Here is a 144,179-nt window from a genome sequence, read left to right on the forward strand (position 1 = left end):
CTGGGCAGTATTTGAATTTTGATGCTATGTTGGCACTTACTATTTCTGGTACAAGTTCACCCGTTCCATTAGTAAAACTATCAATTTGGCACAAGAGTTTACAGACTGGGTTATTGTTTAAAATGTTTTCAGACTTTTCCTTAAGTTTTCTTGGAAATACCTCCTGCAATGAGGAGTTCACTAGAATACTTTTATTTATTAACTGAATAGATTCATTCAACGCCAAACCTTGAGTCTCAAGCTTTTTAATAATAGCAGATATATAGGAAAAATAAGTGCTAATCACAAAACTTTCTGTTTTAATACCGGTATCATTAGAAGCTTCCTTGCACTGGCAAACCGCCGAAGCCTCTGTACTATCGAAGTATTCTACTATCCCTCTAATGCCCTCGAAATGTGCATTGTAAGACAACACAGCTTCGGCCCACGTACCCCAACGAGTTACCGTTAGTTCGGGAGGTAAAGGCACATTTCGTAGTTTTTCTTATAGGTCTTGATGCGGGCAGGAGCCGTTAGAAACACTTTCTTTGCGGATTACATCAGTTTATTTACATTCACAAAGGTGGAACGTATTTCTTCAGCAAGGCGATGTACTCCATGAGCAAAGCATGTCACATGAATCAGATTGGGCTAAAATACTCAGAAGGCTTGTCCTACTTTGATCATATAGGGAGCATCATCTGAAATAAACACAGTCACCCTTTCGTATGCAGAAGATTATGGGAACATTTTTCTAATACTCTGATTCACAAATCTCGCGATCGTAGAATGATTTATTTCTTCAAGTTCTTTGCAGGCCACTACACAGAAAAAAGAAGGCTCTTCTTTAGAGCACCAGCAATTAAAATTTCAATGTGACGCCTAAAAGTGTCTGTAGTTTCGTCAACTGTAACCCAGATAATTCTGTCCTTGAGTTCATTGCGTATTTCTTGCAGAACATTTACGTAAATTGTCGATATGTAAATTTTCACCCAATGTTGATTCATCTGGTGTATTTTGATTTCAGCAATATTTGCTCATGAAGCCTTTGAGGATGGGGTTTGAGAGTTTGTGAAGAGGAATATTGCTCGAAATGAATGCTTCACATAGATCCATGTTAAACCGACTTTCTTAGTTACCTTTGGACAAATCCCAGTTACAGCAACTTACTATTGTCAGAAGTTGTTGTCATGGTCCTTCCTTCTGCATTCCTGCGATATGAAGACTTGTCTTGACATACTGGTCTATTTGAAACTTTTTTTTTTGCACGAAACGTTTTTGTCGGAAACTCGACAGTATAAAGCAATTCCGTCATATGTAAATATTCCGGGATGGTCAGCTATCCACGAAACGACGTTTGCTTTTTCGGGAGGCATGGCTTACAACACGTAACACATTTTGCGCCGCAAACACGTTCAGCCGTGTACAAGTACAAAAGGAAGCTAAACTGAAACAAAGGACGTACGACTAAACGTTTGCGTAGTTTAATTGTTGGCGACGCGTATGGTATGACATTGGAGGGGATTAATCAGGCTGCCAGCACAGGAACATTGGCTCTGCCTGTTCCTGTTCCTCTTCTGTAATGATTTCGCTAGGCAGTGGCCTCTCCGTTAGCGATTGCACGCAGTTCTACGTGGCGGTCAATCTGTGAGACATCAAAACTAGATCGAGCTAGAGGCTGCCGGTATAAATTTTTAAAATATTGCAAACATAAAGCGAAAATACTCATCGTCACTAGTTTGTAGTTAAAATATGCAATAACCGGTGAAAAGGAGCCAAATATGCAAAAGCATATAATGCATACAAATGCATATAAATGCATACAAATGCATATAATCCGGTCTCTATTTATATGGAATGATCACTGGATCAACAGTTCGCTAATAAAACGGTGTTAAATTCAATATCTTTTCTGTTACTCAAGGATTTCTACCTGCGCTCGTCTTTTTACCTACTTGATCCTCTGCCGCCTTCACTATGTCATCTCTCAAAGCTACCCATTCCCCTTCTACTGCACTTTTTCCCCATCCTCTTCACTCCATCTAAAACGGACTAAGTAAGTCTCATCGTTACACGCTTGTTTATTTATCTAATTCCTTCCTTATGTTTCTTGAAGCGATACCGCATTGTTATTGACTAAAAATCATGCATGGTAGTACTGAATTGAAGCACATTATGTCCTTATATGAGGAGATAATTCCGGTCACGTTTGATAAACGTCAACCACTCATCCTGTGTCACGACGCTGATCATCCACGTGCTCTGTTACATTTACAGTCAATTTCTTTCCTTGTTATTCGCCAGTGACGAAGAATAGTAAATTACTCTCAAAACAAAGCATGCGGAATATAATTGGATCTCGCACAATTTTACTTTCGGTTGCTTTATTTATTTCGCTTTTGGCTTGAATCCCATAAATTATGTCGGTAAAATGACTGACCTGAATAATAAGTATTTAAAAGAAAACGAGATAGAAAAATTTATCGACTTTGACATTTATATTTGTATGGAAACATGAAACCTCCTGGCAGTTTAAAACTGTGTGCTGGACTGAGACTCAAACACCGGACCTTTGCGTTTCGCTGTCGGTTGCTCTGCCGCTGTGAGGAGAGCACATGAGTCGTGCTTGGGTAGAGCATTTGCTCGCGAAAGGCAAGGGTCCCGCGTTCGACTCTCGGTCCGCCACAGAGTTTTAATCTGGTAGGAAGTTTCAAATCAGCGCACACTCCCCTGCAGATTGAAAATTTCATTATACATGGAAACATGTTTGAGCGAGAGTCGTTATTAATGTCACGGGTTAAAGTACTTTTCAGGTGTGACCAGTATCGATGGAATCAATCTGTGATCAGCTTGTAACAGTCGATAACTTGTTGAATTCAGTGTCCTGCGGATTTACCTCCGGTTAATGCCATCCTATACACCGAAGAAATATGCGTCGAAATCTATGTGGTATAACTCTACAGTTATTCAGAATACGCACAGTTCGTGTGATACTTTAACACGGCCCAGGTTGTCACCTCCGTAGACACCTTGGTTTCTGGGCTTAAAAACGCCAATTGTTCTAAATAACGTAGTTTCGTCAAAATACTTCAGTTTTCACATCACGTCATACTTTGTGCAGAATTGTGGTACTTAAATATCACCAACATGGTAGTCAAATATTTCGGATTTTTTTTTCTAGACTGTCTAAAGTATTGGTAATGTATAGATCAGTTCGCTGTAAGTCGTTTGGACATAGTGATAGTTTACATCTTTTTCATTTTCAGGCATACTTTTCAAAATACCGTTAATAAATGGTATTACCATTCGTCGTTCCTGCTATTATACTGCTGCTCTAGGTTGATGGATGCTCTAGGCTGATGATACTTGTAAACTACCGTTACAGCTGCTAGTATTAGAGCAGAGCTTTAAAAATATTGCCGTTTTGTTGAAAAGAAACATGAGCGCCCTCGAAACTGCTACCTCCAAAAGTATACTGTACATAATTTTACTCAGACAATAAGGAATTATAAACTGAAAAGGTGATATAACAGTAGAACAGATAGCTGAAGTGACGCGGGGATGTTTGTAGAATGCTTAGCGGCAGCTGAAACATTGAAAAACTGTTACCATGTAACCTATTAACAGACGTATAGATTAAAAATTGAAAATAAAATTTTGGAGAGGTTTACCTTTAGTGTTGTTGTTGTGGTCTTCGATCCTGCGAGTGGTTTGATGCATCTCTCCATGCTACTCTGTCCTGTGCAAGCTTCTTCATCTCTAAGTAACTACTGCAACCTACATCCTACAGAACCTGCTTAGTGTATTCATCTCTTGGTCTACCTTTACTATTTTTACCCTCCAGGATACCATCCAATACTAAATTGGTGATTCCTTGATGCCTCAGAACGTGTCTATGTACCGGTCCCTTCTTTTAGTCAGATTGTGCCACAGTTTCCTCTTCTCTCAAATTCTCTTCAGTACCTCCTCATTACTTACGTTATCTACCCATCTAATCTTCGGTATTCCTCTGTACCACCACATTTCGAAAACTTCTATTCTCTTCTTGTCCAAACTACATATTTATCGTCCATGTTTCACTTCCATACGTGGCCACACTCGACACAAGTACTTTCAGAAAAGACTTCCTGACACTTAAATCTATACTCGATGTGAACAAATTTCTCTTCTTCAGAAACGCTTTCCTTGCCATTGCCAGTCTACATTTTATATCCTCCCTACTTCGATAATCACCATCTATTTTGCTCCCCAAACAGCAAAACTCCTTTACTACTTTAAGTGTCTCATTTCCTAATCTAATCCCCTCAGCATCTCCCGATTTCATTCGACTACATTCCAGTATCCTCGTTTTGATTTTGTTGATGTTCACCTTATATCCTTCTTCCAAGACACTGTCCAATCCGTTCAACTGCTCTCCCAGGTTCTTTGCTGTCTCTGACAGAATCACAATGTCATCGACAAACCTCAAAGTTATTATTTGATCTCCATGGATTTTAATTCCTGCGCCAAATTTCTCTTTTGTTTCCTTTACTGCTTGCTCAATTTATAGACTGAATAACGTTGGGGACAGGCTACAACCATGTCTCACTCCCTTCTCAACCACAGCGTCCCTTTCATGCCCCTCTACTCTTATAACTGCCATTTGGTTTCTTTACAAATTGTAAATAGCTTTTAGCTCTCTTTATTATACCCCTGCCACCCTCAGAATTTGAAAGAGAACATTCCAGTCAACATTGTCAAAAGCTTTCTCCAAGTCTACAGATGCTAGTAGCCTAGGTTTACCTTTCCGTAATTTATCTTCCAAGATAAGCCGTAGGGTCAGTATTGCTTCGTGTACTCCAACATTTCTACGCAATCGAAACTGACCTTTCCCGAGTTCGGCTTCTGCCCGATTCTCCATTCGTCTGTAAGGAATTCATGTTAGTATTTGCAGCCATGACTTACTAATTGGATAGTTCGATAATTTTCATATCTGCCAACACCTGCTTTCTTTGGGATTGGAATTATTGTATTCTTCTTTAAGTCTGAGGGTATTTCACCTGTCTCATACATCTTTCTTGCCACATAGTGGAGTTTTGACATGGCTGGCTCTCCCAAGGCTATTAGCAGCTCTAATGGAATTCTGTCTATTCCCAGGGCCTTTTATTGACTTACGTCTTTCAGTGCTCTGTCAAATTCGTCACGCAGTATCCTATTTCCGATGTCATCTTCATCTATTTCCTCTTCCATTTCCATAATATTGCCCTCAAGTACATCGCCTTTGTATAGACCCTCTATATACTTCTTCCATCTTTCTGCTTTCCCGTCTTTGCTTAGGATTAGTTTTATAACTGAGCTCTTGATATTCATACAAGTGTTTCTCTTTTCTACTGAAGTTTCTTTAATTTTTCTGTAGGCAGTATCTACCTTATCCCTAGTGATATATGCCTCTACCTCCTTACATTTGTCCTCTAGCCATCCTTGCTTAGCCATTTTGCACTTCCTGTCGATCTCACTTTTAAGACGATCGTATTCCTTTTCGTCTGCTACATTTACTGCATTTTTATATTTCCTCCTTTCATCTATTAAATTCAATATCTTTTCCGTTACTCAAGGATTTCTATGTGCGCTCGTCTTTTTACCTACTTGATCCTCTGCCGGCTTCACTATGTCATCTCTGAAAGCTACCCATTCCTCTTCTACTGCACTTTTTCCCCATTCTTGTCCATCGTTCCCTAATGCTCTATCTGAAACTCTGTAGAACTCCTGGTTCTTTCAGTTTATCCGGGTCCCATCTCTTTAAATTCATACCTTTCTTCAGTTTCTTCAGTTTTCATCTCAAGTTCATAACCAATAAATTTTGGTCAGAGGCCACATCTGCCCCTGGAAATACCTTACAGTTTAAAACCTGGTTCCTAAATCTCTGTCTTACCATTGTATAATGTATCTGAAATCTTCCAGTGTCTCTAGGCCTCTCCCATGTATACAACCTTCTTTCATGATTCTTAAAACAAGTGTTAGCCATGATTACGTTAGGCTCTGTGCAAAATTTTACCAGGCGGTTTCCTGTTTCATTCCTTACCCACCGTCCATATTCACCTACTACTTTTCCTTCTCTTCCTTCCCCTACTATAGAATTCCAGTCCCCCATGACTATTAAATTTTCATCTCCCTTAACTATCTGAATAATTTCTTTAATCGCATCATACAGTACTTCAATCTCTTCATCATCTGTGGAGCCAGTTGGCACATAAACTTGTACTGCCGTGGTAGGCGTGGGTTTCATGTATATCTGGGCTACAATAATGCGTTGACTATGATGCTTGTGGTCCGTGATATCGCGGTAGCTTTCTCGCCTCCCGTGCACGGGGTCTCGGGTTCGATTCCCGCCGGGTCAGGGATTTTCAGCTGCCACGAGACTACTGGGTGTTATTGTGTCGTCTTCATCATCATCATTAATCCCCATTACGGTCGGAGGAAGGCAACGCAGACCACCTCCATTAGAACCTTGCCCAGTAATGCGGAGCGGGTCTCCCAAATCGTTTCCCCACTCTCTGTCAAGAAGTATTGGAATTCATTTCTATTTCCTTACTTTTCGTAGCAGTTTATCCATCCTCCTATTTTTTTTCATTATTAAACCTATTCCGAATTTATCCTATTTGATTTGGTATTTATAAACCTGTATTCACCTGACCAGTAGTCTTGTTCCTCCTGCCACCGAACTTCACTAATTCCCACTATATCTATTTTTAACCTATCCATTTCCCTTTCTACATTTTTTAAACTACCTGCCCGATTAAGGAATCTGACATTCCACACTCCGATCCATAGAATGCCAGTTTTCTATCTCTTCATAACGATGTCCTCGTGAGTAGTCCCCGCCCAGAGATCCGGTTGGGGGACTATTTTACTTCCGGAATATTTTACCCAAGAGGACGCCATCATCATTTAACCGTACAGTAAAGCTACATGCTCTCGGGAAAAATTACGGCTGTGGTTTCCCCTTGCTTTCAGCCATTCGCAGTACCAGCGCATCAAGGCCGTTTTCGTTAGTGTCATAAGGCCAGATCAGTCAATCATCCAGACTGTTGCCCTTGCAACTACTGAAAAGGCTGCTGCCCCTCTTCAGTAAGCACACGTTTGTCTGGCCTCTCAACAGATACCGTTCCGCTAAAGTTGAACATACGATACGTCTACCTGTATAGCTGAGGCACGCAAGCCTCCCCTCCAACAGAAAGGTCAATGATTCATGGGGGGACGTTTAATGTAAGTATTATTTAAAGTACCGTACCCTAAAGGCTGTTACACACCTGCGACAAAGTCGCGCGTCCATGCCTTCGGAGCCAGTTCCCCTACAGGAATCAGAAAGCGACCTCCCAAGAAATTGCCCTCAGTGCTTTTAATTTGTGTCTAACCGAGTCGGTATTGTTAAAAAAGAAAAGAAAGGAAACGTAAGCGATACTAGAGGAGATACGCAATTTCGGGAGGCATTACTGTTGTTACGAATCTCCCAGAAAAATTAAAACAACGTAGTATTGGTTTCAGAAATCTTTTAACGATCTGCCCCTGACTTCGAAACCCTTCTGCAGATGGTTGGAGAAAAGATTTCGCAAGATTACAATGTGTTTAAGGAAACCATTCCATCTACAGCCAGGCTAGCTGTCATATTCCGATCCTGGCCAATGGTGAATCTTTCACCAACATGATCGATGTATTTAGTGCATACATATATAATTATTAATTCCATTGTAGTACAGGTAAAAGTAAGCGAACGGTACTGTAAAAATTGTGAAATAAAATAAAACGTACTTACTTCATTGAGAGTGTGTTTATCTTCATCACCTTCACTGCAGTCGGTTTACCGACTTCCCATGGATTCCATGCCTTGTAGTAAAAATTGTAAGACTTTGTAAGGGAACCAGTTTGATCTTTTGCGAGAAGGATGACTTTTTTTTGTACTCGCACAAGTGCTTGTGTTCTTCTCTCCTGAACTGTGATTTAAAACTGCGTATTTTTTTTCATTTCGTGTTATGATAGTTCGTATTTCTTGACGAAATGCTCCATAGTATCGCTCCCTTTGCTTCTGTGTTTGTAGTCTTGGGATGCAACATTGGAAAACCATGGGAGGACCTGCAAATCTTCCATTCTTTTCAATGTTGTCTCCATAGCGGGCAAGCAGAAACAGACTCGAAAAACGCACAGTAGTGACTACAATAAGTCGCGCAACTCTGTTGTGTGTCCTCCGTTTCAAAAAAATGGTTCAAATGGCTCTGAGCACTATGCGACTTAACTTCTGAGGTCATCAGTCGCCTAGAACTTAGAACTAATTAAACCTAACTAACCTAAGGACATCACACACATCCATGCCCGAGGCAGGATTCGAACCTGCGACCGTAGCGGTCGCTCGGCTCCAGACTGTAGCGCCTAGAACCGCACGGCCACTCCGGCCGGCCTCCTCCGTTTCGGTGGGGAACCTGAGACTTGCGACTTCTGTATCGCGACAGTCCCTGAACACAAAAAATGTCGCGGAAAACGTCTGAAACACCGGTGCCGGAACAAGTTTCAGCCGCGACATTTTTTTCTTGTACCGCAACTTCATCGCTAGGTCTGTACGCTGCCTTAAAGATTAATAGGTGTAAACAGAAATCATGTATATGTCCTTGATCTGAAAAATTGATTCGGGCAACACTGAATATTTCTTTGTGATCAGATACTCCTTATAAAAATAAGAAGCACATTATTAATCATCTTAGGTGCGTAAATACTTACCCCCTGAGTTTTGATGGGCTGTCAGATTTATGTTCCATTTCCTCCCGCAACGCACTGTATAACTGCGTACATGGAATGTGTTCGCAGTTGCTTGGATACTGTTAGTAGCAGTGCGAGAAAGAATCAGTTTCATGCAGGATGGCATAGCCACACATTTCATCGCTTAAACACACCGTACTTCTTTGCGCCATGTTATGTCAAATCAACGGTTTACGTACCATCCTTCGGTGACAGTCCATCCATTATTTTGGTCCAAGTACGAAAACATTGAGAAAAACAGACAGGTGCATTGCTCTGAAAGCACTGTAATGATATGTGAGATCTGGAGGCAGGGATTTATTAAGTGAGAAGCTGTGAGCGATTGGAAAAATACGACACACGGCAAGTGGTATGAACCGAACTTCAAGTGAGAGAAACAGTGACGGTGTAACTACTGGGAAACTCAAGTTTTAGCGGACCTATGTCTATTGGATGTTTCTTTTTATTTTTAAACTTGTCGATAATCTGGCGTTATGCAAGTACATCAATATTCTATTTGACAGGAGACAGAATCAAATACATATAGTGAAAGAAGAAATATATTTGATGTAATTAATACCAAATTTTCGTCCGCCTTCAAAGTTGGGTGGTCAGCGAGTCAGTTATACTGAGGGCACAAGTTCGATTTCCGGTATGTTGTTGTTTCGGTTTCAATCCGAAGGCTTGTTTGATGCAGCTCTCCATGCTCTAACCTGTGCAAGCCTCTTCATTTCCGAATAACAACTACAGCCTACATCTTCTGAATTGTCTTACTGTTTGAAACGTCCCCTTTCAACAATTATACAAGACTGTGCTTATCCTGACACACAATATTTTTTTTTTTTAGCGCAACGCAATCTGACTTTCAAAAATCCCTACAAAAGAATGGCCCTGTCTAACATTAACCTATAACTGTCACAAATCACTTACCTCACAAAAATCATCGTTACTCAAGCTACAGCAATACAGCGAGCGCCACTACTGCCAGCTAAATTAAAGATTCAAACTACCGAAGGCACTAACTACTAATAGGCATAGTTAGCAAATGACAGATTTTAATAGAGAACAAACAATGTATTTACCTTAATAATGTTAAAAATTTCACAACTCCGCCATTTCTCTCCCCACATCCACCACCGCTGGCGGCTCACCTCCAACTGCGCAACGCTACGCGCTGTTCACAGCCAGCTGCCGCTGCCCAACACTACAATGGCAGACAACAATGCAAACTAGCCACAGACTGCACACAGCACAGCCAGTGATTTTCATACAGAGCGCTACGTGGCGTTACCAATAAGAAAACCTAAACAGCCTACTTACATGTTTTCATGTCTAGGTCTCTCTGTATAATTTTTACCCCTCATACTTCCATCCGTTATTAAATTGAAGATCTCAGAATGTGTTCTATCAATCAACCCTTTCTTTTAGCCATGTTTTGCCACAAATTTATTGTCTCCACAATTCCATTCGGTACCTCTTCATTAGTTACGTGATCTTCTCATATAGTCGTCAGCATTCTTCTGTAGCACCACATTTCAAAACCTTCTATTCTCTTCTTGTCTTAAGTGTTTATCGTCCATGTTTCACTTCCGTACATGGCTATCACTCAAGCCTGTATTCGATATCAACAAATCTTTCGTTTTCAGGAACGCTTTTCTTGAAACTGCCAGTCTACATTTTATATCCTCCCTATTTGGGCCGTCATCAGTTATTTTGCTGCCAAAATAGCAAAACTCATCTACTACTTTCAATGTCTCATTTCCTAATTTAATTTCCTCAGAAACGTTTGATTTAATTTGCCTACATTCCGTTATCGTTGTTTACTTTTGATGATGTTCATCTTACATCCTCCTTTCTAGACAATGTTCATTCCGTTCAGCTTTTCTTCCTAGTCCTTTACTGTCTCTGACGGAATTACAAGGTCATTAACAAACCTCAAAGATTTTATCTCTTCTCCCTGAACTTTAATTCTCACTCCTATATTTTCTTTCTTTCCCTTTACTGCCTGCTCAATGTACAGACTGAATAACATCGGGGAAAAGCAATAACTCCGTCTCACTCCTTTCTCAACCATTGCTTCCCTTTCACGCCCCTCGACTCGTATTACTGCCGTCTGGAGTCTGTACAAGTTCTAAATAGCCTCTCTTTCCCTTTTTTTACCCGTGCTATCTTTACTTGTTTTAGCTTTGCTTTGTCAATTTCGGTGATGTTGTGTCTGTGCGGCTGTTACCTTAGCTTCTGGAATACGTGGAGTACTGAATTGTTTACTGGGATTTTTTTATGAGACTTGACTTCTGAGCATAGTAACTGGCCCGGGAGAACGGCTTTGTTCCTGCGTGACGTCTTATCCGAAGCAAGACAATGATGAAATTGATTTGAAACTGAGAATGTGACGTCAGAGCAGGCACAGGGATTGTGCAAAAATACGGAAACACTGCGAGAAATGCTTGTTTGAAAGTAAATGCGTAAAGTAGTCAAACCTGTAGGTTGTGCTATTTTATTTGATCACGAACGGTACCTGTGCAATGTCCTCATTAGATTGCAAATGCCAGTCATGGCCAGAAGAGTATTCGTGTAGTTGTGAGTGCATTGTGTCGGAGTAAATCAATTCGAACGTGAGTAAATTGTTGCTGCTCTGGTGGTGGGTGCAGCCGTAACCAAGGTAAGTGAAGTGTTTGATGTATCGCGAGGCACCGTATCAGAGATTTATACTCTATACAATGAAAGCGGAAAAACATCATCCACTACGCCAAAACGCCGACGTAAGAGACTTTCGTGACGGAAAATAATTGGATGCCAGTTATAAAAGTCACTACAGAGTTGAATGTTGCACTCGCGAACCACGTTAGCAACCAAAAGACATGGAGGGATCCCCATAAGTAAGGAACTGCAGAGCAAGTTGGAATTCTGCAATCATTCATCAGTGATGCAAATGCCCCTAATAGGAAAACGTGGTGCTGAAGCCATAAAACCTAGATTATGGAGCAATGAAAGAAAGTCATATGAGTCTGGCTTCACATTGATTCCAACGTCTGGCCGAGTTTACGTCCGAAGAATGAAACAAGGTGTGGGTCGGTGACGATTTCAGCTGCGGTGTTCGATGGGCGCCATGGTTGCACTACAAGGTCAGACTACTGACAAGGATTATGTAACCACTTAGGCTGATTAGATCCACCCCATGGTACAATGTTTGTACCCCAATGGTGATGATGTTTTCCAAGATGACATAGCCCCTGTTTACACAACTCGTATCGTCCAGGGTGGTTCTGAGAGCACGAGTATGAAACGCCGCCCCACAGCCACCAGGCCTCACTGTTGATCAACTACGTGGTCTGCTAAGGACAGAGGAGTGCTTGATCGCCATCCACTTCCATCACCGCTCGGTGAGTTTGCCATTATTTTCCGTCTACATCTACACCTACGTGATTACTCTGCTCTTCACAGTAAAGTGCCTGACAGAGGGTTCAATGAACCTGTCTCTCTACCGTTCCACTCTCGAACGGCACGCAAGAAAAAAGAGCACTTAAATTTTTCTGTGCGAGCCCTGATTTCTCTTATTTTATCGTGATGATCATTTCTCCCTGTGTAGGTGGTGCCAACAGAATGTTTTCACAATCGGAGTAGGTAATTGGTGATTTAAATTTCATGAGAAGATCCCGTCGCAACGAAAAACGCCTTTGTTTTAATGATTGCCACTCCAAATCTCGTATCATGTCTATAGCACTATATCCCCTACTTCGCGATAGTACAAAACGAGCTGCCTTTCTTTTAATGATTGCCACTCCAAATCTCGTACCATGTCTATAGCACTATATCCCCTACTTCGCGATAGTACAAAACGAGCTGCCTTTCTTTGCACTTTTTCGATGTCATCCGCCAGTCCCGCATTATGCGGATCCCACAGCGCATAGAAGTACTTCAGAATAGGGCAGACAAGCGTGGTGTAAGCAGTCTCTTTAGTAGACCTGTTGTACCTTCTAAGTGTTCTGCCTATGAATCGCAGTCTTTGGTTGGCTCTACCCACAACATTATGTATGTGATCGTTCTAATTTAGGCTATTTGTAACTGTGTTCCCTAAGTATTTAGCTGAATTTACAGCCTTCAGATTTGTGTGATTTATCGCACAATCGAAATTTAGCTGATTTCTTTTAGTACTCATGTGAATAATTTCACACTTTTCTTTATTCAAGGTCAATTGCCACTTTTCGCACCTTACAGATATCTTATCTACATCATTTGAAATTCATTTTGGTCATCTGATGACTTTACACGACGGTAAATGACAGCATCATCTGCGAACAATCTAAGACGGCTACTGAGATTGTCTCCTATGTCGTTAATAAAGATCAGGAAAAACAGAGGGCCTATAACACTTCCTTGGGGAACGCCGGATATTACTTCTGTTTTAATGGATGACTTTCCGTCTATTACTACGAACTTTGATCTTTCTGACTGGAAATCACGAATCCAGTCGCACAACTGAGGCGATATTCCATTGGTACGCAGTTTGGTTAGAAGACTCTTGTGGGGAACGGTGTAGAAAGCCTTCTGGAAATCTAAAAATATGGAATCAATTTGACACCTCCTGTCGATAGCACTAATTACTTCATGATTTGATAGCACTCATTACTTCATGAGTATAAAGAGCTAGTTGTGTTTTACAAGAACGATATTTTCTGAATTCGTTCGGACTATGTGTCAATAAATAGTTTTCTTCGAGGTACTTCATGATTTTCGAATACAGTACATGTTCCAAAACCCTACTGCAAATCGACGTTAGTGATATGGGCCGGTAATTCAGCGGATTACTCCTACTTCTATTTTTAGGTATTGGTGTGACTTGAGCAATTTTCCAGGCTTTAGGTACGGATCTTTCTGTGAATGAGCGGTTGTATATAATTGCTAAATATGGACTTATTGTATCAGCATACTTTGAGAGGAACCTAACTGGAATAGAATCTGGACCGGAGGCCTTGGCTTTATCAAGTGATTATAGCTGCATTGCTCCACCGAGATACCTACTTCTTTGTTTCTCGTCTTGGCAGTTGTTCTTGATTGGAATTCAAGAATATTTATTTCGTCTTCTCTGGTGAAGGAGTTCCGGAAAACCGTGTTTAATAACTCTGCTTTAGTGGCACTGTCATCAGTGTTTTCACTGTTGTTATAGCGCCTCGGTCGCGTGGTTTGAGGCGCCATGCACGGATTGCGATGCGTCTCCCGCCGGAGGTTCGAGTCCTCCCTTAGGCATGGGTTTGTGTGTTGTTCTTAGCCTAAGTTAGTTTAAGTAGCGTGTAAGTCGAGGGACCGATGACCTCAGCTATTTGGTCCATTAGGAATTCACAGACATCTGAACATCTATTGCGCAGTGAAGGTATTGATTACATATAGCCAGAGGTGTGCTTTATGTAGAGGAGAATCTCTTTGGGTTTTCTACCAGATTTCGAGACAGAATTTCGTTGCGGAAATTGTTAAAAGGATCTCGCACTGAAGTACAGGCCATATTTCGAACTTTTGCAATACTTCGCCAGTCTTGAGGATTTTGCGTTCTTTTAAATTTGGCAAGCTTTTATCGCTGCTTCTGCATCAGCGATGTGACGCGTTCTGTGGACCATTGGGAATCAGTACCATCACTTATTAATGTATGTGGTACATATCTCTCAATTGCTGTCGATACTGTCTCTTTGAAATCATTCCACAACTTTTCTACGCTTACATGATCAGATCACATGGAGTGCAGACTGTTTTTTAAAAAGGCGTTAAGAGTATTTTTATCAGCTTTTTTTAAACAGATATACTCTGCGTTTCTTTTGCTTAGCAGCAACTGCCTTGTGTTCGCTAGTCCCTCTAATCGTCACGATACTCACTGTCCAGGATCATTTGTTCTAAGAGATAAAGTATTCTTTCGCAATCAGTTAAGCTACGAGTCGGCTCATGAACTAATTGTTGAAAATAAGTTTCCTAGAAAGCAACCAGTACAATTTCTGATGACGTTTTATGCCTGTCGCCGGCTTGAACGTATAATTTTTCCAGCATTTGAATCACTTCCTACTATAATTGTATGAGTGAGGTAGCTATTTGAAATGAGACTCAAGTTTTCCTTGAACTTTTCAGCAACTATATCTTCTGAGTTGGGGGTCGGCAAAACGATCCAAATAATAATTTAGTCCGATTGTCAGATATAGCCCCCACCCATACTATCTCGCAGGAGCTATGTACTTCAATTTCACTACAAAGCAAACTACTTCTGACAGAAATAAATACGCCACCACCAACTATTTTTAATCGATCCTTTCTAAACACTAGTAGATCGTTTGAAAACATTTTGACTGAACTTATTTCCGGCTTTATCCAGCTTTCCGTATCTATAACAATTTGAGCTTCAATGGTTTCTGTTAGGGCTTACAGCTTACAGCTAACAGCTATCCATTCCCCAACGACTGTAAGCTGTAAGCTTACAGTCTGTTAGCTACAGCTAACGACTGTTAAGCTCTGGTTCTTTCCCAACACAGCTAAGACAATTTAGAAACTACAATACCGATCGTTTAAACAACTACCTTACTGTGTTTTACCTGCCCCCTTTTAGACGGACGCCCTTTCTGTGGTTCCCTGAGACCCTCTAACCTAAATAATCGCCCAGTCCCTTCCACACAGTCCCCGCTACCCGTGCAGCTGGAGTGTTATAAGCCTGTATTTATCCATTCCCTAACGACTGTAAGCTGTTTTGAATGGCGACGGTTTTCCTGTACCGTATTGGCATGGTAATGCGTTACGTTTCTGGTGTTTCCAAATCTTTCTTTCAATCCTATAATTCTGGTGTGGCCTTGATTGCTGCATACGGTGAGCCTGGTGTTCCATATCATTGGAGGTTCAGCATCTCATTGTTACTAGCTACAAAACAGTCTGATAAATTACACGAAGGCAGAGAAATTAGGAGACCGATAGTAGCTATTGCCCTGATGGTGGAAGAGCTGAGACAGAAGTGTAGTGTAAACGGGGATAAAAGGTAAAAGTTTACGTGGCAGTTGGACGGAGTTGAGTTGACTCGCTTCCTAAACTGAAGGGGAATAGTGATCAAACGATCAATATTGAATTGGTAACAGTGTACGAAAACAATTCACAACTATCTGATATAATGGTTAGGTAGCGCAGATGCTTCGAGTGCGGTCAGAAAAGTAGTAACGACGAGGAAAAACGTCGCAGACCATCTGGATGTGAACAACCATATGTCAGTCGAGGTGATAATGGAAAAAGTGCAAATCTTTCAGGGATATTTTAGCGGCACATTATATAAGGTTGCTATCTTTTTCCTTACGTTGCTTGTTATTCGTGGAATAATGGAAATATATGGCGAAGAGACATTTTTTACGTTGAAAGAATTACCAACAAGCAGAGTGGCGCTATGCTTGGAAGTACCAACCTCATCAAGGACAGTGTGTTCACTGATTTATAGTACTGTCGACGTATAACTGAACCACTTGCATGTTGGGCCGTATGAGGTTGTAAGTGGGCTGCTGCTGTGTTGGCAGCGCTGTGCAGCGCTTTGCATTGGTCCTCTGAATGTACTTTGTAAGAGACTCTGTGGCTGGTCGGACTCGTTGTTGGAAGTTAATAGCCAGTACTGTTGGGCAGTTGGAAGTTAGTCGCCGGCAGTGATGGAACTAGAGTTGGGCTGCTGGAGGTGAACAGCCAGCTGTGATGGATGTTAAATGTGAGAAGTTAGCGTTGATGAAGGGTAGAGGTCTGTAGCGTTAGCGTAGCCTAACGATCTGGATGTATGCGACTTGGAGATTGAAAATTATTCATGATTATATATCTTTGTACTGGCTGTCAATGACGACTTATATTCGTGTTTGAACCGGATGTCACTTTATTAAGGTAAAAAAAATACTTTAGTTGGTTTGAAACAAAATCTTCCCTTTGCTGACCACGTGCCTATTAGTAGTTAGTGGCTTTAGTAGTTAGAATCTTTTATTTAGCTGACAGTAATGACCCTATATTTCAGTAGTTAGCCTAATGAAGGTTTTTATGAGGTAAGTGCTTAATGAAAGGTATAGGTTATTGTCAGGATTGCTTCTTATTCAGAGTCATTGTTTTGAATTAATTATTTGAAGTCAGGTTGTAATGTTTTTGAGCAGTCCGATTGCGTTGCGCTAGAATATTGTGGGTCAGTGTTGACATGATAAGAAAAAATAAAGAGAAAGTAGGCTCAGAACGTTCAGTTTTACTCAGTTGTTTCAGAATCAAATTACGAAGAAGTTTCATCTTCTCAGTCATTCAGCAATTTAAGTACAGATTCACACGTTTAAATAAAGAAGTTTCAAGGTTTCTGAGAAGAGGGAAGTACAGCAATGCTTTCTACGAGGGGCGTTCAGTAAGAAATGCAACATTTTCTTTCTGAAACTCGATTTGATTTATTCAGGATTCCAGTACACCATATTACTTCCCTACTCTTTTGGCTACAAAACCCTATTTTGCAACGTAATCTCTCATCAATGCGGCGGCGTTCTCCTCTTAACTTGGATGGCCTGTATGCCACTCTGCTGTCAGATGTCGGAGCCATCGTCTTGCTGCAACAGTAACCTTCCTATCATCCACATACTGCATCCCGCAGACGGCATCCTTCATTGGGCCTAACAGATGGAAGTCCGAAAGTGTGAGGTCAAGGCCGTAGTGTGAATGACGAACAACAGTCCCATGAAATATTGTGAGTTCCTGTCGGGTGTGCAGACTGGTGTGAAACCTGTGGATGTCATGGAAAAGGGTAAATTCGTTTGCACTTTCGTGCCGACAAACACGCCGAAGTAGTTTCTTCAATTTGTTGAGGGTAGCACAGTGTAGTTCAGAGTTGCAAGCTACTGCACGACGAGGGCATAAAACGGAATAACTCTGCCAAAGTCGCAGAAGACTGCCGCACTTACTTTACCGGCGGTGGTGCGGCTATGAACTTTTCCTTCGGAGGAGAGGTGGCAATTCACTCCGTGGGTTGCCGTTTTGTTTGCCTTTCGAAATGATGAACCCATTTTTCATAGCCTGTAAAGAAGTTCAGCAAAATATTGTCACTGTCAGTCTGGTAAAGTGCAAGCAATTCCGCCCATACGGTCCTTCGTTGATCTTAATGGTGTTTGTAAGGCCGCGAGGAGAGTCCACACGTTCCAACATTTGCAAGAGTCGCAGCTGCGTGCGATCAGCTCGAAAGTTGGAGATCAGGCAGGTGGTGCGACCCAGGTGCGACTTCTTAGGATTGACGACACGCCTCGCCCAACGACTCACGGTGGTTTTGTTCACTGCCAGATTTCCGTAGACATTCCGCAAGCGCCTTTGAATGTCTGCGATGCTCTGGTTTTCCGCCAAAAGAAATTTAATGACAGCTCTCTGCTTGAAACGCACCTCCGTTAGAGACGCCATTTCGAAGGCGGAACTTCATGAAACTATATGGGCTGATGTGGAACTATTCCATTTCCCGTAACAAATTCCGCATTCTTTGAGTTGGAATAGGCCGACAACAAATGTGTTGCAATAGTTATTGAACGCCCCCCGTACAAAGAATCTCGACACAAATCTATCTGTTTGAAGAACAGGGTAGGATATAGAATTGTACAAAACCGTTCTTGGAAGAGATTTACATGATGCCTGTTTACATTCACGTCACACCTCTCATCGAAAGGCATTAAGCGAATGAGATTTCCAGCCTAGAACTACTCCTACAAATGGTTTTAAAACCCCATGTTAATTCTGGGGACTCATTAAGGTTTTTGGGAATTCAACGAAGAGACAGAAATTTTAAATTATCGGTAAAAGAAAACCCGACTGGTTTTGTCAGGCAGCTGAAATGCGTAATGCGGTTTCATCCTTGAAACAGTATTTGTATTAATTTCTTTTATGATAAATTCCGTGATGCGCGGTACTCAACGTTTCTGCGAGTTTTATCGCTGGAGTAGTCAAGCGTATCATAGTAGTGTATTCGAAAAAATTTCGATGAATGCTCATTTTTGCTTGGAGATCCACTGCACTTTAATTCAAATTTCCGTGAGGACTGAACAGGGATCGGAAGGCAAACGACTTGACCTTTACGGTTGCCAGACCTAACTATACTGGGCTGTTTCCATTTTGGATCTATCAGAGTCAGTTTGTTATGAACTAGCTCCAACAGATAGAGATTAAATCAATGGATGGATTTCATCTACATCTACATCTGAGTGATTACTCTGCTATTCACAATGAAGTGCCTGGCAGAGGGTTCAATGAAACACCTTCAAGCTGTCTCTCTACCGTTCCACTCTCGAACGGCACGCGGGAAAATCGAGCACTTAAGTTTTTCTGTGCGAAACCTGATTTCTCTTATTTTATCGTGATGATCATTTCTCCCTATGTAGGAGGGTGCCAATAGAATGTTTTCGCAATCGGAGGAGAAAACTGGTGATTGAAATTTTAGGAGAAGATTCCGTCGCAACGAAAAACGCCTTTGTTTTAATGATTGCCACTCCAATTCAGGTATCATGTCTGTGACACTATCTCCGCTATTTAGCGATAATACAAAACTAGCTACCCTTCTTTGTACTTTTTCGATATCCGTCAGTCCCATCTGATGCGGATCCTACATCGCACAGCAATACTCCAGAATAGAGCGCACAAGCGTGGTGTAAGCAGTCTCTTTAGTAGACCTGTTGCACCTTCTAAGTATTCTGCCAATGAATCGTAGTCTTTGGTTTGCTCTACCCACAATATTATCTATGTGATCGTTCCCATTTAGGTTATTTGTAATTGTAATCCCTAAGTATTTAGTTGAATTTACAGCCCTCAGATTTGTGTGACTTATCGCACAATCGAAATTTAGCTGAATTCTTTTAGTACTTATGCGAATAACTAAATGGTTCAAATGGCTCTGAGCACTATGGAACTCAACTGCTGTGGTTATCAGTCCCCTAGAACTTAGAACTACTTAAACCTAACTAACCTAAGGACATCACACACATCCATGCCCGAGGCAGGATTCGAACCTGCGACCGTAGCAGTCGCACGGTTCCGGACTGCGCGCCTAGAACCGCGAGACCACCGCGGCCGGCCTTGTGAATAACTTCACACTTTTCCTTATTCAGGGTCAATTGCCACATTTCGCACCATACAGATGTCGTATCTAAATCATTTTGCAAGTCGTATTGATCATCTGATGACTTTACAAGACGTTAAATGACAGCATCATCTGCTAACAATATAAGACGGCTCAGATTGTCTCCTATGTCGTTAATATAGATCAGGAAAAAGAGAGGGCCTATGAAACTTCCTTGGGGAACGCCGGATATTACTTCTGTTTTACTCTATGACTTTCCGTCTATTACCACGAACTGTGACCTTTTTGACAGGAAACCACGAATAGAGGCGATACTCTGTAGGCACGCAGTTTGATTAGAAGACGCTTGTGTGGAATGGTGTCGAAAGCCTTCTGGAAATCCAAAAATAGGGAAACAATTTGACATCCCTTGTCGATAGCACTTATTACTTCATAAGTATAAAGAGGTAGTTGTGTTTCACAAGAACGATATTTTCTGAAACCTTCTTGACTATGCGTCAATAAATCGTTTTCTTCGAGGTACCGGTATTTCATAATTTTCGTATACAGTATATGTTCCAAAACCCTACTGCAAATCGACATTAATGATATGCCTGTAATTCAGCTGATTACTCCTACTTCCCTTTTTGGGTATTGGTGTGACTTGAGCAATTATCCAGCCTCTAAGTACGTATCTTTCTGTGAGCGAGCGGTTGTATATAATTGCTAAATATGGAGGTATTGTATCAGCATACTCTGAGACGAACCTAACTGGTGTACAATATGGACCGGAGGCCTTGGCTTTATTAAGTGATTTTAGCTGCTTTGCTACACCGAGGTACCTACTTCTATGTTTCTCATCTTGGCAGTTGTTCTCGATTGGAATTCAGGAATATTTACTTCGGAAAACCGTGTTTAATAACTCTGTTTCAGTGGCACTGCCATCAGTGATTTCACCGTTGTTATCGCGCAGTGAAGGTATTGATTGCGTCTTGCCACTGGGGAACTTTATGTATGACCAGATTCTCTTTGGGTTTTCTGCCAGATTTTGAGACAGAATTTCGTTGTGGAAATTATTAAAAGCACCTCGCTTTGAAGTACGCGCGATATTTCGAACTTCTGTAAAACTTTGCCAATCTTGGGGATTTTGCGTTCTTTTAAATTAGGCATGCTTTTTTTGTTGCTTCTGCAACAACGATCTGACCCGTTTGTGTACCATGGAAGATAAGTACCATAATTTATTAATTTATGTGATATATATCTCTCTACAGCTGTTGATACCATCTCTTTGAAAACATTGCACAACTTTTCTACACTGAAATGATCAGATCGGAAGGAGTGCAGACTGTCTTTTAAAAAGGCATTAAGGGCATTTTTATCGGCTTTTTTAAAATAGATATACTCCGCGTTTATTTTTGATGGTTGTACGTGTTAGGTATTCAGCCTAGCAGCAACTTCCCCGTGGTCGTTAATTCGTGTATTCGTCACAATACTCACTTTTTGTCCAGGATTATTTGTTGCTAAAGGGTCAAGTACGATTTCGCAACCATTTACGCTTCGAGTGGGCTCATGAACTAATTTGGTTTTTGGTGAATACTATCTGTACACATACCCCATGGTATCAAAATGCGCGAAGGTTCTCAGAAGCCAGTGGAGAGAATTTTTAACACTGATTAAAATAATTCCGAGATATGCGAATTGTGTTTATTTATAATTTTTATAGCGCTAAAATGTCTGATACGGTTTATATATAACAAGATATTTGGCCAACAGTTTTGCGTTTACTCCAATGAAGCACAGTCATTATCCTACAAAGTTTCTTAATTTTTCGTCATGCATTCTTCAGTTGGGCAGTGCGGGAAAAAATTTTGGTGGAATGGAATCAGTGCTGGATACGAATTACTTTTCAGCAGAACAGTTTTAAATATTGATAAGTGTTTTTGAAGATACTGTAAGTAGGCTGTTTAGATGATTGAAATCACCTGCGACGATTTTCAGATGTAATTGATCTGTTATGATGTTATTATTATGATTACGATGTGTATTATGCTGTTGAGGTATGTTTATGATCAATAAGCTGGTGCTATATGAGGAAATGATGAAATATTGAAGAAGTGTCGACGAATATGTTTATGTGTAATAAAGTAAGGAACAATGAGTAGTGGTTAGGGACTCTGGTTTGTGAAAAAGGATGATGGAAACCAAGTATCGTACTTTAAGAGTTATGAAATGTGTGTGTGAATCTATCACAATGCCGCCAAAAATTATTTGGATTCTGTTATATTGATAGGATTTTGTTTCTACACATATGTAAGGCAAATTCTCGACCTGTGAACTTTTTTTATGAATCAGTTGTAAGACGTGTATATTTCTATTGTTTATCATCAAATCACAATTTACGAAAGATGTTTATATTTTATTAATACGTTTAAGTAGGAATAATTAATATTTGTCATGTTGGAAATAATTGTGGTAGCAGGGAATGTCTGCACCAAAGTATTGTTGACAAGAGAGACCGCAAATTTATATAATTTTAAAAAGGGCGGGAGAGACCGTGTATGGATACATTTTAAGAAAAGAGCCGGAAAGACCGCGCATTGATACATTTTGCAATGGTAGCATGTATTGTCTGCACCAGAAAGCATTGTTGGTAGGAGATACCGCACTTTAGCGTTCGTAGGATGTCAGTATGTAACGCCGGAAATGCATATCCTCCTATTTCCATCTATTGTACTATTATTTTTTTTCCTTGTTTTGTTACCTCAAGATATGACATTTCTGTCTCTTTATATATTGTAATTGTTTTACTGTTTGTATATATATATATATATATATTTATGCACTCATGTCGATGTATAATTGGTTTGTGTCGTAAATATTATTTGTATTTTTACGCTGGGTCTTGCCTAGGGAAAACTGCTATCGAACGATTACATCGATAGGTCGTGTGAAGAATCAAAGTTTGTAGGATCTTTGGTAGTGTTAACTCTGCCGCGTGGAGCGCGGGCAGAACAGTGAGAGTCTGGCGGGAGTAGCGAGTGGAGCAGGTGTTGTGTGACGCTCCCGCGAGTTGCCGCGCTTTCGGGGTTTGGCAGCATGTAATTGCGCTCGACTCGCGATGATAGTTTCTGACATGGTGTCGCGGACGGGAAGCATTAGCTGGCGCACATCAAGAGCCCGTTTCGCCTGGTGACCGTGTCGAGAAGAAGGCGCGCCAACATCCAGCTTCTGCAACAGCGACGGCCGACAATGAGTGACTGTCGCCACCTCCTCGATCGACGGCTTCAAACCTTCAATCAACCAACAAGGAAGACTAAAAGCACGTAAAGTTTCAGAACTGTATGGCAGACCTCAGCTTTTCAAATTGTTCCATTTGCCTCGCAAAATTACAGCAACTTAGCATGAACCTTTGTTGCTCATTGTCCCAATTGCATTGCCAAACAGGGTCCCTTCCTTTTCCGAAATGAACCCGAGTGTCGTTGAAATTCAAACGCCAGCATTAAAATAATATAATTAGATTTCACTGCTTTAGTTTCAAAGTTCAGTAGCTGGTTACAATATTTAGGTTACACGAGCACAAATTTAGAGTGCGAGTTTTGTTAGCATATTTTAGCTTACCTGTGACTGCAGCTCAGCTTGGTACGTACTAAATTTTACTATTGTTAATAGTTCAGAATCATTTAATTCAAGTTCAAAATTAAATCTCTTATTTCTAAATTGCGTAGAGTCAAGTTGCTTTTGAAATGATTGTTGAGGTAGTCCAAGACTAACCGTATTTTACTGGATTTCGATGTGCTTCAGAAAGAAAGCTCACTATTAACTTCAGTCACTAAACTAACTTTCGATTTTCCGGTTTTATTAATTCTTTTGCTAAATTAAGTCCGAGTGTAGCGAAATTTATTACTTCTGACAAACTTTCAGTTTTCACACTACACGTGTCAACCTTCAGTTGCCACGCTTCTAGTGTTAATTATATGTGTAATAACCTTTCTTTTTCAGTTACTATAGTAATTGTCCTTAGGACTGGCGACCGTGATTTCCCCCAAATCTCAAATATCTAATTACCGCTAGTTAATTGTTAACGTAACGGCCACACATTTACTTTCTTTATTAACTTTATCCCTTTTCAAAATTAATTTCCATCAGTTTCATTTGCATTTTTCCTTTCATTTAGATGTAACCCTTTCCTCCCTCTTTACCGACAGATTAACTTCGGTGACGATTGCTTTTCCCAAATTTCCATTAGGTACACGCGGTTTAATTTTTCACTGTCATTAAGGTCGATAAGTGAGGGGGGAGGTTACACGTGGCGACCGTGACAGGACAATCTTCAAATTTGAGGTTGTTCTGGACACGAATTTTGCATTGTGCAAATCTCGTAACAAAGTACTGGTTACGAAATGGTCGATACGTCAGCGAGAATATTCGTGTGCGGAATCCTAATTAGATTTGAGATTTTGCATTTAAATTGAAAATTATTAAAATGAGTGAAGGCAACAATTACCAAAATTTGGTAGACTTGGATACGGAACAATCGGTCGAACAGTGGGAAACGCGCACAGCGGTACCCATTGTTCCGGGGCAGGCGGCTAGCATGAAAGATGCGACCGCCGAAACGCAACAAAGAGCAGAAATGGAATTCCAGACTTTAGAAAATGTTTCGGAATCGGAAGTGAAAATCAAATCTGAATCCCTTGATGACGTATACGGGGGGACAATGAAAGAGGAAGCCGCTACGGAAGTAAAACCGGTGGTTTCCGGGAATTTAACTGATTTATTGAATGTTTTGATTAACGAAATCAAGAGTCAATCGGCAGAAATTAAAGATCAGGCTGCCAAGCAAGAAGCTCAGGCTGCCGAGCAAGCAGCTCAGGCTGCCAAGCAAGTAGCTCAGTCTGAAAAAATTGAACGAATGCTAGACAATCAGAACAAAGCTATTAATGTTGTTAACTACAATGTTGAAGTTGTTAACACAAAAGTTGATAAAATCAAAGACGATATTGTCGTGATTAATACCGAAATCGGTAACCTTAAACAGGAAATGATAGGCGTTCAGGCGGAAATTGCGAGCATAAATACTCGTTTTGATTCCGAAATTAGCAGAATCGAGAAAAGTGTAGGAGACGCAGTTGCTCCGATCATCGAGAATAAGGTGACGGAACTAATTCAATTAGTGAGAAAAGAGGATCAACAGAAGGTGGAAACTTTAAAGGCTTTAGTATCCGAAGTAGATACCAAAGTGACGAAGCAGGCTAACACCTGCGAAGAGAAAAAGAGGGAAGTGGAAACGCTTGCGACAACCACTTGCCAAGTGATTACGAGGGTGTCGGAATTAGAAAGGAAACTTGACGAAAAACAGAGCTATGTGCCAATCTGTGCACATAGTTCGGAGTTGTTGACGAAAGAGGAGCGGTTCGACCCCTTGAAAAAAGGCGGTATACACCCGACGGATTTCATTAAAAATTGTGAAAGAGTTTTACCCAGATCATGGACTGATGAGAGAAAAATTAATGCGATTATTGATGTGTTGGCTGGTGATGCCAAGCGTTGGGGCTTAAACCTCAACATTACGAACCTGACTTTTGACGAATTTAAAAATTTGTTTCTGGCTGAATACTGGTCAGAGCAAAAACAGCAAAGTGTCTGGCGCGAATTTGTCGTATCGAGGCCTTTCGATGCGAATTCGCGCGGTTCGATGAAGGAGTTTTGTGAGGGCTGGATCCGCAAGTTGGAATATTTGCGTGACCGCCGCTCGGAATCCGAAATAGTCTGGGAACTCTACAAGAAGCTTCCAGATGATACAAAACGATACGTAGGAAGCAATTACAGGACAATCAATGATTTCCTGGGAAGAGTTGAGGACGAGGACAATTGGCGCAATAATTGCGACAGTGGTAGAGGCCGTGGTAACAACAACGGGTACCACAGCAACCACAACGATAACCATGGGAATAATGCATACCGCAACCATGGCAGCAATAACAATAATGGTTCGGACCGTAATAACAATCGGTACAATGCAAATAATAACAGGAATGACGGAAACCAGTATCACACTAACGTGATACGGGCTTCACAGAATAGTAATAACGCCAGAGGGTGTGATCAGCCGCCTCAGCAGCATCCGGGGAGCGTATCTGCTGGGACGAGACAGGGAAACCATTAGCCGCGCCGGTGAGGGGCCGACCGGGCGTGGAGAAATTTTGGCGGCCCAATAACAGGAGAAAACCCAGGTGTCGTCGTTATGAAAATTCCGTATGGAATAATCAACGGCGGGAGAGTGTGCCAGTGTTAAGAGAAAGGAGTGCGCCCACAAGTAGTAGATCAGCTGTATACACGGCAGTAGAAGGTACATTCACTGTCAGTGAGAACAATTTAAGTAGTGTTCCGGAAATCGATTATAAGGTGCCAGCTGTAATACCCACAGCGGAACTGGAGATTGAGTTTAAGAATGATTCGCAATTGTTGAGAGAAGATCAGATGTCGGATAAAACGTCCGTCATCGAGCGAGGGGATGCAGAGAGGGATGAGGTCTGGTTAAGGCAGTTCGGTCGCTTATACGACGAACTAAGAGATTATAGGGGTCTGTATGGGAGAAGTGTTTATGGGGAGCGCGTGCAGTATTTGCCGCGTCTCGTCCCACAGGAAGATAGTATTTGTGAAGTGATGGAAAGTTCTGGCCCTAACCGGCAGACTTTACCAGAAATAGTTGATGTTAATGGGGAGCACGAGCAAGATTCGTCGTGTTTCGTCCCGCAGGAGTTGAATGTTGAAGTAGTAACGGAAAGTTCTGGCCCTAACCGGCAGACTTTACCGAAAGTTGTAATGGTAGAAGTAGCCGACCCATCCGACGCGAACATCCAGTTTAAACATTGCGAGAGTATTAAGGGGAAAGATAACGAAAATTTTAGTGATAGCCGGACACAATTGGTAGAAAAGCACATAGATTTCAGCGTGTATGAGGTTAGAGCTGACGTTATGCCGTCAGACGGTAGCAGTGTGGGTTGCGCAGATCCAGAGGAAGTAATTTCAGATGCGACTGGGCACATTCCTCCAGGTAGATTGGCAGATGAGATCAATCTGACCAAAGAGGAATCAACGAAGGTGACAATTAGTGAATCGATAGCAAAGCAACACTCACTAGTTGACGAGTTACAGGAAAAGGTTTCGGTATTGGAGGCGAAGCTAGAGACTAAGCCTCAGGACAAACGTGTTGAAATTAAAACTGTATGTGAACAGAGGCTGAAAAAGCCGCCAGATAAGCCGGATTTAGGATCAAAGCCGGATGGTTTTTTCTGGAATGACCTGGATATAGACGAGGATTTACTGTGGGAAAATAAAGAAACAGTCGAGGACAAGTGTAGACAGATAGTAGTGTCTGTTAATATGCACGACCTACAACTAAACGTGTTGATTGACACCGGTGCAGAATTGAGTGCTGTATCTGGGAAAGTATTTGAGTTACTGAAAGACAGACCTGGCATCGTAGTTATGCCAGTAACAGGAGTGAAAATTATCGGTGCTACTGGGAAGGCCAGTAAACCGGTCACAAAACAGATTTTTGTCAACTTCGAGATATGTGGGGCACGATTTGAACAAGAGTTTGTCGTCGTGCCAGACTTAACTACGGAAGTAATTATCGGGTTAGATTGGCTGTTAAAGTACCGTGCAGCGATTAACTGCGAAAGCAAAACGTTGACATGTACGTCCCAAGATAAAACAATAGTAGTTAGTTTTGACGAGGCAGGAGACGGTGTGCATAGGCAATACCAGCCTATACACATTGTTAACTGGCCGGATGGTATTGACGTAGGTATGAAGCTGAACTACTGTAATGTGAAGAATCTCGGCATTGACAATAATGTAGAAAGTGAATTGGAAAGTATTGTAGACGGTGTGTCAAACGTAACACACGAACAAAGACGAGGCCGACTTTCCCGTACCTATTGCCATCACAACCATAGGGCATGGGGCAAATATGTAGCAGTATTTGAGAGAATTATGAACACCTTGAGACATGAATCTACGGGATTTTCTCCAGAGGAAATCCTGTTGGGTGACAGAAGTACAAGTTTAGTGGAAGAGATAATCAAATTCCCTCCACGGATTGACATTAGTATTGGTGTGAAAAAGGATCGTTTGCGAGAAGTAATGAAGCTAAAAGCCGATGCTCGCATACGTCGTCATGACTCTAAAGCGCGTTTTGATTAATCAATTTAATTTTAATCAATTTAATCATGATCTAATCAACTGAAAAATCCAAGCTGCTAGTTTAAGTTTTCAGCTGAGTCACAGTAGATTAAGGAATGTAAATATGATTTTGTAAATAGCTGTAAGATTTCATAAGTATGTGATTTACTAGTCATTGCCGATGTACTTAGACGCTGTTTTAAGTTTCAGGCTAGTACATGCGTGTGATGATGGACAGTGTTGAGTTATCCACTGTGATAGTATTAAGGGACTCCTTGAGATTACTCGGGAGTGAGTTTTTCCTAAAGAATTCAGTGAAACGGACGTTCTGGAAACGCCGTCACAAGGGCGAGTGAGATCAAGCGTGCCGCACACGCGGGCGCAACAATACTGGCGAGGCGAGCCACTGTCGGCTCTTGTGCCGCTGTTAGCTCTTGTGCCGCTGTCGGCACTCTTTGTACTTGCGAGTACGAAAGGCGGAATAGTTTTTCTTCCCGGACAGCTGATGTGAAAGAATTCTGCTGTCAATATTTATGTTTTTTCGATCTACTGAATATTATTTTCTTGTTTAGCGTTAAGTGGAATCTCATGACGAGATATTAATTATGAAAAGGTTATGTAAAAATGTGTATTCTATGTAATTAATTATTAACTTGCGTATTTTGATCTACCTGTTTTTATGACCATGTACTCTGATTAATTTTGCAAATAGTATTCCATTTCTCATAGTGTTACGAATTTTAATGATTTTGGAATAGCTAAACCATTTTCTATATCTTCTATGAATTTTAATATGTTGTCAACCTGTTTTATTTTGTGCAAGATGACAGAGTGGAATAAGATTAGGAGTGTCTCCACTCAATTATTATGGTCTAAAAATTGATTTATGCTTAATTAGACGAATGCTAAAGTTTGTTGATGTTTTGAGCATATGCATTTCCGCTGTTTCTTTTTTGGGACATTTTCTGAGTCTGTTTACGTTACACGAACATCCTCAGACAATGTGGGGCACGTGTAACGCCGGAAATGCATATCCTCCTATTTCCATCTATTGTACTATTATTTTTTTTCCTTGTTTTGTTACCTCAAGATATGACATTTCTGTCTCTTTATATATTGTAATTGTTTTACTGTTTGTATATATATATATATATATATTTATGCACTCATGTCGATGTATAATTGGTTTGTTTCGTAAATATTATTTGTATTTTTACGCTGGGTCTTGCCTAGGGAAAACTGCTATCGAACGATTACATCGATAGGTCGTGTGAAGAATCAAAGTTTGTAGGATCTTTGGTAGTGTTAACTCTGCCGCGTGGAGCGCGGGCAGAACAGTGAGAGTCTGGCGGGAGTAGCGAGTGGAGCAGGTGTTGTGTGACGCTCCCGCGAGTTGCCGCGCTTTCGGGGTTTGGCAGCATGTAATTGCGCTCGACTCGCGATGATAGTTTCTGACATGGTGTCGCGGACGGGAAGCATTAGCTGGCGCACATCAAGAGCCCGTTTCGCCTGGTGACCGTGTCGAGAAGAAGGCGCGCCAACATCCAGCTTCTGCAACAGCGACGGCCGACAATGAGTGACTGTCGCCACCTCCTCGATCGACGGCTTCAAACCTTCAATCAACCAACAAGGAAGACTAAAAGCACGTAAAGTTTCAGAACTGTATGGCAGACCTCAGCTTTTCAAATTGTTCCATTTGCCTCGCAAAATTACAGCAACTTAGCATGAACCTTTGTTGCTCATTGTCCCAATTGCATTGCCAAGCAGGGTCCCTTCCTTTTCCGAAATGAACCCGAGTGTCGTTGAAATTCAAACGCCAGCATTAAAATAATATAATTAGATTTCACTGCTTTAGTTTCAAAGTTCAGTAGATGGTTACAATATTTAGGTTACACGAGCACAAATTTAGAGTGCGAGTTTTGTTAGCATATTTTAGCTTACCTGTGACTGCAGCTCAGCTTGGTACGTACTAAATTTTACTATTGTTAATAGTTCAGAATCATTTAATTCAAGTTCAAAATTAAATCTCTTGTTTCTAAATTGCGTAGAGTCAAGTTGCTTTTGAAATGATTGTTGAGGTAGTCCAAGACTAACCGTATTTTACTGGATTTCGATGTGCTTCAGAAAGAAAGCTCACTATTAACTTCAGTCACTAAACTAACTTTCGATTTTCCGGTTTTATTAATTCTTTTGCTAAATTAAGTCCGAGTGTAGCGAAATTTATTACTTCTGACAAACTTTCAGTTTTCACACTACACGTGTCAACCTTCAGTTGCCACGCTTCTAGTGTTAATTATATGTGTAATAACCTTTCTTTTTCAGTTACTATAGTAATTGTCCTTAGGACTGGCGACCGTGATTTCCCCCAAATCTCAAATATCTAATTACCGCTAGTTAATTGTTAACGTAACGGCCACACATTTACTTTCTTTATTAACTTTATCCCTTTTCAAAATTAATTTCCATCAGTTTCATTTGCATTTTTCCTTTCATTTAGATGTAACCCTTTCCTCCCTCTTTACCGACAGATTAACTTCGGTGACGATTGCTTTTCCCAAATTTCCATTAGGTACACGCGGTTTAATTTTTCACTGTCATTAAGGTCGATAAGTGAGGGGGGAGGTTACAAGTAGTAAGCGAGATGTGAAGCGAGTCGGTAGTAGGTCTGAAGCGAGAGGTTGAGAGGAGCGGTGTGCCTGCCAGCCACTAGCTATGATTTACAAGAGATTATAAACGGATGTACAGAGACATCAGCTAACTATTATAATGAGAGGAACTAATATTATTGAATTAATTTTTTGAGAAACTCAAGACCAGTGAAGGTATGTTTGCGCATTGCTAGTTGTAAGATTATTGTAAAAAGTAAGACCCATTTGAACGTTTGTAAAATCATTTCATTCAGAATATAATTAACTTTTGCCAGCAATATTGCATTTCTAATTATAATCCATCCCAAAAACCATCAACGTAAAACTTTGCAAAATTTTATTGTTGTCAAGAAAAAGTTTAACTTTGAATTACGTCATTTCAGTCAAATTAATTAAAGAATAACGTCAGCTTTGGTAATAAATACAGCCACTTATTATGAAAGCGCACCAGCAGCTAATAGAGTATAGTAAAACAGAGTAAGTATATTCATGTCGCAGTTCGATGCAGCAGTCAGATGGCGATCCAGTAACAGTAAAAAAGGTAAGAAACAGTTTTGGGATATTGCAGATAACGACTGAGGGCCACGACGACGACACATTCAATGTTTCGTCGTAATAATCAGAAAATCACTTTTAATAAGCAGCAATTAAATTTGTATGCGAAGATTGAGAAAGAGAACAAATTTCAAAGGGAAGATTTCATTTGTTATTATTAAGCTGGAGATAGAAATCCTAAGAAAAGGTTGTAAAAGGGAATATTATCATTAACAAAAGAGATATAAAAGAGGAGACGGGAAGGTTTCACTATCACTGTAGCGCAAACTGCTGTCGTAAATATTTCAGTAAGAAAGTAAGTGACCTTGACATAATGCACTGTAGGCGCCAAGCTATGCGACAGTCGCCTGGAAAAAAAGCCGTGGCTTTCAGAAGCTTGAGCTATGTCATATTTAGGTATAAGTTATTGCATTTGCTGCTGCAGTTTTCCAGGCATAGTGCTAGTGAATTTCACATTGTATTACTCTGTTAAGCCAGTTTTACTACTCATTTATTTTTCTTGTTGCTGCACAGTGGCTCATATTAGTTCTAATGTTGCATTTGCTTTGCTAATTTATATTTATTGCTGCTAGCTTTGCCAATTTGCAATTTTTTGTCATGCTGTTTGTGGTAATTCTTTTGTGCTGCTACATTGCCTCATCCCTTAGTTAATGCATCTGAGCTCAGTAGATTTAAGTTAGCTTAAGATGGGGTAGGCTTTATAAGAGAAAGAATTGTGATGAATTGGAAGAAATGCATAGAGAGGCTATAAGAAAATGGTTTGGCCAAAAACGTATTTTGAAAGAGGATATGAACAAAAAAGTAGGTTTTAAGGACAACAGGTTTAGGTAGGATTTTCTTGGAAATCAATGATGAGGTAAGATAATGGAAAATAAATAATGAGGTAAGAAATATGTGAACATATAAATACAGAAAGCATGCTTAGATAGGATTTTTTTGGTGGAAACAAATGTTGAAATAAGAGGAAAGATCTATGGAATGAAGTTTTGGGTTGGACTGCAGTACCAAATGTTACACTAAAAACGAATCCCGTCCTTGCCTTTTGTGTTATTCCGCTATGTGTTTGTGCACCCTTGTGTATCTGTGTTCTTCCTGTCTTTATGTGTTTAGCTGATAAGAGTTATGTTCTAGAATTTTTCTAATAATATGTTATTTACATTGTAAAGATATTTATACATTATTTATTCTGTTCTGTTTCAATGATCATACGTGAAGTTAATGTTTCGAAAACTATTCTCATTATTTTGTGTATTTACTCATGTCATAATTCCTGTAACACTGACATATATGTCTATTTCTATTCTTTTGTAAAGCCTGTATTACTACAAATGTTATCTGTATTATTACGTTTTTAATGATGTTTTCTGTACCTTTGTTATTGTATTCTCATGTTATGAAATTGTAATTGACACCAGTTCATCAAATTAAGTAACTTGTAAGCATTCATTTCACTGCACACATTTCTGTTGGTCATAGTATACGCACAATATGTGAAAAAAAAGGACTGTTAGTGCCTGCACGTGTGTCGATAATTCAGCAATGGACTGGTTAACAGCATTGCTGGATCTAAGGACAATTCCATAAACTTTGTAAGTGCACAAGTGGTGGTTTATTGACTTGCGACATTGTCTGCAAGACTCTTCGATGGTGATTGGGCACCTGCACAATCGCAACAGTTGGCTGCTGGCCGTCTCTACAAGGACTGCAGTGGGTCTGCACCAATACTATTTTTTCTACAAGGACTGTGGTGGGTCTGCAATTTTGATGGCCCACCAATACCATTATTGCTACAAGGACTGCAGTGGGTCTGCACCTCTGGTGGCCCACCAATACCATAATCTCTACCAGGACTACAGTGGGTCAACTCAGTGATGACCTACCCACCAATATTCTTCAAAACTTCGACTGACTCTTCTGTGGATTTGCTCTGTTGTGGCCCATTATCTGTCTGTATGTCAAGAGTCAGCACTGTCTTTCCGTTGGAAGGACAACACTACTTGTTCAAGACTGCATGGAAATCCCCAACTTCCGTATGCTTTTTCTTTTACTGCTCAGACTTTGAGAAAAACAATGCAATTTTACCGTGATGAATGATCAGGACTGTCTTTCTGGACTGTGAGGTAATCTTCGCTTTTCACCAACGGTGTATCAATAAGTGTGTGAATTTGATATCTTTGTTATTGTAATTATGAAAAAAAAAATTTCAAATTTGCATTGGCCACTGCCCAAAACAATTTGTAAAATTATTTGTCGGGAGCATGGGGGCTATGTAAGTAGGCTGTTTAGGTTTTATTATTGGTAACGCCACGTAGAGCTCTGTATGAAAATCACTGGCTGTGCTGTGTGCAGTCTGTGGCTTGTTTGCATTGTTGTTTGGTATTGTAGTGTTGCGCTGTTGGGTGTGAACAGCGCGTAGCGTTGCGCAGTTGGAGGTCAGTCGCCAGAAGTGGTGGATGTGGGGAGAGAGATGGCGGAGTTTTGAGAGCGGATGATCTGGACGTGTGTCCATCAGAGGGAGTAAATTTGTAGCCCTGGATGTCATGATCTCATGTATATGTTATGACTTTTGAACACTATTAAGGTAAATACATTTTTTTGTTCTCGATCAAAATCTTTCATTTGCTAACTATGCCTATCAGTAGTTAGTGCCTTCAGTAGTTAGAATCTTTTATTTAGCTGGCAGTATTGGCGCTCGCTGTATTGCAGTAATTCGAGTAACGAAGATTTTTGTGAGGTAAGTGATTCATGAAAGGTATAGGTTATTGTTATTCAGGGCCATTCTTTCGTAGGGATTATTAGAAGTCAGATTGCGTTGCGCTAAACATATTGTGTGTCAGTTTAGTGATGGTCAGAATAGGTAAATGGAATAGTGTCTGAGTACATTCAGTTTTGCCCAGCTGTTTGAAAAGCAAATAACGTAAGCGGTTTTCCAGCACAGTAATTGATAAATATTTCTAAGGGGACGTTTCAATAATAGTTTTGGATAATCTATAAATTTGAACTTTGGAGTTGACTTCCTTACCTTAAATTTACCGTAGAGATTTTTCCATTCACTGTATCTTTAATTTTATATCTAAGATATGTTATACCCAATGAAAACTGGAGCAGACAGCTTTCGACACAAACGGGCAGTGCGACAGCCCTTGGAAACCCTGTGCATCTCACTTTCTATATACAAAAAATACCTTTATGCGAGACCGAAGGCAAATGTCACACTGAAACACATTTTGAAATACTGTATTTACTGATTTAATGTGACACAGTACTCGTGTATAATACTGGAAGAGAAAAGCAACTAACGAAGCGACCCTTTGCCCAAAATATCAATTAACCCTCTTTGCTTTAAGTACGTTCCAAAAGGTGATGTCAGTTTGATTTATAGTGCTTATTCGTGAAAATAAAGTACGTTTCTGTAACCTTATTCAATATTGCTGCTGTTAATTTTCTGAAGCAAAGCTAAAACTGTACCAGACACTTAAAAATTCGCACCGAACCCTATGCAATGACTGAAGTAGGTGTGTCGGGTAAGTGGACTTTTTATTTCCTTCTCTGTCTTTTTTTATTTCTCTCTCATACAACAGCTTCTTCCATTACAGTAACGTTCCGTCAACGAAACTGTATTTAACAAATTGAGAATTGCCTCAGTTTGGTCGACTACTCAAATTTTAACATATAAACTGTACCTCGTCAGAATTTGCTTTCTGTCTTCCGGTTATTTGCTCAGAATTTAATTTTAGTTGCTCAGCTGTGAATCTGCAGAACCTACGCTCCAGCTACAAACGAAACTGAGACGAAGAAATCATTGTTGTATGTAACGTCTAATAGTACGGTCATTTTATATTGTGCAATAAAAGAGTGTGTATCTGTGTGTGTGTGTGTGTGTGTGTGTGTGTAACGGTAAATTACGTTTCTGCTAGCATTGAGCTAAAAATTGCTAAAAAACGAATACAGACTGAATAAACAAGTACGATTTTTTAATCAGCAACTTTTATTGTAAAGGGCAACAGACGCTATCATTGACCTTCTTTTAATTAACTGCAGTTGATAATCAAAACCCTTTTCGTGTCGTTATAATACTTAGTTACTCAAAAACTTTTTGTTGCTGCTTGCTTTTGATTTAAACTCTCATGGTTGTGCAAAGCCGAAAGATACGTCTATTTTAATTCCAAAGAATCACAAAGTAATGAGAATTTTTTTTCCCTTTTTCACGTTTCCTTCGTGGATGCGGTTGTGAAATCGTACGTACCATAGTTCTTCGAGCGCTGTTGAATGACTCTAAATTTGTACAATTTTCTGATTTTTCAGTTCTCTGAAGATTACAGGAAATATATTATTCCTTTCAACCAAAAAGATATTCCAAATTACGCAATGCAGTTATAAAATCCAAATCGCGTCAGTTTAGAGGAAAATACCTGGAAGGCAGATCTGAAATAATCTGTATATGCAAGAACATTAATCTTAGGGAGTGTCCAATAAAACGTTATTCGCCGTTAAGATCTAACATACGTTGCTAGATACGATGACTGTACCAAGAAGTTAAAGTCATACATGTAATGTATTTTCCTTGTATTCACAATTAACAGAAATTTATTGAACATTTAGTCTTTGCATTGAGTGCAGACTCTATGTATTTAATTACTCCTTGCTGACGTCTTTCTTGTAGTTCGCGGAATTTATTTTTACAGATAGCGAAACTAGCGAATCCTTACTGAGCGTGAAAAGTGGGAAAGCTCCTTTTATCCGCCGATGAAATGTTGGCTTATTTAATTATTTTGTCGGTCACAGCCGTTTCACGGAATTACGCTGCTGACGAAGTGCAACAAGAATCACACGTAAGAACTGAAAGAGATGGAACACATGCAAACAAATATCCGTTTCTTGCGTACGTCAATATCGGTAACAACTCCTGCGCTGGTGCTGTTCTCTCCGATTCTTGGGTGATAACAGCCAGAGCTTGTGGAAACACAACTGCTCAAGGTAAGTGTGGTAAAGGAACGTAAAAATGCAAATTGTACTTCGTGCAGATATTGCTATGCCTTTTTAATACAAAGCATAACTTGTTTACCCAGATGTCTCGTATACTTAGAAAACAATTTAGCTCTAATCGAAATAAATGTTTTTAACATGTCGACTGACACTTTTTAACAAATACTTGTCATTATTTGGCAATCTTCGTCATATGTTGCCTCTGACTGCTACTAATTGTACTTATTTGCATCGTATGTTCACCTGATTTTTTTCTGTTCATATACACTACGTGCGTCTTATGATTTGTGGAAATGAAAAGTCAGGGCCTAGTGAAGCAGGGGATACAACCCGTCGGCTTTGACCAATGACGTCATACATTACTAATAGATAATAATGTCTTCACTTTCGGCCATAGATAATGCAACAGTTCTGAGTTCCGGATAAGCGCTATCATTGTACATTAAAATAACTGAATGTGATTTTAAAAGAGATCGCTACATACCGCTCAAAACATTCTTCGTGTGCCTTTATTTAAATAATTGGTTGTTTGCAATTCATTCGGTACCTGATTTCATTCTTAGTGATATTGAGGTAATTTGGAATATTAGCTTATTGTTTTAGGACAGTTTTTAGTATCTCTTTTTCGTTTGTAGGTATGGATGTATCTGTTCCAATGAACATGAATGATTTGAGAGAGGCTATGGGCGCAGACATGCTGGCCACGATTTGTTTTTTACAAATGTGTGGTCTCGTTGCCCAGTATCTTCGATGTCGTGAGTGCGGCGAACATATGCGCCTCACAAGTGTATCTCGTCGCCGTACTCACGACTTATTCGTATGGCGCTACAGCAAAGGTCGGTTGTGGCGGTCCATTAGACGAGGAACGTGGTTAGAAAATCTAAGCTCGCCTTGAGAGACATTATGGAAATCACGCACTGATTGTGTTTCACGTTAGGATGGGGGGCGGGGAGGGGGGGGGGGTGATGTGTGTGTGTGTGTGTGTGTATGTGTGTGTGGTGTGTGTGTGTGTCTGTGAGAGTTTTCGTAATGTTTTGCTTGTTTTGTATGTGGGTATGTGATTTTTGTTGACGTCTTTCCAGGCGGGCCGAGCTTCTGTTCTTTTAAGAAGTTCCCGTGTGGTAACTTCAGTTTTCCATCTTTTTTTCTTTTACTGCTCTGGGACTTGTGCAGCAGGGGATACAACCCGTCGGCTTTGAACAATGACGTCACAAGTCGCCAGAGAGCATGTATTACTGAGATGAAAGAGCTGAGGAGAATGTTGAGAAACAAAGGAATGCGAGAGAGATAAACATTGATCTTGTCAAAAGCATAAGTGTTTTTTGACTTTTTAAAAAAAAATCTCACGAGATAGAATAAACTGATCCTACTTTATTAAGCAATATCTTGTCAAAAGCCGAGAAACGATTGTTCTTAATGTTCTAGCTCCCTTCAGTACGTAATAAGTGTTTTTTGACCTTAAAAAAAAAATCTCACGAGATAGAATAAACTGATCCTACGTTATTAAGCAGCTCCCTTCAATACCTAATAAGTGTTTTTTGGCTTTTTTTAAAAAAAAAATCTCACGAGATAGAATAAAGTGATTCTACTTTATTAAGCAATATCTTATCAAAAGCCGAGAAGCGATTGTTCTTAGTGTTCTAGCTCCCTTCAGTACGTAATAAGAGTTTTTTGGCTTTTTTTAAAAAAAAAAATCTCACGAGATAGAATAAACTGATCCTACTTTATTAAGCAATATCTTATCAAAAGCCGAGAAGCGATTCTTCTTAGTGTTCTAGCTCCCTTCAGTACGTAATAAGAGTTTTTTGACTTAAAAAAAAAAATCTCACAAGATAGAATAAACTGATCCTACTTTATTAAGCAATATCTTGTCAAAAGCCGAGAAGCGATTGTTCTTAGTGTTCTAGCTCCCTTCAGTACGTAATAAGAGTTTTTTTGGCTTTTTTAAAAAAAAAAATCTCACGAGATAGAATAAACTGATCCTACTTCATTAAGTAATCAGTAAAGAAATGAAACTGAAACATAACAGCACGTTTAATGATGCACCCAATATCAAGCGATCGCTTTTAGATTTACATTCAATTATTTTAATGATAGTGCTTATTAGAACACAGAACTGCTTTATTATCTATGCCTCGAAGTGAAGACATTACGATCTATGACTAAGGAATGACGTCATTGTTCAAAGCCGACGGGTTGTATCCCCTGCTGCACTAGACCCACTGCTCTTGACTATTTTGAGGTATTTGATTGTTGTATCACGCCATTACGTATGTTTCCGTGTACTCCAGTACGTTATAGAAATTTAACGGCTGTCGTTCTTCTTTCGTTTCCCAGCACTAGTATCAGTACGATTTTTTCGGATCTGTACTAGCAATATTGAAGACGAAACGCCCGACACAACTAAAATGTGTATCCCGTCCTTCAGTTGACCTTTGCACTGACACTACCTATTCGAAAAGAACGACATATGTAACACTGATGAGATTTACCTATATATGTCAACTGGAGAGCAGGCTACAAATGTTGTGTATAGCTATACAGCTCAACTATAGAATGGGATACTATTGCCACTGCTCTGATCAAAACTATAACTTTCAGTCGATACTGTTAGCGTCGAAGGCGAAAAAAAAAAACTGTACCCCACAGTGAAGTACGGGATACAAATTGTATATGTGTCGTCTCATTGCCTCTTCGCGTAATTCAACTGAGGTACAGGTTGCAAATGTAACGTACGTCCATTTCCACGTTTTCGTTTGCAATGTACATAGATATAGGTCAACGGAAGTATGGGATACAAATATTATACACGTAGCTCCTTGTGCCATCGGTAGTACTACTATCTACGTAACAACAGACTGATTGTGGTAGCGGAGGCAAAATAAACAACACATGTAAAATTTGTATTCCCTGCTTCAGTCGACCTATATAGTTCAGCTGAACACGATGTTAATGCTAACAAAAACGAAGAAATAGACGTACGCTAAACTTGTATCCCGTATTGCAGTTAACCAATACAGTTCGAATGATGTTAGAGATACAACCCATATACATGTGACGTGAGGTATTGTATGCTACCAATATTTCCATCATTTTTCCCCTTCATTTTCCACATAAATAATACGATACAAACAAGCGATATCCTTAACGTGGAAATATTACTTGCCTTGATATATGTCAACCATATTTTTTGTCTTTCGTATTCCTTTGTTTCTGAACACACTCGTCAGCTGTTACATCTGTGTAATAAATGATCTCTGGAAAATTCTGACGTCATTGGTCAAAGCTGACGGGTTGTATCCCGTGCTTCACTATGGGATACAGTTTTTTTTTCGCCTTCGATGCTAATAATATCGACTGAAAGCTATAGTTTTGATGACAGCAGTGACAATAGTATTCCATTCTTTAGTGGAGCTATATAGCTATACAGAACGTTTGTATCCTGCTCTCCAGTTGACTTACATAGATAAATCTCATCAGTTTTAAATATGTCGTTCTTTTCGAATAGGTGGTGTCAGTGTAAAGGTCAAGTGCAGGACAGGATACAATTTTAGTTGTGTCGGGCGTTCCGCCTTTGATATTGCTAGTATAGATTCGAAAAAATCGTACTGCTACTAGTGCAGGGAAACGAAAGAAGAACGACAGTTCCGAAGTTTCTATTAACTACTGGAGTACACGAAAACATACGTAATGTTGTAATATAATAATGAAATACGTCAAAATGGTCAAATACAGTAAAAGAAAAAAATGGAAAACTGAACTTACCACACGGGAACTTCTTAAAAGAACCGAAGCTCGCCTAGAATGACCCAACAAAAATCACGTGCCCACAAACCAAACATTATGGAAACACACACACACACACACACACACACACACACACGCACACACACACAGACACACACACACGGCCGGCCGAAGTGGCCGTGCGGTTAAAGGCGCTGCAGTCTGGAACCGCAAGACCGCTACGGTCGCAGGTTCGAATCCTGCCTCGGGCATGGATGTTTGTGATGTCCTTAGGTTAGTTAGGTTTAACTAGTTCTAAGTTCTAGGGGACTAATGACCTCAGCAGTTGAGTCCCATAGTGCTCAGAGCCATTTGAACCATTTGAACACACACACGGGCAAAGACATACACTCAGATACAGACACACATACACGCACAGACACACACATTCACTCCCACCCCCATCCTAATGTACAATTAGGACGGTACATCTGCCCAACACGTTTAACTAAACATTTAAACTGGCAATATGTTTGGGGAATACTACGCCTCCATGAATATTCGCCTAAGTGACTTTGAAATGCGGAAATCCGGCGTTTCCCCTTCCCTACAAGAAATTTCACTGACCAATAACCCTCTATGCTATTTGTGCAAGCCCCTGTGTATAATGATCTGAACTCAATATTGCGATTAACTACGAGATGCTGATAACCCCTTTCCGTAAATCCCTATATGAAGAAAAACCATCTGAAATGACAATGAACCCTCTGCGACGTGATCTTCAATTAAGCTGACCAAAACTTCCTTCCTTCGATTAGGCAGTACTTGAGCAGTACTTGGGTACTACTTTAAACACTACATCGTCACACTTTTGACCTGAAACTACAGCCTCCCAAACCCATAGTCCCACTGGAGGCTCCTCCCTGTTGTACTTCCTTTTGCCAAAATGCGACTCGTCAATTTCGACCCCAACGGCCCACTAACGTTCATCTGAACAGATAAAAGCATACCTACAAACGACAATGAGATACTAAAAATTCTCCTAAAATAAGAAACTAACAGTCCAAATTATCTCAATATCAGTAAGAATGAAATTAAATACCGAATGAATTACATTATTTAAATGAATGCACACGAAGAATATTTTGAGCAATATGTAGCGATCTTTTTTAAAATCACATGCAACTATTTTAATGTACAATGATAGTGCTTATCCGGAATACAGAATTGTTTTTTATCTATGGCTGAAAGTGAAGACATCATTATCTATGAGTAATGTATGACGTCACTAGTCAAAGCTGACGGGTTGTATCCCATTCTTCAGTTGACCCATGATTCTGTACATACGAAGGATTATCTAAATTAAAAAAAAAGGAAAAAAACGTACGTCGCTTTGGAAGAGAGGGCAAACATGAACCATGGCTTGTACTATAGTTTTTGGATCATCTTCTGCTCTGTATTAGATAGAGAAAGAGTTATTTAGAATGAGGCTTCGACTCACTTAACTTAAAGTCCATGATCGTAATGTGTCTCGAGACTGCTGAAGGGAGTCAACATGGCGCAGTATCAGCAATTTTTTATCTGGGGGGGTCTGCATAGCGCATTGCGTACATACCCAAAATCAGATTGAAATTGAACACGTCTGTAATATAAAGCTGTCATTAACATTTTTCCCTAAGACTATTGTTTCAGTTTTAAAAATTTATCACTAACAGCAATGATGGCGATCTGTGCTGCTTCGAATGGAAATAAAAATTCATCAGAAGAGGAACATTACTTTTCTTAAGTAAATTAACCCTCTAGTTACAGTCATAAAACAAATAATAAGCGTTTTATGTGTAGATTATTTAAGAGACATAGTGGAATTAAGGCACTAAATCGTAGGGCAAATTTATGGGAGGTAAGTGTTTGGTAAATTCGAGCCTAGAAGTGTACTGTCAGTTAATTCGTTGAATATATAGATATTTTGAGCAATGTTTATGCAGATGAGATTAATGTGCGACAGTCTGAATCGTTTCTTTGATATTATTCAGTAAGCCACTGAGTTTATTTTACAATAGGAATAAAGTTGCTATTACATGGTGAATGGTTATGTGCGATTACCGTCTCATTTTCCCTGTGGCTCAACAAATATTGTACCAGAAAGTACAAACAGAATCATTTATTTCCTAAAGGTGTTTCCAATTTGATGAATCGCTAATTCGTAGAATACCATCGAACCAAATTCGATGTTTTTCGGGACTTTTTCATTTTCGTGTATTAGGAAGTCTTACAGCAATGCCCCAGAAACATAGTTAATTAAAAAAAAGACTCGGCAGCAAAAATTAGCAACATATGGACTGTGCTAGTTGCTTGAAAGAAGCGAAATGCTTTCGCGTTGATCTCTCTAAAACCTGAAGCCAAGTTCATTCCACACATTGAACGCATTTGGTTTTCTGCGACACACGTGTAGTCATGTACAAATTCTATGGTATTTTTTAACCATATGATTTTATTCTAACGATGTAGTGGCATTCAGAATATGCAAGGCGCTTGTGGGCTAACCTACGTCGCTACATATCACGTGACTTTCGGAGACAATGTGCATTGGTAACAAAAATTCCGTAATGTTCATCTGAATGTTCACTTCAACAATATCCCTGCTTCGTGTTTTTGAGATAAATCACTTTTTAATCTCTTCTGTTTATGAGAAACACAACACTGTCTCTTCTGTTTCGGGGGGCATTCTAATACTTCATCTGTTTATCGTTCTTTTTTTTCTACGATAAATAAGTTTATTTAACACGTAATTTTATATTGGGGCCTTCACTTCAGTTGTATAGCTTTTAGATGATATTGGTTTTGTTTTCTTTTTGAAAAAGATCAAGTTGTTGTGTTCTCGTGATAAGCGTTTGGAATTACACATGGTAGGTACATATTCTTCTACTGTATATGTAACCGTGTGTTGCAGTCGCCACTTGACCTATACAAATAATGTGTGCTTTGCGATACTATCTCAGATTTTAAGTTCGTACTGTGTGTTCTGATAGTCATTCTAGCTGCGTAATTTTTTCATGGTATTTTTATTAGTTTTCTTTCCGATAATTGTTTCTCTTATTAATCTGTGATTGCGTCTCGGAGCTGTAATTGAAAAAGATTCCTTTTCGATGCAATACATTATCGTAATCATAACTAACTTTTTATTTACTATTCAAAATGCGGCCCATAATATGACGCTATAATTAGCATGTTGTTTACTTCGGCCAACGAATGTTCACCACGTCACCGGTAAAAGGTAATGGCTAGAATAACAATTTACACTTTATCCCAAATTTGTACATACGACTCTCAGCTTTATCCTAGAAGTATATTTACGTCCAGAATTCAAACAACTTACCATACCGTACGCTAAAAGAAATAGATTCAAAGAAACGTACACCGAAAGAAGCGTCCAACGCAGGTGAGAATCTTATGATTGTATCATTGATGGTCGTTTCACTCGCAGCTATTTTAGCTGTTGTTAGTAGGTCCCAGCGTCCCCACTGACTCCAAAAATGGCGACATGTTTTGAAGGAAGAACCAAAAGAACGTTATAATCTTAACTGTAATTAGCAATGTTTACGAACTGCCTCCACACATTGTGAATTATTGGTATATTCTGCAGCAGAGAAGTCATTTGGTTTGGAACTGGTTATTAGTTACCTAATATTTCATTTTTTGGCTGTCTCCAACAATGATGAACATTCTAAACTTACGCTATACCACAGACTAAGCTCATGCGAATCTCCTGAAAACTGAACAGGACAGTGAATTCTTCAAGTCCTCCACTTGATTGTACACTGCTTACCAGTTGTACTGTTGGTTTAATACTGTGTCCGGTTTCGTAATTTTATTTATGTTGTGAAAACGCCAACCGATTCTCGAATTATATGATAGTGTGAAAGAAAGTCGAATTAATTCGGGTGATGCAGCTGGAATTAGGTTAGGAAATGAGACGCTTAAAGTAGTAAATGAGTTTTTCTATTTGGGGAGCAAAATAACTGATGATGGTCGAAGTGGAGAGGATTTAAATATAGACTGGCAATGGCAAGGAAAGCGTTTCTGAAGAAGAGAAATTTGTTCACATCGAGTATATATTTAAGTGTCAGGAAGTCTTTTCTCAAAGTATTTGTATGGAGTGTAGCCATGTATGGAAGTGAAACGTGGACAATAAATAGCTTAGACAAGAAGAGAATAGAAGCTTTCGAAATGCGGTGCTACAGAAGAATGCTGGAGATTAGATGGGTAGATCACATAACTAATGAGGAGGTATTGAATACAACTGGAGAGAAGAGAAATTTGTGGCATAACTTGACTAGAAGAAGGGATCAGTTGGTAGGGCATATTCTGAGGCATCAAAGGAACACCAATTTAGTATTGAAGGGCAGCGTGGAGTGAGACCAAGAGATGAATGCACTGAACAGATTCAGAAGGATGTAGGTTGCAGTAGGTACTGGGAGACGAAGAACCTTGCACAGGATAGAGTAGCATGGAGAGCTGCATCAAACCTGTCTCTGGACTGAAGACGAAAACAACAACAACGTGAAAGAAAGTTAGTGTTACGTATTCCCTCGCCTCCTTTTGCGGCTTCATCTTTTGTAGTGTCAGTTTCTGAGTACTTGGCGTTGCCCGAGTATGTATTTATTCCGTTCTTCTAGTAGCCCATCTCCTGTTTGCCCTACTCTCTGACAATCTTCTTATGCCATGCTCTCTGTGCATGTCTTCCTCCCCTCTTCTCTCTGTGCATCTGCTCGTCCTCCCACCTCGTCCACATACTCCTTTCCCCTCTGTCCATCTCCCCCTCCACCCTCAAGTCCATCTCCTCTTCCCATCTCTCATTATCCATCTCCTCCTCGACTATATCCATGTACATCCCCTTCTCCCTCCTCTCTCTGTCCATCTCCTCCTCTCCCTCTCCCTGCTCATCTCATCTTCTTTCCTTTCTCTGTCCATCTGCAAATCTCGCCTCTCTGTGTCTATCTGTTTCTCTTGCCTTTCTATGTGCATTTACCCCTCCCTCCCACTCCGTTTATCCCCTCCTCCCCTTATTCCTATGTATTCCTCCCACGGTCTCTATCCATCTGGTCCTCTCTTCTTTCTCTGTCCATCTCCCTGTCTGCCCTCTCTTTGTCTATTTCCCCTTCCCCATTCTGTCTGCACCTCCTCCACACCCCTGTCTGTGCCCAGCTCCTCCTCCTCTCTCACTGTATTTTTATCTCCTCCTTCCCTTCTGTCTCAGCATTATCACACCCATCCCAACAGAAGAGGCTGATGACCCTGTAGTTTGGTCCCTTTATCCCTCAAGACAACCAACCAACCATCCCAACAGAAGGCTGTCGGAACTAGATTGTAACTGACATGTGTACCAAATTTGCTCGACATCGTTCCAGAGGTTTAGGACAAGCTTCCTATCAATGGAAGTGCTCGCACACGCAAGTGTCAAATAAATTTCACATACAGCCAACATATTTCAGTCGTACTTCTACACATATCTCAAGCGAATTTCGCCCTGCAGTTTCCTTTCCATACTGCTCAGAGTCTAGACATTGTACCTGCTGAACTATATGCTGTACAATGACATAATTTTGCAGGTATATCTGGTGGTGTATGTGGCTACCTTCTGCGAAAGGTGTTGCGAATATACTTAGTATGGAGGAAGTAATAACTGAAACATCATGCATGATGGAGCCGATTTTGTTCCATTTCTGTGTTTATAGCACCATATCCCAAGAATTATGTATCGTAGAATGATATAATTTTACTGGTACATTCAGTGGTATATGTGAATACTGTCTGCAAGCTGTATCGTGAGTACTGTTAGTAGTGATCCATGGGTAAGTTTCACTGCGTGAAAAGCAATATCGTTGTAAGCGATTAGCCGCGCGGGATTAACCGAGCGGTCTTGGGCGCTGCAGTCACTGTACGGCTGGCCCCGGCGGAGGTTCGAGTCCTCCCTCGGGCATGGTTGTATATATTTGGCCTTAGGATAAATTAGGTTAAGTAGTGTGTAAGCTGAGGGACTGATGACCTTAGCAGTTAAGTCCCATAAGATTTCACACACACTTGAACATTTTTGTAAGCGATTAACTGTTTTCCTTTAATCATTTTTTGGGGCTGGCAGAGAGAACAAGTCTCTTAAATGTTTTAATTTGTGTGTAACGTTTGTTGCAAGCCCCTAAATGCTCTCATTCTCAAATATTCGATGACGGAAGTATGGGTATTCGCGCGTCATGCGCTACACGGCATTTTCATCCCCACTCCCATCTCTTTGATAGTTACTGGGTTTTAACCCCCATAGCGATTCATGTTTTATCAATAAGACAGTGAACATGGCATATGAGCTACTCACATATATGGAATCAATTGCCATTGTTGTGGTTGTCATATAACTAACGAAGAGAATACAAAACAATAGCTTCAGTAGCAGAACTCATTATCGATACCTTCAATATACAGGGTGATTAAAATTAAACTTTCAAACTGCTGTAGAAATAACACCACTGATCAGAATGACGTCAAATTGCAACGGAATATTGTAGGAGAAGAGGAAAACATATGGCAGAAGAAAATAAATAGTTACGAAATGTAACAATAGATGGTGCTGTAAGCATCGTAATTTAATAGTGGTCGACTGCAAATGACCTAATGAATCATGCAACAACACCTAAGGTTTACGTTTGACGTTAAACAAACAGACTGTACTACTGACTATGCATGGGTGTACAGGTGTGATAATGTTAGTTACGTAATCCCATTCACCGCGGCAAGGTCATATCACATCGAATGGGACAAATCGGTTTTTAATTGTCCTGAGACCAAAAACCGCGTGAAAAGCATCAATCCCCCCCAGGGGCTCAGCATTCATTTGCTGAGTACGGGCTTGGCGACCCCGGGGTCCTGAGCTGGAGACTGGTCAGCGCCGCCAGTCTCCTGTCACCGTAAACCCCGGACATGCTTCAGCGACCACCGCATGGCGCAGCGGTGGAATGTTGTATGCTGCGGGGAATGGTAATCTTGGCTTGACCGCCTGGATTGCGAGGAAGGTAAACCTCTGTAAAAAAACCCTCAATCTTATGGTGTGCTGCGCGCCTATAAGATGCATGACTGTTGGGGTGGAACAGTCGCAAGCAGGCAACCTCTGGGGCACCTGCCGCACCCCAGTTGTATAAGGCTTATTCAGGCACGCGGGGCTCTGTCTGAGCGGACCTTTAGTTCCCTAGCTGCTCGTGGGACCACAATGGACCCTTCGACCTCTACGTTTCCCCCTACTAGTGGATTGGGTGGGCCACTGGTAGGAAAACACACCCAATCGAAAAAGCGACTTCGTGCTGCGAGTTCTCCAGCGCCTGGTGTTACTAGAGATTTATCAGACCGTCGTAACAGAGCACATGCTGATATCCAGAATGTGTTTTTGATTGTCAAACGGAAGGAAGGTAGCTTTGAGAGAGTTTCTCCCTTTTACATCCACAAGGGTCTTGAGGGAATTGCAGGAACACTGAAATCTGTGAAGCGTCTGCGCAATGGGACTCTGTTAGTTGAAACTTCTAGTTCCCGTCAAGTCACTTCTCTTAGGAAAGCAACCTGTCTCGGAGAGTACGCTATCGAGACCGAGCTCCACTCCACTTTGAACTATAGTAAGGGTGTTGTGACATGTAGGGACTTGGTGGATATCCCCAAGGACGAATTGAAATCTGAGTGGGCTGACGAAGGTATTGTCGACGTGCAGCATATTATGAAACGAGTCGATGGGGACCTAGTCAAATCCGACTCGTTTATTCTCACGTTCAATCGCCCGAGACTCCCAGAGCATGTTAAAGCGGGTTTCTTACGTTTGCCAGTACGGCCATATTTCCCCAATCCAATGCGCTGTTTTAAATGTCAGCGCTTTGGGCATACTACGTTGGGGTGCAATGGGATAACCACTTGTGGTAAATGTGGTCAGCCTGCCCATGAAGGAGCCGATTGTTCATCGCCTGTGAAGTGCGTGAATTGCTCTGGGAGTCACCCTGTCTGGAGCCGGGTCTGCCCCATCTATCTCGAGGAACGGAAGATACAGGAGATCAAAACATCTAAGCGCATACCCTATGGTGAGGCCAAGAAGCTCTTTAAGGCCATGCAGTCTCCTGTGTTTACAACATCTTTCGCTTCCACTCTGCAGAAACCGGTACAGCTGGCCACTGTTGCTACACAAACGGAGGTTGCTAGTGTCAGCACTAATACCTGCATTTGCCAGTGCACTTGTGCTGCTGCGGTTGTTTTGCAACCTGCAGCTCTCCCCACAACATCGGACAAGGCCGTGGTTGCTGACATTGGGGTACTTCCTGCACCTCCCCATATGGCACCTTCTGCCCAGGCGAGTAAAGCTCCAACTGTTGACAAGGTTCTGCATTCTAAGCCCTCCAAGACGAAGACGCCAAAGGTGAAGGTTTTGCCACCTGAGGAGACTAGTCACGGTCAGTCCGATGATGATGCCATCGTACTATCTGACATCTCCCTTGGGTCGCCATCGGAGCTGATGGACATTGATGTCGACCGGGGGCGATCTTCTCGCCCCAGGAATAAATCTCCGGCCAGTACGGGCTCTCCTCCAAAGCACAGGGGCAGGGTGAAAATTCAGCCACCCTGATCACTGGCTCCCATATTACAGTGGAACCTGAATGGGTTCAGGACGCATGTGGCCGAATTACAACTCCTTGTACGAGAGCGCCCCTTGTGCTTATGTCTCCAAGAGACACATTTCCGGGCCACTGATGCTCCTTCTTTACGGGGCTATACCGTGTATCGAAAAGATGATCTGATGGGGGAAAGGGCAAAGGGTGGTGTTGCGGTTTTTGTCCATGACATGCACCACTCATCTGAGCTCCCTCTCTTTACGGACTTGCAAGCGGTTGCTGTTGACCTTCTTGTGGGGCAGAGGCTCACAATCTGTTCCGTTTACTTACCGCCTCAGGACGCCATAGACTCTGAGGCTCTCACAGACCTTATTACCCAACTCCCCCGCCCATTTCTCCTTCTGGGGGACTTCAATGCTCGTAATGTCTTATGGGGCTCTATGACTACTTGCCCCAGGGGTCGCATTCTGGAAAGCCTCATGGCATCCGAAGAACTGTGCATCCTCAACTCTGGTGCTCCCACTCATTTCTGTACTGCTTCTGGGTCGTCGTCAGCTATTGACCTTTCCTTTTGCTCTCCAGCACTCGTGGATTCTGCTCTGTGGGAGGTTGCCGCTGACCTCCATTCTAGTGACCACTTCCCCCTTTGGATTCGCCTCCTGGATGAGACTGTGGCATTACCAGTGCCGCCCAGGTGGAACCTCTGCAGAGCTGACTGGACACTTTTCAGCGATTTAGCTGTTTTGGAACACCGTGCCAGCGTCCACGAATGGGTCGACCATGTTACAGCCGTGATCTCCCATGCTGCTGAATTGTCGATCCCACGGTCCTCAAGTCATTCCAAGAGGCGCCTTGTCCCTTGGTGGACCACTGAGTGCCGCTCAGCCATCCGAGCCCGCCGTGCAGCTCTGCGCCGCTTCAAGTGCCGTCCCTCAGCTGACAATCTTGCGGCCTTTCGGGTGGCAAGGGCCAAGGCGCGGCGAGTGATTAAAGAGAGCAAACGACGGTCATGGCAATCGTTCTTGAACTCCATCTCCCGCTCCACTAGTTCTACAAAAGTGTGGGAAGCCATCAGGAGGATGTCCGGGAAACGCAGCCAACTACCTGTCACGGCATTGCTGCATCAGGGTAGTCTACTCACGGCGCCGAGAGACATTGCCCAGACACTGGCCATGTATTTTGCCGAATCTACTGCCACTATTAACTGTGATCCAGATTTCTGCCGCTACCGCACTGCCATCGAGAGGGATCACTTGGACTTCCGGTCTCCGAATTCTGAACCCTACAACTGCCCCTTCACAATGTGGGAACTGGATTCGGCGCTGTCTGTGGCTCATGATACTGCGCCAGGTGATGATCAAATCCTGTACAGCATGCTGCAGCACTTGTTGCTGCCATCCAAGGAAGTACTCCTGAATTGTTTTAATATGATATGGTCATCCGGCACGTTCCCTGACTCGTGGAGGGAGGCGATTTTGGTTCCCCTCCTCAAACCGGGAAAGGACCGAATGCATCCCAGTAGTTATCGGAGTATTGCTTTGACGAGCTGTGTCGGGAAGACATTGGAACGCATGGTCAACCGTCGCCTGGTTTGTCTGCTCGAGACCAGGCAGCTCCTTAGCCACTCTCAGTGTGGCTTTCGGAGATGTCGTTCAACTATAGACAACTTGACCCTGCTTGAGGCGGTCATCCAGCAGGCCTTCTTACGTAACCAGCATTGTCTAGGTGTATTCTTTGACATTAATAAGGCGTATGACACTACTTGGCGCCGCCTTATCCTCAATCAACTCCATCAGTGGGGCTTTCGTGGCCATCTCCCCATCTTCATTCGGTCCTTTCTTTCCCGCCGCGTCTTTCGATATCGGGTTGGTAATGTGCTATCTGATTTGTACGTGCAGGAGAATGGTGTTCCTCAGGGAAGCGTTTTAAGTGTCACCCTCTTTGCCGTCGCCATTAACAGTATCACGTCCACTATCCGGAGTCCTGCCCAGTGCTCCTTGTTTGTGGGCGATTTTGCTGTTTTCTGTTCTTCCTCCAGTCTTGTCACTGCTAGTCGGCAGCTGCAGCTTACGATAAAGCGATTAGAGGCATGGACTGCGAAGACGGGTTTTACGTTTCTGCAGACAAATGTGTGTGTGTTCATTTTAATCGTTCTCGACGTGCTTTTACCTCCCCTGAATTGCGTCTGAGGGGCACCATTCTTCCTTTTAGAGACACTGTGAGGTTCCTGGGCCTCACTTTTGATTCCAAGTTGTCGTGGTTGCCGCACCTTAAAGACCTCAAGGTGCGGGCCCTGAAGGCGTTGAATATTTTGAAGTGTTTGAGCCATCGGTCCTGGGGAGCAGATCGGGCGCGTCTGCTGCAGTTTTATAGGGCTTTCGTCCGGTCGCGTCTTGACTATGGATGCACTGTGTATGGGTCAGCGAGGCCTTCGTATCTGAAGATTCTTGACGCAGTACACCATGAGGGTATCACGCTGGCCACTGGTGCCTTCCGTACCAGTCCCATCCCCAGCCTGTGTGCTGAGGCAGGGGAACCGCCGCTCGCCATCCGGAACTCCTCATGGTGCGACGAGTGTGTCAATTCCTTGCCTGTCCTCCCTTCCCTGCATACCCTACTGTTGCCCGACCGCCTATGGAACGTCTCTTTTCCAGTCGTCCAAGGGCAACGAGACCATTTGGGATTCGTGCCAAGCATTTGCTTGAGTCCCTTGGTGTGGAGCGTGTGGCACCCCAACTCCAGGGTTTTACCCGCCTGCCTCCCTGGTTGCTCCAGAGGCCCAGCGTCCTTTAAGACTTGTCTGAGTACCGGAGGAGCTGCACTCCTGCGTTTGTTTTTACCTCCTCATTTTACGATATTTTAAACCAGCATCCTGACCATGTACCAGTATTTACGGATGGCTCTAAACAGGGGGACTCTGTAGGTTGTGCTGTGGTTTTCCCTGATCGAGTCATCAAATTACGGCTTCCTGCAGCGTTTACCATCTTTGACGCCGGGCATTGGAGCAGATGAGATGTGTTCCCAGTCTTAAGTTTCTCATCTGTTCTGACTCTCTGAGTGCCCTTCAGACCATGCAACACTTGTACCCAGCGTATACGGTCGTCCAGAACATCCATGATGCCCTACTCCACCTGTAACGGCAGGGGAAGGAGGTTTCTTTCTGCTGGGTGCCGGGGCACGTGGGTATTAGGGGAAACGAACTGGCGGATGTGGCTGCCAAAGATGCATGTTCCCTCCCTCACGTTGTTGAATGTGCCGTCCCCCTCCATGCTGTTACCTCCCTTTTGCGTTCTCGTGTTATGCGTCAATGGGAAGAGGAGTGGCTGGCAGTCGGTGAAAATAAGCTGCGACTGGTCAAGGCCACCACGCGACCATGGCGTACATCCTACCAGTCATGCAGGCGGGATGAGGTTCTCCTCACCCGCCTCCGCATCGGGCACAGTCCCTTAACGCACGGTTATTTACTCCGGCGGGAGGACCCCCCAATCTGTAGTGCTTGTGGTGTCCAGATAACTGTCCGCCACATTTTACTTGACTGTCCTTTATTCTCTGACCAGAGGGCGGTGGTTTCCTTGCCACCGGATTTGCCCTCTATTTTGCAAGACGACGCAACGACTGTGGTTAAGGTCTTACGGTTTTGTGTCCTGTCCAATTTGTTGCCTCGGATTTTAGGAAGAGGATTTTAATGTGCTGCTGGGTGACTGGTTCACCCAGGTTTTAGGTAAGAGGTCCGCCAGTCACGATTACCTACTTGTTTCCCTTCAATTTTTGTTCTCTTTTTCTTGTGTTTCCTTTCCTTTTTTAGTGCGTTTCTTCTCCTCTTGTTTTGCCTCTGTATGTGAGGATTTGTAACTGCGTCAGGCCTGTGTCTTTTAGCCGTTTTCCTTGTTCGCTGTCCGTCTTCGTCCCTTCTCCACATGTGTTCCTGTTTCTATGCGTTTGGGCGCTGATGACCACGCTGTTTAGCGCCAGAAAACCTCAAACCACACACACACACACACACAAAAGCATCAATCACATAGGTTTTTAATTGTCCTAAGGCCAAAAACCGGATAAAAAGCATCAATCAAAATGAAATCGGATTATTATCTTCCGTGTGACTGGCGCAAAACATGTTCAATATGCTGTCCGGTGATCGAAGTGTTTCTGGGGTCACTTTCAGAATGTGTTGCCCAATGCTTGCCTTCAATGTAGCTAAATTTGCGATCGGAACACTGAACACATCTTTCAGATAGCCTCACTGGCAGAAATCACACGGATTAAGACCAGGTGGTCGGGACGGCCAGGCTGTAGGGAAATGACGGCTGATAATTCTAGAATTCCCGAAATGGCGCTTCAGCAGCTCCTTAACTGAATTTGCAATGTGCGTGAGTGCACCATCTTGCATAGAAATGATCCCATCCACACATCCACGCTGTTGGAGAGCTGGAATGACGTGGTTGCGCAAAAAACTGATAGAGCTTACCGGTGACGGTACAGGTAACAGGAGCGGAAGCACCCGTCTCTTCGAAAAAAAAAATGGCCCTATGATAAAGGATGCCGTAAACCCACATCGCACAGTGACTTCTTCAAGATGAAGTGGTACTGGTTTACTTGGGTGTAGATATTCCGTTGCCCATATTCGACAATTCTGTGTATTGACATATCCTGTCAGATGGAAGTGGGATTCGTCTGCCCCAAAATCTTCCACGGCCAATCATTGTCCACTTCCATGCGAGAAAAAATTCTAAAGCAAAGGTCTCTCTTGCTGGCAGGTCAACAGGAACTAACTCGTTCACATGGGTAATTTTGAATGTATACCAAAGAAGGGTGTTTCGTAGGATTTTACGCACCGTGTTCACGGGTATGTCCAATGTCCGCTTAAACTGACGTCGAATCAATTCGTTTCCTCCCTCCACCAGGTTGCACACCAAAAGAACCTCCAGATACATGGCAGTCATCGGACCATGCCTTTTTCCATACCCTTCAGTGATCGGAACTTCTGCAGAGCGACGTGTGCATAGTCATCTTTCTTGTCAAACAGCTTTACAAGCAGAGCGCTATCCGCATTGAGACTAATGGCGAACGTTGCAGACGCTAAAGGAGGAAAAGTCGTGTACCTGGCGTGTTTATACCGACTTCTATGGGTCGTGTGCATGACAGGTGTTTTCACTTACGTATTCTGACATATATAGCGCCTTCTATTAGCCAATTTTCGCACTATTTTTTTTCTTCTGCCATACGTTTTCCCTCTTCTCCGAGAATATTCCGTTGGAATTTGACGCCATTCCGACCAGTGGTTTTATTTCTAGAGGGTTTTGAAAGTTTAACTTTAATTAAAATCACCCTGTACATACGTAGTTAAGTTGTGCTTTCAATAAAGCGAGCTTGTCTACTGCACACCTATACAGAGACCTCAAAATACTTGTGGTAGACTGTGTTGGACGTAAATGTTTAGTACGGTTGATTTGCATACATAATCTGTATTTACTCCATATTTCTCATTACGTGCCGTATTCGCGTACTATGGCATCTCTGCAATAGCTTTTCTTGGCAACATCGAAGAAGCAGTACTAAGTGAGCACTATCTTTTGAGTGGGAATAATGAGGTTCGCCGGTAGCAGAGGGAACTAGTATACGCACAATGTAACCCGGTCTTTTTGCAGGGTATGTTGGGAGCTAAGTCATCTAGCTTATATACCGCTGCGTGGGAAGAGAGGGCGGGAGGGGAAAGTGGGGAGAGAGAAATGTAGGGGAAACAAGAATCGTCTCTCTCTCGCAGGGCAGGTTACACACTGGCATCAACACTGTATTCGCAGTGCCTACTACAGTGCTAGAGAATGTTGCATTATTCAGTAGCTAAGGTTGATAACGACCGGAAACATTCCGTACCGGCCTGAAGTCATCCGCCTTCAACAGACCCCTTTTGCTTCCAGAAACAGGCCCAGTTATATTATGCTTAGCGTGTCTCCGACCCAAACAGCCTGTCACATGAGAAGCAGCGACGCCATAGAAATGAGCTTGGCATCCTTCATGTTAAACAGCCATAAAATATATGGGACTGCGAAATTAGCCTAGAATTACGTATTACCCGCTCCTGTTAGTTTCCTCATATTTCGTAGTGATATCAAACTGTTTGCATATAAATACATATTGTAACGGTCATGCATACATATATTCCTATGCCATTTACAAGTAACCTTGATATTGTTATTAACGACTTGGTCTCAAATTTGGTTCAGTATTGGTTCTCAGTCTCAGTTTTATGTCGGAGAAAGTAAAGATTTACCGTACAACAAGATTACTCGAATTCAGAGAGTTCGTCGTTTCGGAACTGTAAGTCTATATAAATCGAGGAAGAGTTCGTGCTGTAGTATATCGATAAATAAACACAACATTCAACTAATATTTACGATTGTCTGATTATACTACGTATGCCAAGGGGGTTGTTTGAGCAATCCATAGCATGACAAAGCACATACACAATGGCGTTGATTGCATCGCAATATTCCCATTACATTCCGAGATATTAAGACGCGAAGTTGACGCTTGAAACACCCGACATGCGCTGCTAGCGCACGTCCTGAGGCTCAGGCGTGAACCCCATGCTGCCCGTAATCGCGATGTGATTGACATGCGTAATCACACTTCCATACTTATCAAGAGGTACGAAACGAATAATACGGTCTGCTGCCATCCTGCTGCGATTACGGGCAGCATGGGGTTCACGCCTGAGCCTCAGGACGTGCGCTAGCAGCGCATGTCGGGTGTTTCAAGCGTCAACTTCGCGTCTCAATATCTCGGGATGTAATGGGAATATTGCGATGCAGTCAACGCCATTGTGTATGTGCTTTGTCATGCTATGGATTGCTGAAGAAAAAATACAGGAGGTCCATTTAAAAAAGCATAAGTTTGTGTTAAAAAACACATATGCTTTCGTTTTAGAATGTTTCCAAATATGTACATTTATGGGCCCCAGCCCTACATTGATACCGGTGAAAGTCATTTTCCAATAGCTGTTATTGCTCCAGAGATATTTTGGGTGGACAAGATAGCTGGGACACCCTGTATAGCGCAAATAGAACGAGCATCAGTTATAATTGTACCCTGTTTCTAGCTGTCTCCTTCGAAGATATTGTAAGTAGGAATAATATGTCCCTTGTTGCGTTACAAACGGCAATAATTCGCTTCACAAGTATGTCAACATGCTTTGAATAATTCATCAACTCAGCAAAAACCTTTCTAACGTCGTTATGAAGTGACGTTAATAGTTATATTTTTTAACTTGATCTATTGCTTGTAATTTTGGGCGGTCTCAGCTGTTACGAGCATACATTTTATCTTTAGCACATTTTTCTAAAAATGACTAAAAAGCGATGTGAAACGAGGAACAATTGCTTATTGACTATAGAAATGATGCATTATGCAAGCCTAATACGTGTTGTGCACAAATAATTTTTACCAATTTTGAACAAACCAAGTGCGGGGGTATGATACAATGTAGCTCTTACCCCAAAGTAATAAAAGAGTGCTCAAATATAAGAATGCTTAAATGAATGGAAAAATTGAAATGATCTGATAAAATGATTAGCACAGTAATATGGTAGGTGGTTTCTTATTCTATGACTGGACACAATTGTGTAAGCTGTAACGACATTAATATTGCAATTTTGTCGCGGTAATACACGCTTTTACACAGTTTGCAATGTGACAATGTTAAGACAGTTGTCAAAATGACGCATCTCGGCCTCTGTAGGTGAACTAATCCTAAACACAACAGTATGAAACTTTAACTCTCAGAAAGTTAAATAATCCGAAACACAACAATATTAAAATTTAACTAGAAGTTTCTTTACCAAATTATTCTTACAATTACATTATGATGTTGGCCACTACTACGATAAATCATCCAGTGCCAGTTCAAAGTTCAGTACTATTTTTAGGATGACAATCAAGTCTATGGAGGATGTTTAGTTTTGTGACAAGTTGAGCAAGAGATTACCCAAGGTCGCTCGAGTTTACAGTGGACGCAAACTGGTGAATCTACAAATTTACGCCTCTGCAGGCGGTATTTACCTCTGCAATGAGTTGTCGTCTGCATGGCTACTCTCACCCACTGAAATTCCCACAGAACCTAATTAAACCTTTGCTGAATTTTCCAGCAGAAACTCTCCCTATGTTTCTCGATATGCGAGGAAACATGAACTCATCCCTAGTCTCTGATTATGGCGATATACAAGCGCATGGCTGGAGCAAAAAGGTGTGTGAAATCTTATGGGACGTAGCTGCTAGGGTCATCAGTCCCTAAGCTTATCCTAAGGACAAACACACACACTCGTGCCCGAGGGAGGACTCGAACCTCCGCCGGGACCAGCCGCACAGTCCATGACTGCGGTGCCTAAGACCGCTCGGCTAATCCCGTGCGGCTGGCTGGAGCAGCGTGCATGTTATAATGCCCTCTCAGTTCTCACAAGAACAATTAGCTAACTGACTGGTTCGTTTCTCCACAGTTGGAACTCAACAACACTACACCAAATTTCTCGCTGGAGGTCAGGCGCTGTGAACGCAGTGTTCGCACAAATTTCTCCTCTGCATCATACAGAGCGTTACGCACTCTGTTCTGCACTTGACACCAGTTCAGAGAAGAGTCCCCGACAATTTCCATTTTGTCTTTCTCATAACCGAACTCTCCTGGGTTCTTTCGTTCCCCACATCAAGGCTTTTTTCTACCAATTGGAGCGTTCCTCTTATTTTGTGGAAACTCTCTCTACCAATCGTAAGGGTCCTACCATTGAACTACATCGAAATCTCAGCACTTTACTCCTTCCCGGTGCGTTTCTGCCAGTCAGACGTTTCGTGCCTGCTGCAGACGCCGTTTTCTAAAGCTTCTCTCTGTCCTACTTCTGGTGGCCCCATTAACGCCCTACAGTATGCATCACCCCTCCGGTCGCTGACTTTCGCTGTGAGAGCTTTCTGTAGTGCCTCCTGAGGTGCGGCCTCTGCTGCTGCCGGCACTGGCTTCCACACAAAACGTTTCCTCTCACTGCTTGTTTCACCTTCTGCTCATTACTATGCATTATGTAGCAGATATGTGTCATCCCTCTTGTATTACATACTTACAGACTAATCTGCTCATTACTGACGAGGTAAGTTAGGTGTATGTGTTTGCCGTGCGGTTCTAGGCGCTACAGTCTGGAACCGCAGGACCGCTACGGTCGCAGGTTCGAACCCTGCCTCGGGCATGGATGTGTGTGATGTCCTTAGGTTAGTTAGGTTTAAGTAGTTCTAAGTTCTAGGGGACTGATGACATAAGAAGTTAAGTCCCATAGTGCTCAGAGCCATTTGAACTATTTTTTTTAAGTTAGGTATCATATCCACCTTCCCGTGTCGTATTCACCTTCCCGTTATGATGTATGAACTCTTTATGTGAGGTGTGCAATTGACCTTCATTTATTGTGCCACCTTACAAATGGTATAAATACTTCAATATTTGAAGCAGTTATCCTATAGTGTAAACTTTTTTTTATCTCTGTAAGTTGTCAGTGACTTTAGAACAAACGCTAGCGGCCTGAAATATTTCGTCTTCTATAGACCGATGAAAGGAGTCGAATGCTCATAAAACAGGAGTAAAAACTTTGTTCTAATCTATGGAAAGACATAGTCTACCCTCGTGAAAAAATTAAATTCATTCCACTTGATTCAAGGGAACATTAAACACATACGAAAAAATACTTACGTTTCCTTGTTACTCTGTCAAGTTATAAACAAGCAAGTGGCTTCCATAGACTTTCTGTTCATTCATATTTCATACGTCAAAAGAGATAAAAATTATAAATTTAAACATTGCTGTCTGTCAGATGATCATTCTGTGCACAGGGAAAACCTCGATATCGTATGCCAGTTTCTCGTTTCTGTTCTATGTGCTGTTTCTTTTCGTTGACTGTTGTCATATTTCTCTTGTATTGCTCCAATGGAGGCCATTTGTGTGAGAGCTGGCTGTTAAGTTCATAACTATAAGCAAAGTTGGTTCGTGCATAAGTGACAGTGTACACACCGGAACTATGGAGTGATTTTTAAGCTCCTCAAAGTCCTCTGAATATGAAGCTGTTTCTCCTTGAAATCGATTGTATGCAAAACTTAAATCCATTAATCTAAAAAAAGAAAATATTTTAAATGAATTTTATCCATAGTGGACAGTCCAAGCTGTCATTTGCTTTTAGTAATTTCATTTATATAACATCCTAGATCAAAAAATTTCATAATATGCATCAAAAAACTTCGCAATCTACAACACCTTTTTAACTTTCTATATGTGTAACACCCTTGCACTTCCTGAGGCTAAGTTCATTGACCATAACCTACATACACTTCTGGAAATGGAAAAAAGAACACATTGACACCGGTGTGTCAGACCCACCATACTTGCTCCGGACACTGCGAGAGGGCTGTACAAGCAATGATCACACGCACGGCACAGCGGACAAACCAGGAACCGCGGTGTTGGCCGTCGAATGGCGCTAGCTGCGCAGAATTTGTGCACCGCCGCCGTCAGTGTCAGCCAGTTTGCCGTGGCATACGGAGCTCCATCGCAGTCTTTAACACTGGTAGCATGCCGCGACAGCGTGGACGTGAACCGTATGTGCAGTCGACGGACTTTGAGCGAGGGCGTATAGTGGGCATGCGGGAGGCCGGGTGGACGTACCGCCGAATTGCTCAACACGTGGGGCGTGAGGTCTCCACAGTACATCGATGTTGTCGCCAGTGGTCGGCGGAAGGTGCACGTGCCCGTCGACCAGGGACCGGACCGCAGCGACGCACGGATGCACGCCAAGACCGTAGGATCCTACGCAGTGCCGTAGGGGACTGCACCGCCACTTCCCAGCAAATTAGGGACACTGTTGCTCCTGGGGTATCGGCGAGGACCATTCGCAACCGTCTCCATGAAGCTGGGCTACGGTCCCGCACACCGTTAGGCCGTCTTCCGCTCACGCCCCAACATCGTGCAGCCCGCCTCCAGTGGTGTCGCGACAGGCGTGAATGGAGGGACGAATGGAGACGTGTCGTCTTCAGCGATGAGAGTCGCTTCTGCCTTGGTGCCAATGATGGTCGTATGCGTGTTTGGCGCCGTGCAGGTGAGCGCCACAATCAGGACTGCATACGACCGAGGCACACAGGGCCAACACCCGGCATCATGGTGAGGGGAGCGACCTCCTACACTGGCCGTACACCACTGGTGATCGTCGAGGGGACACTGAATAGTGCACGGTACATCCAAACCGTCATCGAACCCATCGTTCTACCATTCCTTGACCGGCAAGGGAACTTGCTGTTCCAACAGGACAATGCACGTCCGCATGTATCCCGTGCCACCCAACGTGCTCTAGAAGGTGTAAGTCAACTACCCTGGCCAGCAAGATCTCCGGATCTGTCCCCCATTGAGCATGTTTGGGACTGGATGAAGCGTCGTCTCACGCGGTCTGCACGTCCAGCACGAACGCTGGTCCAACTGAGGCACCAGGTGGAAATGGCATGGCAAGCCGTTCCACAGGACTACATCCAGCATCTCTACGATCGTCTCCATGGGAGAATAGCAGCCTGCATTGCTGCGAAAGGTGGATATACACTGTACTAGTGCCGACATTGTGCATGCTCTGTTGCCTGTGTCTATGTGCCTGTGGTTCTGTCAGTGTGATCATGTGATGTATCTGACCCCAGGAATGTGTCAATAAAGTTTCCCCTTCCTGGGACAATGAATTCACGGTGTTCTTATTTCAATTTCCAGGAGTGTATTTCTGTATGAGCAATATCTTTACACCTGCTATGTCTATGTTCTTTGACCACAGCTCACATGTTTGTATGTAAACACAGTGTATTTCACGAGGGCACATCGTAATAGTGAAATATGCTGCTAAACTTTATAACACTGAACTATGGACGTCAAAATGATAATAAGTGTGTAACTAAGCGGAAAAACTGTCACCACAGCGTAACTACAGTCCTGGAAATTGAAATAAGAACACCGTGAATTCATTGTCCCAGGAAGGAGAAACTTTATTGACACATGATCACACTGACAGAACCACAGGCACATAGACACAGGCAACAGAGCATGCACAATGTCGGCACTAGTACAGTGTATATCCACCTTTCGCAGCAATGCAGGCTGCTATTCTCCCATGGAGACGATCGTAGAGATGCCGGATATAGTCCTGTGGAACGGCTTGTCATGCCATTTCCACCTGGCGCCTCAGTTGGACCAGCGTTCGTGCTGGACGTGCAGATCGCGTGAGACGACGCTTCATCCAGTTCCAAACAAGCTCAATGGGGGACAGATCCGGAGATCTTGCTGGCCAGGGTAGTTGACTTACACCTTCTAGAGCACGTTGGGTGGCACGGGATACATGCGGACGTGCATTGTCCTGTTGGAACAGCAAGTTCCCTTGCCGGTCTAGAAATGGTGGAACGATGGGTTCGATGACGGTTTGGATGTACCGTGCACTATTCAGTGTCCCCTTGACGATCACCAGTGGTGTACGGCCAGTGTAGGAGATCGCTCCCCACACCATGATGCCGGGTGTTGGCCCTGTGTGCCTCGGTCGTATGCAGTCCTGATTGTGGCGCTCACCTGCACGGCGCCAAACACGCATACGACCATCATTGGCACCAAGGCAGAAGCGACTCTCATCGCTGAAGACGACACGTCTCCATTCGTCCCTCCATTCACGCCTGTCGCGACGCCACTGGAGGCGGGCTGCACGATGTTGGGGCGTGAGCGGAAGACGGCCTAACGGTGTGCGGGACCGTAGCCCAGCTTCATGGAGACGGTTGCGAATGGTCCTCGCCGGTACCCCAGGAGCAACAGTGTCCCTAATTTGCTGGGAAGTGGCGGTGCAGTCCCCTACGGCACTGCGTAGGATCCTACGGTCTTGGTGTGCATCCGTGCGTCGCTGCGGTCCGGTCCCAGGTCGACGGGCACGTGCACCTTCCGCCGACCACTGGCGACAACATCGATGTACTGTGGAGACCTCACGCCCCACGTGTTGAGCAATTCGGCTGTACGTCCACCCGGCCTCCCGCATGCCCACTATACGCTCTCGCTCAAAGTCCGTCAACTGCACATACGGTTCACGTCCACGCTGTCGCGGCATGCTACCAGTGTTAAAGACTGCGATGGAGCTCCGTATGCCACGGCAAACTGGCTGACACTGACGGCGGCGGTGCACAAATGCTGCGCAGCTAGCGCCATTCGACGGCCAACACCGCGGTTCCTGGTGTGTCCGCTGTGCCGTGCGTGTGATCATTGCTTGTACAGCCCCCTCGCAGTGTCCGGAGCAAGTATGGTGGGTCTGACACACCGGTGTCAATGTGTTCTTTTTTCCATTTCCAGGAGTGTATAATAGTGATGCTTCATCTTAGTCTAAGTACAGATATATTTTCGACAAATGCTGCATTGCCACTAACAATTGTCCCACTTGTATCAGTTTAGACCCCAGCAAATATTTTTTTTTTATTTATACAGTGATCTCCAGCAATATAAACATGTATATCAATGTATAAACACCTGAGGATAGGTGAAAGCCTGAAAACAGTCATGTGACAAATAAATAACATTTTATTGCGACTGGTAGCGTAAATTTTTCTACACCCTAGATAATATTTTCTCTCTTACTGAACAGCTAGAACCACTGTATCACTGCCCAACGTCGTAAGAAGACTTCGATACCAATTTTCTCAGCAATGCCATGTAGGTTATCCAGCAAGTTAGAGCCATCTTCAATATAGTATGTCATGTTATTATTGTTATTTCGAGTATTATTTTTATTACTAGCATCACGTGGATTAGTTCTTATTCACAAAGGACAGATTACATCATGCAATAGAGTGTAACGACATTTTTTTTTCTATTACGTCGTTCAGGTTCTGCTTTGATGCTCTCTTGACATTGGAATTACTCACACCTATTTTCATTTAAATGAAAGTGTATTGAAATAAATAATAGCGTCGATCTCTCATTACATTGCCTTATTCTTTCTTTTTAAAAGCGTATGTAACACTTCCATTGCAATGACAGTAATTCTGCAGTTGCAAAAGGGCACTGCGTCTGGTTTATCAGTGTTCTGCATCAGTAACTCACTAGTTTATTTTCAGTGCTAGAATAATTTTGTAAAAATTAAATTTCAAAACAGTATGTAAATATTTATTATCACAACAAGCGTGCTTCAGTTCTACGTCTGTCTTGCTCAAACAAGAAATGTTTCTTTTGTAGTTTTTTCAAACAAAAGCTCGATCGGATTAATTTTCACATCTCTGGAAAAACACTGCATGCCTGATCCAGTGATTAAATTCATATTTATATGCAAATCCTCGTCCATGCCTCACAAGTTACCTTAAAGTTAATTATTTTAGCTGTTTCACGCCACCGCTGGAATAATAGTATATCAGTCTGTGCGCACTAATAATGATCGTGCTGAGCATGCTGACGTATTCCACAATGAGATATTAGTCATGTACTGTGGTGCCCACAGAGCCAGGCTGGGTGTACGCCGGTGGCCGCAACGTTCAGAAGCGCCGCATAGCGCAGCAGCATTCCTGTCTGGACGATCACCACCTGCTGCTGCTCCAACTCGGGCAGCCCTTCACCTTTGACGACGGCGTCTCTGTCCTCCCCATCGTGCGACCAGGGACGTGAGTGTCACGCCTATCTCTCTGAAGGTTTTATTCCTTTGTTACGTTATGCATTTGTTTTGAGAGAGCGTGCGACTTGTCATTCCAATAATAAACAAATAACGATTTTATCTTGGAACTCTTCCACTTGGTCCATGTTTGCGGAGAGAAACAGTAATATCAGAAATTGAGTCCGCCTTGATGCAAAACACCTCGTTATTCGTTTATTTCTTTACTCTCCCACACTAGTTGCGGCGACAAATAACACCATCATCAGTGTTTTTTTAAATCTTATTTATTGTATGTTACAGCATATTTAAGCAATTATTGTCGCTGTTTGCAAGATATTTTCTGTGCGCTTATTTTTATCTTGCCGTTTTTTACTTAGCGAATGTCAGGTCATGTTCGTTGGATGGTATGTAGCTGCATTTATACACAGAAAAACAAAACTTTCACACTCTGTTTCTGATCCAGAATATTGCGCCGTCTTGCAAATAGTTAACAGCTCTCATTTGGATATTCCATAAAGTCACTGGTGTACTCTATTTGCTTATGTAGGAGAAGGTGGGATGAAGTGAGAACACTAAAGGAAATTCAGTTTTCACCAAACGATGGTTTTTGATAGAAGTTACCGCTTACACATTATTAATATACATATCATAAGGCATCACACAAATATTTTGTAATTGAGAATAAATAATATAGAGGAACTACATGCATTTTTCTTAAAGCTTGCACAGTCGTCACCTTTTGTTAGAAGGGTGTTTATGTTGCCAATGTCATCGCAACAGTTTCCCACGTTTGTTGTTCTGATTTTCGAATATATTTCCTAGCTATCTGGCAGCTGGAGCAGACGGATATCAGTCCTATTTTTTGCATTACGCCATTTATAATTCTTTAATTCAGAGTCTCCATAAAATGACAGGAAGGATAATAGTGTTGTACCAAAATTATTTCCAAGGCAGTCTATAGTATTAAGTTTGATACATGAAAGTAATTCTTATTAACAGAATCTTCCGTCTGTTCTTGGTAGAACAACATTATAATAAATGAAAAGCACCAGTTGTCTTTTGTTCTACAATATTACTTTTATTGTAAACCGGTTTTCGGCTTACAAGGTCATCTTCAGACATTTACTAAGTATTATCACCAAAGAAGTTAAATGTTAGCAGACAACATTGGAAGAGAAGTAACAAATCTAGACTGATGTAGAAACATACAGTAAGTAAAATCTTTGCAATGAAAATTTTATTTTATTTTATTTTATTAGTTTTTTTTGTTAATAGAAACTGTTATGTAGGCATGCTATTCCTATTTTGTGCTAAAGGTTTTCCTGTCTACTGCATTGTTATTCATGTACAGTTCAGTTTTTACTTTTTCATTGCAAAGATGTTACTTACTGTATGTTTCTACATCAGTCTAGATGTGTTACTTCTCTCACAATGTTGTCTGCTAACATTTAACTTCTTTGGTGATAATACTCAGTAAATGTCTGAAATGGCCCTGTAAGCCGAAAACCGGTTTGCAATGAAAGTAATATCGTAGAACAAAAGCAAACTGGTGCTTTTCATTTATTATAAAGTAATTCTTATTTCGGTAAACACTTCGGACACCTTTCGCGACGAGATGTGCAGCCACTTTTTCCCGATCTAATATCTTGTCGACATTAATGGCTCACAAAGGAAACTGTAAAAGCGATTTTAGCTCACGAAGTAATTTTCTGTCGCTGTAGCCTCAGTCCTGATACGAGGCTTAAGCTTGACATTTGCGCTGATACCAGGGTTACGTGAGAAAGGGGCTGCGACTCCCAATATTGCTACAAACTGTACACAATCCGTTGGCGATGTCCCACCAACTTTTGTTTGTAAAATAATGGTGTTTTTGGTTCTTGTCCTACATTGAATTAAGTTGAAGAAACGATTTATTTGCTGATTTCTATGACAGAGTTCCTGAATGTGTGAATAGTTTAAAACCACTGTTTTAACACATTCGCCTTTACCAAAGAATGTGGTTTCAGTTGCGTGTAATGCGAGAAACTGAAAAAATTAGAGAAACGAAGCTAACTGATCAGCATGGATCGCGCCCATGTGTGAACCAAAAATAAGCTTGTTCCTCATTTTTAGGGGTTTCCGTTTCATCTCTTATCAGTCACACACTTCCATGTAGCTAATAAAATCATAAAATATCGAAGTTTCATAGCACAGCTATGTTAATTATCAAATGAACAATTTAATAAAGTAACCAACCTTGAGACATAACATCTCGCTGTACTGCTTGAGTAGATGTGACTCACTTTCGAAACCAATATTTAATTTTACTCACAATAAACAGCTGAAATGAAAGAACTGTTTCCCATTCATATCAAACCTATTGTCATATGTTTGATTTGAAAAAGCGCCAAAATAAGGTTTTTATTATCGACTATTCGCTATAACTATTAGTGCATGATGAAACCATGTGTGTTTCACTATTTTTTATGTTCACATGAAAGAACATATTATCAGAAACAACAGAGGTTTCATTTTTTATTTACGCTTCTGTTTCAGGCTGGTGTGTATTGAACAAATGTCAGTACTATTCTCTTTATTCTTTCTACAGACGCTTGTGATCTGCTTGCTACTTATTCTTTTATATGGCTCTGCAGATTGTCTTGAAAGTTTAGCTTAAAGCAGCGAGGGATAAAGGACGCCGCCAAGCGAGTGGAAAGACTAACCATTTAAAAGAAAGTGCTAATAAGATGTCGACTTTAGTAAGAGCATTTTCTTTCCCTGTTTTCAGACACAACCGCTGCTTTTTATTACTTCCTTGTATTTGACATTAGGTTCGTACAGTCCTCAGTCTCTCCACTTAAAATCTCAATCCTAATTAGGCGGGGCAGCGGTTAAGACTCTTGACTTACGGTTTGAAGAAGCAGTGTTCAGATATCCGTATGGCCACCTGGACATAGGAGAGTATTTACTGGTTTTCTTCTACGTTACCTGAGGTGGACGTGGAGATAATTTCACACACATGAGTTCCTCTAGCACTCTTCACAACTAGATTTCCTTTTTTCTTTGATGACGACAACGCGAGGCTGAATTATCAACATCATTTCATCAAGACTACGGTTTTCTTTCTTCCTCTGACTCGTACTATAGACCATCTCGTCAGTTGTCTCTTCGTTCTTCGCATTACCATCGTATCGATAGTCGTAGCTTTTTACGGGTCGTTGCAGGTCTTCACACCCGTCTAGTAACTTCGTAGCACAAGAAGTCCCCTTTAATATGAATAATTCGTTCCGTTGACCAATTTAAAAGATACAGACAAGGTTTCTATGGGGTAGAAGACGTCACATCACAAATATCGCAAAAAAATGCATCTTATTGTCTTGTAATTTGTCACACAATATTATCTTATGTCACTTTTTCTATTTGATGGAATACACTACCAAAAGGCCGACTTGGTGATCGAAATTCGAAAGGAAGGTTAGGGTTCAACTTCTTGTAACGACGATATAAAGGACAGAAAAGTTCGGAATGACGAAAGACGGTTCAGCATATCGATATAGTCCGTTTCACAGGAAACACACTGGAATATGCGTCTATCGAATATGGTAAAGCATAGGAACCTAATTATGGATGGCTGAACTAGGATATGAACTTTGGCCCTCCTCAACGAGAGTTCAGAATCCCAACCCTTAAGAATCCTCGCTCCGTTCGATGTAGGAGTGCTTCATGTGGATTTTTTGTGGGAAATATTTCTCCACCGTTGATTTTAATCTATCAGCCCGGTTGTTGATGTTATTTCGTAACAGTTCTGTGTGCAGCCATAATTTATAGGCAGATAGTGCCATGAGTACACTGCTCGACATCGCTAAGGAACAGAGACCATTGTTGGACAGCAATAATGATAGGCAATAATGGACAACATGAAACACAGTGCATACATAACAGAGATGAGGTGGTACATTCATAACGAAAAATGGTTCAGATTTCACCACAAGGGATAGCAGAAAACAGATATAAATTACATTCCTATTGGACAAAAATGGTTCAAATGGCTCTGAGCACTATGGGACTGAACTTCTGAGGTCATCAGTCCCCTAGAACTTAGAATTACTTAAACCTAACTAACCTAAAGACATCACACACATCCATGCCCGAGGCAGGATTCGAACCTGCGACCGTAGCGGTCGCGCGGTTCCGGACTGTAGCGCCTAGAACCGCAAATTGGACACAGACTCCCAATATAAAGGTCGATATCGGACTCTCAATAACGAATACGTCCTCTTGGGGCACTAACCCACGATTTGCACCTGATATAAATGCTGGATATTAAATTGTTGAGGAGTTCGTGGGGGATAATGCACCACTCCCCTCTCAAGGCGGTTTTCAGTTCTTGCACGGTTCGGGGATGTGGATTTAGCAGAGATACACGTCTGCCAAGAGCAGCGTAAGGCAAGTGCTATAGGATTTAGGTCCTGGGAGTACGAAGGCCATTCCGTACGTTCAGTATCTCAGCGGTCCTGCGTGGGCAGACACTGTGGTTCATAAAAAGAAAGTCGGGACCTACAGCACCAGTAAACAGACATGTATGATACAGAATAATCTCCCTGCAATACAGCTGTGCTGTAACGGTACCTCGTCGAGAGACATGCAGTGGTGCTCGGCAATTTTGCATAATGCCTACTCACACTATAACGCCTAGGCCATATCGGTGACGCTCATGAACAGTGTGTGATGTGTAGCGCGTTCCCCTGTACCTCCAAGATAAATGTTAGCTAGAAACACTTTCCACACTGAAGCGGGATTCGTTGGAGAACATCACTTTTGACCACTGTTGCTGACAACAGCAAGGACCCTACACCAAAGAACTCTTTCTGGACGATGGTGTCGTTGAAGTTGGATGCATTTAACAGGATTTAGAACATACAAACCGGCGTGATTTAATCGCCACGAAATGATGCTGACAGAGACACATATACTGGTAGCGGTTACAAGGTCTGCAACGATCTGCCTTGGACTGAGAGGAGGAGGAAATTAGTGTTTAACGTCCCGTCGACAACGAGGTCATTAGAGACGGAGCACAAGCTCGGGTTAGGGAAGGATGGGGAAGGAAATCGGCCGTGCCCTTTCAAAGGAACCATCCCGGCATTTGCCTGAAGCGATTTAGGGAAATCACGGAAAACCTAAATCAGGATGGCCGGAGACGGGATTGAACCGTCGTCCTCCCGAATGCGAGTCCAGTGTGCTAACCACTGCGCCACCTCGCTCGGTGGACTGAGACATGTCCTTTTTCGACACTAGGATTACATATCGGTCCTCTTGCGGTGTATTTGTCCGTCTGTGTGAGCACTGGCACGCTGTCACGTAGCATTCCCACATTCAACGGTCTTTTTTAATCGCGAGAAGACACTTTTGAGCAATACTGTGACCACAGTAGTGACACTTTGACCGTCCAAATGCTCGTCCTCTACCCTAAGCAATCAAATGATGTCTTGCAGATAACGTCGCCTTACGACACGGAAATTGGTCTAACCGGTACCGCAATAATCTTTGTTAAACAACGTACCACACGAACTGTCGAATGCACACTGAGTGTTCGTGTACAGGCTTCGTTGCAGTTAACACGTCCCGCTCTCTACATTTCCTCTTGCTTTCATTGGTCAGGTGCTCCGTAGCAATTGCCGGGTGTTCCGTGGCAATTCTCAGTTGTACCGTAGCAACTGGCAGTGTCAGTTTTTCCTTAGGAATTTTGAAGCAGTGTTCTATAAACATTATACTCTAGATACAAAGCGTATAAATGTAACTATGAGTGTAACGTATGGACTGACTGTCGTGTTGTAGTTTTTCAGACCACGAGGGCTCTTGCGAGGTCATCACGTTTGGAACTAAGCCCAGCGAGACGGGCTTGAATACAGCACACGCTGTCGAAACGCGACTGGCCAGCGGCAGCGAATGCAAAGATTCAGCGAGTGACATCAGCGCCGTAGTCCAGAGCAGGTCGGCGGCAGCACCCTCTCCTGATCCGGCTCACAATGGGACCATAGTCAAAGGTGCTGCAACAGCAGCCAATCAGCCGCTCTCCAACGGTGTCGCAGACTCTGCGAAGATTTCCGGTGAGTGCCTAAACGTTTGCCTCGATACTGAAAACTACCACATTTCTCACAAAGGAAGATAAAGTATGCTCGGTCCAAATCAGCGAGGTTACCGGATCTCTCATCAACTGAAAACATTTCGAGTAGTATGGGCACGCCCCTCCAAACATCTCGGGATTTTGATGACCTAAGGCCCCAATTGGACAGAACTGGACATGATATCCGTCAGAACTACAGCTAACAACTCTGTCAGTCAGTACCAAGCCGAGTAACTGATTGCATAGAGTCCCGAGGTAGACCGGTGCGTCATTGACTTCCTCAATTTGTGAATCTCTTTAACTGGAATAAATCAACCAATTTTTCTGATACTGTAATCATTTGCTTGTCTGTAGATGACATCACATTTACCGATATCCATTCCATTCCGTTAATTCCTTCGTTGTGCGTCTTTTGTCTTTTATTGTCTTAGGGTGCATAATAACAACTTGCTGATTATGACTAGCAAGCATCCTCAGATCGTTATGCATATTAAAGAATTGGTTCCTAAGTACAATGTTGGCCGCGGAACCATCATTACTAAGAGCAACTAGTGAGTATCAAACATCTGAGCAAAACATGACTGTTAACGTATACAAACTAGCAGAAGAAACTTGTTTGTTGTCGCATTTGCAAAACCGAAATGCCGCCATATCTTTCTTGAGATAAATATTGCACTTTTTGTCAGTTATACTATGACGGCTTTATGATAATCGATTCCCTGTTCTACGTTAAATGAGTCTAAATATTCTACCCTGTTAACAACCAGGAGATCTGAGACGCTATCCTCGCGGGGATTAATAGTGGTTCAAAATGGCTCTAAGCGCTATGGGACTAAACATCCCCTAGACTTAGAACTACTTAAACGTAACTAACCTGAAGACATCACACACATCCACGTCCGAGGAAGGAATTGAACCTGCGACCGTAGCAGCAGCGCACTTCAGGACTGAAGCGCTTAGAACCGCTCGGCCACAGCGGCCGGCTCCGGAGGATAACAGCTAAAGATTATTTTCAGGCAACGCAAACAAAACCATATGATTCTCTCTTCCTACTGCCATCCCTAAGCACTTGAAACTCCCCACTAGAATGACAAACACCGAAATATAGCAAATCCTCGAAATGTTGTTACCAAAATGTGACAATACGCAAAGAGCCGAATAATTTTGTTGCATGGTGAATGTACGTTTCCATCAATCTAGATGTTGAAGCATATATAGTTTGCTAAAACGTAACGATATTTTTAAGGGCATTCGAAAGCTCTTGAAAAGCACGAGTACAGTTGTGAAACGCTTATTGCCGACGCTGAAATTTTCGAAAAAGTATCGGAGAAATGAGATAAAATGGAGTGGCAAGACCGTTTCAATCGAATTGGCTAATTTCAAGCTGTGTAGACGGTGTTGTAACGCCTTATGGATAAAGGTAAATACAGTATAGTCTTGCAGAAGCAGAAACATAACGCTAGTAGCATACGTACTATACAGTATGCTTCCGTAAGAGGGTGCAAAAATGTAACAAGGCATAGAGAACGCTCCACTCAACAATTTGAGGTAGGAAACTGGGGTCGGAGATAACTTAAGTAGATATGGAAGTAAACTTGTCCAGCATTACTTGTCTAGCATTACTGTTTTCCAGCTTATTTACAACTAACATGCGTACAATTTTACATGTACTGTGCTGTTTATTTACAGGTATATTCTTTATTTCCTGCAAGTAAACAAGAAGGACGAGCCATATACCTTCAACCTGTACTTGCGGTCGTGCAAAGAATTCTGCGTGAATTGTTGGAGTACGTAGCCTTGGCTGTTCATGAGAGGATGTGGATACAACATAACGGTGCATCGCCTCATTTCTGTGTGGATGTCCGCAACCATCTCAGTGCTGTATTTCCAGGTCGCTGGACTGGAAGGGGTGGTCCTTTTCTGTGGCGTGCAAGGTCAACTGACCTGAAACCCCTTCATTATTTCATATGGTTATAGCTAGAGTCCCTTGGGTAATAGAACCCAGTGGATACGGAGACGTAATTAGTTACCAGAATTAGTTGTCTGTGATGTGATTCGAAACACACTAAGGATATTGGTCGGGGAGCGTCAGAATCTTGTTCACCGACGTCATGCTTGGACTGTGGTTGATGGTCGTTAGTTTTAGCACATTTCATAAGATAAAGTACAGATGGTAAATTCATTGTGTCAGTGATAGTATTGCCAGCTAAATGTAAATAATGTAAATAACAAAGAACACAGTAATGTGATTTTATTCAAAAGTAGTTGTCCGCCCTGGTAGTTGAGTGGTCAGCGTGACAGACTGTCAATCCTAAGGGCCCGGGTTCGATTCCCGGCTGGGTCGGAAATTTTCTCCGCTCAGGGACTGGGTGTTGTGTTGTCCTAATCATCATCATTTCATCCCCATCGACGCGCAGGTCGCCGAAGTGGCATCAAATCGAAAGACCTGCACCAGGCGAACGGTCTACCCGACGGGAGGCCCTAGCCACACGACATTTCCATTTTCCATTCAAAAGTAGTTCAAATGGCCCCGAGCACTATGGGACTTAACTTCTGAGGTCATCAGTCCCCTACAACTTAGAACTGCTTAAACCTAACTAATCAAAGGACATCACACACATCCATGCCAGAGGCAGGATTCGAACCTGCGGTCGTAGCGGTCGCGCGGTTCCAGACTGTAGAGCCTAGAGCCGCTCAGCCACTCTGGCCGGGTGATTTTATTTCTATTACCTCCTTAAGCTGGCTTCTCCAACCCCAGGTTCCCTACCTCAAATTGTTCAATGCAGCATCCTCTTACGGAAACACCGTGAATAAGAATAAGTACGTGCACAGGATGGTGTACAGATCGCGCATGGTTCTGAAAGATGTTCATGCATTCGCACCATGCTATCCTGTATTGACGATATACAAAAATCGCACCCGTACTAGACCTTTATTCAGTGAAGAAAAGGGTACAGAGCTAGTAGTAGCTATCTACGTTCTAAATTTGGCGAAACTGGAAGAAATGTACCTCCTGCGATACACTATCGTATCTAACGCGCTAGACGAGCAAATTCTAGCTTGCGAAAGGTTGCATGTGGTGGGGTATTTTAAAAATCCACTGGTTGGAGTTTGAGTAAATTTCACATCAACAAGAGGAGGTTAGCTTACCTTGTTCCCTCTAAAGCTGTCTCGACGTTTCCAGTTGATTTATTTTACGTCGGGTGCAACTCGTAACATATTATCAATAGACAGAAATTTTGGAGTGTCTTTTGCAAATACTGCTACGACGCTATACTAAAGATTCAAATTACGGGATGTTTATTAATTCAGACCAAACTGAGGAAACAATGTTTTCACAATCGATCCTACCTGAAAACCAATCTGAAAGCTAATTGGAGTAGCTAACGTTCACAGAGTCTAATTATATACTATCAAGTACCATGATATTCACGATCCAACAAACAATACCTGTTTGTACCCACACTCGATTGCAGTACGAGATTGCATATAAACATTTCCTGAGGCGAAGTTAAACTTAAATACGCTTTTAAATAAATGATGTATCCGCTCGCTGAACCACATATTTGCCTGCCTGTAAATTAGTTATGTACTGCGTAGTAGCGTTTCCCGAGACAATCCTTAGCTCACTTTTAATTAAACGCAACAATTATTTGTAGAGCTCGTACGTTAACTGCGTGAAATCTATTCGTGAACTGTGTCAAACGTTTCCCGAGGCCAAGTTAGCTTCAGTTCACTTTTAATTAAACGAGACAAAAACTTGTAATGCACACATGCTGCCTAAGTGAAAGCTAGTCATAGACTGCTACCGGGCTCTAATTATCTCGGCTGCTAGCTGAAAGTTCTTTCGTGATTGATCGGTAAAGTCCAAAATTTAGTTATATGTATAATGTTTTCAGTATTGTTAACAAAGCGTATAAATCTTAAAGCATTAAATATTAATATTAGAAGTTATTCCAACACGAGATTTCCTGCTCCCTGTCGACGGTTCAGCACAACGCAGCATATCACGCTCCCTGACTACGCGTTACTTGTGGAGTTGGTAATCTCCGATTCCTGCTTGGTCGCATAGTTAGATCAGCGTAACCATTTAGATATCATATAACAAAAATTGGTTTGAAATGTAGCATAAAAACCGCGTAGGTATATGTAGAAGAATCAGGTAATTTTTGAAAAGTAAGCCATATATTATTTAAAAGCAAATATCTGTTATTCTGTTTTAATAAGAACTATGTTTCCTTCTGAAAATTTAAGTGAATTAGAAAGATGACTGAAGGTGTGTTTTCTGCCATGAAAATACCACTTATTGGGCTTCCCTCTTTAGGTGATGCTGGTAAGAAGACCAGAGATACTCACAGCTTAGAAGTAAGGTCACCAGAGATGGTAGATGCCGATCTTCTGTGTTCGTCGGAAATAACAGAGGAACCTGTTAGCCTAAAACACTTAGGCAGTCCGGTTGTCTGTCAAGGCGTGCTCATAGCTCTGGTACGTATGCAGTAGATTTACAGCTGCAGATATATGTTACAAGTGAATGCTGAAGTAAGTTTCATCCAAATGCATGACAATTTTTTCTTACAATAAGCAAATGGTTATGCCTACTAGAACCAGATGAATTTTGTAATTTATAATTCGGATCTAATAGTTGTGTTTGCATTATCTAAACTAAACGCAATATATTATTCCACAAAGCTGAATGAAGCTAGTTTTAGAAACTTAGAGTATACGTTTTTACGACCCATACTGCTGTTTGATACAATACGGAACCCAATCTTATACTGCAGTGAACATGGTTATGACGACCTCATTTAGGAAAGAAAATTTAAGCCCTTTATTTCTTGTAACCGTATAAAATATAAAATCAGATTTCAATGTTTTTACTTTACTACTAGTTGAACTGTTATTGAATTAATAGCAAATTATTTCATTTAAGAATGATACAGAGTCATTAACACGGAGAAAATGTTCAGCCGACTTGTAGTGCCTACAGGATAATGCAGTTGAACTACATTAAGAGACTGAGAAATCCCAACTATTAATATAGCTAGGATTATGGCTTCTGGTTATTATTATAAAACCATTTCTTTTTTTCATTAACACACAAAAAGTATTACGGTTATTACAGTTTGAATGGAGTTTAGTTTCCATCTTTTGAAGATGAGCACGGTTTATTTCTGTCCCTTAAACTGACAAATGTTGGCCAGTAGGAACCTACATTCTGGAAACGTACATTGTTTGGTACCAAAAATGTGTTTATTTTCCATGGAACTGAAAGAGGAGAATTTGGATTCTTTGTGGGCCTTCCTTGTGTTCTGCGTATTTGCTTTCCAAGTGTGAGTAGACCAACTCTAATTCTACAATGAAATCAATCAATGAATGTGTCCCTTTTGGTTCACAGTATATAAATTCAGAAATTCACAAGGGTAATTTCCTCCACCGCATAAAACAGTCTGTATCAATACTTTTTTTAATTTTATATTTCATAGAGAGACCTCACCATGTCAGCTTTATCTACACCACCCATGTCTTCATTATAATCTTGTACATCAGTCCTTGCCCTGCTTCAGTCTTTATTCCATGTTTCTGGGTTCTAGAGAAGTTTCATACTTCATTTCCACGTCAATTTGAAATGAAGTGAATGCACGACTATCCGTCTACATTCTGTGAAGTACTAACACGTACCTGAAGACATACAGTTTGAATGTTTTCTTCATGGTGTGCCTCTTCCTCAGCACGTAGTTCAAGTTCTGCGATATTTTGTGAAGTACTAGCAAACACTTAAAGAGTTTTTTCATTGTTACTTTGCGGATTACTACGCATCATTTCATCTTCACTGTTAACACTGCACTGTTGTTGAGAACGAGTCTCTTCGTCTGTAAGCTTTCTTCTGTAATAGGTACCATAGCCTGAAACAAAACTATCTTACTAAGAACACTAATGTTTTACTCGTCACGTGTTACTTCTGCCGTTTTTTTTTCTCTTTTTCATATAAAATGACATGCCATAGTATCTCCAGTGTGGATATGTTCTTATCTACAAAAGGACGTGACAGCAGAAGAAGCTATAAACCACTACTCAGCGCAGTCTAAAGTAAATTTAACCTCATCTTGTGGTGTTACCGCCCTAGACCTTATTGGAATGCTAAGCCTCAATCATGTTTTACGTTATAATTGAATATTACAGTGGTACTGTACTGATATTTTATCCGAATTAATTCAGTATGTATAAAGGTAACTACATAAGAGTTATCACTCATTTCAGTTCACATATAAGCCAAGCAGCCATTTGCAGCACAGCTGCTCACATTTCAGGCTGATATGTAGACCTCGGAGTGACTCGCAGCCTGTGCTGGTACCCAGCGTATGAAGCACAAACCTTTCGCTCCCTACGGATCCAACAGGCTGTTGACTGACATAACTCCGCAGAGAATCTGCAGCGACTCCAAAGTCACTCCAGTAAATTAAGAGTTAACGACAGTGTGGCCTGTGTATGAAAATATAATCCCTGGTTTAATTTTAAATAAAAATCATCAATGGCTACCAAAGCCCTCCGACACAGAGGTCGTCCCGTTCTGCCAACGCTCTTGTCAGCGAGGACAGAGCAGCGAAATTGTAACACCCTCCTGTCCTTCGGGTGGGGAAATGACTATAAAAAGTGGATAAATCAGCATTGATCAAGACCATGAAGATACAGGAGGCAACAGGAGCTATTGTACTAAAGACACGTAATGTATACCCAGCAGGACACGTGATCTGTTATTGAAAAACTATCATGATTAACCCTCCATTGGCAAAACATGATACTAGGGGATAGCTGGAAAGGGGAAGGTGAGTACGATAAAAAGTACAACAATCAATAAAGGGATAAGATCCTACGTGGCGCAGGGTGAAAATTCAGAAGTCTGAATGCTGCATCCAGCAATTCCTCGACCAACTCAGAGAGAGAAACTATTTAGTCGCTTCCGCAACTAGACGACCGACATGCTCGAGCCGACAGCAGCGACAATGGCGCTAGGTGGGGACACGTCACGTCTAGCCACTCGGTGTGATCTCCGGAGCGGGATAAAGTAGCCTGCACAGCGACAGTAAGTCAGTATGCATTCTGCCAGGATGGTTACCAAATATAAGCTGGCTTCCTCCCTGCCGACATCGTAACGCCATGGTAGGGTGTTTGATTCTGACTGGAATACTCATTGCAATATTATGGAAATTCCCTTATTTCATGGAATCAGTGTTTCGCCACTACCAAGTAGTGTGTGTTGTGCTCCGAACTCATTCCTTTTACAGAACTTGTAATCAGATTTTATGTTCAATTAAGTGGAACTGTAACACGGCTTTAATAATGAATGTGGTAGGGAAGGTAATGAGTCTGAAATCGGAAATTTAAAGGTTCAATATGTATGTAGTGGAGGTCAGTGAAGTAATATGGAGGGATAATAAGGATTTCTGGTCACATGAATACAGGATAATGACAACAGTAGCAGAATTTGGTTTAACGGGAATAAGTTCGTTATAAATAGAAGGACAGGGCGGAGAATGACGTAGTGAACGACTTAGTGGCAAATTTCTTCTCGTCGGATCAACAGAAAACCAATGCCACCTTCAGGTAGCCATGACGACATCACAGTCACAAGATGAAGACATAAAAATATACAGGGTCTAGATTTTAAGTTGACAAACGAGAATAACTCGAAAAATAAGCTTCACACGAAAAAATGTGTAGAATCCAAAATTGATTATTTTCGAGGGGGACATCTGCTGGTGCTAAAATTAGCCCGCCACCCCAGGCCCCCGGGGGTGGGGCGGGACACACCATTAAAATTTCAATTGGGAATCCCCATTTTTCATTGCAGAATCAGATTCCACATAAAAATCTACGTACATTTAGTCTTAACATTTGTTTTGATTCGTGGTAGTTGGCATTGTAATTCAAGAAAATCCATATTCTCATTTTTGCTGTGGAAAATGCTTACGGATAAATAAAAAATACTTATTTACTTCGTAAATTTTGATTCGATAAAACTAAAACTCTCCCCATAGGGTGCGGTTTGAGAGAGAGGCATTAGAGTTTTACAAATGTTGACTCAAATATTAATATTTTCTGCAGATTCGAATACGTTTTGTATGTTTCCTGGTCAAGAGGCCGCACAACTTTTATTTATCAAACAAATCATCTGACTAGCTAACCAAACGTCCAACTTACTACAAGTGAACTCATTAACTAAAAACCTAACTGACTCACGAAGCTAATTTCTTATTAGATTCGGAGTAATCATTCTTGTTTGTCGAGAATCTGGGGCGCTTGCTTAATTTGAGTCTTTTAGTTTCCGGTGGAAAAACGGAGAAAACGACATTCATAACTTTATTGACTTAAATTACATTGTTCACACCTTCATTTTATTTCGGAATATCGTGGCTGTTACGTCGTTTACAGTTTTAGATTCATGTACGATAATCGATATCCCACACAGCCCTGATCGATAATCGATGGTGTTATCCAGCCTTTGATGATGAGCGGCGAATGTTTCGGAGTGCCGCCGATAGTTAGCGCAGGAACGAGAAATTCACCCTTTCTCGTAATGAGACTGGGCTTTAGAAATTACAAGTATTAACGTAATAAACGCACTGTATCTTTTATCTGACTGAGCATTCAGACAGCAATATATCGCTTATAATGATTGTCTTTTGGGCGACTTACGTTTGATTACTTTCTGCGACTGTGTTCGTGGCTTTTGCTTACTACCAGTCGCGTTTGATGCGGAGTTAGTATTGCTAGGCGGAATTACGCCGAACGGGCCGCTTCTCGCTCATAGAAATTCTAACCCTGCCTTTCTCGACGCCCTTTATCTTTCCTCTCTTGAGATTAATAGGTGGCATATGTCATTATGAATTATCTTTCTATGGAACAAAAAATTTGAATGGTGTACATTTATGGAGAAAGAGGGAGAAACTTTTACGATGCAGTCGCGCTTTATGCGCAGCGTTTTCCTGGCCAAGTACGATCACGGTCCTCTTTTGTTCAAATTATTAAGCAATTTGTGGAGAAAACGAATCAAGTGGCAGTCCTAGCTGTTGTGGCTCATAATCCACATGCGAGCACAAGAGAAATATCAAGGTAATCAGGAATTTCACACATGAGTGTTAGGAAAATCTTGAAACTCCTCAGATTTCATCCATACCATGTATCCATGCATCAGGAAATACATGGCGATGACTTCCAAAACCGTCTAACGTTTTGTCACTAGGCAGTTCAGCGGATGCAGACAATCGAAAACTTTTTGCCAGAGTACTTTTCTCCGATGATACAACATTCACAAACGACGGCGAAGTTAATCGCCATCACATGCATTACTGGGGTGAACAGAACCCACACTGGATTCGAGAAGTCAACCACCAGCAACCTTGGTCAGTTAACGTTTGGTGTGGTATAATTGGCGATAAATTGATCGGTCCGTATTTTATCGACGGTAATAAGAATGACAACAAATATAGAAACCTACTTGAAAATGAACTGCCAGATCTACTTGAAGACCTGAGCATCGAACTTCGACAAAACATGTGGTTTCAACATGGCGTTTGTCTAGCGCATTATTCATTAGTAGCGCGCGATGTACTAGATCGACTTTACCACGGTCGGTGGATTGTCAGGGCAGATCCTGTCAATTGGCCAGCCAGATCACCTGACCTTACCTCGCCAGATTTCTTATCTAAAAGATATCGTTTCTTATCTAAAAAATATCATTTATCAGGAAAAGCCTACCACTTGCGAAAACATGATGCAAAGAATAAGAGATGCTTGTGCTGCAATTACTCAGGACATGTTATCAAGATGTGTGCAGTGATTTACAGCACGAGTCAATAATTGCATCGAAGTTGGAGGTCATCACTTTGAACATTTGATTTCATAAAACGGTGAGATGCAAGGGATTTATGAACAACAAGCAGACAGGAATTGAGAGGCAAGGACTGGAAACAAGCACCCCAAAATTCATTTACTTGCTAGTATTTGCAAATAATCAACAGTAAAACGAAACAAATCGTTCCTTTTCAGGACTACCAAATCTTAAACGTGAATATGTTCATCTTAGCGAGCAGGTTAGTGTTTGGCCTCATGACCACGAAACAAACAAAACTTATTCGAATCTGCAGAAAAAATTAATATTTGAGCCATCATTCGTAAAACTCTAATTCTTCTCTCTCAAACCCCACCCTATGGGGAGAGAGGGAGATTTTTAGTTTTAGCGAATCAAAATTTACGAAGTAAATAAGTATTTTTTATTTATCCGTAACCATTTTTGACGGGAAAATAAAAAAAATGAATTTTCTTTAATTACAGCGCCAACTACCAAGAATCAAAACAAATGTTTAAGAAAAAATGTACGTAGTTTTTTATGTGGAATCTGATTCTGCAATGAAAATGAGGGTTCCCATTTGAAAATTTGATGGTGTGTCCCGCCCCACCCCCAAGGGGCTGGGGTGGTTGGCTCATTTTAACACCAGCAGATGTCCCCCTCGAATATAATCAACTTTGGATTGTAAACATTTTTTCGTGTAAAGCTAATTTTTCGAGTTATTCTGGTTTGTCAACTTAAAATTGACACCCTATATATTAGGACACTCCAGGGTAACTGAAGCTATAAAGCTATATGAATTTATTATAATAATAGTGGGTTGAAACGCTGCAACAGATAAAGGGAATTAGGGGTCGGTAGTGGGAATGTCAGAGGAGGACGTCTAACTGTGTTCTGCAATAAATTTCAGTTAGTAATAACGAATAAACTCTTCAAGAAATCACAAGAAGAGGAGGTATACGAAGTAAAGGCGTTAATGTAAATAAAGCAGTTTACTGCGTCTGTCACTTTATTTTTCCATGAGAGTTTCGATGGTTCGCACCATCATCTTTACTTGGAGAACTCTATTCTTACGTAGGTGGTGTTAGTGCAGAGCAGAGACGCCAGTTCACAGCAGCAGACCAAGTGCAAAACATGTCATGGTTTTTCGGAAAAGACACTGTTGAAATGTAAAAAGAGTCGACAAAATTTTGCATAGTGCTACTTGTGGCTTGTCCTAGTCACTGCACATTTATTGACATTGTCACTGCAGGGATTTCCCATAGTCATATAAATCTTGCTTACTTTGAATACAAAGATAATTTTACGGTACAGTTGCCTGATCTTGTATATTTGTTTACTGTACATCAAAAATCTATCACAACATTTTATTAGATGTTTACATATACATTAATGTGTTTTCTTATTATACAGATGTATGGATGACCTGTATTAGAAATGGACATGTGCATAAGCTGGAAAGAAAGTAATGAATGGCAAGAGTAAAATTAATTTAATTTAGATTTTTGTTACTGAATTTAGATTTCTTGAAGGAAAGGCTAAACAATTAATAGTCTAATGTTTCAGGTATCAGATTTTGACTGCATTGTTTTATTAACAAAGTTTTTCTTATATATTAGATGTTAACACTTCTTAAGTTGTTGCTTGTTACAGAGATCAATTTTTAAAGACCATACGCATATGAATGGGTGAAAATCATAATGGTGTAAGTATCACAGAGTTTATTGTGAGGAAAACGACTTTAAATATTTCAGTGTTTATACATAGTCACAGGTTATACAAAATGAAATAAACGATTTATACTGCGTTTTACACTTGAGGGACATATATATGATAAAGTATCTGAAGATTCTTGCTGTAGAGCGTCATAGTTTTAAATATCCATAAAATTCACTTTTACCATTATGATTTCAAACTGTCTTCATAAAATGTCACTTGTATCACTATGCCTTTAAAGAATAAACTATTTCCTCTTACTCGCTTTCATTCACTTCACATCACCATCACAGTTGTCACGGTGGCATTCTTCATCACCTGGTTCTGCAGTGTACCGTGGAAAGTGTGGAAGATGATGCTGACCTCTGCCACGCCCATGATGACGACCACAAGGGCGACCACGACGTGCTGGTTGGTTTTCTTTTGAGCTCTGTATCGTTGTTAGGCTGTTATAGAAGTTGTGGTACACTGAAGGAATAAACTGTAACAATGACGTCAAGTCATCAATTTTTGCCTGCTTTAAACGTACTGATCCATGTCGAAGTAGTGGAAGTTGTTCAGGTATTGTTCCAGACCTGCATGGACGTGCAAGGTTTACTTTTCGAAATTGTATGTCTTCATTCAATGTCTCCTTGATGAAGAGAGTTTTTTGTTCAGCTTTCCTGTATTGCATCCATCTCACGCTCCACCAATTAACCTTTTACTTCTCAGTGTCTATTTTTCTGTTGATGAGAAGTTTTGCAATTGGTTCTATAGATAGGAAATCATCTTACTTCATTTCTTTCACATGAAATGTCACCCTGACATTTTCTACAAGCTTCATCCAATCCTGTGGTACAAAAATAAACTGGGTTTGCTTTTTCTTCCTCTCAATGTGAGAAAAAATCAGCATAATTTTCAAGGTAACTATGTCCAGGTATGAGGAACTTGTGATCAACAGTTTCAGTAGGAGTGTGAGCAACAATATGGAGCCAAAATCGGGCGATTATTCGGTTTCTGTTTTGCCCATCGCATCTATCACTGTAGGCAATAACGTGTTTAATTTCATATGGCAATGATTTTACATACTTCAGTAAGCAAGAACCAATTTCTCAAGGTTCACATGAGGCAGTATTTTAAGACCACATATATATGAAAGAATAATTTGTTCTACAGTCATGTATTCCAAGATTAAATGTCCAGAGTTGTATCTTGTGGCAAACAACATTGTTTGTTAGCATTGGAGTTGGCAATGTTTTTTCAAGGTTAAAAGTAATTACGACAGCCGTTGTGGCCAAGCGGTTCTAGGCGCTTCAGTCCGAAACCGCGCTGTTGCTACTGTTGCAGGTTCGAATCCTGCCTCGGGCATGGATGTGTGTGATGTCCTAGGTTAGTTAGATTTAAGTAGTTCTAAGTCTAGGGGACTGATGACCTCAGATGTTAAGTCCCATAGTGCTCAGAGCCATTTGAACCATGTTTGGAAAGTAAGGACATGTGTTGAGCCTTCTTTTGACTTCTGTGTATCTCCTTTCTTAGCGGCTCTTGCTTGCTCAACTTAGGTGAAGCTCTTTCTCCGGCTTTAGATTGTTAATTTTAGTGGTATCTACCTCTACTTCGATTAAATTTTCTAATCGGTCACAAGTATTGCAGGTGTCAATCCTTAGCTTATAAAATGATGGATTAAATTCTGAATTGAACAGTTTACGGTAAATGCAGGCCTTCACTAGCAAAATGTTTTCTTCCTCAGACTTCTTAGTATAAAGCATATATATTTTTGAGACAGATAGCTCTGGCGACAGGTATTTCCTGTGAGGATTACGTTCACGAGAATAGTGACTTTTGTAATAAGGAAAGCTTTTCACGTGGTTCCTTACGGTAGTGTGGCGATCTTCTGGTACTTTATTTCCAGGAACATGTTTACCACGTTGTTCAACGGGAGATGGGCCTTCCACTCTTGGTTTGTATAATGCAGCTGTAGTAAACCGGCGATTGCTTAGAGTTAATGTCTTCAGGAAGAACTCCTTACACACTCGATTACCATCCAGGATAATGACAGTGCTTTGTGATTTTGACTTCTTACAGTTTTGTTTCGGACGTCTTGGTTTCTCAATTGAAACACATTTTACTATGAAGGACATTTGTTGTCGCCAAGATCCAGTTTTCCAGAACTTCTCGGATAGTCCTTCGCCTTTCTTCTGTGAAAGTCCTGCATTCATGTCGGCAGATATGTTGAAATGACTGGATGACTCATGTATGCATACGTTTAACTGCCATAGATGTATATTCTAGTCCCAGTTTTCTTAGGCTTATTCTTTCATTCACATTCCATGACTCCTTCCATGACTCCACGTCCCTCTTTCTCGTTTTTGAAACAATGTTTTCTTGAGTTTCTTCAAGAAGGGCTTCTACGCACGACATTTCAATTGTGTTATGGATTTTTTTATTGTTAGGATTTTTTCTGGCTTGCTATGTTCTTCGTTTTCATCAGATGTTTCATTTGGATTGAAAATGAAATATACCATTGGAACATCGATATAAAGCAAATATCTATATAAAATCAGTTTCATATATAAAATTCCCAAAATGACTTTAACATTAGGCAAAAATGGTTCAAATGGCTCCGAGCACTATGGGACTTAACATCTGAGGTCATCAACTTAGAACTTATTGAACCTAACTAACTTAAGGACAGCATACACATCCATGCCCGAGGGCCACAACGGCCGGCTAGCAGTGGGCACCTCGATCTTTGTGCCACTGACAAGTATCCCTTGTTTCGTGGTCGAAAGTGCACTTAACTCAGTTTTGCAAAAAATGTCACTTGTACCCTTATTGTTTTCATTCATTCATATACTATAATTGGAGTAAATCAGATCACAGTATACTATGGGTACAACTTACTGGAATAGGAATAGAAGACTTTATAAATTGCTGTGTCTGGAATGTAATTGTGTCAAAGGAATGCATACCGGTACAAGTGACAATATTTTCGAGACAGAATTTTTCACGTGAAACACAACTTTTATTGGCATTAAGGACAAGTTGTTGTTTTAGTTTGATGGGTGCTTATAAACTAAAAATAGTTAAGACATTTATAATGGCCACAAAAGTCAAAATGCTTGAGCTTCAGTAGCCTCGAACACGAACGTAATCTTCGTCTGCGACTGAATCATTATCTGGTAACTGTTCATCAGTCGTGTCTGAACGACACAGAAGACCTTGAAATATAGAACTACTCATTTCTGATCGGGATTTCGTCAGTAATTGAGAGCCAAAACAGCGATTCTTTGGAGTGTCCGCCATGTTGTTGCTTTTACCGTCCTGACACTCCCTATCGATTGTGATTCAATAAACGTAGTTATTATACCACATGCCGATAGACGACAGACTTTAACAGTAGGCAAAAATGGTTCAAATGGCTCCGAGCACTATGGGACTTAACATCTGAGGTCATCAACTTAGAACTTACTGAACCTAACTAACTTAAGGACAGCATACACATCCATGCCCGAGGCAGGATTCGAACCGGCAACCGTAGCGGTTGCGCAGTTCCAGACCGAAGCGCCTAGAACCGCTCGGCCACAACGGCCGGCTAGCAGTGGGCACCTCGATCTTTGTGCCACTGACAAGTATCCCTTGTTTCGTGGTCGAAAGTGCACTTAACTCAGTTTTGCAAAAAATGTCACTTGTACCCTTATTGTTATCATTCATCCATATACTATAATTGGAGTAAATCAGATCACAGTATACTATGGGTACAACTTACTGGAATAGGAATAGAAGACTTTATAAATTGCTATGTCTGGAAATTTATTGAAATTACGAACATAATTTAAGGACTTTCTGAAAACTCATGAAAAAGTTGACTGAGTGTTCCATGGGTAAAGATTTTACTAATTAACATCTTGTGTTCTTTGTTCTCTGTGTGTATGGTCTCTGTATGAAGATTTATGAATCTCTATCCACAGAATGTAACATGGAGAAAATCTACTCAATCAACTTTTTCAAGAGCTCTGGCAAAGTATGTAAAATTTTTGCAGAATTTACAATAAATTTCAATGCACAGCAGTTTATGTAATCTCTTCCTACATGTCCCAATATGTTGTGCTACAGTATATACATACTATCTGTTTCAGTCTTTCTTAATCCACCTGCTGTGTATATGTATTGTCTGTCTAAATTGTTCTCTATAGCGCATGTAAGAACTTAAGATATTTAAACCTGTAAAATACAAGAAATATTTTGTTCATTGAAAAATTTAAACAATATCCAGCACTTGCAACATAAAATTGTTATCTATTTTTCCTTTTCTTAAATAAATCTAAATTCAGTGACAACTTACTAAATAAAATCAACTTTGCTCCTATTATTGATGACTTTCTCTCTTGTTCATAAACTTGTCCATATTCTATTAAGGCACATCCATGTACTTTTAAAAAAAAAGCATATATATATATATATATATATATATATATATATATATATATATATATATATATATAATTGAATTGTGATGTAAGTGAACGAACAACCAAGATCCACAAATTACACCTTGAAATTATCTTTGAATTCAAAGTCATAAAGCGTATCTCTGATTCTATAACACCTTTGAACTGAGAGTTTAGACAAATGTACAGTGAAGAACACATGCAACAAGCGGCAGTATCTACCATTTTATCGACTCTGCTTGATCTGTAAGTAAAATTTACAAATTCATGTTATTTTTAACTTTAACAGTGCCTTTTCTGAAAAACCAGTTTTATGATATCATAAACTGTTTTATTTGTATTATCAACAGTCGCAGTCCTCATGATGGCGTCTCTTAGGAACGGAATACACAAAAGGCCTTGAGACACGGGAGCATTCTGCTAGATAACTTCACGATAGACTGCGAAATTAGATACTGCATTCGAAGCCATACCTAGGAACAGATGTAGACTCAGAGCATAATGATAAAGGTCACGATGAAATTTAAATGAAGCGTCAGCAAATATTGGTGCTAAAGAAGTGGGTATTGAATTACTGAGAAATAACGATGCGCATTTGACGTTCTTTAATGCTATAGGTACTTCGAAATGGATGCAACGGTAAATACTTCATTTAAATAGAAACGGAAATCTGTAGAAAGGCCACTTACAGAAGCTGGACGGGAAAATATAGGTACAAAGGAGTTAATTGCCAAAAAAACTTTGGTGCCAGAAGTATGTCTTTCAGTTGGTCGATGAAACAAGGAAATATAAAAGTCGGAATTCAGCAGTATATGTCAGTGAATTATGAAATAAATAGGATGTGCGGAACAACTGAAGCAATATGGCAGCAGGAAAAGTGTGAAGAAATAGAAACGAAACGGTTATCGGAAGGTGGTGTCAGTATATACAGTAAAACAGTCAAAACAGCCGTCGGTGAACTGAAGGCAAGGGTATTAACATGAAGAGTGCAGATGGAACTCCACACAGAAGAGCGAACATATCAGTAGAAGATATCTGAGGACTCTACGAGAGAGATTAATGACATCATGACGTGGTAGAAGAAGAAATGGGAGCCCATATGACACATATGAACTCTAGTATCAGGATAAGACCTTAACAGAGCTTTATAGGAATTGTCATCACATTCGGAATTTCTGAAATAAATTTAGGAACAATCAACCAAGTAGATTCTATGAGAGTGAAAATATACCATCAGAGTTCTGAAAAACTATCATCCACACAGTCCCCAAGTTTGTAATGGCAAATAAGTGTGAGAAAGATGGCAAAATCAGCTTAACAGCTCATACATCGACGTTGCTGACAAGAATACAATACATAAGAGCGAAAAGAAATTGAATATGGGTTATATGACGATCAGGTTGCCTTTGCACGAGAGAGGTTCTTCTGATGTAGCGCTGGATAATGGTAGCAAGGCTTAAGAAAAGTCAAGGAACGTTAATAAGAACTGTCGATCTAGAAATACCGGTTGACAATATAAAATTGTGCAAGATGTTCTACACTCTCAGAAGCTTAGATGGAAGCAACTGAGAAAGATGTTTCGTATACAGTGTGCACAGGAACCGAACGAACTAGAAGAGTGAAAGACCATAAAGAAAGTAATTAGATTCGAAGAGGGTGTAAGACAGGAACGCCGTTTTCCACTCCCACTGTTTAGTCTACTCATCAACGAAGCAATAACGGAAATAAAAGATGGATTCAGCAATGGGATTAACATTCAGCTTGAAAAAATATCAGTGTTGGTATTCATTAGTGACATTGTCAAGATCAGTTAATGTGAGGGAGCATTACAGGACCTTATAAACGGAATAAGAAGCCTAATGAGCACAGAATATGGAATGAGTGTAAGCCGAAGGTACATAATACTAATGAGGAGTAACAGAAATGAAAACAAAGATGAACCAAACACCAAACATTTGGGATCACGAAATAGGCAAAGTGAAGAAATTCTGCAACGTTGGGTGGAAAATAACACATCACTGGCCAAGCAAGAAGGACATTAAGTCAGGCTGTTGCATGCAAATTGGAGTTTGCTGGTCAAATTCTGCTGATACCAAACGTCACTCTTAATTTGAGTAAAAAAGTCTGAGAAAGTACTGTTGAAACGCAGAATTCCGTGGAATCATGAACTGTGAGAAAACCGGGAAGAAGAGAATCGAAGTGTTACAAGTATGGCGCTACATGAACTGTGAGAAAACCGGGAAGAAGAGAATCGAAGTGTTACAAGTATGGTGCTATAGAAGGAAGTAGAACATTAGATGAACTATTAAAATATGAACAGAGGAAGTTTTCTGCAGAATCTGCATGTAAAGGTATATGTGACAGGCACTGTCAAGAAAATGCTACAGGATAGCAGAATTTGTGCGAAGTCATCACGGAAAAGCTTCCAAAGTTAATCTGGCAAATAAAGATCTCATATGCTTTCAGTCTGTAGGAATAATGGAATATGTATATCAACTACTTCGAACTAGTATAATTATCCTGATCGGTATGAGAATTTGCTAACTGCATCTACTAAGAAGAGATTTCATTCGATCTATAATGGGAATTCGTCTTTTAGTAGTTAAAATACGGCATCAACACAGAGGTTTTGTATTCGAGGAGGTCGGAGATATTCATATTGTATTAGAAAATTTACGTTCATGACGTTTAACAATATCCCTTACAAATATTTCAGTCTGTGTTAAAATATGCTTGTATGTACAGAGAGAAACAAAGTGTCTCTGTCTCTGTGGCTTGTTCGTTCAACGGTAATTTTTCAGCTGGTCATTGCAGATTCATTTCTTCTTCTTCTTGTTTCTAATGGGCCTACTTTCGACGACGCTTGTTCAACTGTTGCGCTTTGATCTTCGCCCAGTACTGTCGCATCCGCTGCCGATGTAACTCCTTCCTTTCGTCTATCCAGGGGCTACCTTTTCTTCGGGGCTTCTCCTGAAACTCTCGGCTTTCCTTCAGGGTACGTCTCACAGAACGTCTGTTCTGGAGACCAGTTATTCCCAGTTCTTTAATGTCCTCTTCAGTTTCTGTCATCCAAGTAGTTCGAACCTCCTTGTTTTGCCAGAATGTGAACAGACGGTTAGTCAATCTGTTTGGCGGCAATCTTGCAACATGGCTATAGAAAGCTACCCTTCCTTCTCTTGCACAGTCAGAGAGCCTCTCGGTAATGTTCATAGAGCTCCGAATTATGTCACCTTCTGAATTCACCATGTTCTTCTATCGGGCCAAGGACCTCTCTGAGGATTCTCCTCTGTGTGGCTCCCAGTTTCTCCATCAAATCTCTCCGGTTCATGGAAAGACATTCCATGGTATACAGGGCTTCTGGTCGTAAGACGGATGTGTAGTTTCAGGTTGAGTGACAGGCATTTTTTTGTAGGTGTTCATAGTCAATCTATAGGCTAGTTCCAACTTGTTAACTCTCATGGATAATGACATTTTTCTGATAAGTTGAGTTCAACCCATTCGCCGATATGCTTAAACTTCCGAGTCCTTGTGATGTTTCCCTAGTCTAGTAACATACCTCTGTTAGCTTCTTTGATGTTGCTGAAGAACTCTTGGCAAAAGCCAAGCAATCTACAATCAGTCCTTCGTTCTCACTGGCCAGGTAAACACCACTCCGAACATCGAAACCCGTCAGTTCCTTGCTCCATTCTCTCACAACCTTTTCGAGGACACAGTTGAAGAGAAGTGGAGGGAGTCCATCCCCTTGTCTCACTCCAGTTTTTATCTCGAAGCTTTCTGAGACCTCACCTCTAAATTTGACTTTGGAATGGGTGTTGGTCAGAATGAGTCTGCGGGTTTGATGTCTAGTCCTAATTCCTGGAGGATTTTGTTAAGCGTTTCTCTATCAACGGACTCATAGGTCTTTCTAAAATCAACAAAGGTGAAGACCACCTTGCGGTTTCCCATCTTGCATTATGCCGGTACAGTTTTAAGTTTAAGGATCTGTTCAGCACAGGATCGGCCCCCCTAAAACTTTCCCAGTTTACTATCCACTTCTGCCATTGTTAGTAACGCCTTGGAGACAATCTTGTATGTTACTGGGGCAAGAGAAATTCCACGGTAGTTGTTCAGATCAGCCGGCCGTGGTGGCCGAGCGGTTCTAGGCGCTTCAGTCCGGAACCGCGCGACTGATACGGTCGCAGGTTAGAATCCTGCCTCGGGCCTGGATGTGTGTGATGTCCTTAGGTTAGTTAGGTTTAAGTAGTTCTAAGTTCTAGGGGACTGATGACCTCAGATGTTAAGTCCTATAGTGCTCAGATCAGTAAAATCTCCCTTTTTCTGAAGCGGATGGATCAGTGCTGTTTTCCAGGTGGTAATTTCTCTGTTTCCCAGATGTCTTGGATGAAATCGGAGAGCTTGCCCTCAGCATTGCTTCCAGCACATTTACAGGGTTCAGCAATGACAGAGCCCTCTCCAGCTGCCTTATTATTCTTTAGAAGTAGAATGTTTTGTCCAACTTCTTCCAATGAAGGACGCAGTGAGACTGGGTTTGTTGTAATTTGTTTGTAGTCAAAGTCTTCGCTGGGTGGATCACAGTTGAGTAGGTTTTTAAAGTACTGAGTTAATAGGTGACAGTTGTACTCTTCGTTAAAAACCAGTTTGCCCTGCGACTCTCTGACGTGGAGGCCTGGCGTATTGTGCGTGTATTTTCTGAGTGTCTGCTTGAAGGTTCTGTAGAAATCTCTGGAGTTATTCTTTGCGAAGCTCTCTTCGATGAAGGTTAATTGGTTTTGTGTGAAGGTCCGTTTGGCTCCTCGAATTATCTTAGAAGTAAGCCTTCTTTGTTCCAAAACGTTCTCCCAATTTTTCTTTGGTTTCTTAAAATTCCACTTTCCCCAGAGTGTGTGTCTTTGGGCGGATTCATTTAATACAGGAATCCTCATTATTAGAATGTGGTATCAATTTTGGTTCGATTAATTCACATTGGGTTGGTATATCATAATAATTTCTCCTCTTCATTCAATAACTTACGTTCTTTCGTAAATATACTTTTACAACCATAAAATCAACCCAGTTTCTGCAGTAGTAGAACTGACTACACACTACAGATACTCTGCTTCACATCTAACCCGCGACCCCGCTACCTCTTAGTGGACTGAACAGTAGTGCACGTAGTATTGCCTGATGACATCTAATCATTACCGTACACTATATGCTGGCGATCTTTGTAACACAACTACACAATTAATTACGCGTGTTGACCATCACACTTATTTGTCCTGATCCGACGCAAGAGCACAGAATTCTTTGCGGCGCTAAACTCTCCTCAGCTCTTTCAGTAGATTCTTCACAGATGTATGCAAGTCTGTACTGAAATGAAATTTTTATATTGCTACTAATCGACAATGTACTTTTATTCTTCAAGGTTAAAACTACTTCGAAACAGTTATCAGATTTTTCTTTTTCCAAGAACGAACGAAGTCTTATCCTCGCCTCAAAAACCGGAGTGAGTTCTTATTAACTGGAGTAGAACTGTCTTTGGTGATTGGTCCTGCTTCGAACTGAGCCCCGATGACCAGTGAAGACGTGTCTGGAGATGCACCAGACAGCGTTGGGGTGCCAAACTAAGGGGTGAAATAGGGAATGAAAAATTAAAAGCAAATATTTCGTTAAACTAAAATTGTTTTAAAACTATATCTATGAACATTGGTATTTCACTTCTCGGTTAGATAAATAGAAATATGTTTTAGGGGATGAAAGTTTCGATGTAAATATCATCACAAAACACAAAAGGGATGATTAACAAAAGATTTGGACGGAGGTACCAGAATCGCTTTTTGGTCAGAAATACGGTCAGAAAAGGCCATTCTTCTATGGTCTGAAAAGTGTAGAAGGTGTTGCAATTTGTGAACAACTTAAGAATTTGATTAAAGAAAAAACAGTCTGTGCAAACCATCCAGTCTACGCAAGCAAAGCAGCAGGCATTAAACTAGTAGGATGTATAGCCTGAGAACTGATGATACGTACAAAGCTTAAGGAAATATAAAATCTGTTGGGTAGGAAAGGTACACTTTAATGCTGTAAGATTATCAGTTCCAAATAATTTTCGTTTGACATTTTAACTCACAGAAAATGTAAGAAACATATTCATTCTTATGTGCTTGTTTACGGTAACAGGTGTTAAAATGTCCTCCACTTTGTTTGTGATAGTATGCCAGCATTTTAACTACCTCTAAATAACCACATCGTACAAAAAATTAGTCACCTTGTAGTGCACGCATAGATGACTCGGTAATCTCTCACATTTGGCACAGAGATAGAGTCTGCTCTCATCTGCGCAGCCGGTGTCTCTAACTGAGCAAAAGGCAGCAGCGATCAGTCAGGCATTTATGTTCTAAGCGGATGTTGCTCGTAAACATGGGTAAATGTAATGACGTGACACAGTGACAACTGCACAGTGGAACAATCGTGTTTGGCTATGCTCATGGCCATACGAAGTTTGAAGCTGCTTGGTTTGTTGGTTTTCGCAGTGGAGTGTTCAAATTGTCTACAAGCAGCGGTGTAACACGCATGACTAAGAACACGACGTCAGAATTTTGACTGGAATATGATCCTGACAAAGGGACAAAAGACGCATGTAGCGGCTTGCGAATCAAAATCGTTTCCTAACACGACAGGAATTTCTGCAGGCAGTGCAGGAAAGTCCATCTCGGCCTGTCAGCGACTGAACATTCCGACCGCAACTTCATGCAATTAACATTTGGAGTCGATCACATCGCAAGAGGCCATTGCCCGTACCGGCACATAAAAATGACAAGAAGTTCATCTGTCTGAAAAAATATGTGTGTAGTCTCTGAGCATTCCCCACCGTATTATAACCCGATTGACCTGCAAAATAACTTGAACCCCCCACAAAATGTGCGGGACACTTTGGAACATATGGTGAGACGGCGAAATCAACATTCTCCCAATTTGATGGAATTACACAGTATAGTCGTCAGTGAGTGGCTTAACCTCGATGCGATATATCTGAACAACATTGTAGACTCGCCTAGTTACCGAATGCAGACGGTTATGAAGTCCAGGGCCAGAATCACACGGGATTAAGTAATGCTTATTAGAATTTATCTAGGGGTAACTAATTTTTCTTTTCCTCTGAGCTAGGTAATCTTTGAATCAGGGAGGGACAAGCATTCACCGTGAATTCAATGTTTCTGGTTATCTCTTGTTGTGGGGCACTGTTAATATATACTATGAGATCAAAAGTATCCGGACAGCTTCCATTCTCGCAGCCATATGGTCAGTCAGATGCTCGAAGGTTTCTTGGGGAATGGCAGCCCACTCTTCACGGACTGCTGCAGTGAGGAGTAGTATCGATGTCGGTCGGTGAGGCCTGGCACGAAGTTGGCGTTCCAAAACATCCCAGAGGTGTTCGGTAGGATTCAGATCAGGACTCTGTGCAGGACAGTCCACTGCAGGGATGTTACTGTCTTGTAACCACTCGACCAAAGGCCGTGCATCCTGAACAGGTGCTCGATCGTATTGAAAGATGCAATCGCCATCCCCGAATAGCTCTTCAACGGTGGGAAGCAAGAAGGTGCTTGAAACATCAATGTAGGCATGTGCTGTGATAGTGTCAAGCAAAACAACAAGGGGTGCAAGCCCCCCTCCATGAAAAACACGACCAAACCATAACACCACCGCCTCCGAATTTTACTGTTGGCACTACACACGCTGGAAGAAGCCGTTCGCCGGACATTCGCCATACCCACATCCTGCCATCGGATCGCCACATTGTGTACCGTGATTCGTCACTCCACACAACGTTTTTCCACTGTTCAATCGTCCAGTGTTTACGCTCCTTACACCAAGCGAGGTGTCGTTTGGCATTTACCGGCGTGATGTGTGTCTTATGAGCAGCCTCTCCACCATGAAATCCAAGTTTTTTCACCTCCCGCCTAACTGTCATAGTACCTGCAGTGGATTCTGTTGCAGTTTGGAATTCCTGTATGATGGTCCGGGTAGATGTCTGCCTATTACACATTACGACCCTCTTCAATTGTTGGCGATGTCTGTCAACAGACGAGGTCAGCCTGTACGCTTTTGAGCTGTACGTGTCCCTTGACGATTCCATATCACTATCACATCGGTAATAGTGGACCTACGGATGTTTAGGAGTGTGGAAATCTCGCGTACAGACGTATGAAACAAGTGACACCCAATTACCTGACCACGTTCAAAGTCCGTGAGATCAGCGGAGCGCCCCATTCTGCTCTCTCACGATGTCTAATGACTACTGAGGTCGTTGATATGTAGTACCTGGCAGTATGAGGCAGCACAATGCACCTAATAATGAAAACGTAAGTTTTTGGGAGGGTCCGAATACTTTTTGGCACATAGTGTACAGTGTCTTTGTTAAGTTCTCAAAGGAAATAATGAGGGAGGGTTAAGTAGGTGATGGATGTGGCTATGCCACTGACCTATCGGACAGGAAACATAAGCCAAGATATACGTTTTCACAACGTATTTGTCACTCTGTGGCGGAGTGTACGCTGATTCGAAACTTCCGGGTAGATTAAAATTGTGTTCCGAGCGGAAACTCGAAACCGGGACCTTTGCCTTTCACATGCAAGTTCTCTACAACTGAGCTCCCCAAGCAAGACTCGTCCTGGGCGCTGGTCAAGCTTCGCTAGCTCACTCGATAGAGCACTACAGCGAAAGGCTGAGGTCCTGAGGTTCCGCCTTTAAGCCTCGGTCTGGCACACAGCTTTGATGTGCAAGGTATACCTGTCAGACAAGAAGAACTGCGCCACACAACTATCTTGCTGCACCTACGTTTAGAAATGTATTGCTAGCAGAACATTCTATAGCCCCTCTTGAAGTCTAGTCTGATAATTCAGCGTAACGTTCACCGTTATATATCAAATGGATAAAGTCCGATAATTCGATCATGGATAATCACGCATCACGTATTTATGATCCATATGTACTGGTTGGCTTATCGACGTGATCTGTGACCGATGTGCTATTACTATTAATGTACATTGTGTTAATTTAACTCTGTAATGCATTATAAATTTGTTTGTTAGCCCACAGTTTGAAATTCGAGATAACTGTTTTTGTCTGTAGACCATTTGTGCAAGGCAATTCTAATCTGAAAACTGTTTTCACTGAATGCCTGATCAACATGGGTATGATATGGATCCAAACAGCCCTCAAGTAGTGATTCTTAATAGTACTTTTATTCACCCAGAATTTCTCTTATTTGGAAAGTTGTCGTTAAAGAAATATGTAAGCATATATACCACTTATACCATCTCCAACACTTCTGTTGAGTTGTTTGTTAAGATTGCTAGTCAACTGCGCAGGGTAATTATTTCAAACGGAGCATCCAATCGTCGAAAGGCACGTAGGGATCGTTGTGGACTATCTTAATCTGTCTCTGCACGGAACCGATCTGCTTGTCGGTAATTCTGGAGACTTTCTCTGCATTCCGTAACATGTCCTCTTGCTAGAATACGGCTTTACGAAACGAAAAAATAGACGCGTTTACGATACGACGTACTGGGCACTACGCACTGAAGATTGAATAGTTAGCTCGAGCCCCCACATGCTACGGCACGAATATATATATATATATATATATATATATATATATATATATATATGTGTGTGTGTGTGTGTGTGTGTGTGTGTGTGTGTGTGTGTGTGTGTGTGTGTGTGTGTGTGTTTTACACTCAGTACTCATCTTAATTGAGAGGCCCAGAGATGTTTCTGGCTACGTTTTTCGTCATAGGGTGCCTGTTCACACCTGTCGTAAACTCAGTTATTAAGCTGAAATAAAATACAAAAAAAAACAATGTAGACAGGTATTGCTGTGAAATTTAAAAATATTGAGTCTCTCACATTGATTTATAATTTGAACAAGTAGTTTCTTCTATTTTTCCACGAAAGTATTCAGTATATTGACTAAACACTTGAAATTCAGTTTTAGGGGCTTTTACGTAAGGGCGGTCGTTAGTAACTGCTGCTACAACACTACAGTATAAAATTCATATGTCACGATCACGGCACTCGTCAGTCTGTTCACACTTCAGGAAATACACTGTTGTCTGCTGTCCTAAACATCTCTATTGCGCTGAACTTGATCGTTTTCGAACGTCGCTAGGTACATACTTGTCCCCGATTTCGGCTGCCAACCCAATACTACCCCCCAGACGGGCAGCTCGTCCGGCTCTTAACGTCGCTCAACTGTCCTCTAAGATGGCCGCTCTGTGTACCATCGAAACGACGGCCTAACTAAACAATGTCTGACAAAAAAAATTACCAATATTTTAAAACTAACCACAAAACACATATGATACATTGAAAAACAGGGAAAATTTCTGGGCAATGACAATTTAAAGTCAAATTTTCTGTATCTGCTGCCGTTTTTTCACAAATAATGTTATTGTGGAGTGATTTTGCTTTTCCCGGATTTTCGATACTGAACAATAATAAACAATTAAGACTACGTACTTAATTCCTCATCTACCTCTTTAAACTGTAGAATGCTGTGGCTAGTTTCGTCTCTTTAAATGTATTTATTACCAAAAACTCAGTTTGTCTCAGAAGAATCCCATATTCCGACCTCTTATTCAAAAGCGGTACATATTCTGCTAAAACAGCTATGACTGCGCGATGCAACTCTACTAATCGCATCTGTAAACACTTTGTTCATATTAATCGGCCAAAGCATAGCCGAGATATTAGCTTTTGAACTTTCATGTTGTTGTTGTGGTCTTCGGTCCAGAGACTGGTTTGATGCAGCTCTCCGTGCTACTCTATCCTGTGCAAGCCTCTTCATCTCCCAGTACCTACTGCAACCTACATCCTTCTGAATCTGCTTAGTGTATTCATCTCTTGGTCTCCCTCTAGGATTATAAATTTATAATTTTAATACAACAATAATTTTTAAACTATTACATATTTTTTGTGGCGCCTCTAGATAATTTAGCTTTACATATTTTTCTGTCCATGAGTGCCAACTCGCACCTTCTTGTTGCTCTTAGTTCTGTTTTTATCAATTTTTCTGTGGCATATAAATTTCTCCAAGCGTGCAAACACGGCCATAGTCTCCCCTGCTAAGCGTCAGCTCGGATTTTTCCTAGGCCGCGTAAACGCTAGCCGCTCGACACAGCTCTGTAGCAACCGCCAGCCACGTGCTCTGCGGCGGGAAACTGCCACTATAATCTCCCCTCCCCCTTGTACGCTCACAACGACCACCAAGGTAGTGGCAAAGAGACTCAAACGAAACGCGAGTAATGCCACAGCAGTAAGGAAATTCAGTTTACGGTATCCACAGGATGGAAGTGCTAAAACTCAATCTAGACACAGTGGTGGGGATCAGTGAAGTGAAATGGAAAGAAGGAAAAGAATTTTGGTCACATGAGTATAGGGCAATCTCAACAGTACCAGAAAATTCCATGTTTGAAGTAGGATTCATTCTGTATAGGAAGACAGGGCAGAGAGTGAATTAATAGGAACAGTTCAGTGGTAGAACTGACACCGAATCAAAACCAACAAAAACAGTTCAGATATAAATGCCAACGTCGCAAGCAGAAGATGAAGAAATGGAGAAAGTATATGATGTATTGAACGAGTAATTCAATACATAATGGGAGACCAAAAGCTAAAGGTCATGCGTGATAGGAGTGGGTTCAAATGGCTCTGAGCACTATGGGACTTAACTTCTGAGGTCATCAGTCCCCTAGAACTTGGAACTACTTAAACCTAACTAACGTGGGGACATTACACACATCCATGCCCGAGGCAGGAATCGAACCTGCGACCGTAGCGGTCGCGCGGTTCCAGTCTGTAGCGCGTAGTACCGCTCGGCCACCCTGGCCGGCAAGATAGGAGTGGGGTTGTAGAGGAAGGAGTAGAAGAAAAGGTTACGAGAGAGTCTGGGCTTGGTCGTGGGAATAAGAGACGAAAAAGACTAATAGAATTCTGTAATAAATTTCAGCCAGTTATGGTGAATCCTCCGTTTAATCGTCACAAGAGCGCGAGGTATACTCGTAAAATGCCGGAAGATGCGGGAGGAGTCCGGTTAGGTTACATCATAGGCAGGCAGGGTTTCCGAAATCAGGTATTGGGACTGTAAGGTAATGAAGGAGAGTAGGCTGAAGTTCAAGAGACTAAGCAGGAAGATTAAATGCGTGAAGAAATGGGACACAGAATTACTAAGGAAAGAGGAGTTACGCTTGAAATCTTCTGACGCTATAGATAGTAAGGGATGGGATGTAGTCTTTCGCCCCTACTGCTCAGTCCATTAAAACAGCAATTACGAAAGAAAAGGAAAGGTTCAAAAGTGGGATTAAAACTCAAGGTCCAAGGATATCAATGATACGATTCCATGATAACGTTGCTATCCTCAGCGAAAGTTATTATGAATTGCAGGATCTCTTGACTGGGGTGGACAGTCTAATCAGTAAAGTATACAGATGGAGAGTAAATAGAATAAAGACGAAAGCAATGAGAGAAGTAGCAGAAATGAGAACATTGGGGAACTTGACGTAAGAACTGAGAATCACGAAGTAGACGAAGTTAAGGAATTCTGCTACCTACGCAACAGAACAACCCATGACGGACGGAGCGAGGAGGATATAAAAAGCAGGCTAACACTGGTAAAAGGAGGATTCCTACATTAGGGAAGTCTAATAGTATCAAATATAGGTCGTAATTTTAGAAAAAAATTCTTAGAACGTACGTCTGGCACAGTACTGTATGGTAGTGAAAAATGAACTGTGGGAAAGACTGAACCGAAAACCGTAGAAGCCTTTGGCATGTGGTGCTATACAATAAAGTTGAAAACTGGATGGACTGATAACATAAGAAATGGGGAGGCTCTCCGCAGAATTGGCGAGGAAATGAATATATGGAAAACACTGAAAAGAAGAAAACAAAGGGTAGTGGATATGTTGAGATATCAGGGAGTAACTTCCATGGTACTAGAGGAAGCTGTAGAGGCTAAGCTCTGAGATAAAAGGTTGTCGGAGGACAGGAATACGTGGAGGCTTGCATCAAACTAAGCAGAAGACCGATGAGTCAAAAGAAAGGGGCATGGTCAAAATATATCTGGCCCGGGAAGTATTTATGAGGCAGACGCGCAGTTGCCCCTTAATAACGAACAAGAAAACAGCCCACCACAGATAATGCTGGAAATGGTTATTTAGATGCACATTCGGTTGCTGTGACTTTTCTGCCTTTGTGGGTCTCCAGCATCGTCTGCTCCGAGTACTCTATCTGATTAAAAGAATCCGGGCACCAATTAGAAGACAATAATATGGGTTTTGTCCACCCTTCGCCTTTGTCACCGCTTGAACTCTGCCGGGAGCTGTTTCAATGAGATGTGTGGGTGTCTGCGGAGGAATTACAGGCCGTTATTCCTCAAGAGCCGAAACCAAAGAAAATAGCTATGTTGGACGCTGTGATCTGGAGCGAAGTCGACACTCTCGCTCGTCGCATAGGAGTTTCATTGGGTTCAAGTCGGGAGTCTTGGCAGGTTTGTCCTTTTTATATTTGATGTTGTCAACAAACTATTGCCTCACACATGGTGTTTTATGACAGGGTGCACTATCATGCTGATACAGTCGTAATCTCCGAACAGTTCCTCCAGCGTACACGCTATATAATGCTGTAAAATGTATTCACAGCCTTCTGCACTTAGTGTTTCCTTAAGCCCAACAGGGGGATCAGACCGTACCACAATAAATAACCTTTACTCTAAAACCATCTCCACCATCATTAACTGATGGCACTATACATGATGACAGCTAACGTTCTCCAGGCATTCACCAAATGTAAACCCTTCCATCCTATTGCCACAGTGTGCAGCGTTATTCATCTCTTCTAACCACTTGTTCTCAGTCACCCACTGTCCAGTGTTTCACTCTTTACACCACTTAAAGCGTCGTTTGACATTCATTACAGATATGTGTGACGTGTGGATTGAGGAGCTGTTCGACCACTACCTCCCTCTCTTTTTAACTCTGTACTCTCACTCAGTGTGCTAGCTGGACAATTGGTAGCACTTTGGAACTCACGAGTGGTCACTTCCACTGATTCCATGCGAGTTTTCTACAACGACCCTCCATGATGCTCGACGGTCTCTGTCTGTCTGTACATGAGGCAAGCCTGGATTTTGTTTAGCTGCGGTTGTTTCTTCGTTACTTACGTGGTGACCGTTCGAAGTCAGTGAGCTCTCTTGACCAATAGGTTCTGTTTTACTGCTTCTCCACACACAATACTCCCCGCCCCTTTTTATATTGGCGTGCTCGCCTACCATGATGTCTAGTGGTCACTTCCTCATTACGTAAGGGTGCCCGTGAGCTTTGATCAAATAGTGTACTTCGATGTGTCATTACGCCTGAGTGCGGGAGATCAGCAGACGTGTTTAGTGACCAGTTGAATGGAGCACAAAATGGTGCTCACCTTCAATTTGCACCAGTATGTAGAGAAACTGTTTAATCCACACAGGGCCGGTATGAGAACATTGTACCAAACAAGCGGCAGATGCCTTCAAGTCCTGACCCCTCTTTTCCCTCCCTCATACATAACTTAGTGGCTGTCCTCTGGGCGCTTGAAACGACCTTTAAAAATAAACGAAAATGTAGTGAAAATGGATTGTTTTCGCTAGGAAGTTTCTCCTTGAAACTCATATTCAGTACAAGACTTAAATTATATTAACGCGAAAATATGAGCGGGTAGGATTTATTAACTCACATTTGTATACTAAAAGAGAAGAAAGCACGGAATCACTTGTAAATGGCCAGCATGATGCCGTATTAACAAATTCATTTGCGATGTGAATGAAATGACACGTTCCACAACAGTACGATATAAGATCCAAGTGATCCATGGAGTATGAAATTATCTAACTTGTCGCGAAATGAAAACAAAGAACTTTTCAATAAAAACTGTAGATTTTTTGGAGCTCTGCTCAATGATACAGTTTTTGTACCGTGTCACTATTTGATACTCTCATTTGTTTTCTCACATTCTGGCACTATAAGAGCAACGTATGGTTGACCATGTATTTAACCTACTATGGGACTTGACATCTGAGGTCATCACTCCCCTATAACTTAGAACTACTTAAACCTAAATAACATGAGGACATCACACGTATCCATGCTCGAGGCAGGATTCGAACCTGCGACCGTAGCGGTCGAGCGGTTCCACACTGAAGCGCCTAGAACTGCTCAGCCACACCGGCTGGCATTTAAACTTATCGATTTCCATAAAATACATTGTACCAAAGAGGGTTGCAGGCAAAAGCTCTTTGGATATTATTTTCTGGCGGTGTTCTTAGAATCCTGTCATCAAAATTTTGTTTTAAATTACATGCTACTTCTACAAAAAATTATCGGAAACACAGGACAGGAACGAATTTAATAGAACGCTTGTATTGAAAGGAACTGGTATTTAGATGTTAGTGAATGTCAGAACACGATATTTCACAACGAATTTGGTTAAGTTTGTTGTTAACTTTTCTTCATCACAGGTAACACCGAAACCTTCCGATGGAACCTCGAGGGAGAAGAAAGAGGAGTCTAAAACTTATTACACAGCCATTGGCCCTGACTACAGCTGGATAACGGAAAAAATTCCTGGTGTACAAGTAGTTTCTTGGAACGAAGCAGCCAAAGCAGTAGGCAGTTCCACTAGTGGTACGCGATTTCACAAGTATAAGATGCATCTAGGTAACGCACGTAGAAGACGGCTCTCTCAATTGGCAAACATGATTGCTGGGATTGCACCAGGTAAAGAAAGCTCAGAAGCCTCCAAGCTCGAGCTCGGGGACGAGTTGGAGCCTGATTTAGGGCTGAACAAGATTTTCTCCGTGTGGTTCCCGCTGGCAAGGCGAGTGCGTGGTATCATCTTTTTGAATAGGATGTACGTCAGGCCGCAAAGTGAATTGTGGGGGGATCTGTCGGAGAAGGCGGAAGCCGCCCTCCGACCACTGAGGCGCGTCAAGCGGTCCAATCCGGAGCAGGCAGCAGATGGGTCCACCGACGAGGAGGGAGCATCTGCGCCGTTGCTGCAGCCTTGGAGATTCAGGCGAGCACAGCGGGGAGACAGTTCGCCGCAGCAGCAGCACCAGCAGTGTCCAGAGGCCACTGAAGGCCAGCGCAAGAGGTCGGCAGATGGCGATACCTCCGTACAGGTACCATGCGTAGTGGAGGCGAGGACGCCGCGCGCCACCACTAGGCTGGCCCAGCGACTGGCCGCCCGCGACAAGTCAACCGGGACGGCAGGTTGGAGGGAACGCCATCGATACACGGCGAACTCCACCTAATTACACGCTCTGCCTTGTATTGTTCTGTACTATAAAGAAAAGAACCTGGACGTATGGTATATTTATTGTTTAATACATAATAATACTGCCCTAAGTTCTTGTCGTCTTTTTACTTATGGTGTGAGAATTATCAACCAATATCATTCTGAGCGCGCCCAAATGCGGGGGCGCGCGCGCGCGCGCGCGCGCGCGCGTGTGTGTGTGTGTGTGTGTGTGTGTGTGTGTGTGTTCCAGAGGACTACATAAACTGTTCAATAAAGAATGGCCATAATTTTTGGGGTTCCGTTCCTCAATAGGAAAAAACGGAACACCTACAGGATAGCTTTGTTTTCTGTCTGTCTATCCGTCAGACAGTTGAGACCCTTTTTATTTTTCAATAACTGGTAGGCATATCAAGTTGAAATTCAAGACACATACTAAGATCTACTGTCCCTTAACGATGTACAGCATTTAAGGTTGTAAGTCAGTGCAGTCAAAAGATATGGTCATTAATGTCACATATTTTGACACTCGCCAACTCACTCACTGAATACGACTTAGCAGTGTCTGTGTTATTAAGAAGTACGAGAACGCTGCATCGTACATATTATGAAACGTCCCCTTAGAAAAATTATAAATGACTGTGCTTACTTAAACTGTCACACAATATATTTAGCGCAACGCAATCTGACTTTCAAAAATCCCTGCAAAAGAATGGCTCTGACTAACAATAACCTGTACCTTTCATGAATCACTTACCTCACAAAAATCTTCGTTACTCGAACTACTGCAATACAGCGAGTGCCAATACTGCCAGCTGCCAGCTAAATAAAAGATTCTAATTACTGAAGGCACTAACTACTGATAGGCATAGTTAGCAAATGAAAGATTTTGATAGAGAACAAACAATGTGTTTACCTCAATAGTGTTCAAAAGTCATATATATATATCAGTTCATGACACCAAGTCTCACAAATTTACTGTCTCTGATGGACACACGTCCAGATCATCCGCTCTCAAAACTCCGCCATCTCTCTCCCCACATACACCACTGCTGGCGGCTCACCTCCAACTGCGCAACGCTACGCGCTATTCACATCCAACTGCCCAACACTACAATAGCAAATTCCAACAATGCAAACCAGCCACAGACTGCACACAGCACAGCCAGTGATTTTCATACAGAGCGCTACGTGGCGTTACCAACATAAAAACCTACTTACAATATGAGGGTAATCCCAAAAGTAAGGTCTCCTATTTTTTATAAGTACATAGACCTGTTTATTTATACAGTGGTGTACATCAGTTTACAGCTTGAACATTTAGCTATTTTTCGACATAATCGCCATCTCTGTCGATGCATTTTTGTAGAAGCTGTGGCAGTTTTTGTATGCCCTTGTCATACCAGCTCGCCGCCATGCTGTTCAGGGGGTTATGATCCTCTTCTTTCACCTCGTCGTCGGAGCTGAATCGTTGGGACCACAATTAACGCTGACAGCTACTGTGAGACTCGGAAAAAACTCAAACGGGCAATTCAGAACCGGAGAAGAGGGATGTTGACAAAGGCCGTACACATTCTCCATGACAACGCTCGGCCACACATCGCTCGTCAAACCGTGGCTTTCCTGCAACAGTGGAACATAATCACCCACCTACCCTATAGTCCTTACTTGGTGCCCAGTGACTATCACCTGTTCCCTAGGTTAAAAGAACATTTGACTGGAAAGCGATTCAGCTCCGGCGGCGAGGTGAAAGAAGAAGTTCATAGCTTCCTGAACAGCATGGCGGCGAGCTGGTATGACATGGGCTAACAAAAACTGTCACAGCGTCTACAAAAATGCATGGTCACAAATGCTGATTATGTCGAAAAATAGCTAAATGCTCAAGCTGTAATCTGATGTCCACCATTGTAGAAATCAACAGGTCTATGTACTTATAAAAAATAGGAGACCTTACTTTTCGGATTACCCTCATATTATGACACAGACACTGCTATTTCGTATTTTTTCGCCAGTACCAGGCTCACGACTCAATAAATGTGTCCTTGCGGTCAGGAATTTACGTAAGTACGAGTACAGGTTGTGACACATGGACGACGACATGTGGAAGTTTGGGTCTGGCCGTGCTTCGTGCTCGGATGGCCGAAACGAGTTAAGCGGGAAATCCGTGTCGAGTTCCGCTCCGTTACAAATGTTCTGTGTCGTCATTGGTACATAAAGCCGAGAGTGGATCATATTGACAACTGCGAATACATTTCCCGTATCACTAATTAAAACCAATAGAGTAATTCCCGTTGACTTGTTGTTGTTGTTGTGGTCTTCAGTCCTGAGACTGGTTTGATGCAGCTCTCCATGCTACTCTATCCTGTGCAAACTTCTTCATCTCCCAGTACCTACTGCAACCTACATCCTTCTGAATCTGCTTAGTGTATTCATCTCTTGGTCTCCCTCTACGTTTTTTACCCTCCACGGTGCTCTCCAATGCTAAATTTGTGATCCCTTGATGCCTCAAAATATGTCCTACCAACCGATCCCTTCTTCTAGTCAAGTTGTGCCACAAACTTCTCTTCTCCCCAATCCGATTCAATACCTCCTCATTAGTTACGTGATCTACCCACCTTATCTTCAGCATTCTTCTGTAGCACCACATTTCGAAAGCCTCTATTCTCTTCTTGTCCAAACTAGTTATCGTCCATGTTTCACTTCCATACATGGCTACACTCCATACAAATACTTTCAGAAACGACTTCCTGACACTTAAATCTATACTCGATGTTAACAAATTTCTCTTCTTGAGAAACGCTTTCCTTGCCATTGCCAGTCTACATTTTATATCCTCTCTACTTTGACCATCATCGGTTATTTTACTCCCTAAATAGCAAAACTCCTTTACTACTTTAAGTGTCTCATTTCCTAATCTAATTCCCTCAGCATCACCCGACTTAATTTGACTACATTCCATTATCCTCGTTTTGCTTTTGTTGATGTTCATCTTATATCCTCCTTTCAAGACACTGTCCATTCCGTTCAACTGCTCTTCCAAGTCCTTTGCTGTCTCTGACAGAATTACAATGTCATCGGCGAACCTCAAAGTTTTTACTTCTTCTCCATGAATTTTAATACCTACTCCGATTTTTTCTTTTGTTTCCTTTACTGCTTGCTCAATATACAGTTTGAATAACATCGGGGAGAGGCTACAACCCTGTCTCACTCCTTTCCCAACCACTGCTTCCCTTTCATGTCCCTCAACTCTTATAACTGCCATCTGGTTTCTGTACAATTTGTAAATAGCCTTTCGCTCCCTGTATTTTACCCCTGCCACCTTCAGAATTTGAAAGAGCTTTCTCTAAGTCTACAAATGCTAGAAACGTAGGTTTGCCTTTTCTTAATCTTTCTTCTAAGATAAGTCGTAAGGTCAGTATTGCCTCACGTGTTCCAACATTTCTACGGAATCCAAACTGATCTTCCCCGAGGTCAGCTTCTACCAGTTTTTCCATTCGTCTGTTAAGAATTCGCGTTAGTATTTTGTAGCTGTGACTTATTAAACTGATAGTTCGGTAATTTTCACATCTGTCAACACCTGCTTTCTTTGGGATTGGAATTATTATATTCTTCTTGAAGTCTGAGGGTATTTCGCCAGTCTCATACATCGTGCTCTCCAGATGGTAGAGTTTTGTCAGGACTGGCTCTCCCGAGGGACTTAGAATCATGAAATTCGGCAAGAGGCAAGTTTTACTGTAAAAGCTAGGAAAAATCTCGAAAATTGTTGAATTATGGGTATACCACATACAAAAATATCGTTTTGCAATTACAACTTAACATTGCGTTCAATATTACAAAAGCATAACTGCATGAAAACACAATATGTAATTTTTAATCATGTTTTAGTAAGTAAATAAAAAGCATTTTATTTAATCTGTGTAGCGTTGCTCTTGGGGGGCAAAAATAAAAAGAATTGTTACTTTTTACTTTTTTTTTAATGTCGAAAAAGTGAATATTTTTGGTGGGCTACTTGGCAACAGAATCAGGGATTTATTACGCTATTATAATAACATACGTTGACCATTAAATACCTGAATAAGAGCAGCATATTGATATATATATATATATATATTTGAGATCGCTCGGAAGAAACATTATCATTTCTGTGCATTTTTATAGTCGCGATGTAGTCATACCCGGATCAACACTAAGGGACCAGAAGATTTATAGACTTTAAAAGAAATGCAACACTACACAATTAAAAAAGTTGGTTCAGAAATAATAGGAAAACGATAATGTTCCTTCTGCCTCATGCTGCGTTCGGCCCATCAGCGTGATCGTAATTTCTGATGATGAAGTAACACAAAATAATTAACAGTTAAGCAAATAAGGAGATGGACTCATCAAGGTTAATTTACGAAAATAAGCACACTTATCTTTAACACACGTTTTTTTTAATGCTACGTACCTTTTCATATTAAATTACAATAGATGACCATTGTGGTTAAATACTTTATACATAACAGTCAGAATGTCCTCTTGATGCTGTCTGTTCGATATCAGTTACAAGAAACTACGTCTTTTCTGATTGGAAAAAATAACAATTAGCATATTCACTCAATATTTTCACATCAAATATAAAATACAGTTGTGGAACGCAGCACGTCCGCGTCCGCCTCTCATGGAATACAAACAGTAAAAGGTGAGGCGCCAGAAGCCTCATTTGTCTTGAAATAACAGAACTCTTTTTTATACCATTAATCGATACATGTACATAGAGATTTACTGGCACCGCGCAAGAACGGCAAAGATAAAGAATAATAGATTCTGTTGCTGCTATGCGATGATTCATTTCTTTTACTTTACAATTGTTCGATAACTTTAGGCCATCAGGCGTTTACTATTGAGCGTATATTAATGTTTGTGAGGCGAAAATTACTAATATTACACTGCCTCCCATGAGGAGGGAAGGAATACCGAAGGTATTACTTTCATCCTCATGTCCATTGGAATATTTGTAATTTTCGGATGTAACATACGGGTTATTAAAAGTCTCATTTCATATTCATTCCATAATAAAAGAATTAACGTTTCAATTTGTAATTACTGACGGTGGATCATTGTGAATTTGTTCTGTGTTTCTATCAGTGTTTGTATGGATTCAGTCTATCTTGATGATTCTTAAGATTATGGCTATAAGTACACATATTTACAAAATTTATAAGGAAATAGAGTCACACTTCATTTTTCATCGTTGCAAAAGTAATTTGACTATCACAACTGGTACACAACTTTCTGTTTTGACAGTATTCATTATATTGTCATCGTCTTGTCGATTGATTGCCTTGTCCGTCGTCGCACTTAATTATACATTTATTTTCGTCGCACATACACTATTTATGATAGACTTGGATTGTAGAGCGGCCACTGGTGATGGCTTCGACAAGGAAGTCCATATCTTTCACTTTCAGGGCTCGAGTGTAGCTCTCCGAATTATTTCACATATGAAACAGATAAAATATCTTATATTGGAATAGCTTACAAAACTAATTTTATATACATGTGGGATGGTATATAGGAAGGATCGGATCCTTTGACGTATTTTCGTGTGCTTATTTTCATTCGTATCGTGACCTCTCGTCAAAGTTTACATTTCAACACTGTTCAGAGGTGACCTTGTGACTTGTCTCTGTATACAATCAGCCATTATAATAATTACGTTAACTTCTCTATCTTAGAGTCTCTCGGAAGGTTTATGATACATACAAAATTGTTTTCAGTACTGGATGTGAATGTTTTTGCTACAGAATGTAGCGCACAGCAACTGTGTTGGCGGTTGAACGTTTACATTATTTCGTTACGTGGTGGCTGCCCGCCTCCACTGTTGCGAGCAATCACGAAATTCAGTCTGTGCGCGCGCACGTGACCGGAGCTTTCTTGCAGAGCGTTGATTTCGCGCTTGAGGTGCCGTGCGTCGCTTTTGTTCGGCGGATCGTGGCTTTGTGCTTTTTAGATTTCTGGAGGGAGCTCCTGCCACCGAAACTGCCTCACATCACTTCCTGTCCACTATCCAGTTACGGATTCACAGGTAAGTGGTAGCTACCGCTGCAACTGCATGTGTGGAATGACACTGATTATTACACACTGCACACATCAACGAATTTTTCACACATATGGTGCAGTAGAATACTGCCACTGAAAACCGTCGAACTTTAAAACTTCACTTGCACTGTGGTGAGCGTCTGCGTGAATGGTGTATTAAAAGAAATTCTCGCGTCATAACATCACACTGTGTTTACAAGTTGATTTACATACTAATATTTACAAGAGTTCATTTAAATCGATAAATAATCTAATTGACCACTTTGAATCAAAACAATTGTTTCTTAATTAGTCTTTTTTTTATTTATGCCTACGGTCACAGGTAGGCTATTATAAGTACTTTTTCTTTGGCCAAATCCATTCCAATCTCCTTTACAAATTAATTTCATTCATAGTAATCTTTATCACGCTTGCTTATTCATTTTGTAGGACCAATACTTTTTTTTTTTTTTAGTGCTCGTCTTATTTAGTGACTTGTGAGGGGAGCTTCATTTATGTCAAAAGTTTTTCTCGTATGTGCTTGTCTTTAAAGAAAGTTCGAGGACAGATTTGAAAATAGCAATTCCGCCTCTGAGTTTCGTGTAGAAATACAAACAGTCGAAAAACGAAAGATGGGAAAAGCGGGTCTACTCGCTGATCGTCGACAGAATTTAAATTACTCCTCAACCAGGTCAAAAATTTAATTTACCTTGCGCATTACAAAAGCAATATGCGCGTCGCGAACCTACTCATTTTTATATGTAGTGCCTCACTTCCTAAGCACACGTGCATCTTTACAAGTTGATCCTGAGGAGTGGATAGGATCAAGGATCTTAAAGGCTTTGCACTTAGGAAAGGGATTCAATAATCACATAATCACAGAGAAAACAATAAATATTGCAGTGCACATTTAAAATAAAATCTATCACTTCAAGCATGTATATCTAATATGTATCTTGCTGCAGCTTGCTTACTACTCTTTGCTCATTTCTTAGACTAAGTCAAGTTTATGCATTACGCATTTGGGTATTAATTATGATTTGTATATATAAGCCTCTCACTAGAGTGTTGTTTTCTGCTGTCGCTACCTGTGAAGCTTGGGCGAGATCCTTATTCTATGTGCTGCTAGCTTGTGAATTTGCAGTGTCGCTAATGCTCAATAGTACCGTGAAGTTGGTATAATAAATCATGTTACTCATATGTTCTTTTACTCAGCTTGTTTATAGTCTGGACTCATCTTACCTTGCGTTATATAATAAACTTCCTTTTTATTCCATCACGCTTTTACTTAAGGTTAACGTCAGGCCTTTTTAGAACAATTGCACTGCGTTATCAATCTGTTCATGCTTAATCCTAGGTATCTCTTCACTTTAAAGAGATGTTATTTTATCGCTGGCACAGCACTGTGCTGGAATTTACAAGTTAAATCTACCGACTGTTTTACGCTAACAGGTGGTGCCTTATTTACGTCACCTTTGAAAATAGGGAATAACCTCATGGAATCGAATCTTTTCTCACAACTTTCCTCTTTTGTCTGGACGTTTAAGTATTTCCTTTTAAAACAGGTCATTAATTCGTCCTCGATTAAATTTCACTTACTAATACTAAGCACATATAATCATCATTTTCATATTACTATTTAGTGAGAGAAGTGCATTATTCGCTCCTTCCTGCTCATTCTCAAATTACTATTTAGCGAGAGAAGTGCATTATTCGCTCCTTCCTCTTTCCTCATTTTAGTACCTCGGGGCTAATTAATACCTCTCGAGTACATCATTTTCCTTACATACCAACTTATAACTAAAATTGAAAATCGCCTCTAGGACATGTCCTCCTGTTTGCATAAAGATTATTCATGTAAATACTTGTCTAAAACTTATTCTGTATTTTATTTTCCAGACGCGTTGTTTTAATACATAAGGTTTCCTTTCAGCACCGGTTAACGTCCGTAGTCAGTTCAGTTCCGTTCTTGTTACTCATTGGTTAATCCTGATCTCCAATACCTTAGAATTTTCTTACAGCTTAAATTAACTTAATTCCTGGCGTTATAAAATTTTCTTAAATCTTGATGGTGGAACAATCCTTTGATTTTATTCGTGGCAGGGTCAGATAACAAATAGCTACCAATGTGCGGTTTCCTCATTATCACAAAGGGACCTTCATAAATGTGTTGCCACTTACGATTCTTCTTTAACAACAGGGATGGTTTAATGTGAGTCCTGACTAATACCTTTTCTCCTTCTTTGAAATCTATAACTCTGTTTACCTTCTTATCAAATGCCTTTTTTCGGAGGTTAGCATACGTTGTCAATGATATGAGAGCTTGCCTGATTTTTGCGTCTAGGTCCAATTCGTTGTCTTGTAACTTTGGAAGGGGGTCTATCCATTCATTCCTCTCTTTTGATCTTGACATTATCTCATGTGGCGTGAATCCGGTCGACAGATGAGGAAGGTGCTTTACAATCTGTTCGAATGGTGTTACGAAGTCTACCCACTTAGATTGCTTATTCGGAATGTACGTTCTTATAAATCTGTTAAATTCTTTGAAGATTCTTGCTGTCGGATTCGATTGCTGTCGAAACAGGGATATCAAAATTTGTTTGATTCCATGGCGAGCAAGAAATGCACGCCACGGGCATGATGTGAAATTTGAAGCATTATCAGACAAGATTGATTCTGGAACCCTGAATCGTGGGAAATAATCATTTTCAATGCGACGAATTATTGGATTTGCACAAGAAGATTTTACTGCGTACAGTCTTACGTGCTTAGAAAAATTGTCCAGGATTGCTACTAAGTATTTAGCGCCTCCCGTACCGGTGGGTAGTGGACCTGCTAAATCAATACTAAGAAGCTGGTTTGGCCTTTCAGCAACTATTGGATTTATTGGAATTGAAGTGGAAATGTTTAAGGATTTTGCCTTTTGACAGATGACACAGTTTCTCAATAATTTATGAATTCTCTGGTGTAGATTCGGAACATAACAGTAAGTCGAGATTTTCGTTTTACATTTTTCTGGTCCGTAGTGACCCCATGAAATGTGAGTGTACCACAGAAGATGTTCAATGAAATTTCGAGGGATGCAAACACACCACCTCTCAGATGACTCAGACGACTTATGAAATAGCACTTGGTTATGAACTTTATAAAACTTGGACAACTTGTGGGCTGGATTTCCGTGAAGAATTTGTCTAACCTTTTTCCATTTTGGATCTGTATTTTGAAGAATCTGAATCTGCCTACATAACTGAAGAAAATACTTTCTGTGAATTGGATCTTTCATTAACAAAACTTTATAATTAGACATTTGTTCCACCAGTTCGCTGGTTTCTAGTAAGCCCTCAGGTGAGCGAGAAAGTCCGTCTGCTATAACATTATCTTTACCTTTTATATGTCAAAGTCATATTCCTGCAGGAATAAGCACCATCGAGTAAGACGAGGGTGTTGCAACTTGCATGTAAGGAGGAATGATAAGGCTTGATGGTCTGAATAGACTTTAATTTTTCTTCCATAGATATAATAGTTGAATCGCCTAAAAGCCCATATTACGGCAAGTGCCTCTAACTCCGTAACCGAATAAGACTTCTCACACTCTTATAACACTCGACTCGCAAAGCTAATCACTTGGATTTGCTCGTGTCCATTTACTAATTGAATCTGGAAAAGACAAGCGCCGATACCCACAAAGGAAGCGTCTGCAGTAATACAAAATTCCTTATCCATCTGAGGATGATGGAGAATGTTACTGTTAACCAGACTGTCATTAATTTTCTTAAATCCGTCTTGGCATCCGGCGTCCAATTCCAATGTGAATTCTTTTTTAAAAGGCTGTGAAGAGCGGGATTGTTCAATACCTGATTGGGAACAAAACGTCTGAAAAATGACGTAAGCCCGATAAATCCTCTCAGCTGCCTTTTTGTAACAGGGGTTGGAAAGTTTTTTATAGCAGACAATTTCTCCGGGTCGGGTTTAATTCCTTCAGGGGTGATGATGTGCCCTAAAAATTTAATTTCACTTTTTCCAAACTTCGATTTCTTAAGATTTGCTGTAACACCATACTCTCTGAATCGTTGAAATATCTTTTGCAGAAGGGCCACATGATCTTCCCAATTTTTCGATGCTACAAGAACGTCATCCACATAGACTGTTACCTCATCTAAAAGTTCAGGACCTAGTACATAGTCTAGGACAGAAATAAAAATTCCGGAACTCACATTTAGTCCAAACCGTACAACTTTGAAATGGTAAGATCTACCCGCAAATATAAACGCAGTGTACTTCCTTGACTCCTGCGCAAGTTTTACTTGCCAGTAACTGCTTTTCAAATCAAGGGTACTCAAATACTTAACTCCATGAAACTTCTGCAGATGCTCTTCAAGAGTCTCTGGTCTCGTTCTTATGGGTACTATAATTTTATTGATTAATCTTGCATCTAGGACTAGCCTTACGCTACCATCTGATTTTAGCACAGACAATAAAGGACTCGAATAAGGTGAATGAGATACTTCTATCACATTCCAGCGTAACATTTTCTTGATCTCGCACTTGACAGCTTCGCGTCTCGCATATGGAATGGAATAGCTTGTTCTACAGTAGGTTGAATGGGGCAGGACATCCCTTCGATATTCAAAGCCTTTTATTAGTCCAGGTTTCTTAGAAAATACTTGAACGTAATCTGTTAACAGATTGTAAAGCTCATTCTTCTGTTGTTTGGATAATTCAATGGACTCACTAGCTTTACCGTATAATTCATTCTGACCGGGAATTAGGTCTTTATACTCATCGTCATTAACACTTTCTAGATCTTTCATGTCTTCTGTCTGACTGTACTGTTGTCTTTTAGTCCATGGCCGGACTGCTATTTGAAGCACCCCAAAGTTTGTCTTCACCTTACTTCTTATCAAATTTACAGTTACTTGTTGCTGGCTCGCTACTAGAGTACAGATTCCACACTCGATGTCAATTTTAGCTTTCGTCTGCCTCAAGAATTCCATACTCAGGATACATGGCACTGATAGGTTTTTAACAATAAGAAAAATGCACGTTACTGAAATAGACTCTGTCTGGATTTGAAGCTGAGTCTGAAGATTTACACGTTGTGTTAGTGGACCAATTGCTCCCGATACGGTGCAACCTTGAATTGGAAGTGATAAAACTTTGCATACAGAGGATATTTGCTTAAATAAACATAAAGATAAGACATTTATATTAGCTCCTGTATCTACAATGGCTGTTACTGGTATGTTGGCAATTGATACTCTTATGGAAGCTTGAACTTGTTCGTCCCATACGTCATCATTGTCTTTCGTCTCAGTGTCTGCTACTAGATCATCCCGTAAGTTTGTCTCTTTGTCATACCTAATTGCTTTAATTTCGTGTGGACTAAGGGACAGGGTGCCCCCATTCAAACCTGCAGCATCCTCTAGGAGGCTCAAAGGTGCTGCTTTTAATTTTCCGCTCGACGCTTACTTTCCTGCTGGTTTATATTTCTTAATGTTTCTTCCGTCTGGAACTGGTGTTGGTTTTGTGGTACGAACTCGGTTGGAAACGGATCTTGTTGTCCTAGCGTATTCGCTTGCGCATAATAAATTTGCGTATTATGCGGGCGTTTAGGCTTCAGAGTTCCCGAAGGTCCGTTCGCTTGTGGCTGAAAAGTATTTTGCTGTGGCTTGTGTTGATTGTAACCGTTAGTGAAAGGTGTACATTGGTCTCCACCTTGATTATGCCATTTATTTCTTTTCCACTGTCGATTTGAATCGTAAGACTGATCGTTTTGATAATTCCCGTTGATCGGTTGCGTGTTTCCATATTGCTGGGGCTGTGTATTATAATGTGCATTTTCGTACTGAGGTGGTGACGAATTATATATTGGATTGTATCTCTGGCCGTTATTGTACTTATTTTTGTATTTGCTGTTGGAGTACGTAGTGTGTTTATTTTTGAAACCGTTGTGGGGTTGGTACTGGTCGTCGCTGTGACGCGCTTTCCCTCGGCCACCATTGTTGCCTACGTATTCTGTATTGTGCTGGCCGCCTGCACTGAAGTGGGCGTTGCCAACATCAACTCTAGCGTCCTCGTAAATCAGATCTAACGAGTCTAACACAGATAGGAAAGTGTCCGTATCGTCCCCAGACACGTTTACTAACTTTTCTCTGATCGCAATCGGTAGCTTAGTTTTTAGAATCATAATAACGTCTTTGGCGGTGATCGGCGAATCCCAGAACTTGATTTTCGCTAAATACTTTTCAAAATATCTTCTCAAACTACCGTGCTTACTGTTAAACACTTCGGCGTTGTAAACCTCTTTTCTCAGGCGCTGCTGCACACCAGAACTCCAGAATTTAGCTAAAAACATCTGTTCAAACTCTTTGTAACTTTTACAAGAGTCTACCATTTCGGTTCCCCATAAGGCAGCATCGCCTACGATAAATCCACTAACGAATTGAATTCGCTGGCGGTCACTCCAGCTATTCGGGAAAATTCCTGAAAAATTTCGGAGGAACACTATAGGATGAATTTCTCTTTTCTGTGGGTGAAAGGTCGGAAAAATACGATGTTTGATCACGCTTTCCTCCTGCATCAAACTGACAAAAGTGGGTGGGCTGGTAGTCTGGTTAACTTGTGCTTCTATGGAACTATGAGTTTGAGCGTTATCAAATGGTGAACGGTAATGTACCTGCTGTTTTTCATTACTTCGTGGTGAATTATTCCAGTTTCCTGACACGGGAGGTGGGGAATTTTCAACTTGACATTTTAGTGTACGAACTTCATCAACTATCTGTTGACGCCATTCAGGTAAATCTTGAGCTAACATTCGTCTTATCTGGCCTAATTCTGACATCACCGTGTCTCCTGTTTTTCCAGGGGCTGCCAGTATTTCAAAGGCCACGTTTTTGACCGTTTCCCTGAGTTCGTTCTTGACCTTGTTTTCTACGAATCCGTTTTTGTTTTTAATCCACTCTTGGTAGTGGTCGGACAATGCTTCAGCATGTGCCTTAACAGTATTCTTTATTTGATCCTCTACATTAAGAGTCTCAATCTGTTTGGAAAGATCATCAACAACATTCTCGATCGTGTCTACTGCGGTTTTAACTCCTTTGACCTCATCAGAGATTGCAGTATAATCTTCTTTTAAGGTCGCAGCTTGTTTTTGATATTCTATCACTTTTGAATTTATCTCTGCCTTGGCTGCTTCGATTTTTTCATCTAATCGTTTTGAAATATCCTCTATTTTTGACTCTACTTGTGTGTCAATTTCTAGCCTCATGATCGTGATCTGACTACTGATTTGGCTTTGGACATTACCCAACAGGGTATTTAAATCAGCTGTTATGTCTGCTTTTAGTTCGGCCTTTACCGAATTTAACCGTGTATTTAGGTCATTTATCTCCGTTTGCAGATCTGTTTTTACTGAATTTATGTCTGTTTTTACTGAATTTGTGTCTGTTTTTACCGAATTTATTTCTGTTTTTACTGAATTTATGTCTTCTTTTACTGAGTTGCACAGATTTGTAAGGACCTGATTTTTATTATGCCGTCTTTCGGCCTTCTCTTTTTCTTCGCGGGCCTTTTCATCTAATCTTTCCTGTTTTTGGCTTTCGAACTTGTTCCATTATTGCTTCGATCATTGCAGCCAAGTCATTTTTTTCAAAAGCGGGAATTGTTTGCACACTAGGACCAGCTTCTAAAACTTCGGTCGAGGCTGCTTCTGCCTCCGCTCGTGTACCTATCGCGCGTGATCGTAATGGATAGTGAGGTCCATTCGCATCACCGCTGTCGTCTGGTTTTGTTTGTGTCCGCTGTTTACCGTCAGCCATGTTCACGAATTATTTGTCAAACGTCAAAAGATGGTTCCTACTAATTACAAACAAATGAAATATCACACGTTTTACCAGTTTTGAGCGAAATTATCCGCCATATCGTAATTTTTTTGTGCACTGACAACAATGGTACACTTTCACTGAATTTAACTACATAAGAATGGACTATGGACAAATGGAAATAAAGCTGTTTCAAGGCAAGGAAAGACAGGTTTACGTTCTAATCAACTCGAAAGATGCTACGTCACTACGAAAGCTTGACTACTGCGTATAAAAATTTGACTTACTATGGCTGTCTTGATAATGATACAGCTGGATACTCGCGTTTTTTGGGAATTTCATCAATCGTTCTTCTGAATTAATTAAAAGGTTTTCCCACTTCTCTTTCTCGGTTGAATTGCATCCACATGAAAAATTAAACAATTACTAGAAGAAGCACTGAAAAATTAATAAACACATACATGAAATGATTTTTTATCAAGTCCCTGTTCGGGCGCCAAGTGTAGCGTTGCTCTTGGGGGACAAAAATAAAAAGAATTGTTACTTTTTACTATTTTTTCTAATGTCGAAAAAGTCAATATTTTTGGTGGGCCACTTGACAACAGAATCAGGGATTTATTACGCTATTATAATAACATACGTTGACCATTAAATACCTGAATAAGAGCAGCATATTGATATATACATATATATTTGAGATCGCTCGGAAGAAACATTATCATTTCTGTGCATTTTTATAGTCGCGATGTAGTCATACCCGGATCAACACTAAGGGACCAGAAGATTTATAGACTTTAAAAGAAATGCAACACTACACAATTAAAAAAGTTGGTTCAGAAATAATAGGAAAACGATAATGTTCCTTCTGCCTCATGCTGCGTTCGGCCCATCAGCGGTATCGTAATTTCTGATGATGAAGTAACACAAAATAATTAACAGTTAAGTAAATAAGGAGATGGACTCATCAAGATTAATTTACGAAAATAAGCACACTTATCTTTAACAAACGTTTTTTTTAATGCTACGTACCTTTTCATATTAAATTACAATAGATGACCATTGTGGTTAAATACTTTATACATAACAGTCAGAATGTCCTCTTGATGCTGTCTGTTCGATATCAGTTACAAGAAACTACATCTTTTCTGATTGGAAAAAATAACAATTAGCATATTCACTCAATATTTTCACATCAAATATAAAATACAGTTGTGGAACGCAGCAAGTCCGCGTCCGCCTCTCATGGAATACAAACAGTAAAAGGTGAGGCGCCAAAAGCCTCATTTGTCTTGAAATAACAGAATTCTTTTTTATACCATTAATCGATTCATGTACATGGAGATTTACTGGCACCGCGCAAGAACGGCAAAGATAAAGAATAATAGATTCTGTTGCTGCTATGCGATGATTCATTTCTTTTACTTTACAATTGTTCGATAACTTTAGGCCATCAGGCGTTTACTATTGAGCGTATATTAATGTTTGTGAGGCGAAAATTACTAATATTACATCTGCTCTCAAACCGGACTCCACTGCACGCTTTTTGTACGTGGTGCATAGTCTCATAAACTGCTGTAGAGATTTAGATAGGATCTTGGAATTCCCAGGATCGATATCTAGCCAGAATCAATATCGATAACAGGGAAAAATTTTCGACGTTCTCGATTCCCCGACTGGATGAGCTACTACAAACAAAATTAAGTTTGTGTGGACCTCTCAAGTGCGCGAGTCCTACTCGCACCTAGTCATCTTTTATTAAAAATATACCTCGACGCAAGCTCTTAATTTTGATAGCCCTTCGGAATATAGTCTTCTTTGGATGTGACATACGTGTACCATGCATTCTGCCAGTCTGCAAAGGCGTCTGGAGACCATTTTTTGAAAGGTCCTTGATTACTGAAAGAACTGAAAACAAATATGTCGCCAGGTCCTTGAGGAAAATCAGTCCGGTTCTATAGAAACTACTCTACGGCATTGGACCTTTACCTAGCTTGCATTCATCGCAAATCTCTAGACCATCACAGACTGGAAAAAAGGACTGGTGACTCCCATATATAAGAAAGGTAAAAAAAACGGACTCGCGTAATTACAGACCAATATCCCTAACATAGGTTTGCTGTTAAAGTCTTCAACATATGTGTCCTCGGAGTCTTTCGCGACGGCATACATGAATAAAACGTTCTCGGTTTTCCAGCCGCGTCCATTCAAATAAAATGCTCATTTTATTTGAATTGACGCGGCTGGAAAACCGAGAACGTTTTATTCTCATCTTGAACATATTCTGAGTTCGAATGTAACAGATACCTTTATGACAGGAAAGCTGCTGTTCACAAATCAGCACGAATTTAGGAAGCATCGTCACCTTGCCCTTTCCTATGATGACATCCTAGGAACCATGGATGAAGAGCAACAGACAGACACCATGTTATTAGATTCCGAAAAGCGTTCGAAACTGTGCTCCACAGCAGACTGTTAGCGAAGATACGAGCATACGGAATAGGTTCCCAGGTATGTGAGTGGCTCGAAGACGCCTAAAGTCAGCACTTTGTCATAGATGGCGAGTGTTTATGAGACAATGCTGTCGTCAGGGTGCCCCCAGGAAAGTGTGATAGGACCGCTCTTAATTGCTCTGCACATAAATATCTGACAGCCAGGCTGAACAACAATGTGCGCCCGTTTTGTAATGACGCTGCCGTGTAGGGAAAGTATGTTTGTTGAGTGATTGTAGGAGGACACAAGATAACGTAGACAACAGTTCTAGTTGGTGAGATGAGTAGCAGCTTGCTCTGAATGTAGAAAAATATAAATCAATGCCGTAATGTTCGAACACAGCATTAGTGTGGTACTTGCAACACACTCGCGTCGATTAAATATGTAGGCATACCGCTGCACGGCAATGTGAACTGCAATGAGCACATTAAGAGCGGTATTTGGGAGGGAGTATGGTCGACCTCGGTTTATTGGGACAGTTTTAGAAACACGAGAACGATCCATTCTCGTGTTGCTCGATTGTGTGGGATCCCCACCAGGTCAGATTAAAAGCAGACACCGAAGCCATTCGAAGGCGTGCTGGTAGTTTTGTTATCAGTAGGTTGAATCAGCGTTGCTTTGTGAACTCAAATGGGAATCCCTGGAGGGAAGACTTTCATATCGCAAGGCTCTATTGAGAAAATTTAGAGCGCCGACATTTGAGGCTGACTGCAGAATGATCCTACTGCTGCCAATGTACATTTCACGTAAAGACCGTGAATATAAGGAAACTACGGTTCGTGCGGAGACATATGCATTGATCAGCGGGAATATTGTGACTATCTCCCTAACAGCCAGTGTGGCGACTTTTGGCACGCAGAACAGCGGCGACGCTTCGTGGCATGGAGGCAATCGGGCCTTGGTAGGTCGTTGGAGGGAGTTGGTATCACACACACACACGTCATTAATTCCCGTAAATTCCGTTGAGGGAGACGATGAGATCTGACGCCACGTTAATTGTGTCTCAGATGTGCTCGATCGGGTTAGGATCTGGTGCCTTGGGAGTTCAGTACAACATTTGGAACGCGCCAGTGCATTATTCGAACCGTCGCCCTCACACTACTGGTCTTCTGACATGACGTGTTATCCTATTTAAAAACGTGACTGCCGTCGGGAAACATGATCGTCATGAAAGGGCTTACGTGGTCTGCGACCAGTTTATCATAATTCTTAGCCGCCACGGTACCTTGCACGAGCTCCACTGGATTCATGCCCGCGTGAATGTTCCCAGAGGCATAAGGGAGCCACCGCCAGCTTGTCTCCGTCGTGCAGCACATGTGTCAAGAAGCTGTTCCCCTGGAAGACCAAGGATTCACGTCCTCCCATCAGCATGATGAATGGGGTACTGGGATCAGCAGACCATGCGACGCTCTGGCAACGTCCAGTGCCGATGGTCACGTTCCCATTTCAGTTGTAGTTGACTATGTCGTAGAATCAACATTGGCACATGCACGGGTCGTCGGCTGCGCAGGCCTCTCGTTGGGAGTGTTCGGTGCATTGTGTGTTCAGGCACACTTGTACTCTTCCCAGCATTAAAGTGACATGTTAGTTCCGCCACAATTCACTGCCTGTCCTTTTTTACCAGTCTGCCCAGCCCGCGACGTCAGACATCTGTAGTTGGGTGTGCTTTCACTCTGGTTTCGCCACTTGTCGAAGTCAAACTATTCCTCACTACTTGACACTGCTATCGTCTGGACGGATTTATATCGATACCAGGACGGTGATCATAATGTTCTGGCTGATCAGTGTGGATGATCGTTTTTCCCTTTTTCTAGTTTTGAGTGGAACAGGAAAGGCAATCGGTAGTAGGTGCTAGACACCTTCCGCCATACAGTGACTTGCGATGTATGTACATAGGTATAGATTTGGAATCGCCACCGCAGCCTTCACAACTGCATCTGACGACAGCAAATGCCTACCACGAAGATTTTCATTAGTTTAGGGAAGGAAAAAAGTCACACGAGGCTAACTTCTAAATGTAATAAGGGTGAGGAATACACTTCACGTTCTGTTTGCAAGGAAATCCGTAACAGCATTTGCAATATGCTGCCGCGCTTTGTTGCATCCAGCCTGTTCCATGGATGTGCGATCTTTTGCCATTGATATGGACTTACCAAGTTTTCAGCACATCTCTGTAGTAGTTTCCAGTTATTTATGTATGTGCTGATAGAAAATATCGATAAACCATTCCATGAATATCAAAAGTTAATATAACCTTAACGTTCTCAGCAGAAGCAACCATGATGGTGGTGATGGTGGTTTGTGGGCTACTCTACATTGTGGTCATCTTTCCATTTTCAATCTCGCCACTTACCGAAATGATGATGAAATGACTAAGACAACACAAACACCCAGTCCCTGGGCGGAGAAAAACCATGATTTGGCCAGGAATCGAACCCGGGGTCCCATGGTCCAGAGCCAGCAAGGCTAGTCATTAGACCACGAGCTGCGGACAGAGGCAACCATGTTTTGCACTTTTTGGGGATTGGTGATTGAAGAGATTTCCACGCCGAACTCTGCTCTTTGCCTTCAGGATTAAAATGATGCAGCCATGCAGTGGACACCTCTAACATCTATAAAGGCACATTTGCATGCCGTGCGTGAGTTTCCTCGGAAACGCGAAATCTTAATTAAATAATTAATCTCTAACAAATAAATAAAGCCTATGGCACAGAACTGCAGCGCTATGCCGCTGATAAAACAAAATACAATTATGACACTCTCATGTTTCATTAACAAGAAGTAGGTCGAGTAGAACAGCTGGTGCGGGAAGCACGTATATTTTATTAACTGGCACACCGCCATATTTGATGTTACATAACAACACTGCGAGTTGCAATCTTACTGGGCACTCGATTCTGTAAAGAATTTATATTTATGAAAGTAAGTGGAATTATTGAACTGTAGGCTTATTCGTTGAATATATCTGATATAACTATGTGTAAACTTTTTTATGTTTAGTAGACAGTCACCTCTGTACGACGTATTGACACGGCTGGCAAATTATTCTAATTTTGAGATTTAGATTTTGAGTCCGCACCTACCGCAGCCGTCTTTGGAAACGATTTAAATACGAAGTCCGATTATTTGAGTCTTATTTCACGGTCAACTACGAACAACATTGCATTTACGAAAAAGCCATTGTCAAGCGTCTAATACCAAATAATTAAACGTCCACGTTCCAGATAAGCAAATATTAATTACAACCAATCACTATCATACATATACAATAATTAATATCTATATTTTATTTTATTTTTATTTATTTATTTTATATTGGTGACTACGTGTCGGACTTGTAATTTTGTCATTTGTTACATTGTTCTCTTTGTTTAATGTGAAAAATCAACTTTCGGGACCTGAACTTGAATATATGAGACATAACAAAAATCTGAAGATATTTTCCAATTCTAAAATTTTGCGGGAAGACGCAACGAAGCTTCCAGCAAAATAAGGTAAGACGCAGCATGTTTGCATTGGCAGGCTTCACCAGACGCATAATTCAGTGTGTTAGCTCTTCAGTAGATTCTGTAGTATTTCTTTCGCGCGTAGCAGTTTTCAGTGATAAATTTCATTCTCAGTGCTTTTCCTTAAACAATAACTTCTGCAACAATACCAATACATGAGTGTACAATATGGCCGACTTCTGTACGATACGTTGTAACATGGCCAGCAGCCATTAAGAATAATCAGATATTCAGTTTACATTTTTAAATTAACAAACAGCCACTGTTGCTACGAGCGATTCATGTTCAACTGCATTTTATTTTACAACCAGTGTCCAACTTTATTTTCTCGAAGCATATCTTACGTGTGGCATGGTCATAACTAGAAAACAATACGCAAAGATGGAACAGCAAAGACATACTATTCAGACGCAATCCGACTCGGACGAGAGACAAGTGTTAGAAAATGACTTTACGACAGCAACCGGTAGTGACGATTCATCAAATATTGACGCAAGTGTTAACGGAAATTTTGACAATAGTCCGTCCACCACAAAAATTTCAAAGTCTCAGTCAGAGCCCATGTTAATACATGACGTCACGTCTAATGACGCGGCGGGGGCAGTGACCTTGCAAACAGTGAACAATGCCAACATGTTACAAATGCTAATGAAACAAAACGCAGAAAATATGGCAACCTTAAAGACACAAAATGACGAAGTTAAATCTGACCTTATAGCAATCAAGACATGTAATGACACTTTATGTAAACGTGTGGAACTTAGAGACGCCACACTGACCAAACAGATGACTGAACGCAGTACGAAATTTTCCAAGCTTAATACGATAGAAGAAAAGACTACAAGTGACAGAGCACTTTTACAGACACAAGTAAAAAACCTTAATGTCACGTGTGAAGCTCTTACTGAACAAATTCATACATATCCTTCAGTACATGCCAATCTTGAAAAACGATTTACTGACGTGCAGAATAAATTTGACGATGTTGAACAACGCCTGACTGACAGATTACAATCTGATGCCACAGCTCATTTTCAAAATATTAATAAAGAATTTCATGATTGGGTAGAGAACAAAGACAAACATTTTGATAGATGCATACGTGAAAATTTACCAACAATTGTGCACGACTCCGTAGCGGAATACATCACTAATAACAAACAGCTGATTAGTGACGCAGTACAGTCTGCCACTGCACCAATGACACAATTCACCGATCAACCACAGTCTGAATGTAAAGAAAATATCAGTCAAAATGTACAGTTCAGAAACCAATATACACACGAGTATGACGCACACATACCGCACACAACAAAACACACAAGAACAAAACACACCACGACAACAACACATACCACGTCGTGCAAACAAAAACACAAGCTATTATCATGGTAAACCACAGCAACATTATCGTAATTACTCGCCATCTGAACATTACAGTAATTACAGTGGAACAAATCCAAAACATAATGCAAAGGAAGAAGAAAGCTTAATAAAACACAGGCAATTTCAGACTTTTATCCCAGAAAAACGAACAATTCATCCGGTGATTTTTCTTAAATCTTTTAGTAACGCATTTCCATGCACTTGGAGTGACCGGAAAAAGATTTCATATATTGTCGGTTACATCCAAGGCGATGCAGCTGTCTGGGCATACAGTCAAGCTGACGTATGTACCACGTACAGTGAGTTTGAGCGTGCCTTTCTGAATAAATTCTGGTCGCAATCCGTCGAGGAGCGACTCAGAAGACTAATTTTTGAACCTGAAACTTTTAACAGTAAAAATGGTAACTTTCGCAGATATTTTGAAAATACTTGAACATGGGACATTTTTTGGACGAACCAGTCGCAACACGTGATATACTCCGTGCGTTGAAGGCCAAATTGCCTTTCAACATTAAAGAAAAACGCGTGCATATTCCAGATGACGATCCAGATTATTTTTTAACAGCTTTAGATTCGGTTGACATGTTACTAGAACATCAGCGCTTCGCGCGGCAAAACAGCAGCCACAATGTTTATACTAGTGGTATGCAAAACATGCAGGCTTGCGAACTCAATTCTGGCACGCCGACAGTTGGATACGCGGTACGGTAAAAACAGCAAACTCACATGCCGTCTCAATATGGAAATCAAAATCAACACGCGTATTCCATTACAAACAACACTTACAGCAGTAACAACACTTCATGCGGCAATCCATACAAAACGCACCGCCGTAATAACAACAACGGTAACAACGGATATAAGTATAACAACATAAACAGAAACAATAATAACTACGAGCCAAGACAGCATCAAGGCTGGACTCGTAGCGATCACTACATTCATTCAAACACTGCCATACCACAGCAGCCACCAGGACAAAACTGGAGCATACCTTACGACCGACAGGTAAGTCATAATGCGCAACTGCAACAACAACAGCAAACGTTTGGAGATCACAACAGGCAATATCCGAATGTGAATATAATAGAAGTGACACCAGATACACAACCTCAATCTGTGTCGGTACCTAATACAAATGCTAATCCAACAAACTAGAAACAGTCACTTCTATGCCCCGGGTCGTGGCTGAAGAATTCTTGGGGGGGGCGACTTCAATGTTAATCAGTTATTTGACACCACCATTGAACAAAATATTGATATGCCTAATAATTGTAAACAAAAACTACCTGTATTATTTATAAGATAACACCACAATGAGAATATATCAGATGACACCACAATGAGAATATATCAGATGAACTTTTGCAAGACAGTACACAATGTTGTTCAAACACAAATGAAATTGTTATACCCTCTACTACTGGTGTAGTAGGTGGGATTCCAACTACTATTATCTTAGATACAGGTGCAGCTGTGAGCGTTTTTCTATAAAATTTCTATAAAATTATGTGTGAATTGGAGCCTGTGCCTGAGTTTCCTGCCCAAAACTGTAATATAACTACTGCTCTAGGTAATAAGTCATGCAGAGGTAAGAAGCAAGTTTTTGTAAACATTAAAATAGGTAATGGAACCGTACAATGGCCATTCCTGGTTGTACAAAACCTTGAGACAAATTGCATATTAGGATTAGATATTATGAGCGAGAAGGACTGCATTATAGACTTTTCCAAAGGTTAATGTATTTTAAATGATAAAGGCAGTGTAATTATTATTGATTTGGACAAGAGAACTCTAAAGCATGACAAACACTGTACAGGGTATAAGGTTCAGTTAGTACTTAACAATGACATTCAAGACATGCACACACACCCATATGACACAGAGCTAATGGACTTGAAAACATTGCTTGATCATAAGATAAATGAAGCTACAGCTCTCAGTGTACATGAACGTTTGAAACTACAGGAAGTGTTATCCAAATATATACAAGTTTTTACCAAACGATTAGGTGTTATAAACACGTATGTCTACAAGATTGAAGTTAAGCCTCACAAGACATATAACGTACCGTTATATCAACGACCTGCTGTGTGGCAAGAACTAAAACAAACCACAACATAGATAATAAGTGGTATAGAAATTTTCATTTCAGCTGTTCCAGTGACGCAGTTGAAGACAGGACAACTTTTCTTTCAACGCCACAGCACTACCAAGAAGACTGAATATTAAGGTAAAATTTATGATTACGTAGCAGTGAATGATATATTAATTTTTCACGGAACATTTGTGACTGTAGGTACCACTGACTTGGTATGACACCCGACGAACCGACAGACGTCATCTGTGAAGGGATCTTTTACTTCGGGAAATAGAGTACACGCACATGTCTCAGCAAGAAAAGCATCTACCAGTAGCCAAGGCCACACAGACTCTATACACACACGCACAAAACGCGAGGAATCTAACAGTTTTACGTCTCTTATTATTTTGAATATTTATTGAGTAGTGAAAACGCCTGGTCTTGCCTACCGATGTAATGAATGTTGTGTCTAACCTATCTTAATTTCAGATGACATCACAAAAAACATCGATAAAATCCCAGCAAAACCGTTAAAGAGAACGTAAATATCTGCAATTCATGTAATCAATTGTGACATAATGTAATGATTTATAGCTATGTAATGATGATGTAATCATGTTTATGTGTAACTGTATTATGTTTATGCTAAGAAAATATGTGACGTGTATATGTATGATTACTTATGAATTTTTAAAAAAATGATGTATAATGTAACTGTTACTATGTGAAAATTTGAACGATAACGAGTGCCAAAATGTGACAAACTTTTTAAAAAATTGCATAGTGATCGACTGTTCACGGACATTAACGTACATTAATAAGTCTGCAACTACGCAGAAACGTATGTGAAAGAAACTGTTAATGATATTCATCATGCATCGTACCTTTGTAAACGCGATGAACGATTTCTTTGATAAGTAACTACGAATATTTAGGTGAGCTATATTTTAAAAGAAAAACTGAAAATGTGAAGTGCATAATTGGTGCATCATCTAGTGACATTACTACAGTACCTAACTTCAAGATGTTAACTGGATTAAATGGTCACAACGTGCCTGTCCAGAAAACAACACGACGAGGGGAAGAATTTTGGTTGGAACTTCAGGGAACGGAATGTTCTCGAAATGTGACGGACACACTTACCTGGACCATCCACGGATCGACGCCAGCTATGTGCCACCCGAGGTTCTGCAACCAAGCTTCCACGGAATATCGAAAACGAACTGCATATGGACTAATTACTCGACGGGTCACGTCCGATCTGTAATAAACAATGCTTTTTGTCACAACGAACTGCATCACAACGACTATAATGGAAATAGGAAATGGGCATGCTTATGTACCAATTACGTTGTTATACAGCGATCTTACTGTGATCAAAAAACTTTACCACGACGACACTAACCTGTGAAACATTATTGTGCAGCAGATGAATATAAACTGTAATAACGACACGATGTGTATAGGTCAATGCACCTGAAACAAAAAGACATTTTTCTTTGAAGCATTTCAATGCAATACTATGTAACTAAGAACATTCAACAATCTAAAGTTGTATTGTATTATAACAAATATTGTAATTTTAAAATTAAGTTACCTGTCATAGAATGTACTCTTCATATGTAATCTTGCTGGAATATTTTCTTTATGCAACGACTAAGAAACGCGCCACACACGAACAATATGAACTCCAATACTGTGCCGTGTGATCTAAATTTACGATATAACGCAGTGCCGGAGTCACATTGACCCTTCTGCGGATGCACGCACTCTATTTTGCCAACTTAAGACCTTTTACGGCTATGCGCGTCATTCAAAATTTGTATCTAATATACTGTATAATGTATGTCATGTAAATAGTTGTAGATAACTTAGATTTTCTTGTGCCTTTAGATGAATTGCTCGCCTGCAAGTGTGTCCTTTCGCCTCGCAATTCAGAGGGCAATATAAAGGCACATTTGCATGCCGTGCGTGACTTCCTCGGAAACGCGAAATCTTAATTAAATAATTAATCTCTGACAAATACATAAAGCCTATGGCACAGAACGGCAGCGCTATGCCGCTGATAAAACAAAATACAATTATGACACTCTTATGTTTCATTAACAAGAAGTAGGTCGAGTAGAACAGCTGGTGCGGGAAGCACGTATATTTTATTAACTGGCACACCGCCATATTTGATGTTACATAAGAACACTGCGAGTTGCAATCTTACTGGGCACTCGATTCTGTAAAGAATTTATATTTATGAAAGTAAGTAGAATTATAGAACAGTAGGCTTATTCGTTGAATATATCTGATTTAAATATGTGTAAACTTTTTTATGTTTAGTAGACAGTCACCTCTGTACGACGTATTGACACGGCTGGCAAATTATTCTAATATTGAGATTTAGATTTTGAGTTCGCACCTACCGCAGCCGTCTTTGGAAACGATGTAAATACGAAGTCCGATTATTTGAGTCTTATTTCACAGTCAACTACGAACAACATTGCATTTACGAAAAAGCAATTGTCAAGTGCCTGATACCAAATAATTAAACGTCCACGTTCCAGATAAGCAAATATTAATTACAACCAATCACAATCATACATATACAATAATTAATATTTTATTTTATTTTTTATTTATTTATTTTGTACATCGACTTCAACCTGCTTGCAGACCCATTTGAATATGCCGTCTTGGAACCCATGGCGGACAAGCACATCTAATGTTGAAACTTCCCCTTAGAAAAATTTATACATGACTGTGTTTAAACTGACACACAATATTTTTAGCGCAACGCAATCTGACTTTCAAAAATCCCTACAAAAGAATGGCCCTGACTAACATTAACCTATACCTTTCACAAATCGCTTACCTCACCAAAAATCTTCGTTATTCGAACTACTGCAATACAGCGAGCGCCACTACTGCCAGCTAAATAAAAGATTCAAACTACTGAAGGCACTAACTACTAATAGGCATAGTTAGCAAATGAAAGATTTTGATAGAGAACAAACAATGTATTTACCTCAATAGTGTTCAAAAGTCATAATGTATATAGCAGTTCATGACATCCAATCTTACAAATTTCAAAACTCCACCATCTCTCTCCCCACATCCACCACTGCTGGCGGCTCACCTCCAATTGCGCAACGCTACACGCTATTAACATCCAGCTGCCCACCACTACAATGGCAGACAACAATGCAAACTAGCCACAGACTGCACACAGCACAGCCAGTGATTTTCATCAGAGCGCTACGTGGCGTTACCAATATAAAAAACCTAAACAACCTACTAACATAGCCCCCATGCTACCCACAAAAAATTTTACAAATTGTTTTGGTCACTGGCCAATACATATTTGTTAAAATTTTTTCACAATTACAATAACAAAGAAATCAAATGCACACACGTATTGATACAATGTTGGTCAAAAGCTAAAATTTTCTCACAGTCCATAAAGACAGTCCTGATCGTTCATCACAGTAAAATCACAGTGTTTTTCTCAAAGTCTGAGCACTAAAAGAAAATGCACACAGAAGTTGTGGATTTCCATGCAGTCTTGAAGAAGTAGTGTTGTCCTTCTAACGGAAAGACAGTGCTGACTCTTGACATGCTGACAGGTAATGGGCCACAACAGAGGAAACCCACAGCAGAGTCAGTCGAAGTTTTGAAGAACATTGGTAGGTAGGTCATCACAGAGCAGACCCACTGTAACCCTGGTAGAGATTACGGTATTGGTGGGCCACCAGAGATGCAGACCCACTGTAGTCCTGGTAGAGATTGTGGTATTGGTGGGTCAGCAAAAGTGTGGACCCACTGTAGTGCTTGTAGAAATATTGGTATTGGTGGGTCATCAAAGATGTAGACCCACTGTAGTGCTTGTAGAGATGGCCAGCAGCCATCTGTTGTGACTGTGCAGGTGCACAATCACCATTGAAGAGTCTTGCGGATAATATAGCAAGTCCATAACCACCACTTGTGCACTCACAAAGTTTTTTGGATTTGTTCTTAGAACCAGCAATGCTGTTATCCAGTCCCTTGCTGAATTATCAACACACGTGCATGCACTAACAGTCCCACTTCTCACATACTGTGCATATATTATGACCAACAGAAACGTGTGCAGTGAAATGATACTTAATTTGAAGAAGTGGAGTCTCTGCAATTATAAATTTACAATATAAGAATACAAGTACAAAGGTATAAAATACATCATTAAAGAACATAACAGTACAGATAAAATTTGTAGTAACACAGGGTTTACAAAAGAATAGAATTCAACACATACATCAGTGTTACAAGAATTATGACATAAGAAAATACATAAAAGATCAGAATAACTTTTGAATCATCACCTTCACACATGAGCTTTAAAACAAAACAGAATAAATAACGTCTAAACATCTTTACAAAGAAAATAACAAATTATCAGAAAAATTCTACAACGTAACTCTTATTAGCTAAACACATTAAGACAGGAAAAACACAAATTCACATAGTGTAATAACACAAATATACAGGACTGGGTTTGTTTTCAGTGTAACTTTTGGTACTGCAGTCCAACCCAAAACTTCATTCCATAGATTTTTCGTCTTATTTCAACATTTTTTTCCAACAAAAAAATTCTATCCAAGCATGCTTTCTGTATTTATATGTTCACATATTTCTTACCTCATTATTTATTTTCCATTATCTTACCTCATCATTTATTTCCAAGAAAGTCCTACCTAAACCTGTTGTCCCTAAACCCTACTTTTTTGGTTCATATCCTCTTTCAAAATACTTTTTTGGCCAAATCATTTTCTTATAGCTTCCCAATGCATTTCTTCCAATTCATCACAACTTGTTCTCTTATATGGCCTACCCCATCTTAAGCTAACTTAAATCTACTGAGCTCAGATGCATAAACTAAGGGACGAGGCAATGCAGCAGCACAAAACAATTAACACAAACAGCAATGACAAAAAAAATGGAAATTGGCAAAGCAATTGCAATATTACTACTAATATAAGGCACTGTGCAGCAAACAAGAAAAATAAATCCACAGTAAAACTGGCTTAACAGTGTAATACAAAGTCAAATTCAGTAATATTATGCCTGGCAAACAGCAGCAGCAAATGCAATAACTTATATCTAAACATGACAAAGCTCAAGCAGAAAAAATATTACAGTAAAAATGGCCATGTTTAATACCTATGTCACATCTTAACACTACAGTGATGCATCACTAACTTGCTCTAGCAGCCAAGTTACCAAGTCACTGACAAATGTTATGTATGCAATTCCTGTGAAATGGAAATGTCTTTTTGTGCTCCCTCATTTCTTTGGAGTACATCCATCACAAAGTTATTTTTTACTGGATCTGTAGGCATAAAATATTTAAATTAGTACATCTACAATATTTTATTTTAACCAATGCTGCAGTGCAGCTAGGAACTAGATATTAAACAAAATAGGCAAAGCAAGGCGTGAAACGTCATTCAATAGCCATATGGCATTTCATAATGCAGTAAACAATCTTTCACTAGCAAGACAATAGACACGAAATGTTTCATTTCAGTAAATATCATAAATTAAGAACCCTACAGTGTAATCATGTTTTCAAGTTTGAGGGTGTCATATTTATGATGCTTTCTACAAAGGAATGTCAATAGCGAGGCTAATGGCCTCTTTTTTTTCTCCACCTGTGCCTCTGAAAGGCACTCACTAATGGCTTTTTTCCACACGTCTGTCACGCAGCTGGGTGCCCACGACGCATTACGTGAAGGTGGTCACTTAACTTTCTTACCGAAATATTTATGACACCAGTTTGCACTGTATTCACAGTCTCATATAAAAAATTTCACAGGTCTAGAATTTGCGTTACAAATCTGTAGAAACAAAATCCTGTAAATATAACAGTGTCCAAAAGATTTTCGCCGGCATTGTGATACATTCACGCATATACACACATTTCATAACTCTTAAAGTACGATTCTTGGTTTCCAACAACCTTTTTCACAAACCAGAGTCCCTAACCACTACTCATTATTCCTTACCTTATTACACATATACACATTCGTCGACACTTCTTCAATATTTCATCTTAATAAATATGTAGCATAATCAAATTCCTCATATAACATCAGCTTTTTGATCATGAACATACCTCAACAGCATAATACACATCGTCATCGTAAAAATAACATCATAACACCTCAGTCAAATCTCAAAATCGTTGTAGCTTCCTGCAATAATGTCAAAACCTAAAAAAAATTCTCTGCTCATTCAAATAGTGTCATCTACCTCAAATGTACTTCAAAAATCATGCTCCCTTACCAAATACATCATTCAAAGCTCGCATAGTATCACAATGGTTCCAAAAAAATACGAACAGTTCACAAAGTACAGACAAAATACAATTTCATAAGTGTGAAGTTACCCAACTGTGTAATTGCGTAAACATGTGTCACTGATGTAGTAAAAAAATGTTTATCTCTCAGTTAAATGATCAGATAGCGGTGTAATTTGTGTGTTAGAGAAATATGGTACTGATGTGTAAAGTTGTATAAGCAAATACCATATTAGCTAGGGCTCCTTGTGCTTGCCAAACACATGGTACACAAAGTAAACGTGTACCCCCTGAGGATTAATATAGTTATACCCTCAGGTGTTACAGATTACAGCAAAGGAATGAAATGCATCACAGAAAACGTTTGTATCATTGTACTTCAAATATCTTTAAAAATAAATGTCTTAAGTACAAAACTAATCACTCAAATACGTGTACTGAAGCGCTAAACTGTGCGTCTTGTTGTAAGATAATCTCTGTGGACGTGTCATAGTTATCGTCCTCTGAAAGCTAAGTTCTGCAGAAGTCAATGTACTTACCTCATGATACACAAAATTGAAATGCTTTGCGTATAGATATCTTAGTTATTACGCTTATTGCCGTGATGAAGAGAGTACTGTGCTGTAACGTATTGTTGTCGTACGGAAAAGGCTGTCTCCTTGTAGCTATACCACAAAAGTAAAACATGTTTTACTTTACAGAAGAATTCAGAAAATCTGTGCAGATATAAAACAGATACACCGCAAAAGCAACATTGTAAATTGTCACTCATTAGTAGCATCGTGATAAAATCGTGTAACTGTCACATAAACTAACCACTGTGTCATCTGGTATCTCACAGAAAGTACTTTAAATCCAGAATGTATTTTCAAGTAAACCAAAATGTTGCATTAAAATTCATTAGCAGTACTGGTAAATGTACTAAGAATGTGAGCTTTATAGTCGTTACATAATCGTGCAACTAACTAGTAAGAATGTACACACACAATAACACTGTGTCGTCTGTTCGCAATAACAATGCATTCGTAATTTCTGTTTAAATAAGTTCTCTTGGTTCTTGACTGGATATTTAACTTCAAACATTGTTGCATGTTAACAGATTCTAAGTCTGACAAAGCATATTAGCAATGTAAAGTGAAAAGTTATATGGCAAAGACAAAGTTAAAAAGCAGATTATCTTTCAATAAACGGTTTTGCATGTGAAATGTGGTGTAAACCTTTACTCTTCCTAGTATGCAGAGTTTCAACTTCAGCGCAATTATCATGTGGTATACGTCGGATTCTGTAAGGTCCATTGTAAACTAGAAAGAATTTGTGACTCAAGTGTTTCTTCTTATGTGATAATGAATGAGCTTTAATGAGAACTTTCTGACCAATGTATAATTTCTTTTGTTTTACCGTGTAGTTTTCTCCTTTTGTCTGCTGTAGATTTTATATTTATAATAGCCAAATCAATTATGTCTTTGTGTCGAAGTTTACGTGTATTCGGGAAAGGTACAAGCTCTCTGATTCTGTTCGGTGGTTCTTCATTTTTCAGTACAAGAGTAGGTGGTAAAGCTGTGGAGTCATGAGGCATTTCATTCAGCACGTTTTCAAATAAGTGTAAATATCTGTCCCAATGCTGATGCTTTCTGTGACAATAAAGTCTGCAAAGCTTATTGATTTCTTTCGTAATCCGTTCGGAGGGGTTACAATGTGGTGAGTACAATGAAATAAAAACGGGCTTGGTTTTATGATTCCAAAGCATGCGTGCCCAAACAGCAGATCTGAATTGCGGTCCATTATCTGAAATGACTTTACTAACGTGTCCAACTTCACGTAAGAAATTTTTGACAAAGGCGTTGGATACAGACCGTCCAGTGGCTTTACCTAACGGTGTGAAAGAAACAAATTTTGAAGTAAGTTCAACAGCGACTAGAACGTACGAAAATCCATTAGATGTTCTGACAAGCGGTCCCAAGAGATCAACAGCAGCAAATACTTTTAATTTAGAAGGAATGATAGGAAACAGTGGAGCACAATTGGAGATAGTAGATGGCTTCGCCTTTTGACAAAGTTTACACCTAGACAAGACTCTTCGAATTCTCATTTCCATATTGTTAAAATAACAAGTCATTCGAAGAATATGACAACATTTTCGTGGGCCAAAATGTGCATAGCTCAAATGAATGTACCAAATGAGCTTATTAACAAAATCGTCAGGAATGCAAAGTACCCATAGCTTGTCATCAACAGTGCTGCGTTTGAACAGTATGTTGTTTCTAACCAGATAATAATGCCGAATCTGTGTGTGTCTTTTCATGCCATTAGCTCTTGATGTCTTTCCAAATCGGATCTTTATCTTGTTCATGAGCAATGTCCTTTAAAGATGTGGTGATGAAGTTTTCAAAGGCGACTTTCTGAATGTAAAGAATACTGAAATTTTTCTTGAGGTTGCCTTCTGTGTTACTTTTCTCAAGCCCAGCCGGTGCGCGTGACAGTGCGTCTGCAACAATGTTCTCTTTGCCAGGAATGTAGACTATTGTGAAGTGGAATTCTTGCAAAAACAATACCCAACTTTTTAACCTGTCATGATTTAATCTTGAAGGCATAAGAAATTGTAATGCACAATGATCACTGTACACTTTTACGTGCTTACCAGAAAGAAAGAAACGGAATTTGTTAAATGCCCAAACGATAGTTAAAGCTTCTAATTCAGTAACGGAATAATTTTTTTCAGATTTTGTAGCACTCGGCTAGCAAAAGCAATGGTTTTCTAAACGGTAGTGTCATTTTCTATGGCTTCTTGAAATAAATGGGCACCAAGACCGACTTTAGAAGAATCCGTGCTAAGGCAGAAATCTTGTGACAGATCTGGATGAGCTAGTATTGGCGCGTTAAGTAGCGATTCTTTCAAAGAATTGAATTCCAACTGTGCTTGTTCGTCCCAGTTCCAAATAGTATTTTTTCCAGTGAAAGAACAAAGTTTTGGTATAACAAGAATTTGCATATTCAGAAAACGACGGTAAAAATTTACGAGACCTAGAAAACTGCGGACTTGTTTTTTTGTCGATGGAACTGGAATGGCTCTGATTGCTTCTAACTTTTCAGGATCCGGCTGAATGCCTTCAGAAGAAATAATATGTCCCAAAAACCTCACCTTTGACCAACCGAATTCAGACTTTTCCAAGTTAACTGTAATTCCAGATTCTGCAGAAATACGTAACAAACTGTTGAGGATGCGATTATGTTGTTCCCATGAAGCTTCTGCTATTAGGATATCGTCCACATATAAGGTGATGTGACGTTTTAAGAACTCAGGTAGTATGGAATTTAGCCCGCGAATGAATGCTGCCGAAGAAATGTTCAAACCAAAAGGAAGTTTCCGAAACTGATAACAAAAGCCGAAACAAAGGAAGGCTGTGTATTTTCTACATTCTGGATGAAGTTCGATCTGATAGAGGCTGGATCTGAGATCAATGGAAGACAACACTTTTACACTATTAAAATTTTGAAGAAGTTCTTCCAACGTTTGCGGCCTGTCTGTTTCAGGAATAATGATAGTATTGATTTGTCTCGAATCTAAGACAAGCCTGATCGATCCATTTTTCTTCTCAACTACATGTAATGGATTGTTGTATGAGTTTACTGCAGGCTCAATAATGCCCTCGTCAAGCATAGACTGTATTTCTGTTCTAACACGGTCCCTATAATGTGCTGGAATTACGTATGGTCTAACACAAAATTTAGTATGCTCACGAACACGAAATTGGTATTGAAATCCCTTGATTGTTCCTGTTTTGTGAGTAAAAACTGTGGAATGTGCTTGTAAAATCTCAAAAAGGTCCTGCCTATCAGTGTCATTACAATTCTCAATTGTTTGAATTTTATTCTGAATTAACTCATTAGTTTCAAATATGCCGTCGATATCATCCCTGTCAGTACTTGCAGAGTGATTGTTAGTGTCTAGTTCTGTAGAAAATTCCGAACTGTTGTCTAACAGAAGGTACAGCCGATTAATTTCTTCGTCATGGTTTGAGAGCCAGTCTTCAAATTTCAAAGCTTTGGCTTACCTTCCTTCTCTAAACTTATTGCAGCATCGTGAAAGTTTAAGATTGCTTTGTATTCATTCAAAACGTCTACTCCCAGTATAATTTCCGTCGAAAATAATAGAACAATAAGAAAGTTCATAGAGAAGCTGTGGCTTTGACAAAAGAATTCTAAATGGGTTTGTTGGCGTACATCTACACTTTTTCCAACGATTGCTCCTTGTAATTTAATCTTACGTAACGGAAGTGTGGGGCAATCGTTCGATTTGTTGCATTTGCTAAAGGCTGTTTCACTAATTACTGAAATGGGACTGCCAGAGTCAAGTACTGTTGTAAATTTTACGTCATTTACTGTAATGTGAATCACAGGATATGCAATGTTGTTATGTTTTACGTCGTGTTCCTGGAGTAAGATGTCCCTAATATCTTCCATTTTTACGTAATTACTAGCTACGGCAGCTACGTCGTCAGTTTCATAAGTACGTTTTGTGGCTGCCAGCGGAATGAGTCATTGCCTATTGTGTCTTTGTTGGCGCGCGTCGTTATTGGGATTTGGAGACCTAACTTCTACATATTCACCTTGTCGAGAGGCCCCTGCTCTGTTTGAATCCTGCCAGTTCTGATGCAATTCAGGTCTGTCGTTACGATCATATCGTCTGTCGTCATGTCGGTAGATTCCATAGTTTCTTTCTTGTCGGTCATGTGGTGGAGATTTTCTACCTGAATCGTAACTGTGCGCTGAACTGTTGCGTCTGAAGTTATTCTGTCTCCCTTGATAATAATTGTTTTTGTTCCCATATTGTCTGTTTCTATGGTAATCTCTGTCATATTCATTACTACGGAAATGCGATCTTTCTCTGTAACTATTATTATTCTGCCAGTGGTTGTCATATGGGTGGTGTCTGTTTAGGTTACGATTTGCGTTGTAAGAATAGACTTGTCGTGTCCAGTTATTATTTCTGTCATCGCGGAATTGAGACGGATGTGTCCTGTAATTGTTGTGTTCCTATTTTCGCATTCCACGATTGTCAGTGTCAATTTCTAACTCTTGTCAGAGCCCCTGAAAAGCTTCAATGTCGTCTTTGCAACGTCCTGCCAAAATAATATGTCGCAAATGTTCAGGTAATTTGATTAAGCAAATGCGGATGAGTTCTGAGGGGCTGTATGGGTTTGACTGGTACTGATTCTTGTGCAACATGTCTTCAAAATATTTCATAAGACTGGAAAATCCAGATTGTTCGAAACGTTTCATCATTATGATACTATGTTTTACTCAGTCTTGTGTAGCTTGAGACCAATACGCTGAGAGGAAGGCATGATAAAATTCTCCTTCACTGTGACAATCATGAATGACCGATCGCATTCTTACATCTGGTTCATTCTCCAAGTAGCGACACATAAATTCTAACCTGTGCTCCAATGACCAGTTGGGAGGAAAACAGTGGGAAAATTGAGGAAGCCATCCTTGTGTATGAATGTCGTTGTCAGAATTGTTAAATGTTTTGAATTTACGTGTAGTAATGAACAGCTTATAGTCAAAATCATCATGTCGGCAAGTCGCAAATCGGTCATTGTTACTTCGTTTCGGCGGTTCCATCTCAAAATTCGGTGTACCTTGCCAATTTCTTTCATAATTTCCGAAGTGCCCTGAGTTATTATTTTGTGGCTGTTCCGTATTTCTATGTCCCTCTTCCCATATTGGAGCGCGAGTGTCCTCTGAAATATATAATTCTTGTATTACTTGTGCCAACTGATCTTGTACTTCCCGGATTTCTCTTTTCACTGTGTATTGATTTGATTTTGATTTTGTTTGAATTTTCTAATTTGTTCACACTCTTCAGTGTCCGTGAAGGCTACAGGTCTTGTGTCAATCAGATCATCATCTACCTTTGTAGATAAGTTAGTGAACTGATCTGAAAGTTCGGCTACTTTATCCGTTAGTGAAATTATTTCCTCTGTGTGTTTTTCTGAATCAAGTTTCAGAGCGTCCATTTGTGTTGAAATCGTATCTACTGTGCCCTTTAAGTTTTCCTGAGTTTTTGCAAGTTGCATAACCGAATCGGTAGATGCAACTGAGTCAATTTAAGCTTGCAAGGTGTCGTGATTTTCATGAGCAATAGTTTGCAGTTGTTTTATGGCTGTTTCATGATTCTGTAATGATTTTCATGACGCGAAAAAATAGGTAGGAAATGCTCACAAATTTGTGTTTTTACGTCATTACAGACTTTTTAACATTTCGATTCAGTGTTATGTAACTCAGTAGTTAAATCTTCACGTGTTTGTTCAAGTGTGGTGTCTAACTTCCGAAGATTTTGTTCAATTTGTTTCTGATTTTGTTCAAGCGTTGTGTCTAACTTTTGTAGCCTTTGTCCCATTTGTTGCATTAACTGTAATAACAGTGCACTAGTGTCATAAACATGTTCCCCATTGCTATTCGGCAGTGAATTTGAACCGGCAATATTCGCATTTTGAAAAGCAGAAAACGTGTCTTGATTTATTTGAGAAAACGGTGAGGACGCAAAACCCGAATCAACAGTATTTGCAAGATTTTGTCCTGTCATTTCGGAATCCTGAGACGATCGATCGATAATGCTTCCCTGTTCACTAATTGTTTCACTGCCTACACCATTATTTGCAGCCCGCTCCATTTCCATATGCACAATTACCAAATTACTACTTTGAACATTAGTTAATTCATTACATGGTGGCGCTAACACACTGCTTTCGTCTTCGCTGTCACTTCTCAGTTTACTTTGGAGCCTAGTATTACGTTTTTCACACGCCATTATTGTCACAATATTTCACACGACAACACTGATAAACACAATTTGAAGAGCAAAAATAAGAGAACACATTAACATAGCACTGAAAATAATATCTAGTTAATTGCAAGCGCAGCTGCAAAATACTTGGTGCAAGTCTACATGCATGCCACATCTGTTTTACTGTACAACAATGAGAGACTGCAACCACAAAGGAGATTCTCTCTACAACTACATGCTAGCAATAAACAAAATCTACATTAATTACACAAACTACAAGAAAAAATCAGAAGATTCCAGTGAGGTATCCTCGGCTAAGGGTCGCCATACGAAACTTCCCCTTAGAAAAATTTATACATGACTGTGTTTACACTGACACACAATATTTTTAGCGCAACGCAATCTGACTTTCAAAAATCCCTACAAAAGAATGGCCCTGACTAACATTAACCTATACCTTTCACAAATCATTTACCTCACCAAAAATCTTCGTTATTCGAACTACTGCAATACAGCGAGCGCCACTGCTGCCAGCTAAATAAAAGATTCAAACTACTGAAGGCACTAACTACTAATAGGCATAGTTAGCAAATGAAAGATTTTGATAGAGAACAAACAATGTATTTACCTCAATAGTGTTCAAAAGTCATAATGTATATAGCAGTTCATGACATCCAGTGTTTCAAATTTCAAAACTCCGCCATCGCTCTCCCCACATCCACCACTGCTGGCGGCTCACCTCTAACTGCGCAACGCTACACGCTATTAACATCCAGCTGCCCACCACTACAATGGCAGACAACAATGCAAACTAGCCACAGACTGCACACAGCACAGCCAGTGATTTTCATCAGAGCGCTACGCGGCGTTACAATATAAAAAAAAAACTAAACAGCCTACTTACAATGTGTAAATTTTCTGTCATCAACTTTTGGGTGGCACCTAAGGAAATTTTCAGTATTTCAGATGGTCTTCGTAAGGTTATTCACCCCTCACGCTGACATAGCTGCGTTCATGTTTTCTTTCGTAAGAGTAGCAACTGCTGTTGCCCTTTGAATTTGCGTGTCTCTCCTTTTGAAACAATTTAAACCGTCATCAAGTTGAGCTTGGGAGGAAAGGACACTCCACTGACGTCCCATAACATTGCATAGGGCTTCGCAGAAGATTCGGTGGAACGAAAGCAGAATTTAAAAGCCACGTACTTTTCAACGGACGTCAGCTCCACAGTGTCAATAGGCGATACCAAATATGTCATCTTGACAGCCTCTCACGCGTGGGAGCCTGGAGTGCCAGCAATTGAAACTAGCGACTGCTGATGCGAAAAAAGGGACCAATTAGTGATTATTTCAGGAATTTACAGAGTACTTAACAAAAGACAATTCTTTCTGGGTGCCACAAAAAAATAAACATTAACTTTACAAGAAAATTTCAAGAAAAATTATATTTTACTTCATCCTGTGGGAAAAAACTGAAACTGAAAAAAAATTGAGCATTCTCAAAGATTATAGATGCAAGAGATACATATTTTATCGTGAAAACATAAAAGTAGTCCTATATAAAAAATAAAGTATCTTAAGAATTGTCAAACTGTACCACCTATACAACAAATAATGTCGCCGGTGACCAATTTCCGTTCTGATGGAGCTTGTAGAAATTTTCAACGAGAGAGCTGCGAAGAAAACTATAAAATTAATTTCCGTTGCATCTGACATACCTTTATCGTATAGTGTCAACTATGAAGCTTTTTTTTCTTACAAGAGACTTCATTCCAATGGCTCACCTTAAATCGACCGAGAATATTCCAATCCTCCCGAAAATTTTTTACTTGGAGCCCTTGCGACCCCCCTGTCACTACACTCGTCATTCAAATCTCCGGTAAACGCTATGCAGTGGTACATGTAGGTGTTTTCTGGCCAATTATTTCCGCGGAAGTGTAGCCAAATATACAGTATCTTTGCGTATGGTTTTGTGAAAGCCATGTATTTTCCAAGTATACTGCATGTCTATTGTCCTCAGCACGCATTAAGTGCATCGCACGCAATAACTTGCCCTTGTTGCTGCAATTTCTCTACATTCCACAAAAATTTTCGTCATCATTACACTTTCTGAATCGAAAACCAAGGGAACGGAGAAGATGTAGGGCGGAGGTATTCATTGCCAATGAATATGAAATGCGTGATGATTGTGTTATGCAAACTTACTGTGTGCTTAATCAGTTTTACTGTAATCCAAAGGAAAAAAATTACACAGCTTAATCTGGAAAACCTATACGCAATACCCATAATGAAATCAGTCCTTTTGGAGTTTACCCAGTCTCGTGAGCATCCAGTTCTATGGCCCTGTACAGTAAACTGACCTAATTCCCTGTGCACATAAACAATGAATTAATTTTCATTAGCTCTAGAGTAGCAACGTACGTAATCCACAGTAGGAATAGAAAATATTCAATCTTGGCACAGGGAATTGCAATGCCGGCCGTAAAATGCCTTCATACAAATAATATCAGTAAATTGGCTGATAAATGAATAACCTTGCAAATGTTCAGTGAAAATACCGGATATTGGCTCAGCGCTGTGCAATGCTGGCCGCATTGAACCCGTTAAAGACATTAATACTTTTCTTGTTCTAGCACATAAATATTTTTTTGAATCCGATTGAAAAATGGTTTATTTTAGAAAAATATTCATTGGATTTTAATGATAACGACGCGGAAGACAATGAAGTACTAATAAGGGGATACGCTAAGACCGAATGCTTCAGTTTGAAAATTGTGTTCAAAATAGAGTTTCACCTTCACAAAATCTGATACAAAACGCTTTACATTAACTTCAAAATCGGTCAATTTCTCAACTGTTCAACAATTCTCACTTATCGTCGTAATTTTAAACACTGTGATTGTTACACGAGAAAAAGTGACATCGTTCGACAAAATAGATTCCAAAATTTAACTTCTCTGTATCAGAATTACGAAACACACAAAATATTACAAATCGGATATATCTAATCAACCTATGCATTAAATCTGATGGAAAATACTTGGTTCCGACCTTCAAGGGTCAGTATTGTACAATTCAACTAAATCCACATATCGCGTTGCTGCATATCTAAAATTAAATATACAAAATATCATTATCTTACAAATTTGTTCCAGTTGCTTTCCCTTTGAGTTCCTTTATAAATTCATTACTCGTCTATAATTGTCATGGACAACGGTCAATATTTGTTAACAAACAGGGTCACTTTAATTCTTGATAATCTTATTGCCTCAAAAATGAATAATACGCACTTTGCGCTTTTGTTGCAATAACTACTATCTAACATTTACTGGCTCTGTGTTAGAACAAACAATATCACTCATCACTTCATTTTATAAAAAATGTATTATCTGCTTCGATAGACCAACAACTAAATGCTCACAGCTAGCCACTAACTTTAAGTCTTACATCATAACTATGACAGAGAGCGACAGAAGCTGCTGCTGCCCTCGGCGCGCTCCTACTTACAATCGATTCTGCCACTCAGGCAACATCTTTGGTTCAGTGGTATCAAAGATACAATCTTTTCTACAAATGAAAATAGTTTCAGGTCATTTTTCATGAATCATATTGCAAAGAGGAACAAAGAGGACGAGCCTGATTACCAGAAAGTCATAATGCAGGTTTTGTTTACCTCACTTGTCCATAAAGCGGCTCTGTTGTATCGTCTTTACATTGTCCCATGACAGAGCGTGCTATTAATCAACGACAGACCCATTCATAACTCAGTGGTATTCAGAGACGCTCAGTACAATACGATAGATAAGTATGGGAACAATATTTCCTGGTCGCTGGATTAGAAGGGTAGTTCCTATTCCGTGGGCTGTGAGATCATCTGAATCCACTTGATTATTTCCTTTTGGGATATCTAAAGTCACATGTGTATGAGACCCCAGTGAATACGGAGATGGAATTAGTTCCCAGAATTGTATCTGCCTGTGATGTGATTCGAAATACAATTTGTCGGGGTGCGTCAGAATCCTGTTCGCCGACGTCATGCTTGCATTGAGGTTGATGGCCGTCAGTTTCAGCACATTTTGTGAGATATAGCACAAATGGTAAATTCATTGTGTCGATGATGCTATTTGTAGTTAACTAAAAAGCACACAGTAATATGATTTAATTCCTATTATCTCCTTAAGCCAGCTTCTCCGACCCCAAGTTCTCTACCTCAAATTGTTCAGTGGAGCATCCTCATTGTCCCGCTAAATTTTTGCACGCTCTTACGAAAAGACCGTGTATCTGGCAACAAAGGTATGCAACGGGCAAATCACAGATCTTTAGCGCGTGTGGACTATAGGCAGCAGGTGTGACCCAGAGATGCCTAATTTCACAAAGGCCACTCCGACGTGTTTTTTACGCATTAAACTAACAGAACATCATAGGATTAAGATCTAGTGCCAGAAATTATGACCGTAAGATACTATGGTCATTGTTCACTGAACAGCTCTCGTACAAACACCTGAAGAAATTTCCACTCAACGTGCTACATCTACGTGTACAGCCACATTTATGCTGTTATGGCTGGGAAGCAGCCGTCTTTGGAGGTCTGTTCGTTTGGTTGCTTGTCTGCTGACGCGAACTAACTCGATGTGGCAATCTGGAGTAGATACATATTCTGACTCGTTTGCCCCGTAGTCGTGTGATCTGTAACTACACCTCAGCGCGTATTACGAATCAAAATTTGCAGAGATACGCTCCATCCACTGATATGGGTCATTTTTCCGTAGGTATTGTAGTTTTCGCGCAGTCGTCTCCTGTAAATCCAGAGGCATTTCTTTTTACACTCCTGGAAATTGAAATAAGAACACCGTGCATTCATTGTCCCAGGAAGGGGAAACTTTATTGACACATTCCTGGGGTCAGATACATCACATGATCACACTGACAGAACCACAGGCACATAGACACAGGCAACAGAGCATGCACAATGTCGGCACTAGTACAGTGTATATCCAGCTTTCGCAGCAATGCAGGCTGCTATTCTCCCATGGAGACGATCGTAGAGATGCTGGATGTAGTCCTGTGGAACGGCCTGCCATGCCATTTCCACCTGGCGCCTCAGTTGGACCAGCGTTCGTGCTGGACGTGCAGACTGCGTGAGACGACGCTTCATCCAGTCCCAAACATGCTCAATGGGGGACAGATCCGGAGATCTTGCTGGCCAGGGTAGTTGACTTACACCTTCTAGAGCACGTTGGGTGGCACGGGATACATGCGGACGTGCATTGTCCTGTTGGAACAGCAAGTTCCCTTGCCGGTCTAGCAATGGTAGAACGATGGGTTCGATGACGGTTTGGATGTACCGTGCACTATTCAGTGTCCCCTCGACGATCACCAGTGGTGTACGGCCAGTGTAGGAGATCGCTTCCCACACCATGATGCCGGGTGTTGGCCCTGTGTGCCTCGGTCGTATGCAGTCCTGATTGTGGCGCTCACCTGCACGGCGCCAAACACGCATACGACCATCATTGGCACCAAGGCAGAAGCGACTCTCATCGCTGAAGACGACACGTCTCCATTCGTCCCTCCATTCACGCCTGTCGCGACACCACTGGAGGCGGGCTGCACGATGTTGGGGCGTGAGCGGAAGACGGCCTAACGGTGTGCGGGACCGTAGCCCAGCTTCATGGAGACGGTTGCGAATGGTCCTCACCGATACCCCAGGAGCAACAGTGTCCCTAATTTGCTGGGAAGTCACGGTGCGGTCTCCTACGGCACTGCGTAGGATCCTACGGTCTTGGCGTGCATCCGTGCGTCGCTGCGGTCCGGTCCCAGGTCGACGGGCACGTGCACCTTCAGCCGACCACTAGCGACAACATCGATGTACTGTGGAGACCTCACGCCCCACGTGTTGAGCAATTCGGCGGTACGTCCACGCGGCCTCCCGCATGCCCACTATACGCCCTCGCTCAAAGTCCGTCAACTGCACATACGGTTCACGTCCACGCTGTCGCGGCATGCTACCAGTGTTAAAGACTGCGATGGAGCTCCGTATGCCACGGCAAACTGGCTGACACTGACGGCGGCGGTGCACAAATGCTGCGCAGCTAGCGCCATTCGACGGCCAACACCGCGGTTCCTGGTGTGTCCGCTGTGCCGTGCGTG

Source organism: Schistocerca piceifrons, chromosome 6, assembly GCF_021461385.2.
Source record: "Schistocerca piceifrons isolate TAMUIC-IGC-003096 chromosome 6, iqSchPice1.1, whole genome shotgun sequence".
Lineage (NCBI taxonomy): Eukaryota > Metazoa > Arthropoda > Insecta > Orthoptera > Acrididae > Schistocerca > Schistocerca piceifrons.